The 144,179-nt window shown below is 39.6% G+C and overlaps 4 protein-coding genes across 10 annotated transcripts; 3 read left to right on the top strand and 1 right to left on the bottom strand.

Annotated features, from left to right (window-relative positions):
* Positions 1 to 34,876: 34,876 nt before the first annotated feature.
* Positions 34,877 to 41,800, top strand: LOC146371627 (uncharacterized). Its single transcript, XM_084952244.1, has 3 exons — positions 34,877 to 35,071; positions 39,343 to 39,890; positions 40,818 to 41,800. Exons 2-3 carry the CDS (start codon positions 39,349 to 39,351, stop codon positions 40,954 to 40,956), a joined length of 681 nt encoding a protein of 226 aa, XP_084808370.1. The 5' UTR covers positions 34,877 to 35,071; positions 39,343 to 39,348; the 3' UTR covers positions 40,957 to 41,800.
* A 433-nt stretch (positions 41,801 to 42,233) lies between these two features.
* On the top strand, positions 42,234 to 56,943 carry chrna2b (cholinergic receptor, nicotinic, alpha 2b (neuronal)). Its single transcript, XM_084952243.1, has 6 exons — positions 42,234 to 42,962; positions 48,044 to 48,195; positions 49,432 to 49,476; positions 49,675 to 49,784; positions 50,963 to 52,130; positions 54,439 to 56,943. The coding sequence occupies exons 1-6, from the start codon at positions 42,896 to 42,898 to the stop codon at positions 54,562 to 54,564; spliced, it is 1,668 nt and encodes a 555-aa protein (XP_084808369.1). The 5' UTR covers positions 42,234 to 42,895; the 3' UTR covers positions 54,565 to 56,943.
* A 341-nt stretch (positions 56,944 to 57,284) lies between these two features.
* Positions 57,285 to 85,515, bottom strand: ptk2bb (protein tyrosine kinase 2 beta, b). Of its 4 annotated transcripts, XM_084952242.1 has the most exons (31): positions 81,367 to 81,672; positions 73,979 to 74,214; positions 73,588 to 73,766; positions 73,386 to 73,473; positions 72,857 to 72,936; positions 72,563 to 72,625; positions 71,886 to 71,940; positions 71,600 to 71,740; positions 71,374 to 71,448; positions 71,174 to 71,275; positions 69,964 to 70,081; positions 69,796 to 69,835; positions 69,670 to 69,701; positions 69,511 to 69,552; positions 69,325 to 69,422; positions 69,124 to 69,205; positions 68,917 to 69,017; positions 68,658 to 68,773; positions 67,964 to 68,064; positions 67,533 to 67,622; positions 65,631 to 65,835; positions 63,383 to 63,488; positions 63,233 to 63,292; positions 63,022 to 63,144; positions 62,725 to 62,877; positions 62,449 to 62,484; positions 60,926 to 60,944; positions 60,799 to 60,833; positions 60,460 to 60,594; positions 60,256 to 60,336; positions 57,285 to 59,746 (listed from the first exon to the last, which is right to left on the bottom strand). In XM_084952242.1, exons 2-31 carry the CDS (start codon positions 74,174 to 74,176, stop codon positions 59,531 to 59,533), a joined length of 2,970 nt encoding a protein of 989 aa, XP_084808368.1. In that variant the 5' UTR covers positions 74,177 to 74,214; positions 81,367 to 81,672; the 3' UTR covers positions 57,285 to 59,530. The 4 variants fall into 4 exon arrangements, with proteins under 4 accessions (XP_084808368.1, XP_084808367.1, XP_084808366.1 ...); XM_084952241.1 differs by lacking the exon at positions 81,367 to 81,672 and adding an exon at positions 85,398 to 85,515 and having other exon boundaries at positions 62,449 to 62,877; XM_084952240.1 differs by having other exon boundaries at positions 62,449 to 62,877; positions 81,290 to 81,694.
* A 30,993-nt stretch (positions 85,516 to 116,508) lies between these two features.
* LOC146371630 (uncharacterized) lies at positions 116,509 to 128,145 on the top strand. 4 transcript variants are annotated; one of them, XM_084953576.1, is made up of 4 exons: positions 116,509 to 116,655; positions 119,605 to 119,844; positions 121,100 to 121,305; positions 124,018 to 128,145. In XM_084953576.1, exons 2-4 carry the CDS (start codon positions 119,628 to 119,630, stop codon positions 124,132 to 124,134), a joined length of 540 nt encoding a protein of 179 aa, XP_084809702.1. In that variant the 5' UTR covers positions 116,509 to 116,655; positions 119,605 to 119,627; the 3' UTR covers positions 124,135 to 128,145. The 4 variants fall into 4 exon arrangements, with proteins under 4 accessions (XP_084809702.1, XP_084809701.1, XP_084809703.1 ...); XM_084953575.1 differs by lacking the exon at positions 116,509 to 116,655 and adding an exon at positions 116,678 to 116,806; XM_084953577.1 differs by lacking the exon at positions 116,509 to 116,655 and adding an exon at positions 116,815 to 117,024.
* The last annotated feature ends 16,034 nt before the right edge of the window (positions 128,146 to 144,179 follow it).

The following is a 144,179-nucleotide window of genomic DNA, read 5'->3' on the forward strand; positions in this document are numbered from 1 at the left end:
CCGGACTGGTGAAACTACATGAAAAATGTGCAAAATTACAGGAAAATGATATGAATGATAGTTCATAGACTTTGCATAGACTTTCCTGTAATTATAAATTATACAGTTTTTGGACTTTTTTTTATTTACTGTGGAATAATAATTAAAAAAACAGGAACTTAACTGTTTTCCAGTCTTCTTAACTGGACTCAAATCTGGCCCACAGATCTAATCTTTGTAACCCTTGCCCTAAAAAGCAACTCTCAAAATTCAAAATTCAAAATGTGGCAAAACCCAAATACTGAAAGTTGCAAATTTAAATCCAAAAAGCCCTAAAAGGATATATTATACAAATAAATAATAATCAGTGATCAGTTCTAGGCACTGATTCTTAATGACGAGTTCTAGGTATTATTAAGTGATTGAAGGATTTTTTTCCTCTATTATACTTTGTTCAGACTGTGTTCTTAAGCTGATGGCACCATGACCTAGGTCATAACGGTGAACTTGTGTTATCTTTTTAAAGGTTGTTTCTCATAATCTAAAAAGGTTTTGTCATTTGTTAAATTCTGAACATTCGGTGTATAAATGCTCAATCAACAATCATTTTATTCCATACAATTCTCATTATTCCATACAACACTTTTGTGCATTAACCATCCAGAGGGGAGATGAGCGCGGGAGGGTGTCCGCCTGATCTCGACGTGTCTGAGCGTTGCTCACATTCTTATAGCTTCAGCCCCCCTCCAAAGTCATAAAACCTAAACATCCACATTCTTTCTCTCTCTCAGTGAGCCTAAGTTATGACCTTGTCTTCCTGTGCAGTATGTTCTGTTCTTTTCTAATCAGACAAATAAGGACATGATTCTCTGAAAACAATATTTCTTATAACAGAAGTAACATGCATCATAAAACAATATCATTCATTCACAATAAATCAGCAGTCTAATGTAATACAAATCAGTTTAATAAATGTAATAGTTATCACCTTCTTCTAGGTCAGGAGAATAATGCAAACAAACTACATAATGATTTCACAATCTTTAATTAGGGGTATGACGTGGCATAAGATAATATAATAATCTCACACATTGTAAATTCAGTAAAAACTTCTTTGTTTCATCCAGAAATGTTAATCAAATATGCACTTTCATTTTTTACCAGACAGTAAAGAAAATAAATAAATAAATAATAAATAATTTAATTTGAAAAAGCACACATTCTGCAGCAACAAGCGTAAATAGAAAATAGAAAAATGTGAAACTGTTAAATGATTGAATGAGTGGAACAGACTTCCCCAATATGACATTGTCTGCTTGGCAGTCCTGATATACTTCAGGAAAGATTGCCGTGTCAAATGACTCAGCATGGTGTCTCCTGCTTAAGTAAGAGAGTGTATGGATGTCTGTGGGAGGGTGGAGAGAATCCATAAAGTGAGAGGGACAACAAGATCAGCTATTGATGTGGAACCTTGCCTTCCAGTTTTATTCAGGTGCACTCAGTCTGTTAGAAGCTACTGAGCTGGGGGCAATTATTGATCACACTCAGTAATCAGTGACTGGAAATGATAAATTTAGGACTGTGAATGCAGAGATAGCTGTCATTAAATGTGACTTTATTACACCCAGGAAAAAAGGACATTACGTTTGCCTCCTGCAAATGATTTGAAGTCTTTTTTAAGTTTTTTTTTTTTTTTAATTTTTTAAAAGTTTTTAAAATGTAATAATCAGTTTTATTATCACCGGCTTGTCAGCTCCATGCAGTGAGCTCAGTATGAATATGAATTGGGTGCAATTGAGTCTAGTACCAGTTGTCCTGTCCATCAGAACTGGATGCCCCAAACTTGTCAGTTCTTTTTACCACTGTTGGCATGTTTTTCCTGTTGCTGCACATTACATAACAATGAACTCAAACTACCAGTGGAGCTTTTGCACACTTGTCAAATCCAAGTATTTAAATGATAATAAAACAATCCTGTTAGCTAGAAACCTGAAAACTTGGGCTGATAAGCAGTATTGATAAAGTCTATCCATCCATTCTCTTCTGCTTATCCTTTTCAGGGTTGCGGGGGGCTGGAGCCTACCACAGCTGTCTTAGGGCGAGAGGTAGGGTACACCCTGGACAGGTCGCCAGCCTGTCGCAGGGCTAACACATAGACACAGACAACCATTCACACTCAGATTCACACCAATGGGCAATTTAGAGTTACCAATTAACCTATCCCCACTGATTGCATGTCTTTGGACTGTGGGAGGAAGCCAGAGTACCTGGAAAGAACCCAAGCAAACACGAGGAGAACATGCAAACTCCACACAGAAAGACCCCGGCCTGATGGTGGAATTAAACTCTTGCTGTGAGGCAACAGTGCTAACCACCATGCCACCGTGCATAATGTTTGCCATTCTCATCAACCTCACTCCAAATCCCAGTTCTGCTGCTTGGACTGCATGCTACTTGACCAGAACAAATAACAAGCAGACAAAGTTAGCAGACAGTGAAAGAGCGAAAAGTTAAATCTGAAAGACTAGAAAGAAAGGCTAACACGTAAGGTTGAAGTTCATTTAAATGAATCTTTCATTATTTCCAGTCATGGGATGGAGATACTTGCTCAGTATCATGAAAATAGGTACCCGATGGCCTGTGTCATCAGCGCATCCCCTATTCTTCTCATCCCTGTAATACATTCAAGGTGTAGATGTAAAAAAAAAGTTGCCGTTAGCTAGCTACTTCAGCATCTAGCTAGCGTTACAGAACTGAAGTAAACATAAACTCAGTAAGGTAGGGTTTTGTTTTTTTTAGTTTTTTAGGGTCATGTAATTTCAGTAATAACTTTTTAAGCGGTTTAACAAACAGACAAACAGTTTCTGTACAGCTTATTACAAAATGTGTCTGCTAGCTAAATGTACAGTATGCTAATGTGCCTCACTCAGAGATGGAGAAAGACTTAAGAAAGTGAGGAGAGTTTATTTTCAAAGGTAAGGACTGTTCAGCATGTGAAACGTCATGAAATGATGGAGACGGGAAACTGGAAATTTAAGTCCTACTTAGTCTAACTCATTGTAGGTATTTAAATACGATGTTGGGTCCACATATTGTCAGTTGTTATGTTTTTGTGAAATGTGTTGTAAAACAAATTCAAGGATACTAATTTTGTGGTATTTAGAGGTTGCATGAAAATACTGCAGAAGAAAGTGTGTTACAGCTTAATGCGGGCTAAAACAGTTAGCTTGCCGTGCTGTGGTGAAGTTTGCCATAATGCACTCTGTTGGATCGGATGTGGTCTTCATGCTCGATGTTAGGTCACATTAAGCATAGCAGACATCAATTATATGGTGATGATGCTGATTAAATTAACTCACTGAATTTCATTCTACATTTTTTTATATTTCTGCTGTTTTTCCACTTTCTTTTCTCTAACATATTATATGAAACTAAATCTAATATTCACCAACACTGACATAAGAGCTTGAACCTTAATTTCATATAACTAACCTCAAAATAAGCATGTATAAGGAAAGAAGGGAGCTTATACCTCAATAATGAAAGCACTGTTGTATGTATGTGGGCATACATGTTTTTATTGGTTTGCCTCTGTACACGACCACACCTCAGCTATAAATTGAGGGGTTTAACAAAAGCCTTAACTGCTGTGGAATTACATCCATTTTCATACACAGTACCCCATTTTTTTAACTCACCGAATTCTACCTTTTACACTTGCTTTATAGTGTCTAGGCTTTATACATCAGCCATGTAGCTTGTAACAAATTTATATGTGACTTTTTTCTAAGTAAATCTTTTCCCCCACATGTTACATGTTCTGGTTCCCCCATGTGCCACATCCCACTTTAACCTCCGATAACAAGCCAAATTTAATACCATGAAATGAATCATGGAAGAAAAAACTTAAAGAAAACAAACAGAAACATAGATAGATATGGGGATAAATGCAAGGGAGGGGACGTTTTTCTAACCACAACTCTTGAAGTAAGTGGCTGAGGTTCAGAGGGTCCCTGAAGAGACGATGTGATTTAATCAGTGAATGTGGGATCAACGACACTAACAAATGTTGACTGACTGATGTTAGGGTTACGCGGTTGTTCATTTGTCTTCCTAGATGTTCTCAGGTCACAGGACTTAAGTGGTGACCCCATGTTCTTTGAAAAGTAACCATGCACACCGAGGAAAGAAAAAGCAAGCATGCCTGTTCAGCTTCCGACATGCCGTTTTCAGCATCATTATCTCAGTGCATTTCTTGTAGAACAGAAAGAAAACATTTCCTCGGAATAATTCATGCAGTTGCATATACAGAAAATCCTGTTTTTCCTTCAATTTAGTAAAAATTCAATATTTTCTAAACCCACAGTATGGACAGTCCCAAGATTACAGACAGTGGGTCAGCATCATCTGTGGTCATAACCGTTTCTGGCACTTTCCTGAACTGTGGGTTGGAGTAAAATGCGGTGACAGTTTGGTCTCCAATCAGGGTTCATGGCAGAAGAATTAAAGTCGATAGTTGGGGGGTGAGGCAGGTGAGGTGACTCAAGGCTAAGGCCTTGACCTTGGGGCTAAGCAGCGATCTTCTGTACGTGTCATCCTGGCATTACTGATATGACGTGTTGTTTGTGTGTTGTGTGCGATGTGTGCAAAACAGGTCATGGCACCTATTTTTCAACCTAGAAATCTCTTACTTGTCCAACTAATTCTCCAAAGTATCCAATGTTTTTTTTTATATACTATTACTATCAGATGAAAAAGCAACAAATACAAACGTAATGGATAATGCAGTAATATTCAAACTCTCCAAAAAGAGACAGAGGATGTCTTAAAAGTTAATAGGATTATTTATCTCTTTTCTACTCTGCGTAAATGTGCTCCCATATCCTGCAATTACATTTGACAGACTTCAGAAAGCCTCTTATCAAACTTTACGACATATTTGTATCCCAGTGACAAGGTTATAGGTGCTCCAGTGTCTTGGTATTAAATTTCACTCTCGTAAAAGCATTTGGGAATACAGATGACTTCTTTCTCTGTCAACCTGGGCCTGTGACTAATGCTGACTATAGCCTGACTATGCCTGGGTGTTTAGGATATCGGGTTGGACGCTGTGCATCCGTTAAATGAATGACAGGTTAGGAAATGGTATTTCCTGGATCATGTAATAAAAAGAAACATTGATAAAATATGCAGTCCAATGGTATCTGTATGCTTGTGAATCCATCTCTTGACAATATTTACATCTGATAGTGACTGAATCAGGATATCGATTGCCCTGTAATATATGACGCCTCTGCCTAAGCCATTGATTACTGTCTCAGCTGTAACGTACATCCATGGATAAAATATACGATCATCCACATATTAATTATACTTCCTCTTCTACCTCCTCCTCCTAGCAGTAAGTCATGTCACAGCCACAGGACATCACACAATGTCAATCAATAACATCAAACAGCTGCTTCTGAGGTCATTAATATTAACTAGACGTTCTTTTACCAGACATAAAGTGAAGATTTACTCTTCCTAATATTATTTTTTTCTTACCTCTAACAAGAACTCTTTGTTGGAAGTGACACATCACAAATAGGTGCCAAATTCCACTTCTCTTAAACAGGTTGGGTGGTGCCGCTCATAAAATGCACCAGAAATGAACACCACGAGTTTTGTTTGGCAAGGCTGAGCAGGTAAAGTATTAAGTCACTAAATTTCCCCTTGGTGAATTTCATTTCCCTTGTCAGCATTGCAAACAAAATGACAGCTAAGCATCTCATATACCAACAGCAAACTGCAAACAGCAGCAATTTTTTTAAAACATCCTTTAGATGGGTGCAGTTTTGATGCGGTGGCGTGTTGCGATGCCTTGCTGACCGACCGTGATGCTGCCTTCATGGTCATTATAAACGTGTCTGGCCTCTATGCGTGTTAAAAAAAACTGTAAATGTTTAAAAATGACCTTTAATTGAACACGGCCGTCTGTAAGTTGAGGAAAAGCAAGTGGCAGGCGACTCCCAGGTTTACCAATTTAACAGAATATCCAGCTTCAATGCTAAAGTGATGAATATTACAAACAGATTGGCTATATCATTCACATGAAGAGTGATCCTGTCCCAGGTGATGAGGAGGGGTGGACTGTACATCAATCATGTCTCCGCCTGCTGCTGAAAAAGGATTTAGTCCCAGACTCAAGATGTCTGAGATAGGAGCTGGTCGGCAGTGTTTATGACTAGTGGCCACATATAAAACAGGTGGAGGTGGGAGGGTGGGATAATTGACATGTCACTCATGAGATAGTGCCTCATCTTCTTTCGCTCCTGTGAAGTTCAGAGATTTATGATGGAGTGATTCACAGGCATTTACAGGCCTGCCCGTCATGCCCCTACTTTACGGGAGATAGCCTCTCAGTAGTTTGCAGTCCTGAGAGATTGGAAGACGGGCATTACTCTGCACATGCAACAACAGGCAACATGCCCTTCTGTCCCTGAGACAGTGCCAGTCCTCAAAGAAGGTGCAAGGCTTTTCAGAAAGACACTCACCTCTATCTAAAATGCCATTTCAGTCTACCTTGTTAATGGCAATAAGACGACCCTCAAGTAGATGGGAAACTTTCCAAGCATGTACTCTGCCCTTTGACCTTTTGCTCTCGCTCTCTCTCACTAACAGTGTTTCATTAAGTAAGCATAAACAAGCGTCCTTTGCAATCACAACAGCACAGTTGTTTTAATGTGACGAGTAGCTTTTGGCAAGTGAGCGTCTGCTGACATTCTGTCCTTGTTTGAGATGCAAAATAAATCCGTTATTGATTAATGGCAAGATTTATGGTTGCAAGCAACATTCTGCAGTCTGTTTAAGTGAGAAGTCCACTTGATCACAGCTGTTATAACCTCCATGCCCGACAAATGTGGCATTCAGAATAATGGCTAGTCCTCAGTGTTGACTGCAGTCATAAAACCAATTGGGAAATGCCATTTAGCCATATGACTGGAAAGTATGGCCTTTTTAATTGCCTTGAATATTACTCGGCACACACATCACAAATTTGAACTGTACTCTGCCAAACAACTTTGGTTATTTAACTGCTGATTTGCTTGAAGTAGATAATATTCATCAAAGCCTTCCTTGTTGCCTCTTTTTTCATACATGGAAACAAGATATAAAGGTCACTGTTTACCCCTTAATGTATCTTCTTTGCAGGCTTAAACTTAAAATCTGTTTCCACTGACTGCCACAGGATCAGAAGACCCAGGCACAGGTGTCATCTCCTGGCGGCAATTCAAAAGAGTGCAGATTCAAGGGCTTCATATCGGCTTTACTTTTTAGACCTGGAAGCTACGTCCATCTTTTATACTGTTTATGGCTGTTGGTTCTGACCTATTCTGTCACCATAACTGAGCCATGGGCTATTAGGATTTCTTCTCAGGTTTTCATTTGACCCAGCTGTCATCCATGTACCTGATCCATTGGCTATGCTGGGCCAAAATCAAAACGTAAGAAGTAGAGGCTTACCACTAACACATCTACTCTGTGGACAAACGCATCGAGTTCACCAGGGAGGATACAAAGGAATCTGGACTGCTATTCCTGGATGGTGCTGTGCTCATTGAGGACAACAGAACATTGCAGTTTACTGGAAATCCACAAACACACAGGCCAGTACTTACTCTTTGACCCCTAACACTCACTTGGGGTTATCAGGACACATGATTTAGATACTTCTTACCTGCTATTAAGTTATTTACATTAAATCCTCCACAGCATTTATTCATGCTTTTCCCATATTTAATATGCTGGACTTCCCCTAAAGGCTCAGCGTTTTATATGGCACAGATCCCAACACTAAACCCAAAACCTTGCTTAATTTATTCTTTACCAGACCTCAGAAACCAATTATTATCAATTTTAGTCAACATATCATTTCTTGGCTTATGGGGTATGCTGCTATTTCTTCTATTGATGATCCTTATTGATCAGTCAAGAACAACTGACCTTGTTTTAGAAGGAATACATAGGCTGCACATATCAGATCCACTAATCAAAGGAAAAGAAGCACGCAGGTTTGAAAGAGGCTCTTTATCAGCAGCTTGTATTGATTTCAAGATGGTAGAATATTTGAAAAAATCATTTTGATAATTATGTATACAAGTAACTAGTCACTGTTTTTTTTTCTTGAATCTATATCCCCAAATATATGTGAATATTCACTAGAAAAATAACACATAGTTGCAGAAAAAATATACGTAAAGTACATTTTACTGGACCTAACTTTACAAGCTACAGCTGATGAGACTGTGACCTGTCGTTGCATGTTTTCAATTACAGCCTGCAGTATTACGCTATAACAAACAGTGATACAGCACTGAGAAAACAATTTCTGTTGCTCCCTCTGATTATTATCATTTTATTTTTATTTTAACGCTCTTCCTCCACACCGCTCCTTATTTACATATCCATTAAGTACAGAAAGGACACCTTGCTAATGAGAAACTGAGCTTGCCATTTTCCATTTCACTGCTTGAGGTTCGATTTTAACTGGCTGAGTTTCACTAGAAATATATATACAGTGAATACATTTTTCTTGTGTTAAATTATTTTTTTAAAGTCACAGTCTCATGACTAAAATTCATTTTTTTTATTTGACTGTGGAAAATCTGCTCGTAGTTTACCTTACTCTAACACTGGTCTGTGTGAGTTTACTTTGCTGTCTCATATCTGTTGTTGGCAGGTCAGTGTTTTACAACCGTTAATTTCATTGATCTTGTTTTTGCATCTGCTGATTTGTACAGGATATAAAAGCAGAACACAAATAAAACTGCAGTCAACAGAACATTTACCTTTATCTCGGTACCAGTAAAGCACTGCTGTGCTCTGCAAAGCCTTCATATTGTTGTATGTGTGAGAGGCAATATAAATAATTCAATTTATATGAAATTAAATTCCCCATTAAAGGCAAATTGGTGACTCCTCTGTGGCACAGATGGTTGGTGTTCAGAGCACACTCTACTGTATGCCGCACCTGGGTGCAATCAGAAATAAATACAGGAAAAGTGCAACAAATCCACAAAGAAGACTTTCTTTGGATGAGATGGGGAGGGGCTTGAGTGGGATTGATTGAGTTCATCTAACATGACAGTACGGTTGACATGATGTTTAGGTTACCATTTAAGGAAAACTGTGAGTGTCTCTGCTGTGAAATCCATTTTATGGACAGCCAAAAAAAGCAAGAACCACATTTCCCGTTTCCACAGGGATGCAGTCCATCACGTAGTTAAAGTATAATAAGCTTTACTTGTAGCTTACTTTTATTGACTGTTGCTGTGCACAAGGCCATTAATGAAAAAGACTGGATGGTAGTGCAGGTTGCTCCAAAACCTAAATATATCATTCCGTGTTACAGGGGCCTTGGTATGTAATAAGTAATAATGCAGCCACATCCTGGATGCTTGGGTTTTACCAGTGTGCTGATAAAAAGGCAGATAATCATTGTCCTGCTTAGCTGAGATCATGTGCCATCCATGATTTCCAAGTAAAATTCAAATTTTGATTTCCCAGATGACAGGCAAGGGTTTTCCATGTTGCCTCAGTCCACCTTACACCTGGATCTTTTATACGAGCCTTCTTTGGATGATAAAGTTTTGACTCTTTTATGAATATAGCAACAAACTGTAAATACTGAAAAGTGCTGCTGAGCCAATGGTCTTCTCTACAGAACTGTGTCTGTTTTCGATGAATGCTGCCTCAGGGCCTGAAGATCGCAGCCATCGAGTATTGTTTTTCAGCGTTTATCCCTTGTGTACAGTGATATTTCCCATTCCCCCGATCTTATAATGATAATTATGTATCCTGGATGATCAATTTCCCAAATTATTTCCAATTTTACATTAGGAAATGCTACTGTTTCCCCTCATGACTCAGTCTCTCTGGGTGCTCTTTTTGTTACCCAGTCATGTTATCAAAGTAGCTAATTAGTTGTGAGAGGTTTGAGTGGGTGTCTGTTTGAATCTTTAACCTCCCCTGTTACAACAGGGGAGGTTAAAGACACACACACACACACAAAAAGTCACAATCTGTAACAAAACACAACACAATAAAAATGCAAACTAAAATACAGTAAAAGTAGATGTAACTATGTAAAGTCAGGCTTAGTAAAATTAAATAAAGATTATTATACTGACTTAAAAGGAAGAGTCACAATGCTTCTGTCATATGGTTTCATTGTGATGGATGTTAAGGCGAATGCTATTCTGTGTTTTTTGATTTTGTGAAAAGCAACATCTGAATGCCTCAAAAGTCTTCCACTGCTTTCACCCAAAGTTTATGATGAATACATACTACCAACCAAGTACCCCAAAAATATATTTGAAAATAAAATAAAGATTCAGATAACAATCTACTGCAGATTTAAGCTATTTTTAAGTGCTCTACATCTGGGTAACTCTTCACAACCCAGTGCTCTGAGTTTCTGTTTCTTTTACATCAGTTCACGCACAAAGTGTTAAAAGAGCCTCCTTTCTGGTTAGCGTCCAGTGACCCCAGTTAGATGGTTCGAGTGCTGAGAAATGAGATCAATATGGCTCAGACCACTCCACATGTTTTCCAGATGCCTGTTGGAACTGCAGCATGAGATTATAAATTAAAGGTGATTGTAATACCTTCAACAACACGTCTTACTGTGTTTGCAAGTTTGTGATCTTAATTCTTTATAAAGCCAGAGGGCCAGCAGTAAAGTGGTTGGTGTAACAAGGTTGTGGTCTGAGTTACAGTTAAAAAGTGAAGATTGATTACTGCAGTGGACTTCAGCTCCTCGTCTAATCAGATGGCTATCAACACTGGCTCATTTCAGATGTATGGACAGTTGGACAGACCTTGCCAATGTGCTCTTCCACTGCAGAGAGGTAACACAAAGTGGCATCTTCACAGGGCACAGGAGAAATGTGAAATTACCCATACCACCTGCCCATGGTCTTTGCCACGCTAGCTTTCAAGATAATGAATTCCTGCAGGCAGTCTCATTGAAGGCAACGCCACTTTACCACACTGCACAGCTGCACCACTTCAGCAGCAGAAACATTTCTAAATAGTCTCATTTGGCATAGGTACTGCAATAGAAAAGATCATTTTTCCACACTTCAAAAGTGTTCCGAATCATCCTGTCAGGGTAAAACCAAATTAGAAGTAAAAACATCAGTTGTATATTCCAGAAAAACTCTTCTATGCTTTCATTAAATAACTTTAGAATAAATAAATAATCTTAATTGTCAGCACTACTTTTTTACCTTGAGTTAAAAAAAGGGATGTAGGGCATGTGGGGATTTACATTTTAAAAAAAGAGTTAGCCATGAATTCAAAGAGCAAGTAAGGTAAATAACAATTTTATTTTATTTATTTATTTATTTATTTGCTTTTTATGTTCCCTAAAATTTTAAAGCTTCTAGATTTAAGTGCAAAAACCACCTTTCTAGTATAAAATTGGTTTACATTTTCTCCATTACCAAATGAATAGGTGTAAATTCCAGTGACAATGCCATGCACAGTTTGTGCCTCTGTAACTTTACAGCTGGGCTTTATTCATCTTGTAGCCGGCTTAACTACTTGCAAATATAAAACAGATTTGCCCTCTGCATAATCTATAGGATTATTTCACTTAAAGCACACTGTAAATAAAAGTGAGTGAAAGCACGATGCTCTAGATGATTTTAAGCTGAAACTCTGATCATTACTTTGCTAATGACCAGGTTTTCTGTTCAGCATAAGTTACCATATTGATTTACATAAAAAAGAGTCACTTTCACTACTCAAAAAACTGCTATTTCAAGCTCAACGTAGCCCACTAACCCATTAATCTTGCTTCATAGTACACCCTTCACACGTCTGCGTAGTTATTCAACTTGTGAAATGAACAAGGTTCAACCAAGGCACAGAAAAACATATCAGTGATTGTGGTGGAGCTTAGTGTTATCATGTGACCTCCCTGGTATGTTTGGAAACATTTGTATTTATGATGGACATAAAACAAGAACTGAGGCCTGAAAATATACATATACATACATAACTAGTTATGCACTTTGTTTCTTCTCACAGTAGAAGTGCAACCATCACTCTGTCACAACTTCCCTTTGACTTAATCTAAGCCTAATTAGTGCCTAATAGGTCCATTTGTCACCCTACTCGAGCATGGAGGCCTTTAATGGACTGCAATTAATCTGCTTCCAAATAACAGTTGTTGCTTTTTGTCATTTACATTTTTTGCTGTGATTTAGTAGAATGATGAATTATCAATAGCAAAGTAGCTATTTAAAACAACATTATGGCATGGGTGTGCGTTTGTGCAGGCTATATATTACATAAAAAAGCATAACAAGTAGTTGACAAATTGTGGGCTAATCATGCCTGCCACCAAAAAGGAAAGTTTTCTTTGTGAGCTTGTGCTTCTGCACAAGCTCACAAAGAGGACCAAGAGCAGTATAATAAATGCTCTTGGTCCTCTTTCAACGTTTGTAAAACCATCTGTCAGGAACTTAGGGATTATCCTTGATCCTGCTCTTACGTTAGATAGTCATGTTAAATCTCTTGTTCGGTCTTGCTTTTATCATTTAAGAAATATTTCTAAATTGAGCTCTATAATATCCTATACCGAACTGGAGATTGTTATTCATGCTTTTATCTCATCACGACTGGACTATTGCAATTCCCTGTTTACTTGTTTAAACAAAGGTTCTTTGGAGCGTCTGCAGATCGTTCAGAATGCTGCAGCAAGACTTTTGACGAAAGCTTCTAAATTTTCACATATAACACCGTTGCTTATGCAGTTACATTGGCTTCCTGTCGAATTTAGAGTCCATTTTAAGATTTTGGTTTTAACTTTTAAGGCTCTTCAACAACAAGCACCACCATATATTATTGAACTTTTACAGCCCTATGCCCCTAGTAGGTCTCTGAGGTCGAGTAGTCAGGGCCTACTTGTCACTCAGTATACGAGACTGAAAACTAGGGGTGACAGAGCTTTTGCTACTGTGGCCGCCAGACTGTGGAATTCCCTTCCTCAGGACTTACGATCCGCTGATTCATTGATTACTTTTAAAAAACAGCTAAAAACACATCTTTTTAAAATTGCCTTTTGCTAACTTTGTTTGTATCTTGTTTTTTTTTTTTTCTTTTTATAATCTGTTATATCTTGTAAAGCACTTTGTGATTTCTATCTAGAAATGTGCTATATAAATAAAATTTTACTTACTTACTTACTTACTAATTAATACCGTTGTGACATTGAAGGAGGACACACCAGCAGTGGTGAGACTGTAGATGGATACATCGACCGGTCTGATGGCTTAGCCTCTGGGGACAGTGACCAGTATTTTTATGTTTCTGATGTAACCAGTGAATATCTTCAACTCCAGTTAATGTTTTTAATGCAGATAAATTTAAAAAAAGAAAAAAAGAAATGCAAAATACTCATCAGACAATAGCCAGAGGTTCTGAAACTGCATTTTGGCTAAAGCTCTCCACGTGAAATGTTTACCTGCATGCAAGCAAAGTCTGCTTAAATATGATTGGTCGAAAAGCCTTAGAGGATGAACGGACGCTACTAAAAATCTTGTACTTTGAAAAGTGATGCTGTGTATTTATATTTAGATATTGATTTACTGAAATTTTCCAAAGACCGATCTGGCAAACGCAAGAAAGTACATAAGTGGCCATAAACCAAACATCTATTTTGGTATAAACTTACTACAACTTACTTAACTATTTTTTTTATTGTTTCAACTATGAATAATAGTAGCAAACATTTAGAACATTTACCACAAGCGCATCAATTATCTAACCCACTTTAGGCAAGTGTCGCACTTTGTGTATTTTGATTTGATTCAGTTCTTTACTTTGCCTGAGATTATCAGATTATGCTTTATGAAAAAGAATTACAAATTTATATTTTTAAATTTGACGTTAAACCCTACAGACATAATTGAGGAAGCTGTACCACTGATGTCAATTGTAAAATAATAATTTAAAAAAAGATTTTGTAGTAAACAATAAACCATCAAGAATGATTTAATTGGTGACCTCTTTAAGGGACTCAAATGTCTTCTCAGGTTCACTTACTGAGATGAAAGTAAATTAAGGAACTCCACAGAGTGCTACCCAAAGGTCTTCTTTGAAAGACTGCCAAATAAACAACAACAACAACAAAAAATTAAACTGAGACACAAACCTTATTTCATTTGATTCGTGAGCCACTGTCAAGGCAATATGCCTGCAGATGGATGCTTTTGTTATGGCTGTGGTAGTTATGGTTCTAGTTTTAACTTAGGCACAGTAAAATGTGTAAAATAATAACTCTTACCAGTTCATTTCTTCTGCCTTTTCTTAAATTCATCCGTCCATTTTCTTCTGCTTATCAAATTCAGGATCATAGAGGTACTGGAGCTTATCCCAGCTGTCATGCAGTGAGAGACGCGGTATACACAGGACAGGCTACCAGTCTGAATAGGACTGACACAGAGATAGACAACCATTCATGCTCACATTGAAACCGACAGCCAATTGAGAGTCACTAATTAGTCTAAAATGTATGTCTGTAGACTGTTATTACATTATGATATCATATTGGTCCCTCTTTTGCTGCCAAAAGAGCCCTGGCCTGTCAAGGTATGGACTCCAAGTTTTCCAGTAGAACATTGCCCAAACTGTGTCTCCACCGGCTTGCCTTCTTCCCATAGTGTATCATGGTTCCCAATGTAAGCAATGCACATGCACTCGGCCATCCACATGATGTAAAACAAAACATCATTCATCAGTCCAGCTTCTTCCTTTGCACTGTAGTCCACTTCTGATGTACACTTAGCTACTGTTGGTGCTTTGGGCAGTGGACAGGGGTCAGCATGAGCATCCTGACTGGCCTGCAGATATGCATCCCCAAACTGCAATGACCTTTGTATTCTGACACCTTTCCATCAGAACCAGCATGAACTTTTTTGGCAGTTCGACCTATAGCTCGTGTGTTGTATCTGGCCACACAGACCTGTCTTTGTTCCCCATGTGTATCAGTGAGCCTTGGCCACCCATGATCCTGTCCCTGGGTCACTACTGTCCCTTCATAGGATCACCTTTAGATAGATACTGACCACTGCAGACTTGGGAACACCCCACAAGAGCTGCAGTTTTGAAGACGCCCCGACCCAGTCTTCTAGCCATTAAAATTTAGCCCCTAGCAAATTTGTTTAAATCTTAACAGCTACTCATATTTCCTGCTTTTAATACATATGACTTTGAGGACAACATTTCTCTTGCTCCCTAATATATCCCACCCCCTAACCATGATGAAGCGATAATCAGTGCTATTAACTTTACCTTTCAGTAATCATAATGTTATGTCTGTTCGGTGTATTTAAGGTACAGAAAGTACACATGCTCATTATGTAGAATGACATTTGTTCAAATACATGATCATAATTATGGCTTCACTAATGTTGCAGCTGCAGTTGATTTTAATTATGTGTTGCTGGGTAGCTTAGTCTATAACAATACAATTTATATGTGAATTAATAAGTAACTAAGGCTTTAAAATATGGACTAGAATGGTAGGGAATAGAAAGTACGATCTTTGGATACAAAATCTAAATGTTATATTTTGCTGTCTAACTAATGCAACAGTTAGACTCAAAAATCTGCTTTTTAAGCTTAGTTAAAAGATATGAAGATATATGCAAAAGATTTCCAGACATTTACAGAACAGAGTCAGGGAATCCAAATACCAGAAATCTCAGGGAACACAAAGGAAACCTACAGAAATGCAGACAACACAACAAAAGACAAAGGGAGACTCAGGTGATGTATACACAAGATAACAAGAAGAGAGGTAACATAGGGGGCAACACAGATGGGGGATGTCCCGGAGTATCTCACGCTGGCCTGCTTTTTTAAAATTTTGTTTCTCTTTGTTGTTTTCTCTCTTTCTGTTAGTGTGTGTGCATGTGTGGGTCTTTTCTCTGTCTTCCTCTAGGCACTCGCCTATTCTTGTGCCTATGTGTGCCCTAGTCAAAGGAGCTTGCAAAGAAAAGCGTCTGGACTTCTTTAAGTTGCTTGAAGACGTTTCACCTCTCATCTGAGGCGATGAGAGGTGCAAAGGAGCTTTGCAAGCTCCTTTGACTACGATGACCTGGATGACTGAGAACCTTCACAGACATATGTGTGCCCTAGGCAGCCACGCAATACCTGACTGTCTTTGAGTTTTTTTTGTACATGACAACGGAAGTGGAACTCAACACATGGCACAGAATGCAACAGCCGCCAAAATAAAACGGGAAGTGAGACATTGCTGAACAGTGGGATGAGCAAAGAAAGGCAAAGGATAAATGCAAGACTAGAACAGAAAGGAACACAAATAAGGAATTAAGTAAAAGCATAATAATAAAAATAATAATAATAATAATAGCAAATAGCAATACAACAAAGCAAAAACCATAAAGGGCCACAGAAAAAGGACATATAGACAAGGAATTCAACTAAACCAATGATTAAACAAATAGAAAACCAACTAAATGAATAAGTATTACAAAAGATCAAACATAAATCATTCTCAAAACCAAAACCAGACATGAACTCATAAAAATATATGGACTGGGTAGGTAGAAACTATAATGATAAGATTTAGTCAACCCTTAAAAGGGATCGCCCATTTTCATTTTTAAAGTATAACTAATTGTTGACAAACTTCTAGTCCTCTTAAAACAACACTGTCTGAGCATTTGACATTATACAAAACAAGCCCAGTTCATACCCTTCAAAACTAATAAGCTTGTGCCCTCTTTGCATAATTGGAACATTTTCTGAGGCTCCAACTCATGGCTCATAGCAATGAAAAAATATTTTTTAAACAGAAATGACATTGGAGCAAAGTAGAGTAACCTTGGCAATGTTAACACCAATCAGCCAAATATCTAAACATAAACTGAGATGGAGTCATTTGCAAACACTGCTTGTTTTGCAGTGGTGCATTTATATTGACTGGTTTCTAACAACTGGGTTCATTAAATTTCCTGTCTGTGCTCACGTTGAACAGTTGTGAGTTCATTTTTCTACTTGACCTATTTTTAGTAGACTGGAGTAGTGTTTTCAAATGTGGACATATATAAAGTCATTATACTTTGCTTATCTGATGTAACAGTATTGCATCATATGACCAAGAAACTCATTATGAAAGCTCTTCTACTTTTAGAATAGAGAACAATTTGTAAAGGGACCAATATAACAAATCAGAATTGATTCAGAACTACCAAAAAGCAAAGCCTTTCAGAACACCAGGGCACAATAATTGCTCTAATAGAGGGTGTGTCTCAGGGATTGTCCAGGAGGACCCATTACTGGTTATAATCTGCTAGTATGGGGAATGTAAATGGAAAGCTCTCACGGTTATCAAAACATTGCTCATTAACTCTTACCATACCAACAAGCATTTCCATGCAAATGTAATAACTACAGCCTGACACTGATACATTGATTTACTCTTTCATTGTCATTATCTGTCATATGTGAACTTATTTGTCACGCCATAGCTGTGCTTCTGATAATGGAAGTGGGGCAGGAACCCAGAAAACCCCCAGAAAAAAAACACATGATGGCAGAAATTCAAAGCCATAAACTGACGGTCACTGACTGTTAAGCATTTTTGGAAAAGTGCCTTGTACTGTACATGCATCCCCCACCAGCACAGAGCTATTATGAGAGCTAAATCATAGTTCTCTGCTGCCAACATGGAATTTGATATATAGAGATGGACAACAGTGTTTGACCCTGACTAAAGCCATGCCATCAGCTTGTTTTGTAACTAAGCACAGTAATGTGAGAGGAACAAGGCAGCACTGTCCCGAACTGAACTGAGCCCTTGCCCCAGGACAGCATACGCGGACAGACCACGCTGTTTGCATTGTGCAACTGTCATTGGAGAGACACATGAGGAGAAACAGAAACAATGAGTCTGAATAGGAATAGGAAACACAGTCATTGATTTAGAAAACATATATTTGCACAAACCTTCTTTTGACACTTACTTTCGTTGCTTTACTTTGACAGCTATAGAAAAATATCTAGTCTGTACGAATCAAATCAAAGTTCAAGAGAGAGCACCCTGTCAACTACACGTCTTTGTCAGCTTTGATGAGATATTGACCGATGTGATATTACACATGGGTACATCCCATTCAATCTTAAAAACCTTCACATGGAAAAGACTAACCGTGACAAGGCTGACCTGTCAGGTTTCTACAATGTGGTTCACCTTTTGAGGCACACCATGTGTCTTTACACTTTTACACTAAATCACGAGTTCAATTAACTGTGCAGCTTCACTGCTTCGACTTAGTAATTATATATACCATAAAACGGGTTCAGTGTTCAAGGTTGGTTTTACACAAGGCCAAAGAAAGGCAGTTAACCTTGGGAGAAAGAGTGGCAGAGGCAGATGGAAACTGTTTCATACCATACACTGCTTCTACGTGGTGTCAGGCCATGCAACATGAGATTAGACGTCAAGGCAACCAATGCAGGTTGTGATTTTAACAATACCCAATACAAAAGTCCTAAACAAAGCAAACAACTGCTTCAAGTCACATTAAAATATTCTTCTTTGATCTTGGATAGAAAAAAAGTAACTCGCAGAACCCAGAACACTCAGCCGTTTTAGTTTTGCAGGTGTTCAAATATACTGTATGAATCAAAATTCTGACCTGATGATGGTGCCAGATGAAAAGTCTTCATCTACCATTTTTTTTTTTTTTGAGACATTTCACCAAAAGCCAAAACGATCAATTTGGGATGAGAAAAAGAATAGTTAGGATTTATCCCCTGGACGAGCTGGAGGAGGTGACTGGGGAGAAGGAGGTCTGGGCTTCTCTGCTGCCCCCATGACCCGGCCCCGGATAAGTGGAAGAAGATGGATGGATGGATGGATGGATGGATGGATGGATGGATGGATGGATGGATTTATCAATAAATGTGCCTGTTTTTTAATGGAAATCTAATCCAAAGTTGTTCATATAGTCGAGTTCAGGCCGATGTGGCAAACCTATTGTGAGACTCTCAAGGAAGGAAAAAAACAAGGAAGTTAGATCATGTGTTAAGAATTATATATTTATATATATATATATATATATATATATATATTTAACTTATAATCAGAATTAGACCTAAAATTATTAAAGATGAACGAAAGTGATTCTGAATATGGTGGTAGAACTAAAGCTGTGTACACACTGTAAGTGATTTGCAGCGATTCGGTGACCAGAAACCATAGAAAGTTAATCACTTTCAATGGCTTCCAGTGGTGAAATAACCATGGGGACAGAAAGTGTGAGGGACCCAATCTGAAAGTTTTCTCAACTTCCAGGTGAGTGATTGACGTGACTACCAATGAGTTTGAAAAACACCCAGGATTAACATATGACCTGGTAGAAGATGAGATAGATGGCTACATGCTGGGGAAGTCCATAAGTGACAAGCTTCAATCTAGCCGCTGGGTTTTCACTGGTTTACAACAAAACAGTTTTAAACAACAAATGAACAGATGCACAATTTATTGTGCTTTTAAAAAAATTGTTTAGTTCAGTGTTGGTGGTGATGAATGCACTTTCTCACAGTAAGGCTACTACTCTAAGTGCCATTAAATGTTGCAATAGTTTCCTGTTTTATCTACCTCAAAGTGTTCTAAACCAGGGGTGGGCAACTCCAGGCCTCGAGGGCCGGTGTCCCTGAAGGTTTTAGATGTGTCCTTGAACCAACACAGCTAATTTAAATGGCTAAATTAGTTCCCCAACATGTCCTGAAGTTCTCCAGAGGCCTGGTAATGAACTAATCATGTGATTCAGGTGTGTTGACCCAAGGTGAGATCTAAAACCTGCAGGACACCGGCCCTCGAGGCCTGGAATTGCCCACCCCTGTTCTAAACTGTTTCTAAAATGTGCTACCAGAGTACTCAGAATGACTTATGTGTGTATTTAAAGCATTTAAATACACATAGTCTATGTGTATTTAAATGCACACATAGTCTATGATCTTACATCACTCTCTTCTCTGCTTCCAATCTAGAAAGCAGGATGGTCCTCGTCTGAATTTGAATCTATCCAACCCACCACGTTGACTGATTCATCTGGCATACTGAATGAAACAGCAGTTTCTCTGTTGAATAAGCAATCGATCCAATTACTGCCTTGTGAGGGGGTAATGACTAACCAATCAGTGCCATGGGTGTGACTCAGGCCATTGTCATCACTGTCGAGCTGTGTGCCATGACAAGGATATCTTGCGCCACCAGTACTTGCTTTGTTTTGGCACGCCTGAGCCACGAAATGTCAAATGGAAGAGCATGATGAATTGTTTTTCTTTTGCTCTGACTTATTCTGAACCCACAAGAAAATACTAAAAAGGAAAATATTTGTAGTGCTGACATTTCTGGTTGCTATGCTTGTAGGATGGTATTATAGTCCCACTGTGAGGAATTTTATTCCTCACAATGATTTTATTACATTTTATTACATTTTTTAAGACAGACAGTTTAAAAAATAGACAAACAAACTGAATTTAGAATTTAAAAAAATATGCCAAACTTGTTTGAAAATCAAACTGATTTAAAAAAAAAAAAAGCCTGAAACATTTATAAAGGTTTCTGTGCTTTTGTTTTATTTCATTTTGTTCAAACTGTGACGATATAAAGGGCAAACCATGACTGCTCCATATATTATATATATTATGTTATAAATTATACTTAGATCTATCTCCAGATTTTTGATCTCCAACTTCTTGTTGATACTAAGTTTCTGACTTTCAATGCCAATAAGTGATGATTTAGTCAGTCTTATAAATATGAATATACTTCCAGACATATCCTGGAGCAAGGTGAATATTGACATGTTGAATGATAAAAAAATTTGATGCAACTCCAATGTTTTACATTTGGTCTTCCATCTCGGATTTCTGTGACTATATAAACTTTGTATCAAGAGCCCAAGATATGCTAGCACCAAGTAAAAGGCAGCTGTTAAATCAGAAGGAACAAACACCTGCATGAAACACAAAATGTTTTCTACAAAAGAAGAAATCACACATTAGTCACAAAGGCTTTATGCAAGCTGAGCTGTGATTCCATCACCTTAAAGTAGCAACTGATCATCTTCAACGTTAAACTACTGACAAGTGTTGTGACTCACTTTGATCATCTCGTTACAATTAAATCTTCTGCTAGGAAACTTTAACTTCTGTAGATGTAATTTTGATACATACAGGACTGTCTGATTTTATCTAACCTATAGCTACTGTCTTGTAATGTATATGTGATCTGAACCTTATTCATAAGAAAAGATAGTAAAGTAAAACTTACATCAGAAGTGTTGTTACATTGTATCTTTTCAACAACTGACCTTTCAGGCTAGTTATGTACACATTGTCAGATTATTTAAGCCTGGTTTTAGTTAACTGGGAATGACTAATCTGGTTAAAAAAATGTTTAATCCTGAAAGAAAACTGTGCTGGAATTCAAACAATGGAGCAAAAATAAAAAACTGCTTCAAGAAATTGCTCCTGAATATTTTTCCAGGACAAAAGGCAGATGCTTTATGATTTGGATTAAGCAATATGCGTGCTGATTCATTTCACAGTCATCAATCCCGGAAGTAGCTTCCTTTCATATAGAGAGACGAGGGCGTCTCATTAAAATGCGACACATTTGATGCTTCAGACAGAGCTTTGTGGACAGGTAATGTCCATGTGTTAATGTGATCATTAAGCAAATTCAGCCACTGTCAAACTTAATCTAATAATGTGTCTGACTGCGTGAGAGTCTGTGTAGCTGTGCATATTTGTGTAAAGGCGAGAGAAGAGAACGGACGAAGGAAATGAGGAGCAAGCAGTCAAAACAAAAGAAATTCCAGACCCAGCGTGTTTCTGGATATTAGCACTATAAGGGTTCAACTACAACCCATTTACAGTAAGCAGATCTGCTGAAATCAGTGTTAACGTCTGAACCGTACTTAGACTGCCCCAGTGTGTGGCAAATCCAGAGCAGCACCCATCATTTAATCCTCTGCCCGGTGTTTGGCTGCTCAGTGGAGCAAAGTATTATTTCCTGGGCATTACATGTGCCAGGGCTCCTTTTTAAAGCCAATGAAATGTTTTAAATTCAATTTGGGTCTGAAGTGCACCCTTTCCTGGAAATATTATTCTCCCACATTAGAGGCCAGTGAATTTGTATGTAATGTGTGGAAATCCCATTATTAAAGCAGACTTTGACGAGAGCCTGAAGGACAGACAGCCTGATTCCTTCAGAGAGCTATCTCGAGTGCATTTGGCACAGGTGTGATCTGAATGCCAATGGCAGGCAGTAGCTCAGTGTGCTTAGTAAGAAAGCAGCATCAAGAAAGGATGAAGGAAGCTTTGAATTGTGTGTAATTTTATTTTATTTCTTTTTTTTTATTACCTTTGTGTCTGCGTTTGACTTTAGTTGCATCAGGAGGCAGTAAAAGATAAAAACTTTGATAACTTCTTTCTGCTGAAAAGTCAAACCAAATCATAGCAGGGGAGATACGGGGTAAAAATAAAATAAATTCTTTCTATTCTTCGTCATCACTCACATAGGTCAGTGCCCTAACACCCTCTGCACCCCTGGAATCCCAGTGTTCAATTTGGCACACAAGACTGGCTAGATATTTGTGACCCTGACCCTCACTATTCTCAGCATGCCTTTTTTGGCTGCTTGGTATTGATTAAGAGTTCCTGTTTGGATGGGAACACAGCTGGGGTCTTGATTCTCACTATGCTCATGCTGACCTTCTTCCGTTATCCACCGGAGACGCGCAAAGGGACAGACAATGCAGCGGCAAACGATTGTCTTCTTTCTCCTTTGAACACATGACAAATAATTTCAAAGGAATTCTTGAAGTTACTGCTTTTTTATACCTGTGGAAATAAATTCCAGGTTTCAAGCGGTACAGTGTTGTGAAAAAGTATTTGACCCTACCCTATTTCTAATTTCTAAATTGGAGAAAGATAACCAAAGTAAATTTAAAAAATGCAGTTTTTAAATGATTATTTTATTTATTAAGGGAGTATGTTATCCAAACCTGGCCCTGTGTGAAAAATTAATTGCCACCCCTTATTAATTTATGAATGAACTGGATTAACCACATTTTTCAGAAAACTGAGTAAAGTTTTACCAACCACGCCCAGGCTTGTCAGACCTGCTGAATCAAGAAATCACTTAAACAGAACCTGTCTGACAAAGTTACATAGGCTAAAAGATCTCAACACCCCCCCCCCCAAAAAACAAAAAAAAACAAAAAAACAAAAACAAAAAACAAACCATCATGCCAAAGAAACATCTGAGAAACAAGTCGCGTAATCTAACAGTCTGGAAAGGGTTAGAGATCCATTTCTAAGGCTTTGAGACTCCAGTAAACCACAGCGAGAGCCATTATCCACAAACGGAGAAAACACGGAACAGTGGAGACTCATGCAGGAAGTCACAAAAGAACCCAGAAGAACATCTAAAGAACTGCAGGGTTCGCTTGCCTCACTTTCGTCAGTTAAAGTTAATGGTTCATGACTGAATGGTACGAAACAGACTGGGCAAAAATGGCACTTATGGGAGAGTTCCAAGGAAAAAACCACTGCTGATCAAAAAAAACACAAAGGCTTGTCTTACATTTACAAAAACCATCTTGATGATCCCCAAAACTTTGTGGAAGGTTTGAGTCTGGTATAAAACTAGCATTTCATAAAAAGAACATACCAACATACCAACAGCCAAACGTGATGGTGGTAGTGCTGCTTCAGGCTCTGGATGGCTTGCTGTAATTGATAGAACCATAAATTCTGTTCTCTACCAGAAAATCCTGAAGGAAAATGTCTGACCAAGAAGTCCACCTCTGAATGGATCCAAGAAACAAACAAACAAAAATGAAGGTTTTGGAGAGGCCTAGTCAAAGTCTAGACCTAAATTAGGTTGAGATGTTTTGGCATGACCGTAAACAGGCTGTTCATACTCAAAAACCATCCAGTGTGTCTGAATTAACCCTCTCAGGCTCAAATTAAGTTTTTGTTGCTAATGCACAAAAGAATACCTGCAGTGGTACTTCTGAGTAAAAAAAAACTCATAAAATATGTATGTGGGGTAATCAGGTTGTTAGCGTTTAACTGTTGCAAATCTGCAACGCCTGCCTTGAGAGGGTTAAAATTCTGCAAAGAAGAGTGGGCCAAAATTCTTCCACAGTGCTGTGAAAAACTCACTGCCAGTTATCACCAATTCTTGATTGCAGTTCTTGCTACCAGGGGTGGAATAGCCAGTTATCAGGTTTAGGTAGAATTACTTTTTCAGACAGGGCCTGGTAGGTTTGGATAGCTTTTTTTCCCCTTAATAAATCACCATTTAAAAACTGCATTCTGTTTTTACTCGGTTTGTGTAATTTTTACCTTGTACGTGTGACAAATATATGTAAAAATAAGAAATCAGGAAGGGTCAAATACTTTGTCATTGCAGTGTGTATTCATACAATTGCAGTTACACAATAACAATACGTTTTGATAACAAATAAAAATCCAAACTCTCCTGGCCTCAAAGATTCTTCTGAGAGGTAAACCCACACATGAGTTATGTCCACACCAAACCCAGAACCTGTGATAAACGGCCAAAAACACATATTGCATTAAGGGGTCAAAAGCCAGAAAGGCTGAGCACCAGTGGAAAGACTTCACTCTTCATCTCCCGCTGATAAACCTTTCAATCATAAATTAAGAATTATATTATTTTTTACAGAGTAAATCAAAGACATCTATATTGTACTGTCTCTCACAGTAAGGGTCCTCTACGACTGCTATTCTATTCTATTCATGCACTACAGCACTATGGAAATGATGTAAAATAACACAATCTTAAAAATTGATCAGTGTGTCGAGCCTTAATCAGACTCTCCAGCCGTGGCTTGTAAAGCATAACAGAGTAAGTTTTTTCACACGCCATACTGAGTAAATCTTTGCCCGAAGGTCTCTTATAACTTTTCCAACAATATTCTTAACTTCATGGATATTTGCTAAGAAAAGATTGAACAGAAAACAAAATACTTAAAAGGGTGATATAATTGGGACTAAACTGCAGCGGAAAAACTGAGAAAGAAAAATGTGTGTGTGTGTGTGTGGGGGGGGAATCTACTTGACATGTGAACATGTGAACACTGAACTTGCTGCTACTGAACAGTTTGAGAATTGACAGTTGTGAACCGCCACTTAAAGGTTGCTTACCTCAGAGTTACTTCCTACGTTACTCTGATTTCTCCCACTTACTTCAAAAGCCACAGAAAACTAAGTGGCCAAGGGCCTGTGCTACTGACACTGTTACATTAGACAACAAATGACCTCGTCAAGAGGTCAGACAATAGCAGCGTGCACTAAAGCTGCCAGTGGGTGGGACACAGAGTGTGCACAACGACTCCAAACAAGATATTCAGTAAAATAGAAGGACTTTCACTGTGAAGGAGACCTTTAGCAAAACTAGTTCATATTTAGGGAACAGCAAAACTGTTGTGTTGAGTTCATTTGTGCTTTATTTGGATTCACTGTCCGAATAGTTAATAGCCAATTTTTTTCCTTCTATTCACATTTTAGCACCTTTCTTGTCTTAGGTTATGTATTTGTTAACTCTTTACTTCTTTACTTTTACACCAGCACTTCTGTGCTAAATGCCTGGTGTTTGGATATGACTCAGTGATGATGCAGCAGTTTGAGAGGAAGAGGCTGCTGTGTTCTAGCCATGATGTGTTTGGTTACTGTTCACTGAAAGGAAGAATTTTCAGTCACATTAACACAATCTTTGCACAAAACTTGTCCTTATTGGGGTCTTTGCCCTATGCTTTTTTGTCTACTTCCAGCATGTAAGGCAAATGTACACGTGCAACTAGTTAGAACGGGGCTTTCAAGGACAAACTGAAATATAGTGTCGAAAGAGTGATGCGGCTTTAGAGGCCAACTTTAAGTCAGCTATGTTTTTTTTCTTTCAAAGAAGAAGACATTGAACTTTTTGATTGAAAAAGCACAAAAATATGAATATGAAAGGAACCAGTGCTCTGCAAAGAATTTCTTTTTACAATGCATTTATTGCAAGACAGGGAACATCAGATTCCTGATTTTTGGCCTTTTACAGAATGCACTTTTACATGCAGCGATATTGACTCATCATAGCTCATGTTATTGGTTCATGGCAGGAGTCTAAGATGAGATGAGTCTATGGCTACGTTCACACTGCAGGTCTTAGTGCTGAATTCCGACTTTTTGATCAAATCCAATTTTTGTTGTGTGGTTGTTCACACTACAAATAAAATGTGACAGCAAACGCGTGCTAGTGTGAACGGTTCACGGCCCTTGAAGCGGCCCGCATGTGCAAAAGATTAATTTTGACAAATTAATTAGAGAAAAAATGACACTGAGAAAAAAAGAGAGCCCGTGCTTTAACGATGGCCGCCATGCTTTCTCGTTTGTCTTCTCCGGCGCTGATAATTGGCGTCTGTCTTGTGTCAGTGACGTAAAAGACGGATTTAATGCGGCATGACCATTCAAACAGCAGTCGCTTTCTAAAACATCAGATATGAATCAGATTCAGTAGCACATATGAAAGTGACCCAGGTCGGATTTGAAAATATTGAATTTTTGCTGTTCAAACTGTCATCCCATGATCGGATATGGGTCAAAAAAGTCTGATTTGATGCGCTTTCGCCTGCAGCGTGAACGTAGCCTAAGTAAAATCAAACGTATTCTGTTACTGAGCTAGTCATCACAGTGGATCATCTGCCTCTGTCTCACCTATCCCCAGCATCTTCCCCTGTCACACCAACTCTTCGTTCTTCACTTTGTCCACTACACTGTGGTCTTTCTCTTGTCCTCATGTCATATTCAACATTTGTCCAATATAACCACTCATTCTCCTGCACATGTCCCAATCATCCCATCCTTTCCTTGCTAACTTTATTTTCAAATCCTTCAACCTGAGATGTCCCTCTGATATACTCATTTTTAATCATGTACCTCCTGGTCACCCTCAGATACAATTTTAGCATCTTCATTTATCTGGGCTAGGGACAGGCAGTAGGAGTACACTGGCATATGACACCCCGGTGTATGGGTTTGGCAATTATCATATAATATATTTTGTTTAGGTCATATTGCATGGTGCACATTTTTTTATTGGATTGCATTATGTTGTTACAGTGCTACAATATTTGTAATTTTCGTTGGTTCATGCACGCATCTAGCTTTCGGCAGTAGTGGCAGAAAAAAAATTAATATGCAATGAATGTGCAGCTGTGGGCCTGCATAGTCTTTGCAAGAAGTTATTCACAATGTAGATGTAATGTTTTTTGTTTCAAAGCTCATTTATTTTTCTCTAAAAGCAGATTGCAAGGTGGGCAGGAAGTCTCTTTCCTTGTAAAAGTTCTTTTTTCAAATCTAATGAGCTAATCTCAAATTCATGGATATATTTTTAAATGTGTCAGACTTTTAATTAATGCTGGACTAAACAAAAATGTGAGGAAAAAATATTTAGTGAACACCTTCCCTTCTGTTGATCCTGAGGTAGATCAGCAAGCTTAAGCACTTAAGGATTCAGTGACATAAAAAAACAAGTTGCTTTAAAATTTGTTATCAGTAACATCTGACACCCCGTTTACTTAACACCTCTCTGTCTTGTGGAGGTGATCAAAGTGTCTTCTGGTTTCTCTCCAGCAGTGTACACCCCTCTGCTGGAACAACACGTCTCGCCTAAGCCACACAAATCAATAAAACGAACCACAGGAATATTGCGAGAGCAAGGAGTCAACAGTGCATTATCTCCCTTGAATTTAATTATCGTGAGCTACACTGTGGAAGATGCCCAAGCTCTTAAAGATACTGCAGTTAAACAGTCAACAGCACATTAGAAAAAAGTTGTGCAAAGTTGTCCAGAATGAATGTTTCACATGACATTAGTCTGAAAATGTTTGTGCAAATGTGAACTTTGCCTAATAGTAATAAGAAGAATGGTAATAACAGTAATGTAAAACAGATTTAATACAAAGACAATATTTGTATAAATGTATGTACTGCTTATACCTTACTTTAATATACTATTTATAGTATCATTTAATTTCCATGTAATTTTGTTTCACAAGCTTTCCTGTAAATGGCAGCATAGCTGTAAGAGGATGGCATCAGCCAATGATTTCCATTATGCAGTCATCTATTGTGTCCTCTCAGTCTCCAGGAAGCATACAAACTGGCTAATTACGTTTGTCTTATTACATTTTGGCTTTCCTTCTAACCATTTGTCATATATTTATGTGGGGACATTTAATTACATTAAATATAAGCTAAGAGAAAATGGGATGTTAAGCACACTGCCTCTGACATGTGCAGACACTTCCATTTCCATTGGTCCAAATCACTGTCAGCCTGATTGATCAGGATTCACAATATCCTTAGGCTGCCTCATTTCCTGCTGGTTGACTTTTATAATGAGGTCTGGATGAAGGTCTGGGTTTTCTTTTTCAAGGGTGGCATCTGTTGTGAAACACATAACGTAGCAAAGACAGCTTGTGCATAGTCAAGTGTCTTTTCAGTGCACACCGCTGCAACTTACACCCTCTTAGTATCCACTTAAACACGGCTGAGGGTGTAGATTTCTGTTTTTGTGAAATGAGGTGCAGCTTTAAGAAGCTATGATGGCACTTTGGATATTCTCGACCTGTGACCCTGTGGCATTAGGGACTTTGTCAATAACAGCTAAAATGTTTCTGTAATGCAATGTCTGTGTCCTGGATATCCTTTGAAAACTATAAGTATGTATAGTGTAATCAGACAACAGGTCAAATATAATGCATAATATATGAATTGCAACAAACACGATCTAGTATTTCCTTAATTAAAATTCTCTTTTTCCAACCTTATTCCCAAATATGCGCAATAAGCCTACTGACTGATGGTTTTATCCAACAGTCAAGCTACGCAGGGATGTTACCATTTCCAACACGTGTTACCCTGCATAAACTGATAACCTGTGTGAACTGCAAAAAGCTCATTTTGGGTTCTTGTTTTAAAATATCCAGGCGTTGCCTGTGTGAGATTAATTGAAGGACAGGGAGCGGAACTCGGTGAAAATAATCTCATTTAAAAAAGAAACGTGTCGCACTCTAATAGGGATCTTTGTTCAATGCCTGCAAGGAGGCAGGCTTCTAAATACCTTCATAAAGTGTACGAGCTGTAGTAGATAAAGGCCAATAACATGTACTTATAAACATGTACATTCAATAAATGGATAAATCCAGTTCCCCCTTTCCCCTTCAGTTTGGAGTTAATAAGAAACATTCTATATATATATATATATTCTGGTGCCAAAAATAAACGTCTTTCCTCAGTTATATCTGGACTCATCTATTCCTCATGCATTGCCTTTTATGGAGGCACACAGATATTGCATGACGTGCCAGTAAGTGCAAGCATATGTGAATGTCACTCACTAATGAGCCCTCATTGCTGTTATTTAAGGTAAGTGTTGTGTCAGGGACCTCAAAAAGTGCAACTGTTACAGAAAACAGCGTTCATAAAATGAAAAAGCGAACATTATCACGAATCCCCGCCTGGTACTTCCAAAGCTTCCAAATCTGTGCTGTAAAAGGAAACATGGACAAAGTGGCAGAGCATGCTGGGTTTGAGCACTAAGAAAAGCTTGAACTGCATCAGGGTCCCAGAGTAGATTAGCAGAGTTTATCAGCACCAGCACACAGTGGCACTCATTGGTTGCAAACTGCTGTGGATAAGTGACTGCAGAGAGCACCGAGTCCTTGGCCTTGGTCAATAACAGCCCTCGGGGCACACGGGGTGCTGGTCAATTAGGAAATGCTGAAACAGTTTCTTGGTCGATGTATTCACGGTCACAGTCTAATCTACTATGTATTTTGCAAACACTCCAGTGGATTCACGTTGTACTTTCATTTGAAATTAAATTCTTATTAGATGATCTTAACGTGTGGGTTAAACTGGAGAGGGAGAAAAGCAAAAGGAGAATGAAGAGTGATTAAAAAAAAGACCTATTTGTTTTTGTTAATGGGAATAATATTATAGCCATGTTATTGTGTATCTGCTTACAGAGAAAAAGGAAGAATATTAAAAGACAGTGTGTAAAATTCTACTTTCTCCCCTAAAAATCCCAGTTATGGATGACTGGATTTTCTGCCTGCCATACACATTTTAAAAAGCTATCTCTAAAACATTTACCTGTGTAAGGGAAGCTGCTTCACCTCACTGCCACACCATGTAACATTCATTGGAGGTGTCAAGGATTTAGACATAGTTTACATTTAAGAAGAAGAACACCTTCCATATGTTTCCTGCCTGACCTTTGTAGAAAATACAGATCATCCCTGACATGCTGCATGCATGTTTAAACATGGCTAAAGGCTTTTACGTTTGACAAAGACCATCTGCATTTGTGCAGTATCAGGGCTAACACGTGTGCTGTTGTTTTTCCAAACCTCTTCAAGGTTCTTGAAAGTGTTGTAAGGAGTAGGCAGATAAAAAAGTAAAAACTATAATTTTTATGAAAGATTGTAGATTGTTCATTTTAGTGATGAGTGTACAGCTATATGAATTTGTGATTTTAGAATACTTCTGCAGCATTATGTATGATTTTGGTTTGTTTAAAATACTTGTTGGTTGGTTGATTCAACCAAATATGCATATGGACATGGCTTCAGAAAAAACGGCATCTGAAAAGCACAGTACTGTGTGACACTACAGATATAATTTAAGCACTGAAAGCCAAATGTTTAATTTCTTCTTTTGCCCAAATGCTGAGTTCCAAGGATCAGCAAACACTAAGGAGGTTAGGGTTATACTTTTGTGCCAAAAACCTTGAAATACAAGTTTCTCAATATCAGAACATAATTAAAATAATATATTACAACTTCAAATGAACAACAAGACCTGAAAAATTACACTGTGTCCCTATTTCTTTTCAAACAAAAATGAAACTGAAATGAAAATGCTTTGTTTTAAAACAAAGAAACAAACAATGAAACTCTGGTGAGTACCAGTGGAGTGGAAAATATTCAGGATGGTTGTGAATCTTCCCATGAATGGACATGCCAGCAATTTCAACCCAAGGTCAGACTATGCAGAGAAACTGCAAAATCCAGTCCTTAGTTAGCATGGTAAATGTTACTGTTCATGACAGTACGGTTAGAAAAGATGGAAGAAATGTGGCATTTTTGAAAAGGTTGCCAGGTGAAACCCTCTTTCTAACCCCCCACCCCCACAACAAAAAAACAACAACAACAAACAAACATGAAAAGATTTGGTTTGCAAAGTTTTGTCCGAATGAACCACAAGATTTCTGGAATGTCCTTTGTCTATATGCACAGCCCCATGCTTGGTGAGAACTAAACACAGCATATCAGCACAATCACGCCACGTCATATCAACTGTCAAGCACGGAGGTGGAGGAGTGATGATTTGGTTTTTTTTGTTTGTTTGTTTTTACAGCCACAGGACCTGAGCACCTTGTGGTCACTGAATTCCTCTGTATACAGACAGTGACTCCAAATACAGGAGCTACAACAGGATGGCTGAAAAAGAAAAGAATCAAGGTGTGGCAATGGCCCAGTCAAAGTCCACACCTCAAACTGATGCACTGAAATAAACACGAGGTGTTGTAATATACAGAATAAAGTTTGTCATCGTGGCATCAGTGTGCAGTGTGCAACATTGTGTCCTTCCCTCTGTCCAAATCAAATTTACTACAAAACTGAAATAAAATTAAATACGCTGTTAAGAGAGGAAAAAATACATCCATAAAATACAGTTTAATATCACAGTACTGAAAAAGCACCATTAAATAGCAATATGTGTGTTTTATGTTATTAAAAAGGTCAAACATAATTACGTCCTTTCATCAAAACTGTGTTGAAACTGTGACATGACACAAACCAGAAGTAAATATCTGATTATCTTTGATTAAAATGTGTTTATCTTTTCCTGGAGGTGAGTTAAGATGTTAAGATCAGGGAGCTGTCAATGTAGTTACATCATGGTTGAAGTTTAGATGCAGATAAAAATCATAGATCTCTTTCTTGCCCTTTTAAATTTTGCCCTTGAGTCAAAAACTGTGCTGCAGTAGTTATCATGAATCACAGAAACCATAACTGATTCGGATTATTTGTTGCCATCAGCGGCTGTCACAGATTTAGTCGTACTTCCAAGATTGATATTTCTGTCAGTGAATCCACCTGCTCTTATTCACTTTTTAATCATTCCAGAAAGATTTTTCTTTTCTTTTTTTAAAAATTTGTTGCCTAATCTGCATTTAAGACACAAGAAGTTCGGTGGCGAGAGCACATAATCATTGATACCTGATGTTAAAATGCACTCTGTCAGCATTGCCAGCATCAGCAACCTGACACAAATGGTTTGATCACTAACTGCATAATTTTCAACTTGTGTTACTTTAAGAAGTAAAAATCTTTTATGACTCTTTTTGTGAGAGTGACCAAAAACTATGTCAGTTTTTCCAGCTCTACTGTGCAGCTATGAAACCCCTCAAACAAGGTCCGCAGACAATGGAAAGTTCATCAGCAGCAGGAACACAGAATCAGCATCCCTGAGGGAGCAAGAGTAAGATGAGCTGACTGAACTAACACCAGCAGTCCAGAAGCTGTTGAAAGGTACGGCGGGGGTGGAGAGGCTGGAGGTTCAGTGTTTTGATGCTTATCCTTTGACACGTGAAAGAAGTCAAGTACTATGACCAGAATCCAACATTGCTCACGTATTTGGCTTAAATATCTGTTGATTGTCCTATTCATTCACTACATAATAGATTCTTTACACTAGTTTTTACCAGATATAAATTCCCTTAAACCACAAAGTGACTAATTAAAAATTTCCCAGGAACCAACATTGTCATATGAAAGAGCATCAAACGCTGATACTGGTGTAGCAGAGACACGCAGAGATATCCCTTGGAAAAGGTTCATTGATGCAACTGCCAAGGCACTATTGGATGCCAAGGGATCTTCTTTTAAAGAGTGATAAAGTCTGCATTTGGAGGTTCAGGAGTTGTCTGTTGATTGTAACACAAATTTGTAGAGCAGGGGACCTCTGTTTGTGACCTTACTTTGGCAATTTTCTGTTTTTCACTTTGTTCCAGTTGTTCACTCACTCACTAGATCTGGGCATTAAAAACTACTTGGTTAAGTTTAGGAAAAGATGCGTTTGATACATCTACTCACAATATTTACCCTGCAATTTATCCTTAGCCAGTGTATTTTATAGCGACCCTTTACAAGCATCCATGAGTGACAAGCCGGGAGTGAGTACCCATTTCATTATTGCAGTAACCTTATAACAAACCCGGGAGACGACGGTAACTTTACAAGAAGTCAGTGACTTTTATTCATGCAACTCTCTGAACCTTCATACTAATTAGCTGAATGCATCCCCTGGTTTAAATAAGGGAAAGATCACAGTCACTCCAAATCTCCTTGGGTGTCTAAAAATGAACGTCCATCTTTGCTCCAGCTCATCTGAAGCCACATTTCAATGTCCAGGGTAAGGATCAATATTGTCTGTGATGTAGCAAGAGCACAAAAAGGAGGAAAAGCTGACTTCCTGAAACATGACTTTATTCAAAATCACCAAACAGGGTCTTGAAAGAGGATGACTCTGTTTATAATTTTATGACATATCAGATTCACATTTAGTTGATTTAGGTGCTGTGCTGAAATGTGGCAACCCCTCTGTTATCACTTTTTTAATCGCATTATAGATAGCTGGACACTTTAGATTGTGTTACAGCTGTTGCAACTGATGTTAAACACTCACAATTAACACTACCTCTCACTTTTAACAACATAAAAACTAAATATGCAAATCCTAATAGTCCTGTTTACTGAATACCCTTTCATGAGGTCATATAAACTGATTTCTTTAGTAACTTGTCACTTTTACCTGTGGTACAAAGAAGTTTTTACATTTAATTTAAATAACAGGGACAATAAAACTACAGTTTTATTCAATTAAAGATTTCATGACCTTTGTTTGGATACATTTAATTTTGCTTCTTCGGGGACAGATCATTCCCATCTAAAACATCCAAACCAGCATGTGCTTCAGTCTTGTAACCACACTGTTCTAATTAAAATAATCATAGACTTTCTTTGAACTAATGGGCTGCATAACCATAAAATATTCATGTCTGTCTGGAATTCATTTGTTTGTCGTTTATAAAGCAGAAAGCTTGCAATATGAGTTAAATATTTGCCTTTTGAATGCATATCTAATGTTTCATTTAACAGCCGGTATATTTCTTTCATGATTAATTAAAATGTTTGGGGTTTTTTTTGCTCCATTATTTGATGCTAGGGACTCCTTGGGGCAGAGCTTCTTCATTTTAAAGTAAATGCTATTTATCATATTCTGATTTTAATTGTTTTCCCCTAAAAATACCACAAACTTGTCTCCATGTTTTCAACCCTCCATCCTTCGCTGCTGCTTCTTTTGCATTGTAAGCTACAATAACGTCACAGCAGTGCAAGACCTGACTTTATTACATATTAAAAGTATAGTCCGTACTACGTACTTTAATAAATAAGAAATGTGCATCTTGCATGGTCGTAAAATACATTTCCCCCACACTGAGGAACCCTCATGCAGAGCCCCCAGATGTGAAGTAGATCACACTCCCTTCACTTCCTCTCCTTCTGCCAGCCCCTCTTTCCACTGCAAAGAAAGAAATCATTCAGTTTTGGCCTTTTTTGAAAACATACCCCCCCAGCCCCCCTACCCCTCTTCCCTTCCCCTACCAACCCCTCCCAACAGCAGGCAGGGGCACACAGACAACCACACTCTCTAGCCAAACCCTAATTGTGTGTGCGTGTGTCTGCATTTTTTCCCCCTGACATGAAGAAGGGGAGCAGAGCAAGTATTTATGCGCTCCACTTGGAAATCGTAGTCCTGGAGCTTTTGAGTTGATTTGCGTAACTGAAAGAGTGGAAGTGGCAGAATCTAGCATTTTTCTATCCGAATAAATTCCCAGACGCAGGTAAGTTTGGTGATTGGATTTATGAAAATCTGAGTTTAGTGTACAGTATTAATGGGAAAGTGGCTGCTTTCTCACTGTGTACTCCCCCTGGTAGAAGTAGATAAATTTGAATTCATGGCACTTGTATAAAGTTTTGTGTGAAAGAGCTGCTGTTGGTGTGGACGGCTGCTTTTGAGTTGAATGGAAATTTAAAGGGATGTTTTTTGTTTGTTTTTTTCACTGTCTGGAAAAAAAGCATATGCATATAAAAAGGTCACATCATAGTGTTCATATATTGCGCAGTTGTGTGCATGCAAAAATGTCTCCACTTTTTATGACTATACTAACAAAAACGTCTCTAACTTCCAGGCTTTAACACTACAGTCTCTGCTCTGCTACCTCACTGTTACGACTCCTTGTCCCACTAAAACTGTGCCAAGTCTGTGCGTTGTGACATTTGTGAAGCCCACCTGTTCAGGCTTTAAGAAGAGGGGCGGCGGGGGGGCAACAAGACTGAATTATAGGGACACCAAAAACACTCAGGTTCGCTTTAACCCACAGACATGGAAGAGAGCACGGCCACATTTAGAGATTTGATTGGAAATGCATTTCTGCAAGTTACATCATTTTCACTTTGATTCCAGCAATTAAAATTTCAGTAATCTGTTTGTCCTTTTTTCCCTGCTATTTCATGTAGATTTGCTACATTTTATTCTATAAAAAGACAATTTAAAGATGCCGACATGCACTTCAGAAAAGAGTGATGACCAGTTGATTATGAGGGTAACTGAAAGGGTTTACTGAATTAAAATCAGTTTTTAAATCAGCAGAACAGCATAACAAAAACTCTGCTTAATGCATAGAACAAACGGCTAAAGTGTCCTAATGCTGGTGTTTGAGCTTATTGCTGTTTTCCCTCTGCAGACAAGCTGCTTCTATTTTAAGCCAAAAGAAAAGTCAGCCTATAAAAACAGAGCCTTCCACCGAAGCCAAAAAAAGGTCACTATGGGCCACGGAGAGTTGAACACAAACCCTGTTTCAAAACCATAAGACGCCAGCGTGGAAACTGTTCAGACATTTTCCAAAGACAAAGGCAACTGCTGCCGCCACTCTGTGATGTAGACGGGAGCACATGTGCCTCTGGACAGCGGGGGTTTTAATAGAATGAAATAATGCCACTAAACGTCCTTTGAGTCGCGTCCGTGACTGCTGCGGCGGGAACTGAACGCAGAGACAATAACATTTTTCAAGATTAATTGCATTTCCATTTGGCTGTATTATGTCATTAGGCTGAAAGTTGTCACTCTTGGCCATAAGGTTTGGATTTATTAACATCCAAACGAGTGCAGTGGAAGTTCACGGTGATAAAAAGTTTTGGATATGCTGCATCTCCACACTTGCAGGGCATTAAATGTCTTTGAACGAGTGCTCTCCGCTTATCACAGGTTTCACATTGAATTCACCCACTAGTTTCTCTGGCTTGTTAATCTAATCTGCTGGAGTGAGTCAGCTTACACAGAAGTTAAACATAAAGTGTAGACTTATGCAGGGCTTTTTCTAATATACAACCAATTAGTTTGAGGACAACACTGGAGGATATCTACATTATCGCACAGCTGTTTGCAAGGACTCAAATAGTCAAAATAATAAACCCCATTTGTACAGCATGAGATTTTTACTGATCAAAATTCTGTTACAATGCGCATGTCAGTCAAAAGAAAGCATTCTCCTTACTCTAACATAATGACGTCAGGCTCTGTGTCTGTGCCTCAAGGTTTCTGTTGGCTACTTGTCTTACAGCAGCCACAGCAAGCAGTGTGTGAGGTCACCATTTAAACTAATCACAAACAGAAGGAGACAACAGTTGGTCGTTTGATGGGCTTTTGCCCTGCAACAGCTCATCTTTAAAAAAAAAGAGAGAGCGAGAGAGAAAGGAGACAGTGTTTACAGTGTGCAGCTGGCAGGAGTGGACATTTGTATTTCTCAGCAAGACAGAGTAATAGGTGGAAGTCAAGCAACTCTGATTTCTAGTTTAGCTGTTGGGAGCTAAATACTTTCAAGGCTGCTGTGAAAGTAAACCAAATGTGCTCTGACAGCAGAAAAAGGTCTGCAATGCCTCAACCTCAGACCAGACTCGGTTTGAAAAAAAAAACAACAACCATATATATATATTTCCAGATGGAGAAGACAGAACCTTAAATGGGACATGATAAAGTGACAATGCAGCTGTTTCACTGAAAACTGCAACACATGGGAAGGAAGAGCTTCTCATGTGTTGAGCTCGGGATAACAAGCCCTTACTCTTGTGTTTACAAGGTGAATAGATGTCATGAAAGATCCCAAGACAACCGCTGGTTACCAGAAACCACACACACCCTGCTACAAGGGTACTATTGTCAGCTCTTACAACCCTAGCGTGACAAAACTCCATGCCATGGCTCAACCACAGAATGTAAAATACGCTCTAGTAAATAACCACAACCCAAGCCACATAAAATGTTCCCCTATTTATACTTTTTTACAGCATTTACAGAGCATGGAAAGGGTTTGTTTGGTTTAACCAATCACATTTGAATTGAACATTTTCCCTTTAAAGGCACAGGCAAAGCTGAAATAATCAAAAAACATTTGAGGGACTAAAAGTATTTATTATTTATTACAAAAAGTACACAAACAACAAAAAAATGTTGTGCAATCTGAGCATTAAAATTAAAAACTTGAACATCTGAGAGGATGCATCTAGTTTCCACCACTGAATTTGACAGACTTTGTCAGACTGAGTGTGACAGAAGGAATCACAACAAATGTCGGCCGCACATAACAACACGATGAATGAGGGCACACACGCCTTTGCTCAAAAAAATGGACGTACAGTTAAAGGAGCATCCAAAGAAGCAGAGTCTTCCAGATGGAATGATGAGGATGGCTTTCCCATTCTGTGAAAAATCGTGTGGGCTAATAGATGATCAGTATCAGAAATGGTGGGATCATCTACAGCTAATCTCTGTATGTAAGAGACGAGGCTGTAAACCAATAGCTGGAGACACTGCTGGAGTAGAATCACTGCATGAGCTCGGGAACACTTCCCCAAACCATCGTCATTACTGCATCCACAAGTCAAAACTATGCCATGCAAAGCACACTCATACATGGCCAAGATCCACAAACTCTCTGCTTGTTTAAGGACTGAGGTAACATGAAAAACTGTTCAAACTGTTTCTGGGGTCTGAAAGCAAAATTTTCAATTCTGTTTGGAAATCATCCTCTGGGCTACAGATAAAAGGGATTATCCAGTTTGATCAGCATCAGTAATCGGGGGACATGAGTGCACATGGCATGACGCAGCAAACATTTCGATGTTGAATAACCACCTGGCTTTTCTTGCTGTTAACTCTTAGTTAGAAAAACAGTTCCAACTTGTTAAACTCGTTATCTGCTGGAGATAATTTTTCAGCACCTGGATGTCCTTGTTTGGCCTTCTCGCAAAGGAAGACATCATTTTTTATTGACTAGCACAAAATGAAACAAAACATTCTCACTTCAGACGAGGGTGAGAACGCAGCGACCCTGAGCTGTTGACCTGTAGCTTAACTGAGTTAGCTGTTAGCTGCCAACGTGTCAAAGTACAGAGTGTAAAACATTGTGGGGCAGAGGCGTTGCATCTGAGACAGCCCAGGCACGTTAAGTTCAACAGCAACAACAAATGAGACCAAATTTACATTTAGAAAAAATACTTAACAGCGCTGTTTTATTTATTTATTCAAAAAAGAAAGAAAAAAACAGACTTCAGTTATACTAGTCCACGTATGTGGTGTGGCTGCCTGTTCACAACGGTTGATTGACCAAATTAGTGCAGTCTTTCACACAATGAAAACATCTGGCACACTGTGAAATTAAAAATTCAACAGAGCAGGCGCAGCACGTTTAAAATGAAGTCTTCCGTTTCCAGATTCCTGCAGAGTGTTGCTTTAAACTCATTTTTGCTTATCGCAGCTGCATATTTAGAAATGTTTCCGCCAAACGTGAGACCATAAAAATATCTTAAATGTAAATAGGATGTAAATAAGCTCAGCTTCAGCACTGAATACATGGTGTTTGTGCCATTTATACAAATTACATGCATGCATTGTATGTTATGAATTCTAATTTACAACATGAAGAGTACCCCAGCTTTTTTATTAATTAAGTATGTAAGTGAAGTAAACCAGCCCACTTGCATATTTATCTCACTCAGTTTTATTATCTTCACCAGCTGGCCAAGTTCACAGTCACTCACTTCTACCTCTTTTTAGGTTACCATGCGATATTGTTGGACAAACGTCATCTTGGCTTTGGTATCCATGGCAACCCTAGCACTGTGCCAAAGTGGAGATGGGGACTGGGGTTCAGGCTTTGACATCTACTCTGTGATAATGGCCACCAATAACACATTGCAGGCTGTTGGTGATGAGCCTGTGAAGGTCAAAAACAGCCACGACTGGACTACATCGGCAGCATCCTCACCGTCACCTACACCTGTGCTCCACCACGAGCCCCAGCCGGACAGGTGCTCGGTCCACTTCAGCACCAACACTGCTTCAGCTCGAAGGCTGAAGGCCCAGAGAGAGGAGCTGGCCTACCTGCAGGCCATACAGCATGGGAACAAGGCAGTGATGGAAAACTTGGTGCAATTTGTAGGGAATGAGCTGGGAGATCAGCGCTATGAAGATGTGATCAAGGAAAATGTCATTGGCATTCAAGAGGACCAAAAGAGCTGGCACGAGGTGGTAGAAAAAGCAGAAGAGGATCTAAAAAAGCAGCTGGAGGGAGACGTACCGGACTCCTTCTCTGGGATCCACAAGTGAGTGCAGTAAATCAAATGTGTTTGTGCCAAGCGTCATAAAGTTAACAGCTGAAATGTAAAGACGACAGTTAAAAAGAAAAAGAAAAAAACCCTGCTGTTTGTTTCTGTTGTTAAGATTAATTAACTGTGGTAACACATATACTGAAGATATTGTGGGGAAAGACGACGTAAAAAAGAAAAGATGTAGGTTGACTTAAGTCTATCACCAGGCAGTTGCTGGTTATTGAAATGTGAAATTCTGAATATTTTTCCTCTCTTAGATTTATGATTTATGTTAAATGGGCTTTGTTTGAGGTTTGGAATTTTTAATTGATAAATACAAGCGTTGGAAAAATTTGATAACCATTTTTTACCATTTCCATCAATCATAAATTAAAACACTACCCATATAAACAAAAAGCAAAACTAGATTAAACTACATTAATCATTAATAATAAAATAGTAATTGTTTACCAAACTGAGACTCATTTTAGGTATCTGAAGCTGACGCACTGTGTAAAAAAACAATTTCTAATATAAAAGAGAAACAGACTAACAGGTGGGTTTTTTTGGAAGTACTTAAACACCCCGCAATTAGAAGAAATAAATCTCTGGATAATCAGCAGGTGACACAGGGAAAAATGCACTGAAATGAAAAAGATTGAGGACTAAATACACACAAGGGAACTATGGTAACAAGGCGAAGATGAACTCAATCAGACAATAACAAGGGCAGGAGAAGAACAAAGAACAAAAAGTATCACAAAGAGACCCGGTGGCATATAAGTGATAGTTTCATGAGCACATGTGATCCCCCCGTTATATTATCATGTCCTCACATTTTCTTTTTCTTACCCTCTGCTGTTGTTTCTTCTTGTGTCCGGTGCTTTCTCCTTGTCATCACTCACTCGGCCGGCCACCTGGACTGTTGGTCCTTCGGAGCAGAATCAGAGAGGAGTCCTTGGCCTTTGAAGACATGCTTCGTGCTGCAGCGGACATCGCCAGCAGGCTGGAGAGCTCAGCACAGGCCCTGCACGCTTCATTCACCAAGCAAATGAAAGACATTGTGAAAATCCATCGCTGAGAAAGCATTGAAAAGTGTTTTGAAAAGTGTTTACGCATCATCCTTGAACTTGTGAATGATGTTTGGCATTCCGTGAGGTCCCAAATTAAGGAAATATATATTTTATAATTGTATTTTTATGTACATGTGCTGAGCAGTGCTGGGATGCAACAGTGTGTTAAGGTTAGACTTCACATCAACTGAAGCAGTCAATGAAGATGGATTGTTGACACCTCCCTTTCACTGAATATCCCCAGGACGGATGACAGATGATTTTCCATCCACGCATTATTCGTGGAATTTTTGTGAGGTCAAATATGGGAACAGCATGCAGTGCAGCTTTGAGCTAAGCTCCGTGTTTATGGATCAAAATAGATGGGCCTTCGGAGAACAAAACATAATGACTCTGTTACTCTTCTCCAGGGGAAGCTATGGGTTGGCCATCTGGTTCCAGGGTAAGGGTGGAGTCTGGGATATACTTATAATGACTATGTGGTAATAGAGATTTTGTTTCTGCAACAATAAGTGAGGGAGGGGACTGGAACAACTAATAAAGGGTTTGTTTTTTTAAGAGAAATATCCATGGGGATATGTTTCTATATAAATATTAAGACAGATCCTATGATTAGAGGGGAAAAAAAGAGGATAAACTGTCTATGCAAGATATGTTTGCACAGTTTCCCGGCTTAAGCAACCTATTTAAACAAGGTTTCTCTTTAATCCCAGTAGGACTTCCTGGAGGGGGATGCCTTTTCATTTTTTAAAATAAAATATGTAGCATTATATTATTACGAGTTTAGAAAATAGGTTTATGTTCAATCCTATAAACGGCAAAATTTTACATAAATAAAGCACCTTGTTGTTTGATGTTTTTTTACACTTACATTTGTTTTTAAACAAAAATATTCATTATGGTGTTTTCACAGCTCCTGTGCTCATCAGTAGTTTGGGGTACAAACTTCACTCACCCGGTCTGCCCTCTAGCTGTTTTCCAAATATATATCGCACCATGTTGTGCCGTGTTCAGCTTCACGTCACTCGTCACTCATTCGTTGGATCTTTCAAAGAATAATTACTGTATTCAAGTCGAGGCTCATAACTTTTTTAAATGCATTTTTAACTTGGTTTCTTGAATAGCTGGTCAGCATTTAAACACACTGGTTCTGTGTATGTGTGTCTCTTAAACACACACACACACACACACACACACACATACACAAACACGGAGAGAGGGAGAGAGAGAGAGAGAGAGAGCGAGAGAGCGAGAGAGCGAGTCGCTTTAGGTGCCAGATAAAGAGGCAAATGCTCAGATGTGCCCTGCATCTCCTCCTGTTATTTCGGCAACCTTACATATTACACTTATTACACTGTCCAGCTGCCAGTCATGGAAAACTACTACTTTGAATTTTAAAACAGAACACACTCACAGGACTCATCGCATTGGACGCAAAATTCTTGGCACCCTGCGTAACAGGCGCATTTGTTTGGATTCTCTCTGCACAGAAGAAAATCCGACTACTTTCCGTGAATTGATTTCCTGAAAACAGATTTATAGAGCTACTTTTATGAGCTGGTATGAGCAATTACAGCAAAGCTGGGACACACAGTGTTATAGTGCCGCTCCCTGATTCAGCACCCAGTGATGGATAGCGCTCATTGCGCGGAAACTGATGGCACGGTACTCGCTCGCCTCCGGTCCAAACAGCGCTGACAGTGAGCAGAGACGGAGACTTATCTATGCTGAGATCTAAAGTAAGTCAGTCAGAGCGCTGTCACTGTCATTCCCCGCCCACAGACTTGAAAGCGGTTATCGTGACAGTAGCTGTGATGTGGTCCTAACGTGCTTCTCAGCTGCGAAGATGACAGATGTTGCTCACACTTTTCCACATAGCGTTTCGACAGTGGACGGAAGCTGCTCCGTGCTTTCTTGTGAAGTTTTCTTTGCTGTCAAGAGGACGAAATGGGATCCAACCACCTGTTCTCCGCCGGGACGGCTTTTATTTGGGCGCTACTCTTGAGTCCGGCCGGTAAGTACTTTTACAACTATGTTTTCTAGTGGGCTAATGTTAATGACAGCAATAATAGCAGGTGTGTTTGAACCATGGGGGTTCTGAGAGATGAGCAACTGAGCAAGTGCAAAGAAGTAAGTCACAGACTGGAAAAATATATTCTAACCTTACTGTTCAGTTATGCTCGGCACTTTTCAAAATTAAAGGTGATCGATCGATCCAAACAGGGATAGTATTGATGTCATTGCTAGTATCGGTATTGGATCGATACTAGCGCGATACGTTCGATAGTTTGTTTCCTTCCTTTAAGTTTAGTGTGTAGCCCACTGAATTGTGTTAAATAAATTATTTATCTGTTTTTTATGGAAAAATATACCTCAAACATGCATTATAAAAAAGGAGAAAAAAGGCAGTCTACAAATAAATACCTTTCTATGTTAAAAGTATTTGTATCAGTATCTGCAATATTAACCTAGTATTTGCTTGGTATCAGAAATTTGCAGTCTCACACATGACTACTTAAAAGGCTCACGGTCCTATTTTCACATTTAGCTGGATGTCTGTTTCATGCATTGGGAACTACCTCTTCATTTAACACGTTCATCTCCAGAGAAGCAGCCATTTAGCTTATGAGAAAATAAGTTGTTGTTAGAAAGATAAATAGAAGAAATGTAAGAGATAAATGAAGGCATTTGCTTCTTTCTGTACAAAAGCAGGACAGCGGACAACATAACAGTGTGAAAAATGAGCCACACAAATTGGTGCAACAGCTGATAGTCATGCTGCTACATTTTCAGAGGAAGTTAATCTTGTTTCAAAAAAGCTACAAAGGGACCAGAGAAGGAAACATCTTTAAAGGAAGAAACTGAGAGACGACTGGAGCAGTCAATGCCAGATCGTGCCTTCTTACGGTCTAGTGCATACTTCTGTGGAAACAGTGTTTGATTCATTCAAGCTTGACACTGAAGCCCAGTTAGCTTCTCTGGAAGTCCAGTTTTACATGGATGTCAGAATTTGCAATCACAAATTATCAGTTGCAGTCACAACTTATGTGCAGACAAAAAGCATTCCCATACAGAGATCGAGGACAAAATGAGTTCTTGCTGAAAAGGGTTTCAAAGCACCAAATTTACTCTGTCTCTGTATGCTTCAGTTATCAAATGTGTAGGTAGACTACATAATCATATGCTTATTGGTATGACATAGATAGATTTCAGCTTTCTGACTTAAACCCTGCAGTTTTTCACACACACACAAAGAAAAGATCTGCGGCATTCTTTTAGTAAACTTTTTACTGTAATTATTTGACAGCCCAATTTCATGAAAAGCACCTCTGGCCAGAGAAGCTGCTGACTCGATGATCCAAACTGGTCAGTGTTTTAAACACCTTGCCAAGTGACTTGGCTAAGGTCCAAATATACTGGGCCCAGTGTGCCGGATGTTGAAGGTGTCACCTCATTTCAACTCTCCCCTGGCACGAGGTTTGATATGTGGCACCCAAGAGGCTTTCTTCCAGTGCCACATCTGGTCTTTCCCAGATGCACGGACAGATGAATACGCACTGCCCCGACTGTCAAGATAGCAGATAGGAATTCTCTAGTGCCTGCTTGTTTGCCAGATTGAAATTAGTTCATGATAACAAGACATGAGCCCAGGTGTACCTAAGGAAAATTGAAAGTGAATTCACATATTGATTACCACCTCTAATGTATATTTTCTACAAACTACTGCATCAACAAGAGAAGGACCTTGCCAAATTTTGCATCCTTTGCAGCCTTTTGTTGGTAAAGCCAAACCAAGCCATTCAGTTAGCACAGGCAATAAATCTCACTGAAGCAGTTTTGCATGCTTTGCTTGGATTAGCTCTGTGCAACATGTAAGTCCATCAAGTGGTCATCGTCTAGTGGCCTGTCCTACAGTTACAGGTTGTAAATACATGGTAATGCTGTCAACAGAGCCACAACTCACCCATAGACAGATAGTGATGTGTCCTTGGCTAAGCAATCATGACTGCTGCCAGATGAAGGTGGTCGAAGGTTTCATTTGAAGGTCCCTTGATGGTAGCACACTTGAGTGGACCCTATTATAACCTATGCTAACAAACAGAGCTCTAGAAACATTGGTGTATTAGTGACATGTAGATGTAATCACATCTTAATTGAGTTTTTTTATTTTTTTATTTTGATACAATTAATTTTTTTCTGCTTTGATTAATTGAACAATAAGGCAATATATCAGTAAACAAAAATGCCACATCATTAAATATTTTGACATTATTGAACACACACGTATTTTCTTTGTTACTGAATTCTAAATGAGAACCATACAAAAACCATCTAAAAGTTATAATCTGCCATTCTGTAAAGACTTTATAGTGGGTAGTTTAGCATGAACAAAACAATATATTTTTAAGCCGTTAGTTGGCATTACAATTGGACCGAATGAGTGCAGCTACATCGCAAACAATAAAGTGACAGTTTAAGAGGTGCATTGTGCCAGTACCTAGGCAGGTAGATGTACAGTAATAGCAAATATAAAATACATTCAAGGTACTCTATACAAGTTAGATGCAAGATGCATTTGAAAGCCAGTATTATTGACCAATATTATTTTGCAGATTTATTGGTTTACACAGGCTGATAACTTTAATTTTAAAAAGTAGAGGTGAGAGAAGCAACTTCGAACCATACTGCGAGTGTTGATGTTGAATACTTTGTCCACCGGAGGGCGCTCTACAACTTCCCTGTTAGCAACACATGTTTGGCATGCCATAAACACAACAACCAGCTGATCTGCATGCAGTCACACGAATCGTAAATGACTAAATAAACAACCACACAAAATAAATATATGGGACCTTTAACTGCACGGTGGTGCGGTGGTTAGCAATGTTACCTCAAAGGAGAAAGGGCCTGAGTTCAAATCAACCAACTCACCCTGATTCAAGGGGTTGTGTCTGTGCAGGTTGTCTGTGAAGGTTCTCAGTCATCCAGGTCATCGTAGTCTAAGGAGCTTGGAAAGAAAGTCCAGACGCTTTTCTTTCCAAGCTCCTTAGACTGTGCAGGTTCTCTCCAGTTTTGTCGCACAGTCCAAAGACATGCAATTAGTGTAGATTGATGATTCTAAATTACCCATAGGTGTGAATGTAAGTGAGACTGGTTGTCTGTCTGTCTCTCTGTATTAACCCTGCAATAGACTGGCGACCTGTCCAGGGTGTACCGTGCCTCTCGCACTATGACAGCTGGGATAGGCTCCAGCCACTGCTACCTTTCTAAAAGAAAGAAATTTGTGTTTTTCAAAAAAAACCAATTATTGGTGTCGATATCAGTCTTAGGCTATGTTCACACTGCAGGCAAAAGCGCATAAAATCCGACTTTTTTGACCCTATGCGACCCATATCCAATCATAGTATGACAGTGTGAACAGCACAAATCCGATATTTTAAAATCCGACCTTGGTCACTTTCGCATGTGGTACTGAATCCGATACATATCTGATGTTTTAGAAAGCGACTGCTGTTTGAATGGTCATGTCGCATTAAATCCGTCTTTTACGTCACTGACACAAGACAGACGCCAATCATCAGCGCCGGAGAAGACAAACGAGAAAGCATGGCGCCCATCGTTAAAGCACGGGCTCTCTTTTTTCTCAGTGTCATTTTTTCTCTAATTAATTTGTCAAAATTCTGTCGGTTACGACTGTGCAGAAATTGATAGACTGCTGCAACAACACCTACTAGCTCTGTAGCCGCTGTTTTTACTTCCGTAAACAGAGCACGTTGTGTGTGATGTCTTCTTTTGCGCATGCGGGCCGCTTTGAGGGCCGTGAACTGTTCACACTAGCGCGTTTGCTGTCACATGTTATTTGTAGAGTGAACAACCAGACAAAAAAAAATCGGATTTGATCCAAAAATTGGAATTGAGCATTAAGACCTGCAGTGTGAATGTGAACGTAGCCTTAAATGCCATAATATAATCATATATATATATATATATATATATATATATATATATATATATATATATATATATATATGCCTAATCTCCCAGCATCAGTATGTGAAAAAAAAAATTAGACAAATACACCCAACCGTTAGCCTCCACTCCAAATCAGAAGCATCAGTTAATTGTTTCATGCATCAGACGTAACACAGAGTGACAGACAGCTCAACAATAAACACCCTTCACTGGTGAGAAATTAGCTCACCTCCACTTAACAGTAGCGAGTAATGATGTGTGTAATTGACTCTGACTACACTGATGAAGGTGGAAGCAGTAATCCCCAAGGGACGGGATTCCTGTCTATTTCCATGCTTTTCATTCTGCAGAAACACAATACGGTGACTCAGTCCCAGCTTGTACACAAATCTGACTAGAGTGCATATTCAGAATCAATTTAATCAAGCCGCCTCTCACTGCGAGGCCTTACATACATAATAATAAGACTTTAGAGATTGTATAGCTGAAATGGTATTACTGTCGAGGGGAGGAGAGACGCTTCCTTTGTCTCCACCTTCTCAGCTTGAGAGATTCTAGCAGGCAGCCCTCAAGGGGAACCGAGATCAAGAGATCAAAAGATTTGCTAAGATGTGAAAAGTCGATAAGACTTTACAAAGAAAAGTCTTAGATGTTTAGAGTAGGCTTCTGTGATGAAGCACGACATGTTCGCAGTTCTCTCTTGCTCCCAAAAGCAACCCAGATGCCAGCCAGATTTACTAGTATTTGTTAAGTGAAGATTAGGAGAGACACAGATGACAGAACATGGATGTGATCTCAACATATACCATTCAGCTTCCGCTTCTTTCATCCCGTTTCAGTCTTAGAATGCCATACCATTAAATATTCACCAATAATATTAATGCATTAAAAAAGTGCAAATGCATTTAGTGTCAAGATACAGGCGAGGTTTTTATCACATACACCTGTAGTTTTAACAGCCCCATGTTAGCTTATTTAAATGTTAACAAACTCTATGATGCAGATCCAAGAGAGATGAATAAATATATTAACCGACAAGAGAATAGAAATATTACAAATTCCACTTCACTTATTGCATTTGTCTTCTATAAATGGCTAACTACACCAGTAATGTATCCACAGCCCTCTGTGACGAGAAGACCCACTCACATGCTGAAGATGACCTTTTCAAGACCCTGTTTGCTGGGTACAACAAGTGGTCGAGACCTGTGCCAAACATCTCCGACGTCGTCATTGTCAAGTTTGGACTCTCCATAGCCCAGCTTATTGATGTGGTGAGTGTTTGCCTTGCGTTTGCCACAAAGAGCTGGTGATGTGACATATGATGCCTCTAGTGCAGGGGTAGGCAACTCCAGGACTCAAGTGCCAGTGTCCTGCAGGTTTTGGATCTCACCCTGATTAAACACATCTGAATCAAATGATTAGTTCATTACCAGGCCTCTGGAGAACTTCAAGACATGTTGAGGAGTTAGCCATTTAAATCAGCTGTGTTGGATCAAGGACACATCTAAAACCTGCAGGACACCGGCACTCGAGGCCTGGAGTTGCCTACCCCTGCTCTAGTGTCATTCAGAAAAAATAAATGAACGTTCAATTCGATTCAATTCAATTTTATTTATACAGCACCAAATCACAACAACAGTCGCCTCAAGGCGCTTTATATTGTAAGGTAGACCCTACAATAATACATACAGAGAAAAACCCAACAATCATATGACCCCTATGAGCAAGCACTTTGGCGACAGTGGGAAGGAAAAACTCCCTTTTAACAGGAAGAAACCTCCAGCAGAACCAGGCTCAGGGAGGGGCGGCCAAAGACATGCTGTGGAAGAGAGAGTTAGAGATTAATAACAAGTATGATTCAGTGCAGAGAGGTCTATTAACACAGTGATTGAGAAAGGTGACTGAAGAAGTAACACTCAGTGCATCATGGGAATCCCCCAGCAGCCTACGCCTATTGCAGCATAACTAAGGGAGGATTCAGGCTCAACTGATTCAGCCCCAACTATATGCTTTAGCAAAAAGGAAAGTTTGAAGCCTTATCTTAAAAGTAGAGATAGTGTCTGTCTCTCGAATCCAAACTGGAAGCTGGTTCCACAGAAGAGGGGCCTGAAAACTGAAGGCTCTGCCTCCCATCCTACTTTTAAATACTCTAGGAACAACAACAACAATGTTCAGATGTCTTCATCACCAAAACCCTCATGATCGGTGATGATAGGGTTATGATATTTCTATGCATTGACTAAATACAGTGATGCCTGTACAGTATATACTCAAACTTTGGTTTCAAGGTGAGTATAGGCCTGTTCATGGGTACACTACATCCCACAGTTATGAAGGAAGCTGTGTACATGATTTCCATAAAGTCATTAAAGTAGCAGAAAGTTATATTTGAGTTTTCCTTTGACAAAACACCAAGAAACACAGACATATTTCTCTGGTCTGAACCCCCGGTTGACAACTTTAACAATGTTTCCATCATTCTCGCTCTCTATCTGTCTGTCTTTCAGGATGAAAAGAACCAAATGATGACAACCAACGTGTGGCTTAAACAGGTTAGGAAATCTGGTGTCAGTGTTGATTTATTATTAAGATTTTATTTTATTTTATTTTATATTCAGGAGGGGAATATGCTGACATGAAATGTTAGGAATGCAAAAAAGCATTTGCATTGTTGAAGTGAATGACTCATATGATGAATACAAATGGGGCCACGGCCCTCCAGACTGATTCGTGTTGTTTGTGTCTCGCAGGAGTGGAATGACTACAAGCTTCGCTGGAGACCGTCTGACTATGACAACGTGACATCCATAAGAGTGCCGTCAGAGCTCATATGGGTACCAGATATCGTCCTCTATAACAAGTGAGTCTGAGATAAAATGTAATGGTTACTGCATTTCTTTTCTTGGTTATCTAATTAACTCTTTATTAAACACTCAGGCCTACAGTAAAGCTCAGTTGTGCAAATGAGCATATGAGAGTAAAATAACTATAATTGTTCAAGAAACTAATATCTGATATTCAGTTAAACAACTTTACTCTGATATTTGTTGCATTTTTTTTTTTTAGCAAACTCACTAAACTCATTCATCTTTTATTCTGTTTAATATACTGTCAAACAATTGATTCTGAGTCTATTCAGTTCTGAACTACATAACCAATCACAGTTATTTCTCTCTACCGTACTGAGACACTGCTGAACACTTTAAGGTTTGCCAAAATGCTTCAGAGGATTGTAATGGCAGATTTAGGGCTGTCTAACAGCTATGCTCTTATTGTAGCATGACAAAGGAGTCCAAACTCACGCCTGTTGCCTTAATGGTATGTGTAAGAAGATGGCACCATCTAGTGGTCTGTGAAAACAATGGTTTGCTCCTCTTTCTCATGTTTCTTCCAGTCCTGATTGGGTGGCTGGTTTTATTTGTACCTTCTGAGATATGTGCGGTATAGTTTACACGCTGATGTAAACACAGCTCTTTATTATCTATTTATTATCTTTAGCAAAGTGAAAAAGATACTCCATTTTAAATTTTGCACGTCTGTTAGTAAAAATTGGTGGAGTGCATTTCATTTCATTGAACTGAAGGCAGCCTTTACATGTCTATCGCTCCAGTGGGAAACTGATTGCAAAAACCACTTTTGAGAAACCTCTCCCGTCACCTAAATTCACCTCCTGGAGATTAAACCGAGCACGCTGATGATAGGTTTCTGCTCCAGCGCGCTCGTGTAATCACAGTCTGTATGTGAAATTAAAAGAGGTGAGACTGATTAAATGATAAGGACGTATGATTACGTCTTCTGCTGAAGCTAGTGTTGCCATTAAAGTGGTGAATGGAGGGGAGATTACAGACAGTTTTTCACTACATAGTTTCCAAAATGAAAAAAAAAAAAAGGAAAAGGAAATAAAATCTCAGGAAAGAAGAAGGGGAATAGAACTGATCACAGTGAAGGTTATGATTTCTTATCTGATGTAGCCTTCGCTCTAAGATGAGGTCTATTGTGTGTTTCCATGACTTATATGACAAACTTCTCCTTCTGCAGTGCTGATGGCGAATTTGCTGTGACCCACATGACAAAAGCTCACCTATTCTACACGGGCAAAATTCGCTGGGTGCCTCCTGCTATTTACAAGAGCTCTTGCAGCATTGATGTCACCTTCTTCCCCTTCGATCAACAAAACTGTAAAATGAAATTTGGCTCCTGGACTTACGACAAAGCCAAAATTGACTTGGAGCAGATTGAAAATACTGTGGATCTCAGCAACTACTGGGAGAGCGGCGAATGGGCCATCATCAATGCCGTGGGAACGTATAATACAAAGAAATATGACTGCTGCCATGAGATTTACCCAGACATCACCTACTTCTTCATCATCCGACGTCTTCCCTTATTTTACACAATCAACCTCATCATTCCCTGTCTGCTGATCTCATGCCTCACGGTTTTGGTTTTCTATCTACCGTCAGACTGCGGTGAGAAGATCACCCTGTGTATCTCCGTGTTGTTATCCCTCACTGTCTTCCTGCTACTCATCACGGAGATCATACCGTCCACATCCCTCGTTATCCCTCTCATCGGCGAGTATCTCCTCTTCACCATGATTTTTGTCACCCTGTCCATCGTTATCACTGTCTTTGTCCTCAACGTCCACCACCGCTCTCCCAGCACTCACAAGATGCCCCACTGGGTCCACTCTGTGTTCCTGGACTTGATTCCACGTTGGTTGTTCATGAGACGGCCCGCACCGGATGGCCGCCGTCGCAGGCTGCTGCTCCTTCAACAGGAAGCGGTGGCAGAGCGGCGCCAGCTCCGAATAGCCGGGTATAAATCGGGCAACTGTATTAGCACCTCAGCTAACTGGCTAAGAGATGGGACCACATTGGAAGACCCCGAGAGAAGCTGTTATGAGGACTTGGAGCTGGGAACACTGACATCCTATTTCTCCTTCCGTCCTCCTTCTCCCAGACCTCCAGGGTCAACTCCTCCGCCACAACAAAAAACCCCACAGAACAGCCAGAGCCGACAAGAGGTGGTGGCAGGGGGGAACAGGCACTTAACTGGAACCAGAGGTAATTCCACTCCTCGGCCGGCTAAAGTTGACAATAAAGTGTCACAGTCAGCTTTCCTGCTTTCACCAAGTGTCATGCGTGCATTAGAAGGGGTGCACTACATTGCAGACCACCTGAGGGCTGAGGATGCTGACTTCAGTGTGAGTATCAAGGAAATAATGCATCTAATATAAAAGCAGAATGGCATTTTGTTCATTTGTATTACTGATGGTATTCCAATTTACATTTATCTCAGTTTTGATACAAAATCATACTCTGGGCATGTTGATTAGATAATACCTGTGCAAGGTGCAATCAAAATTCCTACTACTCTATATAAATTAAAAATCATACGTGAGTTAAATTTGGCTGCCATACACTTCAAGATTGTCTTCAAGCCACAGACGACTCTCAGTGTTCCTCCTATGTTTGAAATGCACCCTGGAAATTTTGTCCTGACCGCCTGCTGTTCAGTGAGTGCTGAATATTGTCCGTGTGTAAAAATAGGCCCCATCTTGAATTTCATTTTAGGAAAGAGAAAGAAGTTGCATGGAACTGAGTTTAGTAAGCAGGGTGGTTAGTGAGCAGTGTTTGGGCATGGCCTGTCGATGGTACATGCAACAATTCACAATCCTGTGAATGTTGAAAAATGGCAAACCAGGATTTAGAGTGCACCCGTGACCTTATGGACTTTATGGACATCCTTCAGGATTCTTTCACTGAACAATGCTGCTTAGTTTCCGGGCCATAGCTGGAGACCCAGCTCTTAATATCAGTGATAGTCCTTTGCATGTTTGTTAAATTGGTTTGATACAGATGTTTCCATTTGCTCTGTACAGAAGTTCACTTTTTACATAAATAAATGCATTTATATAAATACGTAACTGTACATAGTTCTATTTCAAATGCAATTTCTTTTAATACTAAGGCCTGCAATACCTTCACAGCCCACAGGGGGACCCATCCTACACTTTTGGAGTCACTGCAGTAGAGCCTGTAGCTGAAGACAAAACTGAATGACTCACAAACAAGCAGCTACTGAAGGTGGCTGCAGTAGAGGCCTAACAGAGAGTCTCCAGATGAGAATCATCCAAGAATGAAAATAATCTTTATATTTTTAATTATGAGTTTGTCCATTTATTTTTGAGCCACTGCAAATGGGGTACTGTGAATAAAAATGTAGATAATTCCTAAAAAGTTAGGGCAATACTTTTGTAAAACCCCATGAGTTAAAGTGTGCACCTTAATCTCATCTTGATTCTTTGATTTAAAATCCACTGAGATGGTTTGCAAAAGCAGAGCTGCATTTGTGTCGTCCGACCTAACTGTATACTGATACCCAGAACATGTAAAACAAAAAAAAATCTTAAGCTCTCAGTTTACCAAGACACCTGACAATAAGAACCAAAATAAGCAGTATATACTGAAGTTTGATAACTCAGTCTTTTAGTGTCTCAGTCCGTAGTCTCTCAGTAAGACTTTGTCCTGCCAAAACAACTTGAACATCTTCCCTTTGGTTGTTAAAAAATATTATTCAGATTTTTATCAATATTGCGCCTCTTACTGCATTTGAAAAACCAGACAGGAAGGCAGAAAGCCTGCAGAGTATTCATGGACAAAATAGCAAGCATAAGAAATTTAGCATACTCTTTCTTATCCTTAAAACCTCTCCCAGCTAGTATAGTGCAAGAGGCGGGGCACACCTTGGATATGTCACCATCTGACACAGGGATAAGATCGCACTTCTGGGCAAATTTGAATAACCGAGTGAACATAATCCCACTTACTGCATATCTTTGGACTGTGGGAGGCAACTGGAGTACCCGGAGAGAACCCACACAAACACAGCAGAGCATGCAAACTCCACACAGAAGGCCCTCAGCCTCAATCAGAATCAGAATCAGAATACTTTGTTGATCCCTAGGGGAAATTATTATTTCAAACTCAGGATCTTCTTGCTGTGAGGCACCATTCTGCCCTAGAAAAGTAACTTTTAAATATAAAAAAAAATACAACTTTTTTTTTGTCATATATAGGAAGTTACTGAAGAGGTATAAAAACTGGCTTTGGCAGCTGAGTGACTGAGGAGAGCTTTTCTGGAGACAGATATTAAACTTCAAGGGCAGATACATGGTGCAGTAATGCATGGAGCTAAATCCCATTATATGCCTAACATCACACTGAAATTACTGTTGGGAGCAGCTAAGAAAGAACTGTTTAAAAGTTTGACTGGTTACAGACAGGTTGTAGCAAATCACATTGACTGAAGAAAATAGAAGGAACAGGTCAGCAAAAGTGTGCAGAAATGTGCATGAATATATGACATAGCTTGTGTGATGAGTAGTTTTTCTTGTGAACCATATTTTTCATAGCAAACAATACCACCCATGATGTGAATTATTATTTAAATTCATGATATTTTTTCTGTTCTTGTTCTCCCCCCCTTCTCTGTTACTTCTTTCTGCACAGGTGAAAGAGGACTGGAAGTATGTTGCCATGGTGATTGACCGTATCTTCCTGTGGATGTTCATTATTGTCTGCCTGCTTGGGACAATTGGTCTGTTCTTGCCACCGTGGCTAGCCGGCATGATTTAAGGCTTCTGGGAAAGGGTTGAATTCACAGTCACCTCCTCTTGAAAGATACTTTAAAGTGTAGCTGAACTCTTCTTCAAGTCGGGTAATCTGACTCAACTTTGTGTAACTCAGTGCAACCCAGGTGTCCTCAAAAGGCCGTTGTGCTCTTTACACGTCACCAAATATAACTTATGAATAGTGGAGACAACTCTGCTATTTTCAGATTCTTATTCCCAGTTGGGTAAAAATCAACCACAATCTACATTTTTAAGGGAAGATCAGACTCAGTAACTTACTGTTAGCTATAAAGTCTTGGCTCAAGTTTCATCTCAGATGCACTTTGTCAGCCTCAGGTTTACTCCTTCAGCATTATCTGTAACATTTCTCAGGTTGTTTTTGACCTGAATGCAAACATTTGCATGTTAACATTCACTAAAGTTAACATGGCTGTTGAAAACTGTGCTAATGTTGGTATTTTAATGTGCAAATGTTAATCACTTTTTAGCACGTTAGCATAACATCCTAGTTAAATATGTAGTGCCAACGGCTGTGTTAGTAGGGTGTCACAGTGATCACATTTTTCTTTCCATATAGTTTCAGGGATTGCAGCTTAAAACTCAACAACTTAATAGCATTGCATTCACTGATAGCAGGGGGATCAGTGAAAGCTGTTTGTCATCTTACTGTCTTAGCAGAAGTCAAACTCTGAATCAAACTCAGTTTGTCATCCCACTGTTAGCTTGTTGTAAAATATGGAAGCCCGTTTCCGCCACTAAAAAAAAAAAAAAAAAGGACCCATAACTCAAAATTTCGAGTTATTTTCTCAAATTTCCGAGATATTTTCTCGAAATTTCGACATATTAACTTGAAATTTCGATTTATTAACTCAAAATTTTGAGAAAAGCAACTCGAAATTTCGAGTTAGCGCTGCCAATCAGTAATCTACGTGAATGACATCATTTCCTTGTTACCCGGAAGCTGAAGCCCTCATCTACAAATGCTACAGCTAAGCTACCGGTATTACATCCAGTCGTGAATGCACAGATTGCTGAGTGTTTTCAGCCTGGCTTCACAAATGATGAAATCCCTGTGTTATTAGCTGAATCACATGGTGTTACTATCAGCAAACGTACTCGCGAAAGCGCCAATTTGTTGGGATCCGTTTTTGAGTGCGCGTTCCTCTGCGCTATATGCTTCCGGGTAACAAGAAAGCGACCTCATTCACGTATATTTTTGATTGGCAGAGCTAACTCGAAATTTTGAGAAAAGTAACTCGAAATTTCGAGTTATATTTCTCGAAATTTCGAGTTATATTTCTCGAAATTTCGAGTTATATTTCTCGAAATTTCGAGTTAATAAGTCGAAATTTCGAGAAAATAACTCGAAATTTCGAGCTATGGATACTAGCTTTTTTGTTTTTATTTAGTGGCGGAAACGGGCTTCCATAGTAAAAGGCTCAAGGATGGAGATTAAAACATTAAGAAAACAAGCTTGTTTTAAATTCGTCTTATTTTCATGCTCTTTACTTCATGGTTATCTGTCTGTCTTTTTGTCTGACCATTGATATGTCCAGAAAATGCATCAGCAAACATTAGCAATCCAAGAGTGTGGACTGCTAAACCACATGTACAAATTCACCTTCCTGACCTTAACGCACTGAAGGCTGTCACCTGTAAACTAACTACTAGAGCCTATTCTACATTTGAGTTGTATTTTAACAATATTTGTCATGAATCTGTTCTCTTTGATTCTAAGCAAAGTTTTCTTTCACCATATATTCTGGATGGTGGTGAATAATCCTTCAAGAAATGGGCATTCAAATGTGATATACTTCTCAGTGCATCCCTAGTCTGATTTTTAGCAGGGGTAACTGGACTGGCTCCAAATGGGATCTTGGACAAATGACTAAATATAATCATTTTCCATTTAATTTGCCACCATTGGTCAGTGGTGATGCTCAAAACTGCTTCATGAAGTTTTGAATTCATTTGCTACTTTTAAAGGTTTCCAGTCATGAACTGAAAAATGAAGAGCTTAGTCTGCGTTGCAAGATTTATTATCATCCACTGGAGCCAACAAATGCATGTAAATTTATCACAATCCGTTCAAGGTGCCATGATACTGGTAAACCAGTGAATGTTTAAAAAAATAGGGAGAATTAAATATGTAAACAATGCCGTCTGGGTTGCTTTTTATCAGATTAAAAGTTGTTGATGACACTGTTCTCTTTGTGTATGGTGGGATGAACACCCATTATTATAGACTATGTTGGATACACGTTGGGGTGATTTGGTTTAGACAAAAAAATGCATCAGCACAGGTTTTTTCCTTCTGGCCATGCTGCAACAATTGTAGTATTTTTGATTGAGCATACTATACAATAAAAACCCATGAAACAAATTTGAAAATTTGTCTGCACGCTGTTTACTGACCTTTGAAAAAAAAAAATTCTTATACAGTATTTTTTGTATTCTTTTATAAAAGAACTGACTCTGAAACTACACTTAATGATCATCAGTAAAGACTTGAAATATATGTAAATGTTCCTATCTCCTTGTGCTTTAAGATGACCTCATTATGTAGATAATTATACAGTGGTATTTAGAAGTTTACATACAGTCATCATGGGCATGAATTTCAAGGTAATGCTGGCTTCTAATGATTTTTTTTTTTTTAATTGTTCTTCTTCCGGGATGGGTGGGGGGTTATACAGCATACATCTTTCATTTAAAAAACAAGAATTGGGTGCAGATCTTTGAATTTATTTCATGTTTTCTCTAATCCACAGTCAAAAATATACATACAGGTTTAAATATATATGCACTTCCACTAATAATTGGTGAAATGTCCCTTAGAGAGTTGCACCTCAAACAGACACTTTTGATAGCCATCAACAAGTTTCTGGCGTAATTGTGACTGAATACTTGAACACTCTTCTTTTCAGAAGCGACAGAAGCCATTTGAATTGGTTGGTTTCCTTGCATAGACGTGGCTTCTAAGCATAATTTTCAGTTGATGAGGTTGGGGCTTTGGGAAAGCTATTCCAGAAGCTCAGTGTTAGCCTGCATTACCTATTCCACAACCATTGTCTTGCTGAAACACTCAACTGTGTCCAAGTTTAACCGTCTAGCGCAGTGGTTCTTAACCTTGTTGGAGGTACCGAACCCCACCAGTTTCATATGCGCATTCACTGAACCCCTCTTTAGTGAAAAATAAACTATGATTTTTTTTTAAATTCAAGACATAGATATGTTTTTTACTGGTGCACAAAATGAGCCATGCATGTCATGGCGGAGGCTCTGCCGAACCCCTAGGGTTCGATCGAACCCAGGTTAAGAACCACTGGTCTAGCGGATTAATGAATTTTGAAGTAGTCCCCCTTCATTTGGCTATCCATTTTGTGCAACACACCAGTACCACTGGCAACAAAACAGCTAGAGAGCATGATACTACCACCACCATGCTTGACAGTTGATGCAGTGTTGTTAGGTTTGAAAAGCCTCATCTTGATGCCTCCAAAAATACCTCTTGCTTTTGTGGCCAAATATTTTAATCTTTGTCTTAAAATATTTCTGTTGATTCTTCCTTGGTCGGCAACCTCAGTCTGTGGCGATGTAAAACTGGACAGTGACGCTTCTTGAATGCTGGTAGGTGCTTTGAACTTTCACCTTTCTGCTTTAATACCTGGCCCTCCTACACTTCATCCCCAGACAGCTATGCGCCTGAGACCCTGTCTACAATTCTGGGTAAAATTCTCTTTGTCTCTCTTACAAATGGAAGTTGGTAAGTTCTGCTGTCCACTACAAAGGGCTGGGAATGAAAGTTCTGTTTTGAAAGTGTTAAAATTATGAAATCCAACTAAATCAAAGAATTATATGTGTGTATATATCGTATCATTTAATCTCCCTTAAATAAATCTGGAGCTGCAATGCCCATCATTTTGAAAAGAAAGTCCATGCGCTCTGTTAACCCAACCCCGACATATGTGCCATCAATAGAAATCCCAGTATGTCCTCTTGACACTACAGTATGACTCAGATACATTGCATAAATTGTGGTTGATGCAGAGGTCTCAGACTCATGTCCCTAACAGAGGACAACAATGAATTGCTGGGTCTTTGTGAGGATAATACTGTGCTCTTTAGTTCATTGGTTTAGTGTGAGTCATGCCACTTAAATGGCCAACTAACCTTTTAATATGGTCATTTTTATCTCATCCAGCCAAACGACCAGTGAGCTCATGCCATGGCAAGACACACATCCACCCCTCCCTCTACAGTTCACTAGAATCACTCATCCTTCATTTTAAAGGCAGTTTTCAGCGTTCACAAAATTCGCTACTTATCCTACAATCTTGGTTGGATTTAAGTGAAACCAGGTTGATCTGTCGTGGATATGATTTTTGGGAGCTTCCTTCACTGGTCGGTGGATTTTAATTCCCATGACTTTGTGCGATACAGCCAACCAAAGACGACAACAAAACGCCATTGATGCTATATTTACATTTCACTACTGACAAAAGTAAACTGGTCGCATGTGTTTTCTTTTTTGCATGAAACATTTCCCATGCAACACATTTTATATTTACAAATACAACTTTCAAAGCAAATATCTGAGTCAACACTTCACCAATCACACACAGGTACAGTTATCATTTAAAATTTAGCATAACTGACATCTTAAACATGATGCAAGGGGACCGCAAAAGGAAAATGACACATTTCTGTATTATTGCATTACCTAAAAATACACATGCATCCATATGTAGCATCACATTTAAACTAAACTCTCATTAACGTGACAGTGGCTATCCAAAGTACCGGTGATGCTGCAGGATTCATTTCACTGATTGATCGATGTGATCCAACTAAAAATGCATGCTTTACAATGCACAAATGTTATTTTTGACTTTCACATATTAAGAAAAAAAAGAAGTCCCTATTTAGTTTGATGTGAAACTGAAAAAAAAAAAAAAATCTAATGTCTTTTAGGGGGGAGCAGGCTTTGCTAAATTGGCCCTGACTCTTGCTTGATCCACAGCATCCAACATGTTCTTGCTGTCCATAGCCAGAGTGTGTGCGGCAGCCAGCATCTGTTTCTTACACTCCTCCTTTAGAGAGGTTATGGCATTCTGCTGAGCCAACCGCATTTTGCTGATCAGCTCCCCCATGTCGTGGTTCAGCAGCTTCTGGGTGCCTTCGATCTGCGATATTACAGAAGACCAATGGATCAGTCGTTTAGATTGGCGCTTTGATGACTGAGTTTTACGTTTTGCCAGCTCTTCGGCTGAGGAAATCTGGCGTTGCGTCAGTACTTTTGTGATGCAAAAATATGGATTCTGGGTGTCCCCCTCCAAAAATGTAAACTTTAAAGGCAAGTGTATCATATTTGATGAGTTTTTGTGACTTCTACATCAGTGCGATTTTTTTTAAAGTAAAAAGTTTCAAGAAATAAACTGAAAAATATGTTTTGTAGCAAATATTATATAAATTAAAATGCATATATTCAAAATCATATTTAATGTTCTTTATTATGTCAGGAGGTTCACCGAACACTATTTTTAAAAAGAAAATGTAATTTTCTGGCAATTTTGTCATGGTTCCTGATTTAAAGGGATAAAATAGTTGTATAGTTTTTGCTTTGTTTGTGTTTAAAGGGATAAAAATGCGCAGAAAGGAAATGAAATAATAAAATAATGCTGTCATACTGTACCTCAGTCCTCACAGACCCGTGTAAGGTGGGCAGTATCTCATCCACACTGCTAATTAAATCTCTTAATGCCATCCCAACAGACTGTGGGCAGAAATCAATACAAAAATGACTCAGGAGCTTTGTCTTTGCATTTCAAAATTTGGCATTAAAGCAGCAACAAACTGTAACACTGAAGTGCAAAGCAGATCATTTGTCTCAGTGTACCTTGATATGGGTAATGCATTGCTCTGGCTGCAGCCCAGCGATGTCATTCTTGAGCTGGACGACTACTTTGACCAAGTCCATGACGCAGTGATATACTTTGTCATCTGTGCGGTCAAGCTCAGCTGTGGGCGCAGGCTGAAAAACGAGTAAATAGGTTTTAAGAACTGAAATACTAAATAACATCACAAGACACTTACTTAGATAAAACAGTGGCATCGATGCCCTTTCAAAAAAAAGGACAAATTATGAATAATTTTTCATCCAAAAATCAAAGCTATTAAATTAAATGATCTTTTTCTATGGCCTAAAAATAATTTTAAGAAAACTAAATCTGCTTACCTTTGCTGTGAGTCGTGGCGGCTTCTCAGGCACTGCTGTATGGCAGAAAGATGAAAAATATGACAGATGAGGAGAACATCTTTAGATCATTTTAGATGTGAATCTGTGAATTGCTTTGAGTGCTTACCAATCTCGATGTCAGCCGGCTAAAAGAACAAAAGAAGGATCTCATGAGGACGAGATGAGGAATTTTTACAATTCTACACTTTCTAATCAACAGCTCACATTATGTATTGACAACAACGCACAAAAGTAATCATAATAATTGATGCTGCTGATAGTTATATGAGACCAATCAGCTGGTTAGTTTAAGCAGAGAAAAGCACTTAAAAACCCAGTATTGATTATTACACCAGTGTGAACAAGGTGTTTAATCAAATTGATATTTTTAATGCTAAAATTAAATGATTCTTGTTATCCATTAATTTTTAAATGTACTGTTTCATAAAAAGCAGGGAGGTGGTCGTTTCTAAAAGGACATTATTATTCTTTGATTAAGATGTCAGTTATTCATGAACAGCAAAATTCATTTTAGTGGTTGAATGTTATGTCTGATTAATTTGACTCCTCAGGGAAGTCCAGTGTGCTGCCTCAAACTTGCACATAGAATGTCACTTTCAGCTTAAACAAGTTTTTGACAGATTTCTAAAATATTTGCATGTTTTCTTTATGACAGGTCATCTAATTAATTTGTTAAACACTGCACATCATCTAGACTTGATAAATTAGCCTTTTAATACTTTTTTAAACTTTAAATGCTTAATTAAAGTGACAATACTCTTAAATAACACACTTCCTGTCATAAATGTATATTTCAAATTAAGAAAAGGGGGAAAGGCTTTGCAGGATATATCATGTGGATGCCTCATCAAAGAAAATGACAGTCAAATGACACAAACATACATTATTTTCTAGGGTTATAATAACACTTTATATATAAATATTTTATTAATATTAAATATATAATAATTAAAAATGTAATAACATATATCATGTGTTTATTTTATGCCGCTCTGGACCTTTATAGTAGTTTTGGTGATACAAATATGTAGTAAAGCTTTAGTTGTAGTATAGTAGTTTAGTACGGTGGCCCTGTGAGGCCAAATGGACTGCAACTTAAGAAAACACCAGCAATAAGAAAAACGCTGCAAAAGCACACAAAACACAACGGAAATAGGAAAAAAGAAAACAGAAATAGAAAACACGAAAACAGAAATAGGCAAAAACTGATTTCCAAACGCACAAGGGAAGGTTTTCTGGGGAGACAATAACCCGACGGACCAGTTGCAGTCCGTTTGGCCTCACAGGGCCACCGTGCATCAGAAAATGGCAATTATAATAATTTTATCATGATAGATAGACTTCAGGTGCATAAGTTTCTATTTAATAAAATATCTAATAAAAGATTTAAACTAAGTTGACTAATAGTGGTCTATACTGATCCCTGCAGGAAATGTGACCTATGACGAAGCTCATTTTTCAGTGATCACAAACAGTCACAACTGGACTGACAACAATGTAAAAAAACCCCAAACATTTACTTTGTTTGTATTTTAGGTATCTGAAAAAAAATTATGTCTCCATTGTAACTAAATTGATTCACTAAACTGCCTGTAATTAAAATTTCACTCTGTACAGGAGCACACCTACCTCTGGATTGGCAGTATCTTCTAGTCCCATGGGGTCCTGCAAAGAAACAGGCAGGTTCATTTTATACAACAGAGATATAGACCGTCTCTTTGGAACTGTTATCAGGGGCACATTCCATTTAAGACTAGTGGGGCTTTTTGGATGGACAAGTAGGTTGATATTATTTAATGGTGCCTCGTTCCATGTAGCCTTCACAGCTACACTGCATTCGGAACCAGAGGAGGACAGAGACACAGAGAGGGGTTTGACAAAAGTAAAGGATGCTCTGTTCCCCACCAGCAGTCTCTCCTCCTTTTTCAGCCACTTTTTATCCTCCATCATCTGCTCTTTCTGCTTGCGGAGCGTTTCATGTATCTGGTGTTTCTCCCTCTGCCACAGGAGCTGGGCGTCTTCCCCGGTGTTCCGTTCCACTCTGAAAAACTCGTTCTCCTACAAGTACAACGATGGAGAAGTGTAATTACAATGTTACTAAAACAAAGAATCGCATGAGTATCCTCGTTCAACACAGTATAATACAGTGCTTTAGTAGGTTGTGCAGCTAAACCTTTAAAGGAAGTGCTTAGTGTCTCTTACCCCCATGCTGCGGCGCCGGGGCGACTTGGCAGGTAGTGCGAGAGTGTTGCTGGAGTCGACAGGAGACTGATAGTCACATGGGCTGGCTAGGTCAGGTGAGCTGGCACACAGAGCCTCATTGAGCTGCACAGATACAAACAGACACGCACTTATATATGGAAAAAAATTAAAGCTACCTCAAAGGATGTGTCTAGAGGTTGCTTAAAAGTACCTGAATGTGCAGACCAATACTGAGTGTGTTCCCAAACCGGGCTGGTTTCATTCTTGAAGGCTTCAGGAAATGTAAAAGATTATAAAAATGTAATTTGTTACATCCAAATTTTAAGACTGAGCAGTAGGTAAACTTAAAAATAATTTATACCTTAGGCGGGGGGTCAATGTTGAACTTGGACTCGAAAAATTTGGTGGAACGCACTCTGTCTCTCTCTCTCTCCGCTTCCTGCTCCTTCTCCATCTTGTGGACATCACTGTTAAATTTGAGACACATTTTACATCATGCCTTTGTAATGCATTCACAAAAACTTAACATGTAGTTTCAGTTAGTCACTAACTAATGTAGCAACTTTGTTTGTGTCAAGCCAGCTCTGAAAAGCCAGTGAATTATTAGAACTAAGTCCATAATTTGCGAGACAAAGATACATTTTTTGTCATTTTCCTTTTATGCACCACCCCAGTTATTGTTTTAAATCAAACCATCAAGTTGGCATTTAAGTCTAGACTTTCAGCTTTTAACTCAAAGAGTTTTACACAGATTTTACATGACCCTTTTGAGAATTACAGCCAATTTTATCCGGTGTCCTCTATTTTCAGAGACTCAAAAATAATCGGACTGTTTTATCTAAGTTAAAGATAATGTTTTTAAGGGCTGTGTAAAAATCCTTTGCAGTCAGTGCCTGAAGTTTAGAACCCATGGACATCAAAAAAAATGCTGTTTAACCTACTTTGAGATGCTATGTATTCACTTTTATCTCCAGTAACTGAAAATATGCTCTTTTGACTGACTTGCCCACAGACAAAATATATCCAATCTTTTTGTTTTGAGAAATTCTTGGGTTGTTTTTGTAGTATGCTGTTGAGTCAAATTGTTGAATGTTGTCATTGTGTTTCTTAAATTTGTAAAGTCTTAGTTCAAGCAGTAGGATCAAAGAGATTCCTCTGATCCTGACCACCTCTCCAGCCACTCTCTGAGGTTTTATTGTAGATGCATTCTATCTGGAAGATCTGTTTCTTGTGTTGTAACCTTCCTGCTTTTATGATCCTTTTGGTGAGCAGGAGGTCTCACACACACACACACACACACACACACACACACACACACACACACACACACACACACACACACACACACACACACACACACAGTGCCTTATCTTAGAACCATTGGGGGGGTTTACGGTGGGAGGTGCTTGTGTTGTGTTGTATTGTGTAAACTGTAACTATCATGGGAATAAATAGCTGCGAGGGAAGCTACTCTTTCAAGGACTTGGGCTAGAGATAGGTGAGGAGCATTAAGCTCCATAGCCTGGTTCTGACCAAAGCCTTTCCTCGTTAGCGAGTTAAAGACCGGTTGAAGATGTTCTGTTTTGCCTTGTGTTCTTCATGAGGAATAAGTCTCTAAACTAGCGGGGCCTGTGGAAACACAGACCCAACATATGCTTTGGGTCATAATCCATTTGCCTACTGATTAGTTTTGCAGCATTGGGCTGAATCTGAGGTCTGTACACTTCACAATTCATCCTGCTTCTTCTATCACCAGTCATATCATTAATAAACACTAGTGACTGAGCTCCACTGGCCACCACAGATGCCCAAGCCAGAACATTGTCTCCACCATGTTTGACAGCTGTTGTTAGGCTTTGGATTATGATGTGGTTCTAATCATGGAAACAGATGTGTGTAACCAGTGGTTTGCACCTTGTCTATTTCCACTGAGGTCTACATCTCTTGACTGGGGCAGTGATACACCCACGTCCCTAACAGTGTTCTTGACTTGGTTAGATGATGTAAAGTTGTTTTTTTACCCATGGAAATAATTATGTCTGATTTAAAATCCAACAACTTTGGATTTTAACAGTTTTACTGTTGTTGAAAATTCAGAAGTATGATGGCGTCTTTGTCTAACAGATTATGAACCTAACTACACAGTAAAGGGTTGATGGTTTTCCTTATTTTCCGTCACATGTATATAGACAGGATATATTCTCTTATTAATCATGATGTAATCATCATGTAGTCCCTATGAGCCAATTGCTCAAGATTCAGACTACTACAAACTTGTAGCCAATCAGAAGCCAATCATTGTTTCAGTCAATGGCTAAAGTGACGGGCTACAAGAAGATAAAATTTAAAAAAAAAAACTTCTCTAGTGGAGTCAAGAATAGAAATATGAAACTAGAAATGAGTAAAATAAACTTTTTTTTTAACATAGCATAGCAGCATTTAACATAGGCCATGAGGCCTATATCAACATGAGGCCAATATCTGCTTATGCAGATAATCACAAACTTCAACTGAAAAAGATTGGGCCCACTGACCAAGCCTTAATTAAAGGATCTCAATCCATTTGTATTCTTCATAATCACTTCTTTTAATAATGCATAAAGAATTACCTGATCTTCATAACCAACTCAGTGAAACTGGGTCTTTCACTGGGGTCGTAGGACCAGCAGCGGGTCATGAGTGAGTAGAGGGCAGGAGGGCAGTTATCTGGTTTGGGCAGTCTGATGCCTTGCTCCAGCTGGTTGATCACAGCTCTGTTCTCAAGCCAGAAAAACGGCTGCTGTCCACCACTCATTATCTCCCACATACACACAGCTAGAAAACAACACAGAAACAAAAATAAGCTTGGGAATGTTCACCCTCCAGTTCATTATTCATTTTCAGATTGTGTAATAGACTACAAATAGAAAATATCAGGCAATAAGGATGAAATTCAATGCATTAAGAATAGCAAACAAAGGCACACAAATGCCACCTGAAGCAGTCATTGTGGTGCTTGGTAATGGAGCTAGTAATAATTATAACTATTCATTATTCATGTTTTTGATTAGTTTCATTAATTGCAGTTTTCAAAAAAGTTATTTTTCCACCAGATGAAGCTCAAAAAGCTTAATTTTGCTTTATTTTACACTGAGCTGTGTAAAATAGAATATTTCATTCTTGTACTTAAAAACAATCCATGGCTCTCCGACAGGAAGCAGCTGTTGGGTCAGAATCTACCTAATATAGTGCTATAATAAAGTGATATATAAATAAATTATGGTATGGTACGGTAATATATCTCATGTTTTTAATGCATATCCTATAGCTTTATTTTAGCTATATCAGCCTTCAGTCCACTTTATGTCCACAGTTGTATCAGTCACTGTTGCAAAAAGAAATACATGAACTAAATAAGATGTATTTTGTGAGAAAATATTACAGATCTGGGTCAATAATAGTGTTTAGTTCATGCTTAAAAATTCATAATGGAAATCATAAGTATGGTTGAATTCAGTGCATGAAAACATACAGTGCAGAACAAATTCATTTTACATTGTTGGCCACATACAGCCCAGTTTGATGTTAAGTGGGCCGGATTAGAGAAACTCCCTTTTCTGTCAGTGTAAAGATATTTAACTACACATTTAATCTCTAATATATTTAATCATGAAAAAGAAGTGTAATTTCAATAGTACCTATCAGTTTTTGGTCATTATATGGCTGCTTTGGGCTTAAATTGTAAGAGATAAATGTGAAAATTACAGAAAACTGCACAGACTGACCTGGAATTGGAAAACGTAACTTTTTTTAAATCAATTAACAGGATATATCTTTTCCGGGGACGAGCTGTAAAAATCATAAATTTTATAGCATATAATGAAAAAGCAGGAACTCTATTACTTATTTGCATTGGTTTAGTGTGAATGGCCATGGTCTTTATCAGTAGGAAGGAAAAGGCTAAAATTTATGCCCTGCTTCACATTTTCCAAAGTCGTCCAGTGGGCCAGATTGGAGTCTTTGTCAGGCTAATTCAGGGTCCCAGGCCTTGTGTTTGTTTATGTTTTAGAAAAGCTGATTTACATTAGGGGAGGGTATCAAATAGTCAGGCATCATAAAGGTAATTCCTCACTCTCTTAGGCCTCAAAGGTCAGAGGATGCCAGTGTTTCAGTACTTTTGTAAAAGCACTAGGAGTAAATACACATGAAAGGCTGTTAGGTTGGGATTCTGAGCCTTCTGAGGCTTAAAATTCCCCCATGTAAACCATTAGTGTTTGAGCTAAAAAAGCAAAACAAAGAAAAGAAGAATAACAGAGTCCACTGTTATGTGTGTGCGTGCACGCTATCTGTAATGCAGAGCCATATCAGCTTAAATAATCCCTGCCTCGTCATAAAACTGTGTAGCCCTTGTTTCGGTTGATTATTAACCAGTAACCTGACCTTTTTCTATGTGCGAGTGTTTCTTAGTCTCTTGTGCACCAAACCCTCAAAATGTTACCGTGCTGTTGTAGGTAAATGCGTAACAAGCTCACCAAACATCCACACATCACTAGCTGAGGTAAAACGCCTGAAATTAATGGATTCTGGGGCCATCCACTTGATTGGTAATCGCGTCACAGATGCTGCAAAGAAATTAGCACACTGTATTATAGTCAAGATAGTCAAAGCCATGGTTTTTAAAGATTTTTCCAAATAAGTTGATTAATTTGTGTATTTGTTTTAAATATTCTTTTATTTTTCTATTGACAAGGAGACATAACAGACTGTGGTTTAACTGTATAGATCCTTTAATCTAAAATTCTGATCAAAATTATTACATGACTTAAAACAATAATGTGAACAAAATCAAATTGTAGGAAAAACATAACTGAAGCATTTACAGTTAAAGTATTTTATAAATCTAGCTGATATTTTATGTTTATTGCATGAAACATTTGTGTTAGTTCATGAGTGTCTCTTTTACCTTTGTAGTATTCTTCATCCTCTATGTACCTCGATAGACCAAAGTCTCCAAGCTTCACACAGTCCGGACTGGCGACTAATATATTCCGAACTGCTATGTCTCTGTGAGCGGACAGGATTGGAGGAAAGGTTGATGTTTATGTGGGTACAGGTGGATAATGTAGGTAAGATTCAGGGGAAATGTAAATAATGCATGTTAAAACCTGAAATTATGCACTCAAACAGTCTGCAGACACAACTCAATGGAACATGTTGTTCTGCTGTTTCAGTACAACTTTCCTCTTTTAAATACATGTTTTAAGATTAAATAAAACAAACTGCTTGTCACTACTTGAACCTCTGGAAATGGAGGACTGTGTGTAAAAATGGCTGTAATTCTTAAGCTGAAAGTGTGGATTACATTTTAGAAGCAGACCCTCGGGTAGACCCAGAAGCCACAGGAGGGATTATATATCTCGACTGTCGAGAGTCGAGATATATAATCCCTCCTGGACTGGAAACTCCTCGGGATTCCCCAGGAGGAACTGGAAAGTGATGCAGGGGACAAGGATATCTGAAATACCCGCCTAAGCTGGTGCTACTGTTATGTCAGACCATGATCATTTATGCTCAAAGGAGGCAGAGCTTATAACACTGTAACCTTTCTGTTGAATAAAAGCATTCATTTTTTAATTAAGAAGAGAAAAAAAATTTACCTGTGTACCATGTTAACCCCTCCGAGGTAGACGAGAGCTTTGCAGATCTGCAGGCTGAACAGCACTAAGGTTGTATTTGTCAGCTTTTCTTTGTTTTGAACCAGGTAGTGTCCCAGCTGCAAGAAAATCAATAATGCGTTTAATCAGTCAGGAATTCACATGTGCGACATCTGCTGTGGCATCCAGAAGCTACACTAGTTTAAAAAGAACATATATTAAATGCATATTTTGTATAACCAATCAGGAAATGAGGACTAACCTCCCCATACTGATAAAGCTCCATGACAATCCACACGGGATTCTCCTCTATGATTCCAATCAGTCTGACGATGTGGGGATGGTCGAGGTTCTTCATGATTACTGACAAACACAAACATCACAACTTATCAGGACAACTCTGTCAGTTACTGCTGGCACAGTTGTGGTGAACGTAGCAGCTGTTTTAGAAATCTTTTTCTCTGCGTACCTGCTTCACTCATGAATTTTTCCATCACGTCAGGTGAACAGTCTTTGCAGGTTTTCACTGCCACATTAACTCTTTCACCATTCTGTCCAATTAAACACACGTTACTGCACATTCACTTTGCATGCTGCCATTTATTTTGAATGCAATCATGTATTTTATAGATGCTCTGTAACACGCCGCGCTTAAACCCTTTAAACTTACAGCTTTTTTGTATACTCCGTCGTAGACTTCCCCAAAAAAACCCTCGCCGAGGATTCGGCCGAGAACAATGTCATTTCGGTCGATGCCGTATTTCACAACTGCAGAGCAACAGTAACAGTGAACATTAAAAAGTGAGTTTTCACAGGTATTATCCTGCAACAGAATTGAATAAAGACTTTTCCGAACCTGATTTTGGCCTTTCATCAATCTCACAATAGATATCTGAACCTAAAAATGCAAAAGATCTCATTTTTATTGTCTTCATAATAACGTCACTATTAAAAGGAATTTGGTTCTTAACTATTAAAAAGTGTACAGCATAGGTTGTTAAAATTCTGAGCTCACCCATACTGTGTCTGAGCGAGCTCGTCTCTCTGCTGCTCCAAGGAAAAGACAAAATGGGGGAAAGCCTAAGTCAGAAATGTTCAAATTAGAGCACTGACTGCATAAGTCAGTAAAACAGCCACTTACCCAGTAGGAATTTCAGGTAGGGAGGTTCTTGCATTGGCATCTAGGATAGGAAGTAGTAATGAGAATCCAGATTTACTTTTAAGAATATATTTCAAACAGCTTTTAAGACAATGGTCAATCCTTAAAAACAATATGTTGCCCTTTATTTAATAGATAAATCTTACACACCTCTATTTGGTCGGTGGATAACACTTTCATCTGTGTTGTTTTCCAAGCGGCAGTACCCGTCAATAAGATCAATCATGTTCTCAGCCGTAGCGACTGTGGTCACATTGATGGTCAGACGCTATCAATGAGGACACAATGGCAAAATGACACAAAAATACATAGACTGAATGGCCAGTTTAGAAAATACCAATATCTCATCAGCCAACCACATGGCAGCAATGCATTGGTCTCCAAGCGGCAGACCAGCAAAAGCTCAAACATTAAAATAAGGTGAGCTAAGTAAGAAATGTGAGTTAAGTGACTGTGAATGTGGCATGGCTGTTGGTGCTCAGCGTGCTGGTCTGAGTATTTCACACACTGAACTTTACAGAGAGTGGTCCAAACAGAGAAAGTATCCAATGAGCAGCAGTTCTCTGGATGAAAATGCCTGGTTGACGCTAGAGGTCAGAAGGAAATCACCAGAGTTCGAGTTGATAGAACGGCACAAGTAGGTGTTGAATGCACAAGACATCGAACCTTAAAGAGATGGGCTACAACAGCAGGAGACCACACTATGTGCCACACCGGTCAGCTAAGAACTAGGGACTGAGGCTACAATTCACACAAGCTCACCAAAACTGGACAACATAAGATAGGAAAAAATGCTTGTTTAATGAATCTTTAATGTTGCTGCAACATTTGCTTAGTGGGGGTCAGAATTGGGTCTAAAACACATAAAAGCATAAATAAATCCTGCCTTGTTCATGCTGCTGGTGATGCTGTAATTGTGTGGGGGAAACTTTTCTTGGTACATGTTGACCTAGCACCAGCTGAACATAGTTTCAACACCCAACACATTTGCTAACCATGCCCATGCCTTTCTGACCACAGTGTACCCATCTTCTGATGAAACACAACATGTCACAAAGCTCACTGCTTTCTTAAACACAGCAATGAGTTCACTGTACTAAATGGCCTCAGATCTTAATCCACTAGAGCGGTGAAACGCGAGATTCACATCATGAATGTGCACCCGACAAATCTGCATTAACTTTGTGATGTTAATATGGATCAAAATCTCTGAGCAGTGTTTCCAGCACCTTCACAAATCTGTGCCACAAAGAAGAGAAAAGACAGTCCAATCAAATACCAACGAGGTGTACCTAACAAAGGAAGCTATTGAGTGACATTCCCTAATATTTCAAACTATAGGGAGGAATATTACACTTACTTGCTTCGCGCCCTCTATGTCAAGATTTAGGAGAGCCTTGCCATCGTTCTGCGATATGCATTGTACTTTCTTAATTTGTTTGAAGTCAGCTAAAAACACAGCCTGCCACACAAAAGGAATGAATGCAATGATTAAATTATGATTGGTGGCAGGTAAGTTAAACCTGTGTGCGAGATTACCAAAATCGTAATCACGCTTACAGCTGAATCCTTCTGTGTGCGTTGGCGAATTCCTCTCCCACCAACGACCAGCTCCACCGACAGACTCCAGCCTTGCTATTCACAAATAAAAACATTTGAAACATTAATACCTCAAACAGTAAATCTACAGATCTTGGAGTTCTGGACAAGCTTAACGAGGTCTATTTTGTTATTTATGAATAAGACATGATTCATTGTTCCAGATGAACATCATGTTCCTGCTCACCACTAGTTCACAGGGGAAGGCCTCTTCATCGTAGCTGACGAAATCCTTAAGCGTCTCAAAAAACTTGATCATGCAGTCATCCTCCTTGAGTGTTGCAAATTGCTGAAATGTTTGCTGAATCATCTTCCGCAGGGGCCTAGGCTGGATCACAGCCACAGAGATTTGAAAATGGTAAAACTTGCACTTTTGCACAATAGTGACTCAATACTAATTTGCAAAGGAAGTATCATAATATGTGGGTGCCTGTTTAGGTAGGACACACTAAGTCACGTTTAGAGAAATTTACCTTCATGCTGTTAATCAGCTGCTGTGGAAAGAAAAGGTCCAGGCCAACTTCTTTTCTAAATTGGTAAAACAAACAAAAAACCTTAGAAGAATATTCAGAATTAAAAACATACTCTAGAGCTTGAAAGGCAATCTATTGCCGATGTTAGCTGTTTGTCAAACTATTGGTACTGGCATTTATAATGGCCAATAAATATAAATAAAATTTTCAGTTAAAGCTTTTTGGCAAGGAACAATAAATAGCTACACATATTTAGGGTGTCTCAAAGAAATAAATATATATAATATATAATAATGTATCGGCTTTTTAAATCATCATCAAGTCATTTAAATTTTATATTGAGCTTGCATCAACCGGTATGCAGCCTGTTTGAATTGGTCCTGATTTTCCTCCATGCTGTGACTTGTCTTACTTTTTTTCTTTGTCTTTTACTTAGTATTACATAATTTCCCTAGGGATTAATGAGGTATTCTGATTCTGATTTAATATTTAAAAAATGGTCTTTTAGTTTAATTCAAGGCATTTTTAATCATTTTTTGAAGCTGAGGGCTCACAACCCATGAAGTGTCACTTTTAGGGTAACGTAATTAAACAACACCAGTTAAACTGGATTTAAAATCCTTTAATGTAATATTAGAGCGATAACTCTTTGTACTGTACAGAAAGTAAAAACTTACTCTAGCAGCTCAAAGTTAGATTTCTTTTCAAGACCTTTTGCATTCATGTCTTTGTAGAACCGCCTGTGAAAACAGAGTGAGAATAAAGGTACAAAATGGTTAATAAAAATAAAGGCAAATGTGAGCAATTTAACTATTCTATAGCTTTTGATCATTCTATTAAATACAAAGCACAGCAACACGGGTTAAGTTATGGAAGAGCCTGCAAGAGGGAGACAATTGGAAAGTGTACAGTAAATACACCCAGTTCAGTCACCTCACACTCACAGCAAGGTAAGGAATGCAGTGACTCACCTGATCTCCAAACAACCAAGCTGCAATGCCATCCCGTCACTGACTTTACTGGCATGATACTGCATGTAATCACTACGCACCTATAATAACATGTCAGAAATCTGAGTTTTATGCGAATACCAACAAAACAATTCTAAATAGAACTTCAAACAAAGTCAGTTTTCTTTAAATCAAAAGAAAACCATTTCCACCTAGAGTGATTTTTACTTGACTTTGCAGCACCAACCCAGTCTGCCATCAATGACAACAGGCTTCTTTAGTAGAGTTGGGTTGCAAAGCGACTTGCAAAGGCAGCAGCAAATTTAGCTAGGCTTATGCAACTAAAGTAACACACTCTACACGAGATTTGCTAAAATGATGCACAGGATAATGGATTGGATTTATATAGCGCTTTTCAAGGCACCCAAAGCGCTTTACAACGCCACTATTCATTCACTCTCGCATTCACACACTGGTATCAGTTAAACAACAACAACAAGTACAATAGAAGCAGGACGCTTTTATGACAGGATAACAAATACATTTTTACCTGTTGGTAAAAATACACAAAGGTCGATCTGTCATCTTTGAATTTTTCCACAAAATTCACAGGAATGTATCTGATACGAAGGTCATATCTGTGCTCGAAAGGAAAATATAGGTATCAGCTTACAAATAAAACTCAATACAATAAAGCTTACAAAAAGTACATATGTTAATTACAGATTAATATCCTAATAGTCCATCAGTACCTCCACTCAGCTTCCAGATGATTGCTCTCATAGCGCTTCTCCACCTCTCCGACAGTCAGGTCTGGATGGAGCCAGTGAAGTTCTTCTGACTTCAGGTGCTTTAGCATGAGGCCATAACATCCTGCATGTTGAACGTTTGGCCCTAAACGCCCGCTGACCAGAATCGAACGAATGATAGCCTGAAGGAGAAAAAAAGAAGTTTAAAAAATACTTTTTGAAAAGATTTTTGGTCGTCCTTCAGTTTATTGAAATTTCTGGTTTAAACTCGTTTAAATATGTAATGGCGATAAAATTATAACATTAAGTGGTGGAAACTTGATTTGGCACTTCCCTTTTCGTCTTTTTTGACAATGAAATTCTCTTCCCCATATTTTCTGGGCTACACTCTCACCCTAATTTGCCAGGAGTTGTCACATTTCACCAGCTTGAAATTCTTGCCCAGGTTGTTGTTGGTGCAGAAGCACACTTTAAGGATTTTGACAGGTCCACCATCCCCAGAGAATTGTGCTTCAGGGCCAGCCTCCGTTTCATTTTGTCGTGGACTGGGCACCTTCCAGGACAGGGTGTCACCGGACATCACCTCATACATTGTCAAAGCTGGGTTGGCATCATCATATCAAAATCATCCTTTAAACAGAGAAAAGAAAAACGATACTTTATATGCATGGTGCTTTTTTTTTTTAGATGGGACATCTGGGTAAACAAAGGTTTAACTGGAAGAACTGAGTGATAATAATTTCTTCAAAAGAAAAGAACACACTGTTCTGTGAGTTGCTTCATTATACTACTACAGTCATGCGATGCTTCACTTTGAAGCTGTGATCTTTTGCCATGTGGCTGCTATGATTCATATCATTTTTTTTTTGAGATATCCAGATTACATTCTTTCTCAACCAGATTTCAAGTGAGGACCTGCAAGGTTTTGGAGTAAAACTAATGGCTGCTCTCAAACCGTTTTGAGAGCAACCATTCACAAACATGCAACAAAAAAGTACAATGAAATATTGAATTCTTTGCATTTTCATCTCCATAATATTTTGCTACTAAATGCTGTTTCTCTATTAACAGCATTCCTTTTGCCACCTGTTAACTACCAGTTCATCCAAGTGACTGGACTTCTTCGACTTTGTGGAGACATTTGACCTTTCATCCAAGAGGCTGACTCAGTTCAATTCAATTGAATTCAATTCAATTCCATTTATACAGCACCAAATCACAACAACAGTCGCCTCAATGGCTCAAGATGGCGCCTGTGTTTGGCTTTGCCGCTTGTGCCGCTAATACAGCTCGCTGGTATAGTTTTATACTGGCCGCTATTGTCACTTGCAATATTATTTTTACCGTCCTGTGTTTTGATTTTGTCTCTGCCACCAATACTTATGATCGGGGCATGATGTTGTATATCAAAGATTCAATGGAGAGCTACTGTGACAGCCGGGACAGTTACAGGAAATTTTTTCCTCCACCCTTTGTGTGTTCCTCACCTGACTGCATGTTACCGTACATATCGGTGGGATTTAACACGAAGAAAAGAAGAAGTAGGGGAACCAGGGCCGGTGTCCAGGTGCGACTGAGAAGGTACCGAAGATTAGCTTCTTGGATGTGGGAAGAATCCCGGTGCCTACGACCAATTCATTTACTGTCACCTGGTGCCGACGCTACACTTCAGTTCCCAGCTCGGAATCTATGGTCTGATGGCCCCATGTTCACTTGGCGTCCCTCCTTCGACCGCCGTTTTGATGGCAGAGGTGATGTACCACTATGGATATTAGCTTCTGCTAGCCCTGAAGTCCCCGCCCGGCGTAACAGGTGTAGAGGTGCGCACAGGTGTTTAATTCGAGTGCCACTGCAGTCAGCTGTTGACTGCACCAACCAAACGTCTTCAATCAGGTTTGCCCTGCTCAACACTCGCTCAGTCACAAACAAATCGTTTATTTTAAATGATCTTTTTATAAAGGAATCTCTCAACTTCTTGTGTTTAACTGAGACGTGGCAACAAAACATGGATTATATACATCTGAAGGAAATTTGTTCGACTGGCTGCTCCGTCATCGGAACTCCACGTCTTTCGGGACGTGGCGGAGGTCTCGCTGTTGTGCACCAGGACAGATTCACATGCAGACTGATGAACTCGGATTCTTTTACTTCATTTGAAGTTCAGATGATCAAGGTCGGCTCTTTGCGCACCTTTTATTGTATTTTAATCTACCGACCTCCTGGCCCTGCCGGAGTCTTTTTAACTGAATTTAACGACCTCCTATCATCCATTATTAAATTAGAGAAGGTGGTAATGTTGGGAGATTTTAACCTTCATATTGATGATGCATCCTGTAATATGGCTGCTGACTTCATGACTATCACAGAGTCTTTTAATTTTATGCAGCATGTTTCTGGCCCTACACATGTAAAGGGTCACACATTGGACCTTGTTTTCTCCTTGGGTTTAAATATAAATGACATTCGTGTGGAAAATGTCCATGTGAGTGACCATAGCTGCATATATTTTAACTTGTCGTTTTATTTGGATCCCCCGGCTCCCAAAATAACGATTGAAAGGCGAATCATAAACCAGAACGCCAGCAAAAGGTTCTCTGCCATGTTCGACGCTGAAATGACTTACAATGATTTGGACTCTCTTGTCTCATCCTTTAATAACCAGTGTAATTCTATTTTAGACATAGTGGCACCTCTGAAAAAAAGTACTGTCCTACGTTTGAAATCTCATCCTTGGTTAAATGAAAACATTCGTAATTTCAGGAGATACTGTCGCAAGCTAGAACGTTTGTGGAAGGCTTCCAAGCTTGAGGTTTATAAGTTACACCTTAAAGAATCTATCCTCTTGCTAAATGACATGTGGAAAAATGCCAGAACAGAGTATTTTTCACACCTCATAGCTTCAAAAAAGAAAGATCCTAAATTCTTGTTTAAAACAATTAAGAGTATTGTTTCTCCTGATGCTCCTTGTGCACCAGTTCACTCAACATCCGAATGCAATGAGTTTATGAACTATTTCAGAAATAAGGTCATTGACATCAGGTCTAATATCTCTCCATCATTTTCTCAATATCAAACTTTTAACTTGCTCTCCTCTGATACTTGGTCCTCTTTTACTCCTGTTACATTACAAGACATCAGAGGCCTGCTTTGTCATATAAAACAGACTTCAAGCCCCCTTGATGTCCTTCCATCTTCATTTTTCACTAGTGTGTTTGATTCAATTGGCCCCTGTATTGTGGAAATGATAAATACTTCTCTTCATACTGGCTCAGTCCCCAGCTTCTTTAAACAAGCTATTGTTGAGCCAATATTAAAGAAACCCCAGCTGGATCCATCTCTTCCTAACAGTTATAGGCCAATATCCAAATTGCCTTTTATATCGAAAATTTTAGAAAAAGTAGTACTAGAACAACTTAACTATTTCCTGGATAAAAATGCTGTTATGGACACTTTCCAGTCTGGTTTTCGTAAATTGCATTCCACTGAAACGGCCTTACTTAGAGTATCTAGTGATATCTTGATGGCAGCAGACTCTGGAGAATATACAGTGCTGGTCCTGTTGGATCTCAGCTCTGCTTTTGACACTGTAGATCACAGTATCATGATAAACAGACTCGAGAACTTGTTTGGGATTACTGGTGTTGTTTTAAAATGGTTTATATCATATCTGTCTGAGAGATCTTTTACTGTTTGCATGAATCATGTCACATCAGAATCAACAGTTTTGCCGTGTGGGGTACCTCAGGGATCTGTCCTGGGTCCAATTCTCTTTTTACTTTATGTATTTCCCCTAGGCCAAATTATTAAGCGCTATAAATATATCTCCTATCATCTCTATGCTGACGACATCCAACTATACTGTTCCTTCAAAATGTCTGAGTTTTATAAATTGTCTAATTTAAGTAATTGCCTGACAGAAATCAACAAATGGTTATATGACAATTTTCTCCAACTAAACTCTGATAAAACAGAAACTCTAATTATTGCTCCAGACCACATGGTCCCAGAAATTAGACAGCATATCAGCTTCTTAGACCCTTATGTAAAATCAAGCCTTAGAAATCTCGGTGTCATATTTGACAGCTCGATGTCGCTCGAGCAGCATTCTAAGCAGCTGGTCCGAAACTGTTTTTATCATTTACGGAATATTTCTAAACTCGGACTAATGGTATCAAAGCTTGAACTTGAGATGATTATTCATGCTTTTATTTCTTCTCGTTTAGACTATTGTAATGGCCTTTTTACTTGTTTTAACAAATCAGCCTTAAATCGTCTTCAGACTGTGCAGAATGCTGCAGCACGTCTCTTAACAGGCACCAAGAGAAGATCGCATATCACTCCAGTCTTGGCCTCCCTTCACTGGTTGCCTGTAAATTTTAGGTTTCATTTTAAAATTTTAGTTCTAACCTTTAGGGCCCTACATGGTCAGGCTCCTCAATATTTATCTGACCTGCTGAAACCACATACATCTTCTCGGGCTTTAAGGTCATTAGATCAGAGACTGCTGGTGGTACCGCGCACTCGTTTTAAAACTCGTGGTGATCGGGCCTTTCAGACTGTGGCACCACGGTTGTGGAATTCTCTCCCACTGTCTCTTCACTGCACGGACTCCATTGATTCTTTTAAGAAACAGCTGAAGACATTTTTATTTAAAAAAGCATTTGATTAATTTCTTCTTATGCTGTTTTTATAGTTTTATTGTTTTACATTGTTTTATTTACTGTTATATTGTTTTTATATTCCCATTTCCCGTGTTGTAAAGCACTTTGTGATTTTTATCTGTGAAAAGCGCTATATAAATAAATTTTACTTACTTACTTACTTTATATTCTAAAGTAGACACATACAGAGAAAAATCCAACAATCATATGACCCCCTATGAGCAAGCACTTTGGCAACAATGGGAAGGAAAAACTCCCTTTTAACAGGAAGAAACCTCCAGCAGAACCAGGCTCAGGGAGGAGTGGCCATCTGGCACGACCGGTTGGGGTGAGAGAAGGAAGACAGGATAAAAGACATGCTGTGGAAGTTCTAAAACCAAAATAGTGGAGAGTCCCTTAAGAGGACATTTTTAGAAGTATAAAGTTAGTTAGCAGTATAAACTCAGCCACCTACAACATTTCCAAGCTCCTTGCCACCATCCTAGCTCCCCTTGTGGGGAACACACCACAACCCACCATGAACGACAATGACTGAAAAGAGGAGGTTGCTTACGACACCTCTCAGCCACCTACAATGAAGTTTTAAAATGACTTCCCAGAAGCTTAAAACCCCAACTCACATCTTGTGTCAGGTGACCTCAATAGGTCGCGTGATAGAGTAAGGCGAGGTCTCAGAGCGATTTCATGTGAAACCGCTGGTGGTAATAACCCACATGTTTTTTCATACTTTGCCTCATGTGATGACACACATGATTCATAGTGGGTCGGAGCTTGGACCCTCTTTAGGGTTTAAATACCTGGAACTCCTGACCATTTGGTTTCAGAGCTGAGTGAGCCGTCTTTTGGATGACAGTTCAAAGAGTATACCAAAGTAAGACAGGTGAAACACTGTCATGAAAGTTAGAGGTCCAGTTGCTTTCTTTCCAAGGTCCTTAGGCTAACCATGATCTGGATCACTGAGAACCTACACAGAAAATCTGTCAGGCAAAAGAATAACATATAATTCATGTTGCTTTGTTCAAACATACATTTTAATCACATGTTTATGGTCATTTTAAACTTTGTAGTTAAACGTTCTATTAATTTGGTGTTAAATGCCATTTGCGGTCTACCTGCAGTGACTACTAGCCCACCGGGGGAATGTACCAATGTTTTTAACACAACTGTTGGTATAAATACCAAGGTTATGCATAAACTTGGTATGCATGCTCATTAAATTAAAAAAAAAAAAAACCTTGAATGTTAAAACTCCTGACTGCACACTGAGACTACAACTTCCACAGGCTCACCAAAACTGGACAATAGAAGATTGGAAAAATATTATCTGGTCTAATGAGTTGCATGTAGCTGTTGTGTGAGGCTATTCTGTCAACATGGACCAAAATCTCTGAAGAACATTTCCAGAAGTTTGCTGAATCTATACCATGAAGAATTAAGGCAATTCTGAAGGCAAAAGGAGGTCTGACATAGTACTTCATTAATGGAGTGACTGTTGAGTTTAAGTTTCCTTAAATCCATAAGTAATTGCACTTACAGTATGCAGTATGAAAGTGACGGCCTAACCTCCATGTGTAAAGATTGGAAAAGGACAGTAAAAGTGTGCAAACCAACACAACAACACTGAAATCCACTGGAAACCAAAAATCAGTGAGTTACTGACTAGCGACTATAACATCATTGTGTTGGGCATTTTCCATCCTGTTTTTAATTATAAGAAATTGGCTTCTTTGAGTTTTATTAAAGGATAACTTAATCATTTGAAATTCTAGGAATTCTGTTTCTTCTCATTCATGTCCAGTATGCTATAGCTAGCAGGCAGTTAGCTTACCTTTAGAGCTATATATTGGCCTGTCACTAAACTATCAGTTTTGCCATATAATTTGTCTTTTGATGTCAGATGTAAAAACCTTTTACATCACAAATACTTGTAGTAATTTGGAAATATTGCAGTTGTCTGACACAGCAGGCCAGACTCTATAATGTGGATTTTCTGCAGCACATTTAGCATGATAGCACACATCTCAGCTGAATAGATGGTGGCACAGACTCAAAGGTGTCAGATTCAGACCCAAAAATCCAGCACCAGTGATGCTCTGTTTGGTACAATGACTGCAATAACTATCTAAGCCTGAAGGTGTCAAAATCTGCCTACCACCAAAATTGATAAGATATGCTAACTGGTCCAGCATTACGTTGAGCATACAGACCTGACATTCTAAATTCAAAATACTAAAAAGCAATAAAGACCCCTCCTTCTATAATAATTGTTAATGTTTTATATATGTTTTTTTAAATCTAGTAAGGTTTTTAGGTCTCGTACTATGATTTGCTCACGAGATTGACATAGACTATATACATAACATTTAACTAAATCATAATTCATTTATCAGTGTTTTTTCCTAAACCAATTTTAATGGTTTTGAAGCCACTGGAGCTTTTTTCAGCTGTCACATGATTAACACACCAAGACAGACAACCAGTCATGCTCATATTTCCCCCTAATCTAGAATCGCCAATTGACCTAACAAGCATTTTGGGACTGGAAGAAATCCACAGTGTACCTTGAGACAGCAAGAGGAACAGGTAAACTGCACACAGAAAAGTACCAGCCGGTCGGCAGATTCAAATCTGAGACCTTCTTGGTGTGAGGCATCAGTCCCAAACACTGCACTGCTGTGCTGTCCTGAATTAAAATTATGGCTTGTTAAAACAACATGCAATGATAAAAAAAAAAAAAAATCCTTTCTTTTTCATGTAGGAATATTTATCTATCCTCCAAGAGCAGATAGGAATATTTTTAAAAGCATTCGAGCAACAGGAGATTCTGCACTGACCATTTGGTGATCTGAGATTTTAACAGTTCTTATGGCTGTGATAAAATAACAGCTATAAAAACACTTTTGGAATTAGACGATAATTTGTTCGCTGTTCTGAAAAGCAAGGGTGCTGTACACCCTGTGACCAAACAGGTTACGTGACACAGATAAAGGCAGGAATTACCGTGTGAACAAAAACTAAATAAATAAATGCACAGAAGCTCTTACCTTCTTATTCTGCCTGACCAATCAAAAACTGAAGGCTCAGCAAACAGAGCAAAAGAAACTAGCTGCAACATGCGTACCTCACAATACTGTCGATCGGGAAAGTGTCTTCTGTCTGTCATGAGGTGTTTCCGTACAAATGAAACTCCACGCTGTTAGTCCGTGAGGGAGCCGAGCAGCGTTAATTCTTTCAGGACTTTCTGCTGCTTTTCGACTGTGTTTGTTAGCCTGAGGCCATGAATTCCCCAGCAGGGCTGAGTGGGTGTGTTTGTGTGTAAGTGTGTATGTGTGTGTGTGTGCGTGTGTATGTGTAGAAAAGAAAAAGAGAAGATGAGTGTGAAGCAAAGGCGGCATGTTACACCATCACCTGGGTGTGGGCAGCCTGAAAGAGGGGAGTGAAGTTTAAAATTACTTCCAAGAAAAAGCATCCATGGACTGAACATGTGGATTCCACTGATTGCCGTCAGTAAACCTAAACATTACATACTGCTACAAATGGCCAAACACCATTGCAAAATCCTTTGTGACAAAATATTTGCATAAGGCTTATTACACAGTATACCATGAAGGGTTTGACGTCATAGGGTCAACAACAACCACAACAACAGCAACAACAAGACAGAAAAAAAAAAATCATCGAAACAAGACCACTGGTTGTCGTAAGATCTTAAACACGCTGTTGGGCAAGCGTGTGAGACTAGATTTAGTTTTTAACACTTCAACACACAAATCAGGAACAACGAGGCACAGACATGGACAGGTCCCTGTTTAAACTGGGCTTCTTACCAAGTATAAAGACTGGCTTTAAAAGCCAAGCAAAGTATTTCTGGAAAGAGGCGAGCGTTAACAAAAACCTTTTGTTTGTTGGCGGTGAGTCACAATTAATAAAAAGAAAAAAACCTGACAACACACAAATATAGTCAACTGAGCACTTGTGTCACTCAGACCAATTTATTGCTTTTTAATTATTTCAGTTCCTCTTATGTAACTGCAGATTACTTCCTTCTGACTTTCAGACTGATGGTAAAAAAAACTATGCTTTTTTTTTTTAGGTTTTTGAATTATTGTGATGAAAGTAATGAAGAAAACAAGTCTCAATTCAATCATTAACAAAAATAATTTCCCACAAAATGGCAGGTTAGATTTGTTGCCTTTCTTTGCTCATTTTACAATCAGATAGATTAGATTAATATATCAATGATGAATTAATAAATTTAGAAATAATGTTCAGATACCTCAAAGTAAGGTCCTGTGTTTTAATGGCAGTGAGCTCTCTTGATTATAGGAAAAGAGCCATCCAATTCTAGAGAAGGACAGTAATGTCAGGCAGAATGAGCTCTCAAAAAAAGTCAACACACACACACAAACACACACTTTTTAAAAATCCCCAAGTAAAATCACAAAATCACAGACAACCATTAAGTCTTTTCTTCTGATTGTCTGTAAAAACACTGTTTTTTTTTAGTTTTTTGGTTCATAAGTGAACAAAAGTGACACTTGCCAGGCACACGCGTTGTTGCCACTCACACACTGTCATGCTGGCACTTGAGTTGTTATGGTAACGACTGTTCTCTCCAGGGAGTTTTTTTTATTTTAACACAAACTCAGAGCGAACTGGAGTGAACTAACTCTTTCAACACTCATCCACAACAGAGGCCTCAGCGGGACAATAAGTGGAAATATTCATTACCACAGACAATTATCTAGAGGAGTTACTGTTGTATGTCTCCGCTATTATTCTGCTGGGATCTAATGAAAACAGCATCAACTGAGGAGGGCGTATGGACGCTGATAAATGAGAAGGAAATTCCACAAGAAAATGAGTGGCAAGGCAGAAACTTTAAACAAGGCTGCACTTAGAGGACGCTAAACTGATTCTGCAATGCAGTAGGTCGCCACCAACACGCAGCTGGGGAATGTCTAACACACTGTAAGGTTCTTTTGATTATTTTTATCCTTTATTTATTATGTGAAAACTTGCTTTTTTCCACAACCTGGCTTTTTGCTAAGTTTAAGCTTGCATATAAAACTTTACTCCTGTTTACGTTCAGTATTTGGAAAGCTCCCATCAGAGTGAGACCAGTAACACTTAAGCTGCAACTCCAAGTTCATTAATCAGTTAGTTGCTTGAAATAAAAACAGTCTCTCTTCATTGTTTTATGGATTAAATATCTTTATTCAAGCTTGTGAAGTGATCTGTTTTATATAATTGTGAAAAAATAATGGTAGGTTTTTAGTCCTTAATTAATTGTTCATTAGTAAGTATTATATCAGTAGTTGCTGTTCGGTTCAGTGTTATTTATTTTGCCCCAATCACAGGGACAGTTAACTCAAGGCACGTTATACTGCAAAGTAAAGACCCTGAAAAACACAGGGGGGAAAAACAGCAATCAAAAAAGCCTCTCTGAGCGAGCAGTTAGTGACAGTGGGGAGGAAAAACTCCCTTTTAACAGGAAGAACCGTCCAGCAGAACCAGGCTCGGGGAGCAGCACCCAGATACCAATCCTCATATGAAATATTTGATGCTTTTATTTCACGATCTTGAGTTTAGGCACTGCATTTCTTGAACAAAGTTCAAGTTTTCAAGTTTATAATTTGCAGTAATTTAAAGTTTGTTCACTACATTCAACCTCTCCTTTTAGCTGTAAACTTTCCTATTCAGCATCCATCTAAATGACTCCTGCATTAAAGCAAACATGTATTTAAAGATATGACCATATGTTTTAAATTACTGCTGAGAGATGCTTGTCATCTTTTCTTTTAATAAATAAAAAGCATGCTCGGTTGACTGACTTGCCTGTTGAAGAATATCCCATTTCACTGCCTTGAATAACTTGTCGGTTTGCACCTTGTTGCAAACTCTCTATATTTACATTCATGCAGACGCCTCCATGGTAGATACTGACAATGATACACCTATCTCCCTGAGTGTGTTCTTGTCTTCTTTAGATGTTGTGAAGTTGTTTGTCTTAACCATGGAAATAATCCTGTCATCACACACATTAGTCATCTTCTGTGGACTTGTAGGCCTTTTGGTATTGCTGAGGTGGCCAGTGCATTCATTGTTTTTTAAGAATGTACCAGGCTGTTGATTTGCCCGCTCCTGAAATTTCTGCAACTCTCTGATAGGGTTATTTTGTTTTTCAGTCAAATGACTAAATCCTTCACTTTTACTGACATTTATTTGGGCCTAAGTGAAAAGTTATAAAATAAAATAAAAAATCTAGTATTGATATTAGTTAGGCTTTCTATTTTGCACATCCTCTGACAGCCTCTCGGGTTTCTTTCTAAAGCAGCAGCAGCAGCCAGACAGCTGTGTATATGGAAGACACTGTGTTTCCCAAAATCTGTCATGACATGCACACCTGACAGTAGCATCCATTCCTTGGACAAGTCTCATCACATGGTGTTTCTGGGAATTGGTATCGGAAAACTCTCACCGGTCATTATCTTACCTATCTTACCTACCTTTTTTACTATGTGTGTGTATATATATTAGAAACAAATCTTACTCTTGATATCTGTCAGTAAAAAAAAGTTAATTCCTCTCCTGTAGAGATGATAAAACTTCAGCAGTTATTGTGTAACCTCTGCTCCTGGTGGAAACACAGCGCAGGCAGGCACTCAGGCAGGCTTACTCTCTAAACACATTTGTGCTGAGGGTCTGCATATTGCAACGTCATGACCCCAGGCACTGGAATGCGGCGGGCTGCCTCCTCACCTGCACAGACATGCTTTGATAATGAACAAAGTTTTCTTTCTATGTGAAAAAACAGCAGCTAGGACTCCACAATCTGCCGTGACACTCAGCTGCTTATCCTGAAAACACACTTGCACAAGCCTCACATTTTTTCTCTTTCCTATCAGTCAAAGAAAATATTGTAAAACTCACGTTTGTGGATAGTTTAAAGAATGAAAATGAATAAAACAAATTCTGGATTTGCATGCTTGTGCGATCGTATAAATGTTGGCCAATCAGTCTTTTATTAACTTGTACAGTACATTTGGGCCTATGGCAAACACTCGGATTAATCATAATGGTTTGTTCAGCAGTATCTGGAAACCCCTGTGCTCACAGAAACATAAACACGAGTTAATCTTTGAGTCTTACCTGATTCTGATTGAACTTCCCTGAGAATAAAAGCTTTATGGAAAGTACAATTCCTCCCGGAGAGCCCTGGGCACGTCAGTTCGCCTCTCGCACTGTTAGTCGAGCAGAAGGGGCAGGTAGCCACTCCCTCACCTCTGGCGTGCTGATCTAAGGTGAGTCCACTTCCTTATTTCAGGAATCTTTCATGATCCGGGATAAATAAACTGTCTCCCCAACAGTTTTGAACTGTTTACGACCCGGGAATGATTTTTGAAATATAATACAAAAAAGAGAAACCGAGTTCTTTAAAATCAAATCTGCACAAACCCTGTCCTGAAATATTCTTATATTTATTCTCTCCCGTCTAACAAACTTTTTCCTCTACGTTAAGTCACCTTCACTGGTGTTATGTTGTAGCTAAATCTTCTGAACACCAGAGGGCGCTGCACGCTCAAAAATATCGGGCTGACGTTAAGCGCCAACCTGCAACCTCCAACTATTTGTATAAGCAGATATAACTCAAGTCCTGAATGCAGTTGTCTCATGCGACCTTAGATCAGCTATTATTTTTTCCTTATATAGCTCATGTTATAAAAAAGTGGTCTCATCTACACTCAACTTTCCTGTTGAGGTTTTTGATTTCGTTGATTATAAGCAGAAGGACAGTCTTTAGGATAATACAGGTTTGAAGGATGTTTATCTCCTTTAAACCCTTTATTTAGTTAACGCATACATACAGTCCAAAGCATCACTTTTCTTAGCAGGATAGCGGTGGGTTTGGAGCCTATCCCGGCCCCTATCCAGGGTACACAGGGCTAATTTAGAATCACCACTTAACTAATTTCCTCCCAGTTGGACTGCTGGAGGAAACCAGAGCACGTGCAAGCTCCACATAGAGGTCCCAGCCAACCAGCCGCAATGAGGCAAATGAGCCAACAGTGTTTACCACTTACCTATAATTTTCTTTAGAAAGGTAATTCAATCTAGGCGTTATAAGGTTGCTTGATCTATAAATGGTTACATTGTTCCATCCTCGTACAAATTGGTGCAAATACAATTTATATTTAAACAAATATACTCACCAGCCATTTTACTTTTGCACTTGGGTACACTGTGGTCATAAAGGGGTGGACATGGTCGGCAATTATATTCAGGTAGGGTGTGGTTAAATATGCCCCACACTATTACACAAGCAGCACACTGTACCGTAGAAAAAAGGCAGTTTTTAAATCTGTGCTTTCATCTTTTTTATGCCACTTTCTGACCCTTCTATCTGAGTGTTAACACAGAAATAAAGACTCTTCAGACCAGGCAATGTTTTTTCGTCTTTGTCCAGATATGATGTAGCCTCAGTTTGCTGCTCTTAGCTGACAGGAGTCCCACCTGATGTGGTCTTTTGCTGCTGTAGCGCATCTCCTTCAAAGTTCAATGCTTTGTGTGTCTTCTGCATGGCTTGGCTAGTGATCACACCATTGTTGTAGCTAAAGGCAATTGCACTAAACTTCTGTAGAAGCAGTCTGGCCATTCTCCTCTGGCCTTTTGACATCAGCAAGGCATTTTCTCTCAGGGAACTTCCTCTCACTGGATATTTTCCCTTGTTCAGACCATCCTCTGTAAACTCTAGAGATGGTTGTGTGGAAAATCCCAGCAGATCAGCAGTTTCTGAAATACTCAGACCAGCCCACCTGGCACCAACAACCACTCCACCTTCAAAATCACTTAAATCTCCTTTCTTCCTCATTGTGATTGTCACGGTCCTGGGTCTCCTGACCCAGCGTTTTTAGTTCTTTGTGATTTTTGTACTATTGTACTTGTGTGTGTGATTTATTCTATGGCTTCTAGTTTTGATCCCTTGCCCTTCATGTCTCTCTGTGTCCCCTCTGTTCTGTGTAATTGTGTGTCTTTGCATGTTTGAGTTTCTTGTTTTCTGTCACTCTGCATTGTGCATTATGTTCTCATGGTTGGTCTTTTGTTACTCCCTCTAGTCTAGTCTCTTGTGTTCCAAGCTGAGTATTTCCCTCTGTGTATTTTGGTTCTTAAACCTCTGCCTTATGGTTTATGTCTCTGTGTTTCTTAGTTGCTGTCTCCACTGTGTCAAGTTCGCGTCTCTGTGTTATACTTCCTGTTTTACTTTGATGGTCCGTGTCTTATGTGAATGCGTCCTGCTTTGCTTGTCTCGTCAGTCCTGATTTCTCCCAGCTGTGCCCTCCTTCTGTGTCTCATTCCCCTCGTTACTTCCCAGTGTATTTAAACCCTGTGTTTCTCTGAGTCAGTGTCGCGTTGTCCCTCATGCTGTGTGTGATTCTCCCCGTGTCTTCTGGTATGTGTTATAATTAGCTTTTCCCAGTTTAGTTTTGTATTGCTTGTGTTCTATTTTCCAGCAATAAAGCTGTGCTTTTGAGTTCAAGTTCTGTCCCCGTGAGTTTGCATTTGGGTCCAATCCCTGCCTGCCACACAGCCGAAACATGACAGTGATGCTCCATTTGAACTTCAGCAAGTTGCCTCAATCGTTTCTGCATGCCTAAAGACATTGATTTGTTTTAAATATAATTGGCTGAGTGGATATTTGAGTTAATGAACAGTTGATCAGTTATGTCTAATGAAATGGCCAGTTAGCTTAGATACATGAGTGATGTGTTTTTGAAAGTAACTTCCTGCTTGTTGACACTGCATAAAAAATATGTACGCATACATGTCATACATATATAATGAAGGTTAACTTCCTATTCAGTTGTCATTACGGTATAACAAAATACAGCTTTTTAATACATAATAAAAAATAGCAGAAGGTTTGTAATTCTAATATCACATTACATGCTTACAGAGAAACACTGACTAGGACAGGGACTCATATTATTAGCTCCTTTGCTGCGCACTGTCAAAACATATATGATACTCTCCCTCGCACACCTCTGACTTCCAAGGGAGTTGTGCAAAAGCTATTCTGCATGTCAGAAAGCCAGCTGTGTGCTCTCTGTTTCCAAATACTGGCACAGCTCCATGCAGAGAGGTGGCAACCCAGCAAGGGCACAAATAAAGGAAGCGGGAGCTTTGATGGTAATGATTTCATGGCAGGAGTCGGGGGATCTTAAAAAGTCAGAGTTAATGATCGCAAACCATTGTAACTGCTGACTCTTACCACTGCCTGTCTGCCCACCGGTGGCTGCTACTGTCTGAATGCATACAAATCTGAGCTTAATGGGCACCTGTTGGAGATTCTTGCCCTTGACTCTGCTCCAGTCTGCTGGATAGTGGGTGTGGTTTGGTCCCGTTCTGCCCCAGACTTGAACTCCCTTACAGCTGTCACTGTTCCACATAGCTATTCCAAACCCTCAGGCACAGAAAAACAGGACTGGATGCTACAGCAAAGAAGAAAAAAGGGGGAGGGCTTGGTGAATAAAAGATGTCACTGGCAAGTGATAAAATGTATATGTTTGATAAATATGCAGCAGTGAGGATGAGCGTTGTGTCAAATATAATGAAACCTAAAGAAAGTTCATTCAGAGTTCACGCTGGTGACAGTGTTGATATTTAAAAATGTGTTTGAGAAGCAACTTTTTGAGCCAGTTTTACTCACAGCCAGCTTTCAAAATACTGTATAGGGAACAAAAGCATTGCCAAAAGAGGGGACATCAGCAATGCTCGCTGAAATGTTTTATAGAGTTTTTGGACAACACTGGAGGTCTACACAAGGAAAGCACAGCAGTCTCGGTTGTGTTATTTTTTTACTTACAGTTCCTTTTCCATCCACACGGGGTTTCATAACACACATTACAGGATTCCTGAAGTACAGGCAGCTATATTTAAAAGCGTTCACACTTTTGCCCAGAACATCTGACTGCCCGGAGAGCAAATATTTCTCCACAGGCTGAACTTGTTTGACTTGCCCCTATTTTTAGAGCCTGCTCTTTTATGAGAGATGAACTGTTATAAATGCTCTAATGACTCCCACTCCTGTTCAAGCATCCCACTCTAATGACCACAGACCCCACCCTGAACGCTTGCTGTGCATATGGTTAAGAAAGAATGCTTTGATGTTACAGGTCTCCCCCTTTCTGGCCCTTTGCAGAAACACTAAATCTACCTTCTGTCTGCTTAATAACGTCTTTGATATTTATCTTTCCCTTGATGGTCATCAAGCCCATATTCCACCACTTGTGACCCCTGAGGTCACCGCTCTGAGTAATGGTCAGGTTTGGCTTCTCCCTATTTCTCTATTTGCTCACCTTTTGACTCATGGAGTGAACATCTGCAAGACAAAGAGAACAGCAGAGGAGAAAAAGAAAAAGGGGGTGTTGTTTGATTTGGGTAGCAGGTGTGTAGGTCCTGGGTGTTTATGTACGTGTGGGAGTATGTGTGCCCTGTACAAAACTGGTCATTGAATCCCATCCAAACTCAGCATGGGGTCACAGTTCTCACTGAGGTGTGAAGTGGCCTGGGCCAGGATTGGATTATAAAGCTGGCCCCGCATTACAATAAAGGTGAGAAGCAGTGGGGGGCCCCCTCCATAACAGCTTTAGCAAACAAGTTAAAATGCACAAGAACACCCCATGCATGTCCTTAAAGTAGTGTGCTGAATGGAGACCTTTTGTTTAAAAATGATATACAATTAAGAGCCTACAGGGGAGGAGAGTAAGGGTCATAGTGGTGATTAAATAGGTTAAATAGGTATAGGTTCCCCATAATAAAAACATCCAAAAACAGCAGGGTGTTAAAGATAGGCTAGGCTAAGAAGAAATATGGCTTAGAATGGGCTGATAACACACAAAAAAGACTATTTTTATTTTCACACAGACTCATAAATAAGGATTAGTTGGATTTTATGTGGCTTGTTCTACAAAAAAAATAATTTTAAAAAAAGTATTTCAAGGGAACAAGCCACAAACATAAGTGTTTTTGGTAACTCTGGCAGTGTGACCAAGAAGTTGTGCTTAAATGCAAAAGTGTTGCACTTTACTCTGAAAAGAAAAAAAAAACATTGACACATTAATGGCGTTAACACATCCAGCAGATAGGGAGCAACGTTAGCATTCATTTGGAAGTCATGTTTCAGTCCATCTGATGAATGCAATTAGCCGCTCTCTTTTTTATTCAGTTTTTAACCCCTGACCAACTGGCTTAGCTGCCCTACTGCAGAGCGTTTAAGGAGTCATTGGTTCCATTATTAATGTAAATCCGTGCATTAGCACAAAGTTTCCAACACGTGTATATTAATCACTGCTTTCATTGAGCTATAAAACCCGAACTGCTCCGAGTCCAGCCAGAGTGAATGGGGCACTGATTTTGTGACTCATAATATGTTAGTGGGATGACTCACTGCTATAATTCCAGGTCACACACATGTTAGAAGTGATTAAATATTAAATTATTCTGGGTGTAAAAAAAACCCTTTGGTTGCATGTAAAATCACCACCCTCCTCCACCTTTCTTCGGTGCCAAATAACAGGGCTGTAAAGAGCAATGAAAAAGTCGGATTCAACTGCACACGAGAACCGACTTGACATATTTACCTGTCACCTCGCTGCAGCTTTGACGAGGTCTAAAGGCATTTGTGGGATGTCATCCAGAGGGGGCATATTCAGGGAGTGTTGGGACATGTATAAAGGGGAGTGATGGCATGACTGGCATGCTTTGGTGTGTTTTAGTAGCGGCAGCTGCCGAGGGCATCGAATGGTGTAATACCATGACAGAGGTCAATCCTTGCGCTGGTAAACCAAGAGATATGACCAAGGCAGGTCCCGCATCCTAATGGGTGAGAGTAATATAGTTATGGAGTTAAATATATAAATTTAATTCAATTTCGATTCAATTGTATTTATTTAGCACCAAATCACAACAACAGTTGCCTCAAGGCCCTTTATATGGGAAGGAGGTGGGAAAGAAAAACTCCCTTTTAACAGAAGAAAAACCTCCAGGTGAACCAGCCTCAAGTTGGGGTGAGCGGAGGGAGACAGATTCAAATGAATCTCAATAGTCTTTAGGAGTCTTGTCAGTGAACACTCAGCTAATCTTTTCTCAACTTAAAAATGAATATACTCTCTCGGCCAAGTCGGTGTATTTAGGCATGTAGACAGACTCTCTTGTCAAGAGAACTCTTTAGTTCAAACTGAACATGACAATGGAGAGAAAAGGTAGCTCTGAATGTTTTTGGTTGTTGGTGCCAGATGGGCTGGTCTGACTATTTTAGAAACTGATTATCTGCTGGGATTTTCCCACACAACCATCTCTAGGGTTTACAGAGAATGGTCTCTGAGTGAGCTTGGTACCAACTGATGCCACAGCCTACCTGAGTATCATTGGTGTCCATGCCTATCTCTTTATGTGTAATCATCTTCTGATGGCTGCTTCCAGTAGGATAACACACCATGTCATAAAGCTCAGATCATCAGTGTTTGCCACTGTACTCAAATGGCCTCCACAGTCACCAGATTTCACTGAGCGCCTATGAGATGTGGTGGAAGAGGAGATTCACATCATGGACGTGCAGCTGACAAATCTGCAGTAACTGTACGATGCTATTGTGCCAATGTGGACCAAAATCTCTGGGGAATGTTTCCAGTACCTTGTTGAATCTGTGCCATGAAGAACTGTGGCAGGAAAAAGTGTTCCAACCCACTTTCAGCAAGGTGTACCCAATAAAGTGTCTGGTGAGTGCAATGTCTAGTTTTCTTAAAGTCAAGGTGATGCAATTTCAAAAATATAAAAACAGATTTTTCAGACCACCTTTGCACTTAAATTCTTTCAACTTGATAACCTTCTGACTGCTTGAACTCAACATGTTAAATTAAATTTCTTAAAATCATCCTTCCCTGCAGAACTACCAGAGGTAGTTTGAAGAAAATACTCATTAACTTCCTGGAATATACACGGGTAAGGTTGTTTTTTCTCTTAGCAATGAAGTCAAAGCAAACCACAATGATGGCTAAGTCACTGTCCTTGTGCATTTGATGCTAAATTCAGTCACTCCCCTTGTTCTTGTACACTCTAGTATGTACCGAGTAACTGAGTCCCTTCGCATGTTGTCTTTGTACTGATCTGGTCCTCTAGGAGGTGTAAGCATGCCGAATCAAGAAAAAAAAGGACTTTATACAAAGGAAACCATCCCTGTAATTTTTTAATTTCCCATCTCAAGTTTTTAAATCAGTATTTCTATTGTGCTGCAACTGCAGTCCAAGTAAACAGCTTGGTAAACACCAGTACATTTAATCAGCTATTTAAAAAAAAATGTCCACTTTAAATGTCAACTACTGTGTTTCAAACCATATAAATGACCCAAAACAACTAACAAAGCTTTAAAACTGTGTCTTTCACTTTTTTTCCAGGATTATTTTATTATATTGTTTTTGCATTGTATGTACAATAAAAGCAACATATGTCCTGAAACTGAACTCTTTTTTTTCAAGCATAAGTAAGTGTGATATTATCAACAGCAGACGAGGAAAAGAGTCATTAAATTGTCAGCGAAGAGCGTTTTTACTTTTTTGTCGGTATGAAGCGTGAAAGAAGGAGCGCAGACAAACATCCTCTCATGTTTTCCTCTCTCTCTCTCTCTCGACAATGCTTTCCTGCACACCCTCACTCACGCCTTCTTGGACATGCACGCAAATGAGCACACTCCCTCCCCACACAGCTATGGAGAGAACGGGGGGGAGGGGCACCAATAGGATGATGTCACCTCTGTAGACAGCTAAAGCTGAGGCTTGAGATAATGGTGACATTTCAGGAAAGGTGATGTCATTCTTCCACTGCCGCCTCCTCCTCCTCCTGCTTTCCTTCCACTCCTGGCCTCCTCCCTCCCCTCCCCTCCCCTCCCCATCCTCGGTGCAGGTGGCTGGCCAGGCTCTTTGAATCCCAGTGCAGGAGAATTAGCTTTTGAATAGGCACAGAGCAAAGGAGACAATGTGAACCCACCCCCCATGCTGTGCTTGTAGCTGTGATGTGTGAGACTCTTAATGTGTGTGGGTGTCATGTGTTTGAACGTGGGTGTGATGTGTTTTAATATGTGGGAGTGTGTGTGGATTTTGATATGGACATGCCTGTCTTTTTTTTTCTTTCCACACTCTTTGGGATTTTTTTTTAGGATGCCAGATTGTATATGAGTGGTGGTTTATGTTGTTAAAGCCTACACATCACTTTTAATGTGTGCATCTGCCAGCATGGGTACAGACTCGCATGTCTATGCCGACTGTGTGCATGCACGTGCATGAAGATGGGATTTCTGCCCTCGCTCTATCCCGGTTTCCCACCGAGACCAATCAAGCACAGAGCTGCCAGGCTGCAGGGCTGGTTGGCAATGGGTTCTTCACTGAGCTCCTCACCCTTAGGATCTGCTCATTTAAGGTTTCCCTGGCTTCACACAACCCTCATTTCTCTCCAGAAATGTAATATACTGTGTATTATAGTGAGCAGCTATGGCTTAAGTGGTTTTATCCTCTCCAAAGCCTTGTGCTGGTTGCAAAAAAAAAATAGAAAGGAAAAAAAGAAGAAACATAAAGTGCACTGTGGGAGAGTTTTATTCTAAAACAAGATGCCCGTGAAAAACAAAACATCAATATCTATCATCCGGTGTAACACGTGATCGCTGTATTCAGTGTTATAAAAAAGCAAAACAAAACAAAAAACCCCCTCATCTTTACTTCCAGAAAGTTTAATCTGAAGACTTACAGGCAATTTGCATTTTTATGGAGATTTGGTGAACCTGCCTGAGCACACTGGGCCGATTGCCATAGATAAGTGATGCTTCAAAGCCCAGAGGCTGCTGCTCCTCTAGTCTTACCGCTGAGCTCGAGGCTGCTCACCAGCAGTATTTTTATCCCTGAAAACTCACCGCTAGTGCACTGCACTTTCACTCTGCCAAGTTCTGCTACGCCGTCTTTCTTCCCCTGTCGAGAGGACTCTAAGCAGCGTGTGTGAGCTGTAAACAAGTTCCCACCCCCCACCTACACTGCCACACACACACACACACACACACACACACACACACACACACACACACACACACACACACACACACACACACTCAGGCTGTATCTGGGCAAAAAGAGCTTTCTGAAACCATAAGCGTCTGTCTTATCATATGATTGCTTTTTGTATGTCACACACTTGAATCACGGGGCACAGAAGGCTTCCCTTAACACCTAGAGGAAGTCGACCAGAAACAGGAGCACATGTTACAAACTGCAGAAAGACAAAAACTGTCCACGGATGAGAGTGGAATATGAACATGAACGATAACAAGGCAGCATGGCAGCTAAACACTGCTGAAGTCTAACACATGCCACTTTGTTTCTCACACTGTATAGCTGTGGAAATTCATGATGTGTTTCTCAATTCTGAAGCTTTTAGTACCACTTCCTTTTTAGATGTTCACATTTAAGGCTGTGTACTCTAAATGCCATGTGAGCAAGTTTTTGTGTGTAAATAACAACACAATAAGGATGACTTACATTATAGCTGCATGACCATTACAGCTGTGACTTTTTATGTAACATTTATTATAAAATTTGTTACATCATCAACACTGACATCATCATATGACATGATAATGACATGGTAATTAATGCGTAATAGCAGGTTTGCAGGCTTCACTTCCTATGCAGCAAAAAGTTGATAATTATGTTTTCAAAGAGCTTAAGCATGCTTCGTTAAATCCAGTTCGCCAAATCAAACACAACCACCCACTCTTGCACATACTCTTTCTCACCTCTTTTGACCTCGTTTTGCTTTTTTTTCACCTCCAGTAAGAGAAGTGCACCTGTACGTAGTGGGAGATAAAAGTAAATTACCGAACGGCGATGTGCAAAGCGTTCTTTATGTGGCTGCCGTTGTCTCAGCTGATGAAAAGCTTTCCATCTTCAGACTTGAGGGGGGGATTCATAGCAAAGGAGACACTGTGAAAATATTTACCGTATTCAGAGCGAAAGGAAATTGCTTTTCCCGAGTGTTGACGGAATCTAAAGTGCTAAAACCTTTCAGCATTAAGTGAAATGAAGAGGTTTTCGATGTGTGGTGTGCAACAGCCTTTTATATTATATGAGTAGTTCCACAGCACCGTGTCTCCCCAGGGATCCTGTTTCAATTCTGACATATACATCATTTTCAGCATGATTGCCTCATGCTATGTGTGAAAATTGTGCTGATGACTAACAGCATGCAGATACTTTTTTTTTTTTCAAACTAATGTACAGCATGTGCTCCTGAGGTAAAACTGGTTAATCATTCATAGTCTGGTGGCTTGTGACATTTATGCACTCCTTTGGGTCTATAAAATTACAGCATTTGACTTTTGGAGAATATAGAGGAAATGAGAGTGGTGCGACATGTGACGAGAGGTTGTTTTAATTTGCCAAAACAACAAACAGGTGCACTTGCACATGAATTACCTCGCGCCCCTGTTTGGTAAACATAGTCAGATGTAATGACAGATGGCATTTTCAATCTAGGAACATTGGTATGTGACACAGTGGTAATCATGAACGGAGGGTCCCCCGGGATGCAGCACTGTCAGACTGATGGACTCATTAGACACGCATCAATGTCTGTAAGGAGTGGGCTTGTTTCTATCACCCTTGAGCTGTTTTCAGCAGAGTTTCCCCGCGCTGGATGGATAGCAGGAGCGCTGATTAAGATGCATAGATATTCTGGAGCACCTGAGGAGTCACATAAGCACTCTCAGGTTTCCTGTACTTTATGCTAATAAGTCACAGCACAGGTACAGCGCTTCTGGGGGAACTTTCTAGGTAATCAGTTCAAGTAAGTGAAGACAGAAAATTTGTGCCACTGTCTAATAAGGCTACTGGCTTTAGTTAATCAGTTACTGATGTGCACAGCTTCAAACAGTGTAGCTTTTAAATTCTCTTCCTCTTTTGTTCTTCTTTTTTTTGGCTTTTTGATTCCCCTTGATGACCCTTTAGAAACTAAGCAACATACTATTACTTTTTTATTATCTCAGAACATTGCTGACTGGACACATGACGTAATCATATCATCAGGTGGAAATACATATACTTCTAATAAATAAATATAGAGTTAACTTGAAGACATATGAAAACAGAGATCAAAGATGGCAGAAACATGGATGGTACTGGAGGAAGTACACATATTATTGAGTACACACCTATTGATTTTCCAATAAATTCTTCCCAGTCAGTTTTGGTTGTACTTCCAGGTATTTTTTTTTTTAATTTGTAACTTTAACAATATGACAGGATTCAGGGAAAACTGAGGAACATGGAGCAAAGGCTTCAGGGACGTTTTGAATACATAACCAGTCTCTTGCATATCCCTAGCAGCTATGGTTTTGTAAAGTGTTTGTTACTCATCTAAAAACTAATATATGGTTAAAAAGAAAAGAATTAAGACATATATGCCTATTATGATTAAAAAAAACCCCACACAGATCACCTTTAAAGTGACGCGGCAGTGTTCAGGGCTAAAAAATACACCCAGCTCCCAAGTACCAAAAACAGCTTTTCCGAATGTCATCTTAACTAATTTACATGAACTGGATCCCTTTTCTATGGATCCATAACTTATTTCCACCACAGATTTATTTATTTATTACTCAAGATTATGGGTTACTGTCCTAAAACTTTAAATTATGACTTAGTCAGACGTTTCTGCAAAACAGTTAACATTTTGAGATAATAACTCTAAATTTTGCCGTTGTTCTGATGGTGTTTTTTTTTTTGTCTCCGGTGGCAGAAACAAGCTTCCATACCTGATGGTGTTTGTGGTGTTATAGCTCATGTTCCTACAGCCTGTCCATGAAGTCTGTGCCTCGGTTTTGGTAAGTTCTAGTAAATTTTAGCATTTTATTTGTATTAACTTAGCACTAATTAGCAAGTATCTGTCATTATGCTGAGTTGCAATATGCTAGCTAGCTAGTTTGACTTAGCACTTTACCCACTTGTCCCTAAATACCACTTTCTGGTTTCATAAAGGTATAATAAAAACTTTAAAAGTTGCAAACCAGTGGGTGATGTCCATCTCTTACCCCTGTGAAATAAAAAGCCAAGCTGTCATGTTGTGCTGTCTAAAACTTATAACTACTCAATTAGCAACTTTAGCATGTGCTAAAGGAGAAATTATAAATGCTTTAAATGTTTTCCTACCTAATAAAATTTTTTAAGAAAGTGCTAAAAAAGGAACTTTGAGTGATGTAAGTGTACACTGATAAGAATAAGAGGAAAACAAACAGAACGAAAAAAGGAACCAGAATAAAAAATAGGAAATACTTTATTTATCCCCTTTATTTATGACTGTGTTGCAGTCATTTTAAAAGTTACACTGAAGAAGAAACTCAGTGAAATAGCAAACATATAAAGGTGGGGGAAAAAAGAATGTATAAATCTGAATCTAAAATGAATGTAGGTATTGTAACACGAGGTGGTGAAAAACAGTCATAACAGAGATTTGAAAAAGACTTTAGTCATGTAAACTGTAGATAGCTCTAAAATGGACTAAAACATGGGCATCTGAAGTTCAAGCTTTATTGAAAACAGCAAAGCAAAATGATTTTAAAAACAAGCAATTATCTACACACAAGGAAGCAATGCAGAGAGAAAATGATGAGGCTTAAATAGGAATACAAGAAAGTAAAAGACCAAAACAACCAAAGCGAATATGCAGGCAGCTACAAAGGATTTGCTCTTCGGGGTTCTGGAGGTTTTCATCAGTAGTGCTGTGAGCTGTAGTCTGCCAGAGGAAGCCTGTGTCTAAGCTTAGTGTGCCTTTGTATAAAAAGAGCACATAAATGGGTGCTTTCAACCCCATAGCCTGAAGTCATACATCTCCTTTCCAGCTCTGTTTTTATCATGCAACCTATGACACAGCAGAAACTCAGGTCTAATCACAATGTCCTCAAACTTATTGTAGTGTTTCTGCCGGCAAAGTAAAAAACAGCCCCAAATGTCCCATGGGGTTATCAGAGGGAACCAGTCTTTCCATGAAACTCCTGGCAAGAAAGCAAAGAAGTGAGTTTCCTAACATGCCTTTTGTGTGTTTGTATGTATAAGTACAGATTTTGGTCCTTATTTTATAAGTTATAAAATATTAGGTTATTAATAGCAGTTCAAAACAGTATCAGTTTGAGCAAAAACTATTGTAAGGCTGTCATCATGTTATAAGGTCTCAAACTCATTGACAAAGTTTTTTTTTAGCCACTAAGGTCACTGACATTCCTGAAGTGGAGTTCCCCTGAAAACTCTGACTAAATGTAAAAGGAATGCTGTGATGCACTGGTCTGGGCCCTTTCCATTCATGATGCCACCCAACATTAACATCTGTGTTGTGGCCTTTTCTGTGAAACTTCCCCTTGATATGTGTGTGGGTGTTTATGAACCACAGGTGCAGGTGCTCCTGGAGAGTCCCAGAGGGACACAACGAAAGAGCGGCTTAGGGGGTGACATCATTTTAGGTGGCCATGTCCCATTCGTCACAGAAGCCGAGGCTGACCGCTGCGAAGTGTGTGGGTGGTGGTGGTGATGGTGGGGTGGGGGAGGTGTGGGGTGTTATCCTGATGTCATTGTTTTTCTTTGCGGTGACCCTAAAGTCTCATCCACCCACCTAAAAATGGGTGAAAGTATTTGAAGCTATTTCTGCCAACCCACATGCCTCTCCCTTCACTTAATCCCGAGCAAACATGAACTTCCTCGTCTAAATCAGGTGAGAACTTCAAAGCGATGGCTCTAAAAACATTCACGACCTGTAGGGTTTCTCAGGAAAATGAAGTCAGCATGTGAATGTTATGGCAGTAATTTAGTCTGGAAAGAAAACAAGGTACACTTCTGGAAAAAGAAACCCTAAAATCTCAAGGACTGAAAACGTTCAAGCATTAATGAAAAAAAGTGCTATGAATGAAAAACAGCAGAAATAATGTCAAAGGTCATGCATTACATGGGACCTACTGCTCCCATCCAGATTTTTTTCATATATTTTTTTTGCATATTTGTAGCACTTACATGTTTCAAATCTTCAAAAAAATATTAGACAAAAAATAAACTGATTAAATACAGAATGCAGTCTTTGTTTTTTTGTTTTTTATCATATTATAACAAAAAAAAAAATCAAAATCAGGAAGGAGGCAAATACTTTATAGGTTCACAATTTTTAAGTTTGAGCCACTCATGTGACACAAGTTAAATGGCTTATGAGTAGCGAGGGACACTAGCTGGATGTGAGAACTGTCGCAGCAGATGGCCGCCCCTTCCTGAGCCTGGTTCTGCTGGAGGTTTCTTCCTGTTAAAAGGGAGTTTTTCCTTCCCACTGTCGCCAAAGTGCTTGCTCATAGGGGGTCATTTGATTGTTGGGTTTTTTTCTCTGTGTTTTATTGTAGGGTCTACCTTACAATATAAAGCGCCTGGAGGCGACTATTGTTGTGATTTGGCGCTATATAAATAAAATTAAATTGACCTGAATTATATTCAGGCAGAGTAATACATTTACAAAAATACAAACAGCAGCTTACTACATGGGTAAAACTGCTTTTTTTAAACAGTGTTATTGGGTTCACTGTTAAATAAACTGGATCCCAGTAAAAGCAGGTATCATCTCGAGCCATGGCTGTATATCGAAGGAAGTTACAAGCAAGATCTGCTTTGTGTAAAAGACACCGTAATTAAGTGATGGTGTCATCCGTAACATAACCCTTTTCATGGGTTGTTTACATGAGTCTTTTGATCCTGCACCAGTTGTGCTACCAGGGTGGGGCACGTGCTTATTCATAGACAATAACAAGAATCATTCAAGGAAGATTTCAGTGTGAATGCTTCTGTGGAAAATTGCTGTGAACTGTGCAACTAAGTGTTTGAGTGTGCGCTTATCGAACAAAAAGGCTTTTAGGCAAATGTATTTGTAACATGTATCAATGTCACAGCTTTGATGCACCCATATGTGTAATTTTCAGACCTTTTACATGCTGAAATCGAGTCTGCTTTAAAGAAACATTCAATCTCATAGAAAACGAACATAAACCTTGCTGTTTTGGGATCTAATTTTAATCTTAATAACAACTTTAAGGCACAAAGGAAAAAGTCCCCAAAACTCCCTTTTTACTGCAGCCACACAGGAAATGAGGTCATCGCCTCTGCCGAGTCATTTTAGTAATGGCCGAGCACATGACATCACTGAAGGTTTCTTCACGCTTGGTTCCCCCCCTCGTGTGTGTTATTATCACTAAAGTCAAAGATGAACTTATACTTCACTACTTATACAGCTACTGTACTCAAATATTAGTATTTATAATGTGACTCCTTAAAAATATTTTAAATATATTCCTGCTAATTGCATCTACTCTGATAGTTCAGTGTAAAACATCAGCAGTCACAGTCGCAATTTTGTTTTTCTTGTTATGTTTCTGGGGGGAAAAAACTGCACATTCCTTAACAGTTTTTTGCCTTAGTGACAGCCCGACCTATCCCTTTTTTTACATTCTGCATAGAGATGTATTTCCACAGCTGTACACTCTGTCCTCATCCCACCCAGATCTGCACTTCCTTTCTGCACTGCTACAAAGCAGAAGCAATTATGCTGACAGTTGCCTCTCTTCAAAGTCTCTTTAACGGCACGTCAGTTCCTGCTTCCCTTGGGACGGTTACTGGGGGAAGATAAGGAGACTGACTGTGACTGCCGGCTATGTATGGACCAGCGAGCTGCAGCTCATATTCACTATGCCAAAATCTGCACATCCTCTCTCAAGTCAGCAGAGACACATTCGCCTTTGTGAACTCCTCAGTTTAATGCATGACTGTCACAGCTCTGGATGGTGGCTGTATGATCCGTATGAAAATGCTCTAAGCAGAAAGACATTATCTCCAGCCGTCGCTGCTATTCACATGCCTACCTAGTAACTCTATTATTAACTAGACAGAACAGAATTCTCTCACAATTAAAAACCCCTGCCATGGAAACATCTTTAAATATTTCATATGGCTTGCTGCTCTGCTCATTAAGTTGTCATATTTTATGCTCCCAGCATTACATCTTCTCTTAATTTTTAGGCACTGATCTTAAACTTTTATAAGTGTGTACCAAGGGTGGATTGCTGTGAAATTTCTCAGGGGAGAAATCCAGTTGGATAACCATATATTTTCTCTGGTGCCACTATTTGAGGCACAATTTCTTGAAAGCAACACATACCCTGAATCCATCCATCTTCTTCAGCTCAGGGGGGAAGGTGCTGCAACTCACCCAAGGTGTCATAGAGTGAGAAGGTCACTAATCTGTTCACACATAGTGACAGATAAGTGTTCACACCTTTACACAGTTTTGAATGTGCAGCTAACCTAACACTGTTCATTTTTTTTACTAAGCTAACTACTTTTACACTCAAGAGGTGACATCCCCAGGCTTATGATGCTGACATCAGTGACAGAGGCGATTCTTATAACAGTTTAAAATGTTAAGTTCACCATGCAACAAATGACACTGAATTTAGGTGTCGATAAACCTAAATGGCTCTAAAGTGATTTCAAAGTGCTTTAATTCGTCTGCCATTCACCGGTAATGATTGGATTGCGTACTGTTAGAAAGAGGGAATTAAAGAGTTCTACATGGTTGCTGATCGGTAGCATAACAACAGCAGTGGCTGCAGTAACTCCAGACATGCTCACAAAAGTATTGGACGAGTCTAACTATCGTATAGAGATATGACGTGCATTTTTTTTTGGTACAACCTGTACTATTATATGCATGTGGAGAGGAGAACTGTGGTCTAATTAGATCTTTAGTCCAAGTAGAAACGTCAACAAAACTCCATCACATTGTGCGGTTCTAATGCGTCCAGTTTTGACCAGGGAGATGACGTCAGGGCAACCATGTTTGCTGGGTAGTCTTGCGAATTATTGCCTTTATCTCATCCCGCCCCCATTCCCCGACACATGTGGATGCACTCAGTGAATTAACAACAGCCCCATTATTCTTCACTGGTTGCGAGCAACAGGAATGTGGTAGTCGTCGAATGCATATGGTCCTTGGCCACAGGTTCGTTCCCAAAACTGTCTGTCTGAAATAGAGCCTTGTGTGCTGGCATGACGCAAGTGCTATAATGATATCAATACAAACCTGGTACAAATGTAACATCTGCTGCCCATGTGCTGTGTGTAGCAGGTTCAGTCACCCAAAGCCTTTGGGAAATGAGGAAGGAAGCCAGTGCAAAGACAGTAAAATTAATTCGCAGCTCAGTCATGCAGCCTCCTCCTAAATTGACCAGAAAATAGAATTTTGCGAGCATAAAATTCCTGCGTGGTAACTGGATCATTTCTTAACACTGACTGACAAATTTCAGCAAAGCTGCTGCTGAGGGGTACAAAATGGCATTCAGTGTATTCTAACATTTGAGGTGTGAAGCATGGTGGGTGTTAGTTAAAATGTTTTGCGCTGAGGCTCTACTGTGCACCGACTGAGCCATTGGATAATGAATGTCTAATTAAGACAAGCTTAAAATTATTCAAAACATGCTTGGGACTGCCTCATTTCCTTTGGAGGTATTCCCTAGCTCTTTATTTTCAGGAAGATGGTGGAAATCGCTGGCGTGCTGTGTGTCTGTGTGGCTTGTTTAAGTGCTGCAACTTAATGTGAGGGGCGCAAAGACTGTCGTTAGATCTTCAGAGGCGCTGACAGATCAGAGGGCGGCTGTCACACCTCCAGGCAGTCTTTAGCAGCACAGTAGAGATCCTTCAGTGCTGCTGACCCCCCTGAGATACACCACGGCTGCCCAGGACGCTGCACAAGTGTGATAGATTTCAAAGTAAGGAGCGGCTGCTTCATTGATTCCACTTGCTGTAACTCTGAAAGTCTAGCGGGTCTTTTATGTCTCCTGATCCAAGACGTGATAATTGATTTGGTTGATAAATGATCTTTGGGAAAGTTTCTATGTAGGTCAGAGCTGAATAAATAAATGAGAACCAATTAAAGTTACAAAGTTCCCAACATTTGTATAATTAAAAATTCTCTTCCAGCATGCTCAGCTTTTAATTATACCATAATAATAACCGTGCAGTTAGAGTCTCAAGATGATAGGAAGAAGTACCAACAGTGTTTGAAAGAATTATATGGCCAAACATCACAGAATTATTTTAATATGAATAGACATATTTATCCCTTACTTTGCATTTCCTCCTAAAGTAATTATTTGCATGAAAATACTACATCCTGTGGAATCCAGTGCATTTGTGTGGCTGTGTTTGGAAGAAAAAAGACCGAATTTCACTGTCTATTCACAGACCTGTCCGACATCTTTCATTTTTTCCGGCTCTCTCTGCCAGTCCTTTCCGGAGACAGTGATGTGCTTAAAATGCTCAATGCACACTGCTTTCAAGGAGACAATACCTTTATGTTTTATTTCCTGGACTGATTCCCCCTGGCTGTGAAACATGGCTTGGTGCTCTGCTGTATCCAATTAGCTTCACAGAGACAGCAGAGAAGATCCTCTACAGGCCAAACAAAAAAGTTGAATAGGTCATTTCACGGATGAGCATGGCGTACCGCTGATCCCTGGCAGAAACTGAAGGATATGTAAATCCCTGTAGCTTTGAGGGGTGACGTAATGCCAAACATAAAATCTAAAAATTATGACACCTATTTGCCTATAAGGAGTGCCTGAGTTGAAGATGGAGTTTATTATTGACAGGGAGGATTTATGGTTCTTTAAAATGAAAGCTTTTAAACTGGGTGAGTCATCAATGAACAAGACCATTTGGAAAGACCCTTAAGCATTATTTGTTTTGAAGTCATTCCCTCTGACATTAACAAGGCCTCACATTTAAGATTTCACAAAGGAATATTCCCTTATGAAAAACTTATACTTAAACTTATATTTCCTCGGGATAGCAAGATCTCTGGGGACTCACATTAGCAATTCATTTGGGGGACATAGTCAGCTTATATCATACAGGACAGAAAGTATGCTAGCTTAAACGAATTTGTAAAAACAATGCAAAGAGCAGGAGAGGTGGTGCAACATAATCCTAATTTATCAGGAAAGTCTTCAAACTTTTCTCTGACTAAATATCATGCAATTTAATTCAGTTCAATTATTTATATAGCACAGTAACAATCACAATAGTGGCCACCTCAAGGTGCTTTATATTGGAAGTGAAGCCCAACAATCACATAAAGCCCTGTGAGCAAGCACTTGGCAATATTGGGACAGAAAAATTCCCTTTTAACAGGAAGAAACCTTTAGCAGAACCAGGCTTGGGGTGGGATAGCCCTCTGCTGTGACTGGTTGGGGGTGAGGGCAGTGAGATAAGGGCAGAGAGAGACAGGACAAAAGACACGCTATTGGAGAGCGCCAGAATCCGTCAAATCTGTCTTTGCAATCCAAACTGGGAACTGGTTAGCAGAAGGGCCTGTTAGCTGAAAGCTCTGCTCCCATTTGAAAACTAGAAACCACAAGTTAGCCAGCAGTCTGAGAGTGATGTTCTCTGTTAGGATAATAAGGTACTCTGAGAATTTTAAGATGTGATAGACCTAATTACTGCATGTGAGAAGGATTTTAAATTCAATTTTGAATTAACCAGGAGCCAATAAAGAGAAGCTAATACGGGATAAACTAGTCTTTCTTCTACCTATCTGTACTCTACCCTTTTAGAGGAACCTGATATTTATGAATTACCATAGTCCAGCCTAGAAGTACTAAATGCATTTACTACTTTTCAGCGCCACTCTACAGGGAGTGCAGAATTATTAGGCAAGTTGTATTTTTGAGGAATAATTTTATTATTGAACAACAACCATGTTCTCAATGAACCCAAAAAACCCATTAATATCAAAGCTGAATGTTTTTGGAAGTAGTTTTTAGTTTGTTTTTAGTTTTAGCTATTTTAGGGGGATATCTGTGTGTGCAGGTGACTATTACTGTGCACAATTATTAGGCAACTTAACAAAAAACAAATATATACCCATTTCAATTATTTATTTTTACCAGTGACACCAATATAACATCTCCACATTCACAAATATACATTTCTGACATTCAAAAACAAAACAAAAACAAATCAGCGACCAATATAGCCACCTTTCTTTGCAAGGACACTCAAAAGCCTGCCATCCATGGTTTCTGTCAGTGTTTTGATCTGTTCACCATCAACGTTGCGTGCAGCAGCAACCACAGCCTCCCAGACACTGTTCAGAGAGGTGTACTGTTTTCCCTCCTTGTAAATCTCACATTTGATGATGGACCACAGGTTCTCAATGGGGTTCAGATCAGGTGAACAAGGAGGCCATGTCATTAGTTTTTCTTCTTTTATACCCTTTCTTGCCAGCCACGCTGTGGAGTACTTGGACGCGTGTGATGGAGCATTGTCCTGCATGAAAATCATGTTTTTCTTGAAGGATGCAGACTTCTTCCTGTACCACTGCTTGAAGAAGGTGTCTTCCAGAAACTGACAGTAGGACTGGGAGTTGAGCTTGACTCCATCCTCAACCCGAAAAGGCCCCACAAGCTCATCTTTGATGATACCAGCCCAAACCAGTACTCCACCTCCACCTTGCTGGCGTCTGAGTCGGACTGGAGCTCTCTGCCCTTTACCAATCCAGCCACGGGCCCATCCATCTGGCCCATCAAGACTCACTCTCATTTCATCAGTCCATAAAACCTTAGAAAAATCAGTCTTGAGATATTTCTTGGCCCAGTCTTGACATTTCAGCTTGTGTGTCTTGTTCAGTGGTGGTCGTCTTTCAGCCTTTCTTACCTTGGCCATGTCTCTGAGTATTGCACACCTTGTGCTTTTGGGCACTCCAGTGATGTTGCAGCTCTGAAATATGGCCAAACTGGTGGCAAGTGGCATCTTGGCAACTGCACGCTTGACTTTTCTCAGTTCATGGGCAGTTATTTTGCACCTTGGTTTTTCCACACGCTTCTTGCGACCCTGTTGACTATTTTGAATGAAACGCTTGATTGTTCGATGATCACGCTTCAGAAGCTTTGCAATTTTGAGACTGCTGCATCCCTCTGCAAGATATCTCACTATTTTTGACTTTTCTGAGCCTGTCAAGTCCTTCTTTTGACCCATTTTACCAAAGGAAAGGATGTTGCCTAATAATTATGCACACCTGATATAGGGTGTTGATGTCATTAGACCACACCCCTTCTCATTACAGAGATGCACATCACCTAATATGCTTAATTGGTAGTAGGCTTTCGAGCCTATACAGCTTGGAGTAAGACAACATGCATGAAGAGGATGATGTGGACAAAACACTCATTTGCCTAATAATTCTGCACTCCCTGTAAATTTAGAGATATTGCACAAATGCTAGACTGCAATCCTATACATTTGTTCAATATTCACACTGAAGGACATATCCTGATCAAAAATGACTCCAAAGTTACTCATGGTGTTACTGGAGGTTAGAGTAATGTCATCTAACGTAAATATCTGGTTAGACACTGTGTTTCAATTACAATGATCTATTTTTTTCTGAATTTAGAAGTGTCTTTAGAAATTCCTATAATTTAACTAATTAGTGTGTGTCATCTGGTTAGATAATACTGGCTTCATCTGTATCGCATTGAATATATATGCAATGTTTTTAATAGTATTGCCTGAGGGAAGCATGTATAATGTAAAAATTATTGGTCCCTGAACATAACCCTGTGGAACTCAGAGACTTACTTTTGTGTGTGAGGAAGAATCCATATTTATATACATAGATTGGAATCTGACAGTGCCAGTTCATTTAATACCAACAGTGTGTTCTACTCTCTGTAGTAAAATACTGTGGTCAGCAATATCAAATGCTGTGCTAAGATCTGACAAGTACAGGACACAAGTACAGAGATGAGTCCACTTTCAGTGGCCATAAGAGGATCATTAGTAACCTTTAGTAGTGCACTGTATCCTGATTGAAACTCTTCTAATAAAACATTCATTTGCAAATTATCATTTAACTCATTTAACTTATCATTTAACTCTTTAAAGAATTTTTGAAATAAATGGAAGGTTTAGATATCGGTCTATAATTAGCTAAGACGCTGATTTGATTCCAATAGAGGTAGAGATACAATAGTGATGAAACTGCGCAGAGGGAACCTGGATTATGTTCTGTTTCAACTTTTCATTAAGCCGAAAGACACAGTTGTTTCATAGTGAAAACTACTGCTAACTAAATAAAAGAGAAATGGAAAGGATTCAGAATGTCATATTCTACCGGAGTTTCACCAAAAACACTAGAAATACTCCTGCATGTTGTCAACAACATGCCTGATTGTGTACATCAGAATTTCCCACAGTGGCAAGTTCTGCAACTCATCTCTTCTTGCTGAAAAGTAGTTGCACTGGGACTGTCCCGACCCCCAGTCCCAGCCTTTGTTTTTATCACAAATCACACCCTAGTTATATCTATTGGTTTTATCTGTACAAAAGCTGGAGTGCAAAAAACAGTGACTTCCCCAGTTGTTTCCGAAATCACTTCCTATTTTCTACACAGCACATTACATTTCTGCCACCATTTCATTTAGCGCTAGAATTTTCAGAGTGTGATTTTATTCACTATACATGACCTTCAAAAATCCCCCCCCCCCCCCCCCCCCAAAAAAAAATTAATTAATAAATAAGTAAATGAATGAACACATAACCTTATAGCCATAGGCACAGCAAGAGTTGCTATTAGACAAACAACAAACAAGATGAAACATCTTTTTTAATCTGCTTTATGGCAGTTTCAAACAGCACAAAACTTGTGTCCAATTAAAATGTAACCATGTTAGATTACATGACTGTAGAGGTACATAAACTTACTAATATGTATATTTAGGTGCAACTTGCTATGGGTTGGAACCCATTTTGCCTTTAGAGCTTAATGGCATTAATTCAACAAGGTGCTCAAAACATCCTCACAGATTTTTGTTCATATTGACATCATAGCATCACACAGCTGCTGCACATGTGTCAGCTGCACATCCATGATGTGAGTCCACTCTTCCACTACATCCCAAAGATGTTCTTGGACTAAGATCTGGTGACCATGGAGGCCATTTGAATACAATGAGCTCATTGTCATGTTCAAAAACACAGTTTGAGATTATCTAAGCTTTGTGACATTATTCGTTATCTTGCTGAAAGCAGCCATCAGAAAATGGGTACACTGTGGACACACAGGGATTTACTTGGTCCGCAACAATACTCAGGTAGGCTGCGGTGCTTAAACGATGCTCATTTGGTGCTAAGGAGCCCAAAGTGTGCCAAGAAAATATCTCCCACACCAATGCACCACCGCCTCCAGCCTGAACCTTTGATACAAGGCAGGATAGATCCATGCTTTTATGTTGATGAAGCCAGAATCTGACCCTACCATCCAAAGGTTTTAACAGGAATTGAAGCTAATCAGAGCAGGCAACATTTTTTCAATCTTGTCCATTTTTGGTGAGACCATGAGAACTGTAGTCTCGATTTCTCGTTCTTAGACATAGACATAGACTTTATTTAATCCCACTCTGACGAAATTTACTTGACAGGGAGAAAATGCGAATCAGAGACATATTAGAAACATAAAAATAGAAAAAAAAAGAACAACAGTGTGCAAAAAAGCCAAAAAACTATACTATGTACAGATGGTTACTATATAAAGTAAAATACACCAGGATTTTTTTCTTTTTTATATGCACACATGGTACAGTGGGAGTGATACTAATAAACATGTATTTTTAAAAACTATTTATCCTGTGTAGGTATTATACTGTCTGACTGTTGTTGGGATGATGGACCTGTGATAGCGCTCAGTCGTACACCGTGGCTCTAACAGTCTACTGCTGAGGGAGCTGTTCAGGGCCTCCACCGTCTCATGCGGGGGGTGACAAGTTTGTTATCCTTAATAGACATTAGCTTGGCTAACATCCTTCTCTCACTGACCTTCTATGTTGCTGACAGATGTGGAGCCTGGTGTGATCTTCTGCTGCTGTAGCCCAACTGCTTCAAGGTTTCATATGTTGTGCACTGAGAGATGCTCTTCTGCATACAATGATTTTCTGGCTATTCTTCTCTGACCTCTGATATCAACAAGGCATTTCTGCAAGAGAACGAAGGTTATTTGGTATTTTCTCTTTTGTGACCAATCTCCTCTCCCCCTGCTCTTCCTCTTTTTCTCCTAGTTGATCAGCAGTTTATGATGTTCTGCTGGCTCATCTGTCACCAACAACCATGTCACTTAAGTCAGGTTTCTTTCCCATTCTGATTCTTGGTTTGAACTTCAGCAAGTGATCTTAACCATACATGCCAAATCTTTTTGGGTACCCAGCATTAGATTAGATATTTGTGTTAATGATCAACTGATTATTAGGTGTACCTAACAAAGTATATAATTATGACTGACCATACATTGGCCACTGGTGGTTTGGGCTTCTAATGGGATTAAGGACACCATAACCAAAAAGAAGGTAAAATAAAATTTTGACACACTTCATTGGGATGCCATAAAAAACTTCCAAATTGTCTTTCTCGCCTTACTTTCTGCAAGTTAAAAAATACTGATATTTCCACCACTGCTTTCCAATCCTATTTATACCCATTCTTTTCAATGTCTCCAAACTGTTAACACTGTGCACCAGCTGCACAGTGACACGTGTAAGATGTAAGCTCCTGCATTTCTTGCAGGAGTTTGTCTTTGTGATAAGCTTAGCTTTTCGCTAATCTCAGAATGTTTATTTCCCCTAAGTGCGAAGAAAGCTTTTACAGCAGGGCTTTTGTGTTGACACAGTTTAAGCTATAGCTTCACAAAACATTTAGTTGCGCTAAAAATTTGACCTTCACCTCTAAGTAGAGACGCAGGCTGGTGACCAGTAGCGGTTTACCGCACCTCTTACCCTGTGATAGCTAGGATAGGTTTTATCCCCACCCTCCCACAACTGTGAGTTTATAAGCGATGGATGGGTGGATGGATCTTGACTTCTGAAACTTATGTAGGCAGTGATACTTTACATTGTTATGAACTGAAAACCTTTCTGGTAGGTTCAGTGCATTGTGCCATTGGTAAAGAACATTTTAGCTCTAAACAGCAATTTAAGTGAAACATTCACTGTAGAATAAGTAACACAGTGACGCATTTATTGTTGCAAGCAAAGAACAATTTTTCAATTATATATTTAGTTTATCTTCCAACCCCAGTCAACTAATTTGTTATGGAGCTATGAGCTATTTCGAAGCTGGATGGTAATGTTGTTTTTAGTAATCATGGTGGTATAATGTTGCTGCCTGAGTGAATTTTTGCCTGCAGTTATGTTAAATTAGGCTGTATGCATGGCATGCTCAATTCACAGAACTATTTGAATCGTGCTCTCCCCCAACTCATTAACTATTCAATGTGAACTCCTGATCCTGCAGGGTATTGACATTAATTCCCCACACCATTGGAACAAGCAGTTTGGAATGTTTAAAAAGATTTTCGCAGTCCTCGTCCAGAATGCCTTCAAAAGCTTCGTTTTTCAAAACAAACTAACCACTTGCTAATTTGTGTCTTGCTACTTGCCTGGAGAACAGCCCTGTCAAATTCTGCATTATTAAGTGAAAAGCTAATTATGCCTTTCACTGGCCCATGTCCATTACAAGCAAGACAATAACAAGCTCATCAGCGGCGGCAACAGCAAGAGCACTTGTGTTGTTTCACAAGTTGTTGATCACAAGCTTTAATCTGGCACTGACATGATGAGGTAGACTTGTTACTAGGATGTCATTCTGCTCCTGCCTGTCTGAACCAATCCCATTTGAGCAGCACAGTCTTTGCATTGACCTTCGGCAGTGGATTTCCTTGAGGGCAGGGTGGCCACTCTGGAAGTTGAACGAACTGGCTGAGGGCGGAGGGAAAAGGGGTGCTAATGCTGAGGCAGGCAGAGAAAATGTATGAATGACTGCAAAGAGGAGAGCAGCAAACCAATCGGAGCAGAGAGGTAATCTATGAGCCAATCACAGAGAGCTTTTCTTCTCTCCCTCCAGCGTCTCCCTGACTTCTTCTCCTGACTGTTACCAGGTCACTGTGCCTGCCCCGCGCCTCTGAATAATCTGTTTCATTGGGTCAGTGTGCCTCTCACAATGCGCCTGACTGGCTGGTTAGACATACACGGTTGCTAGGGAGCTCAGCCAATCAGGGCAAGGCGGAAGTTTCCCCTCGGTTTCTAGGCAGGTTTCACGTGCTGTAGATGTTTTGGCGGGAGAGTGGGAGAGAAGTAGCGGGAGGGGCAGCTGCAGGGTGAAGTGGAGCATGTGATTATGTGTGAGAGCAAAGTGTGTGTGTGCGTGTACAAGTTGAGCGCGCATGTTTGCGAGCGCGTGTTCATTTTTTTGCCCTGCCTCTTGCTTTTCTGATGCAACATCGAACTGTGTCTCCTGGGCTACTAGGGGACCTTGTTATGTTTTTTTTCTTCCTGTCCTCGCAGGAAACGCGAACCAATTGCTGTGCTGTTGCCATCGGAGCGGGGAGGTTTGTTTTCTCTCCACTTTCATCCCTGGTACCTCCCCGTCGACAGTTACCGTAGAAACAAGACCAACTCCAACTCTATTTCCATCCATGTCTCCTTCCTTCAATGATTTATCGTTGCTTTCTTTTTTTAATCCGCTGAACAGCACCTACCTACCAGCACTTTAGCAGCCAGTGAAGCATTTAGAAAACTGTGGGACATCTCTGAAGAGGATCCATATAAAAGCAGGGACGAAGAGCTGCAGAAGCAAATGCCGCTATACAGCTTTTACAGCTTGTACAGTGACACCTGAACTTTTGTCAAACATGCCAATGAGGTAACAAGATTAATGCCTTGCAGAAAAGCTCGGAGTGCCCCACCTTATAAAAAAAACAGCTCACACATCTCTTTCACCACTTTGTTATCTCCCCCACCCCCTGAACTCCTCTGCGCAGGGGGCTGCGGGAAGCAGCTCATCACATCTGACATGGACTTCCCAAAATCCCATTATTGCCTCTTGAGTGCGCACAGAGTTCCAAGAATTAAAGCGGAGAGCAGCAAGCGAATGCACTTCATTCTCCTGCAAAATACAACAAGTTATCTTTTCAAGGTCCAAAAATAGGTTACACACTTCCTACATTTCTATACATGACACTTTAAAGTTGCATGTACATCAAAACTCAGTTAGCAGCTTTTTACTGCTAAAGAAACCTCACACCCCAGCTGGTGCAGTTTTATAACAGTTTTGTGGGTCATGTGGATGGAAAGATGATGTCTATATCTAGACATCTAGTTCACAGCTAGACCTCCACTTGATTGGTCAAGACATAATAAGTCCAGTTTCTTTTGACTTCTTACATCTAATGTCTTGATGCATGCTCTATCATAGAAGTAAGGAAATCAGAAAACCTTAATTCTGTTCATCTGGATGTAGCGTTTTCAGTGGGAGAAACGTTGAGGTTTCTGACATCACAGAAACTAACCTCACAGCCCATTGTTTGTCAATTTCAGTCAATAGGCAAATGTGTGGTTTATAAGGTTGGCGAAACCTGCAGTAAGCTGAGAATGAAGATGTCACTTGGATGAGTGACAAAATGTTTCTCTCACTGAAAACGCTACGTCCAGTGAGCAGAATCAACTTTTTGGGGGTACCTACTTCTAGGTGTTTTGACGAGTGTCATAGTTTGTTCACCGTTGAATTAAAACATTAAAAAAATTGTGGGTAGCAATAAGTACACCACACAACAATAGCGTGACAGCAATAATCTGCTACCGAGCACTAGTGCAGGGACACCTGCAAATTGGATGCAAGAATTGTTTTGGATGTTGCACAGGTGTCATCGCTCTGCCACTCTGCCTGACAAATGGTTTGTTTACCACCTGAGCTGCGACTGCTGCCGCTGCTGCCACTCAGTAATCATTAAGTGTTCATTAACCACAAACTTGCCATTGCAGCTGGAGTACGTGACGACAAATTGAAAGACACAATGCAACAGTTCATTTTCACCCTCAAGCCTTCCCAGGTATTCCTTATGTATAGGATTACATTTACTCCAGGACATGAAAGTCGTGTCAAAATCCACATAATCGTCAGGGAAGTGTTTTTCCCTCGGGCGGTTCTGGGCTTCAAATGTGTTACCTTTGGATGAACCCTGAGAGAGCAGCATTCATTCACTGGGCCCCTGCTGTACCTGCGGTTAAAATCAAGAGGTGTTGACAGAATAGGTGGAGGGAATATGAGGGCGGAGTGTGGGGGGATGAAGCTTTCCAATAACATGCAAAAAAAAGCTTGGCATCTCTTTCGCTTGTTTCACAATCAATTTATGTGAAAAACAGTCTCTTAAAACAGGGGTTTAAGCAGATAATTGAATAGCACGGGGATCGAAAGCGTGAAATTGGGATGTGAAAGTGCATACTGGTACAAGCACAAACAATGATGGAGTTGTTTGGGCGCAGAAAGGATTGAAGATCGAAGACAAAGTGTCTGGATGCCAGGTACCATTAGTGAAAAAGCCACAAAGCAAATTGTATCATTATGCAGCGGACTTTGAAAAATTTCAACATTCAGCGGTCTTATCACCTCGGCTGGCAGCACGTAGTCAGAAATAACTCACGGTGGAGAATTTTTGACTGCCTCGCAGGGAGAAATTGCTCCGACAAAAATCGGCTGGGACACGTCGTCTGCCACCGCAGCTGACACATTAGAGGCAGTGGAAGTTTGAGTTTAGATGACAAGTTCTGAGTTCAGCTCAGACACAAAGGCTGTTTTCCCTCTTCAAAAGGGTCTGATGCGGAGCACTTGAAAGCAAAAGAGAAGCAAATGACTTAAAACAGTAGATGAGATTGCACAATACACAAGGTTTGTGTTTCTGAATCTGTCGCACTGACAGCGCGTCATGTTACGTTCTCTGCCAAAACAGAGGGAGAGAGAAAAAAAATCTGATTTGCAAAACAAATGTGGTTAACAGCTCTGTGTTCAAAAGAACAACAAGACTCCTACCAAACCACAGTTTAACTGATGAAAAGCTGTCGTATACCCAAGAGTCCTCTGGCAGAAAGATTTGACTGTGACTGAAATGCACAGATCTTGGAGCTATTGTTTGGAAACACTAATTAGTTGTTGATAACGTGAGGGTAAATTTTTTTTTTCAATCGCCCATAAGTGCTTATGGGTGATTGGATTTCTTTGTTTTTCAAATACAGCATTCTGTGGACTAAATTTTTACACCCACATCAAACTGTAAAAAAAAAAAGAGAGAGAGATGTGACTTTTTTACTTTTCAGTGCCCTAATTAAGCATTCATAAGTAATTATTTTCATTTTCATGACCTTGTTGGGTCATTGAATTCAAATAGACTATTCTGTGCAATTTAAATTGTACAACTCAATGTGGTTGGTATTGTAAGACCTTGTACAGATTTAATTCACAACTGTCAGGAGGTGGGATTTGGAGAGAAATGGTTCAGATGTCATCATCATCTATGCCATTGCAGTCTGCTTGAATGTTCACTGATTGACAACTGATGGGATTTACTGAGGTTAAAAAACATGGACTCATAGAGACAGGGAGAGAGAGAGAGAGCAAAAACAACCACCATCTGATCTCGCTCTTTTTTTTTTCTTTAAATTTTGGGTGGGGTCCCTTTCACTGCAAGGATTTGTGAAAGGGAGTTGGTGTGGGTGGGGGGTTGGGAGTTGTCAAACTGCAGCTTAAACAAGGCGGAGGCGCGGTTGTTTGCTAGTTCTGCTCAGCAAGTCTGCATGGGAATTTTGTGAATAGTTGAGAAATTCACACGTTAGCAGCTGCACAACAAAGGGGCAGGACAGTGTGAAAACATAACATTGTGCACAGGCTGACCAGGACTGTACGCAAAAGCCACAGCATCTGTTGTCATCCAGAAATGGTCTCTTGGGGGGGAAATCTGACTCACAAGATGATCAAAAAGTCTCAGTTTTCTTGCTTAGCTGTTTTGCACTCAGCAACCCCTTTTAGCAGACTGGTTTTCACTGTACTTTTTTTTCTCTCCCCTCTTCATCTTTTGAGTGATGCCATGCGTAGGCATGCCCCCACCCTGCAATGGGGGTCAACAGTCCTTGTTGCTGTTTATACCAGTGTCACTGTGCATTCATCAGTGGAGGACACTACGGGTGCCTTCAGGGGATGGACTGAAAAGGGCTCTATGGTTATTTCAATGCATTGTTGTCAAGGAAGGAAGGCATTAGAGACATTTGAATCCTGTTGTGAAAAGTACAAAAGAAGTCATCATGCAGACTATTCTGTAAAATCAACATGTTACAAGTAACTATGATATATGCAGAAGGTATAAAGCAGACACTTGTGTCTCTTTAAAAATGACACATTTCAATACAAAACTACTCCAATGTGATAGATCATATGAGGCTGACATACATTTGATACTACTGTATTTTTGTATTTCACTGAGATCCATACGTGCCATCTGCGAGTCTGTTTGTTGCCTTGACAGTACACAGCTCATCGTCATATGGACCCCAGCAATTGGGTGGGTACATCCACTCTATAGCAGCAGCTCCCAATCAGCTGAGCAGAGCGCTGAAAGCAGTCACATGTCGGATTTCGGTTTGCGGGGTTTTTTTTTCTTTTTTTGCCCTCCACGTGTCAAGATACACGGAGGAGAAGGCGTGACCAAAACAAACCCGCTGATTGGTTTGCAGCTAGTCACCAGCTTGTGTTCAGCAAGAGGGCTGTTCTCTTAAAGGGCCAGTCACCTTTTATTGTGGTTATTATTATGTTATTATTATTATTATTCATTTCGACAAACCATGCAACAAAAGAAAAAAAACAACTAAATGTAAATTAGCTTTGCACCTAAATAGCTTTTTTATAATTACTGAAGTAACTCGAAAGGCTTCATTCATGTGCCTTTTCCTCCTGAGATTTTGCGTATAGCTGATGAGTTTATGTCAGAAATCCACTAATCCGTATCAGGTATAACATCGAAAACCAAACAACAAAAAATAAATAAATAATTTACTTGAATATTTTCAAAGGCTGCCGTCACTACTTGGACTTGATTAAAATGTAATGCTTCTTTACCACTACTCACACGCTAAAAAGTGATATCTAAAGCATATCCTCTCGATGTATTATGTTTGCATAAACAGGCTGACTCTGGTCCTTTCACATTATTAAGAAGGGGCGGGTCCGGGGGCGGATCCGCCCCTTCTCCCCGTCTTTTTTTTTTTGTTTGACACAGAAAAAAAACAACCCCTCACTCTAGTCAGCAAACATTCATGAGTAGTTGTAATGCGAGGAAGGTACCGAGGCTCATCACCGAAATCTGCAGGAAACAAGATAACAGCAAGTTGTCAAGATACCACCGATCACAACGGAAAACGCGTATATTGGCGGTGAGTGTAACGCCCGGTTGTTCTGATTTGGAGAACGACTCTGTCTGCGCGCGCTGAGCTGTCGCGTGCCGCCCGTTTGTGGGAGTTTATCAACAAATGTGCGGGCAGCTCGGGCATGCCCGGGCAGGGACGGGAGGAGCGGACCTGTCAGGTGGCTGGCGTGTGGCAGAGAGCGCTTCTATATGTGTTTCTGTCGGTCTCTCTATGCTAGCCAGACTTCCTTGTCTTGTTTTCTTTAACGGACTCGGTGAAGAGGGGACAATGACGGGTTGAATTCGTCACCTCTCGCGCGTGCTTTCCCCACGTCCCGGGCTCCAGGTTGCTCCCGGTGTTTGACAAGCGACAGGCGTTATTGTTCGCATATTACAGGTAATTTAGCGAAGGTTTATCACCGGCTAATGACTGCGGACGCTAAAAGTAAGTGGTTTTCTGTGTAAGGCACCGTGACTGGTGTCTTTTTAGACGCTTTTCAAGTTTGTTTTAAATGTTTTATTTCTCGGGAGGACGTGTCAGCGCCGGATAATTGGAGCAATAGTAGGAATACAAATAAACACGGTCCTGGTTTATTCTTTAATACAACTAGTTAGCTGTCGTGCGTTTTCGGTTTTCTTTTCTTTTTCTTTTTGTAAGACTAAAGTAAAGTAAGACTAAAGACTAAAGTAAGTTGTCGCTAACTGATTTACATAACAAAAATGCATTGATTTAAAGTCAACTTTATCTGCGTTTGTCAATGGTCGTTTTGTGCGTGATGTTTTGACAAGCTTCTTAAGGTAGGAGATGCGATGGTTGCGAGTTTTTAGATGCGTAAACACGCAAGCGCTCGAGCTCGGCGTGTTTACGCTCTGAGCTGCCCGGAATATGGTTCTTCTGATGTGGATAAATCGCAGTAGATTGCCGGCGGTCCTCTGTCGAGTCCTTGCGGTCGATCTGAACCTCCTTGACGTAAATGTCGGTTAAAGTCGATTATTTTTGTGCAGTTTTATCGCACTTGCACCCCAGGTGTTAACTTCCACATGACAAAACCAAACGTAGATCACCAGAAAAGCAGCAAAAAATGAAAAAAGTAGGTCATTAAATAAATAAAAAATAAACACCAGACTATTTTTCCTATTTTTTTTTGCCATTTTAATAGGTTTTATTTTAACCAGACCATGCATCCAGCACTCCTAGTTGCATGAAAGCAGCAGGTCGCATAGCAGTCGAGTTCAGTGTGTGTGCTCCCCAAGTCCCAGCTTTGCATTGAGCAGAGCCCGTGCACAGATGGTGCAGCAGAGGGAGCCACTTTCTACTGGAGCTTTGAGACTTTTGACCAGCACTGTGGTGGCTGCCAGGCCTCCCTGCAGCCCCCAGGCAGTGTGTGTTTGTGTGTGTGTTTGTGTGGGTCTGCCTGTAGTCTGTGTATTTCCCTGTCTGTGTTTGGGGTTTTGTTTTTATTTTTTTATGTGTCTGACAGTATGGTAATGCTGCCAGCCCTCATGATGACTGCCAGTGGAAATTCAAGACAGGGCTTGCAAAGCAGTTGACACACAAGCGCACATTTGAGCTCAGTGAAACTTGCTGCTTGCATAACATTAATTAATGTACTGCTTAACTGGTCTGGAGGAGATGTTGGCACAGATTTGAGCAGTTTGTAACTGTATTAAAGCACAAGTGAATTGACTAATATCCCTGTTAAATGTCTTTTTTTCTTCTTTTTTTGGGGGGGTGGGGGGTTGTTGGTCAATAATTCTGTTTTCCTCTGCCAGTAACCAATCGGATGAGACAAAGTGATGGTGTTTTTCCACAGCAGTTAAAGATGCAGTTTCCTTGTTTGACTCCATGTGATATGACATCATGCAAAGAGAGATATATGACTGCGGCCGCCTCGCTCGGTAAACACAATACCAGTGTATCCAGTTTCAACTTTTTGCATACGACAACTCAGCCTGTTTGTCTCCACTTACACAACAAAGGGAAAAGACAGCCACCCTTGACAAAATGATATAACAGTAGTTCAGACTGGCGTGTGGCCAACAAGGAAGAGAGCGTGAGCGTATGTGTTCAGGAGGCATATTTGAGGATGGAGTGAAACTCGTTATCTCACTCACTGTATGTGGCGCAAAACAGTCTACCCTGAACAGCGGTTTCACTGTGGTCTCCCTCACGCTCTGCCCTCTGTGCAGCGCAGGTTAACGGTGTGGACAGGCGGCTATCCAGTGGTTGAGTGAGCTGAAACATGAAGTAAAGGTCTTAATATGGAGGAGTAGAATTGAATTCCCTGACAGTGCTCTTCTGTGAGGCACACTCTTCAGATTAAAGTAATTCTGAGGGAGAGGGGTGGGGGAAAAGCCTCTCCTGTGGATCTTTTGGCACTCAATTACAATTTGGCATATTGTGAGGAACAGCTTGGCAAAATGTGCTGCAGGAGGGTAGCAGCTCTGGTGTAACGTTTTTAGCCGCCCACTGGGTCCCCCTATATAGGGTGTTTCCATACATTTGTTTCCTCTTATTAATCATCACTGCAATAAAAACAAGGTTATACAGTTGGCGGTTATATGTTTATTTTTCTTTTACACATACATTTACAGATCGGTCTTGTCTTCTGTCTCTTTTCTTTTCTTCCATCTCTGCTTGTTTGTTTTCAGTATTACCACGTGCAACATAAGCCTCTTAATGCAGATTATAATGACTAATGATTTATTTCCATTTAATACAGATAGGGTGCAATGCATGCCCATCTGCCAGAGGGCAAAGTTGCCACTGATAGCAGTGGGACATTTGGCAATTTTTGTTTTTGTTTTAAAACAAATCACACCCAAATTACTTGCACGCCATAGCTCGTAAACATAGCCAAGAGTCAAACCTAATCCTGCTGAAACATTTTGTATTTACACTAGCAAAACACTTGTGCGCACAAATGCCGGTGATCTCATTCGAAAAGTTTGATGTACCTTTCTTCTTTCTCTGCAGGAAGTTTACCGCTGAGGCGTCGGATGGATGATGAGGAGGAGGATATGTCACAGCCCATCTCGCAACTGTGGGGAACTCCCTTTAGGGGTGTCAAACACGAAGACCGAGTCGCACAGATCGCAGCCGGACAGGCCCTCGCCGCCGTCACCGCCGCCATGTCCACGTCGCAGAGCCACAGCAACAACAGCGTCAACACGCTGCCCTGCAGCTTACAACGGCAGCCTTGCCTACCGTTTCACGGTAAGGAGGGGGTGAGCCTGTTGAAGGTTATGCGTGTTGTATGAGGAGATCCGAATCTTGGAGCATGAGACAAACAAAATGCCATTTAAAAATACCACTGCAAAACAGATAAGCCTAGAAATCAGTTCTGTGAGATCCCTTTGTGCTATAATATTCATAAGACTAACTCTCTGTGTAACTGTCTTCAGTATTAGGCATATGCTTGTGACATAATGCGAAGAAAAAAATGAATCTGAATTTGATCAGTGGTTATTACAGAAGATCCAGTTTTGTTTTACTTTGGATTTTAAATGATCATTTCTTTAAAAGATAAAAATAGACAACAATAATTGTAAAGCACGTAAAGCGACATACCAGTGTTAATATGTGCCTCAGTTTTAATCCAATAGTTTTTTCCAACGTCTAATCAAATCAGTATGACATCATGATAAGTGAATTAAACAGACGCTGAAGTAGAATGTTGTTTGCTTGTTGACTCGGTATCAGTGCTTGAGAGGTGCCTATTGTTCCGCCTTAAAGTCATCAATGCATAAACACCACTGACTGTTATTACCTTGTCATTCAATGTAATGGATGTCATGCACTTGGCTTTATGCCATCGCTCCACACAGTGTTTCTTAAAGATATTGCGTTGTTCTGTTAGGGCGAAATTTCACAGCGTTCTGCACACATGATAACATTAAAAGAAATTGTTTTTCTTCAAGTGGCACGACTGTAGGAAAACGTGCTGTCAGGCAGTGAGTAAACTCAGTGACACGGCCCAGAAAGAGGCGGCGGATCGCTGAGGATCTTGTTGATTTAATAAGGTGTTTTCCACCTGCCGTCACTCTTGCTCACTGTTCTTGATTGTGAACTCTTCACTTGTACTTCTTGTACTTTGTAATTTGCCCAGTCATGAGACAATCTGATAAAAACCTGTTTTAGTTTTACAGACTATTATAGCATCATATTTATATTGTATATTTGTGTAGGCGAGTCAGACACAACTGTGTTTGAGGCCACTAATAGTAAACAAGATAGTAAGCCTCGGTTTCAAAAAGTTTATTTTTTGTCCTTTTTTTTTAGCTGCCTAGTTTAACTTCACAAGCAAAACATTAGCAGTTTTACTGAACTGAAACTACTACCTACTCAAATCAAAAACTGCTTATATTACTTATGTAGGGATCTTGGCAGTAACACTGACCACAACTTCTCACCATTTTTAAAAAACCTAGCAACAACTCAAGTGTTAAGAAGCTTGATGTTTTCCTTTTAGGCTACGCCGGATTGCGTTTGCATTTTCCCGTTCACTTTGAGCCCATGGAAGACCGGGGAGATATTGAAGAGGAGGAGGAGGAAGAGGACAGAGGGGAAGACATTGACAGCGTGGCAGAGAGACCCGAGGAGCTGAGTGTTGAGGTGCAAGTTGGTCGTAAACTACGGGAAATTGGAGACAAGTTCCAACAGGATCACGTTGAACTGGTAAGCCTCGCTCCCGAGTGGCGAAGCAGATCCACAGCAACCCTTACCTTCAAACACCGGGAACTCAAATCCATTTCCAGGCATAACTTGTAGAGACACTCTGAACATCATTTAACTTACATTACACAAAAGAAGAAGTGAATAATATCTAAATGCTCAATTAGGTTGTTGAACACAGTTTGTGCGTGCCAGTGAGATCTAGCGGCAGCAGGGAACAGCGGTTCTAAACAGCTGCTAAAACTCAGACTATATTGTGTTACCTTTTTTTTATTTTTTTTTATTTTATACATGTGTCCTTGATTAGAGACACTAATTACAGCTAAGTTGTGCCAATTTGTGGCTCGCTCTTTGGGTAAAAGGGAGAAGTTTTGCCAGCTTAAATTACTGCAGCCCACATCGGCTAAAAATAGCCCGAACAGTCATTCAGACACTTTCTCGAGAAAACAAAAACTCTTAAATGATTATTAAGCCGTGATTTAGCAACTTCACGAAAGGAACAAAACCAAGAAGGAGATTATAAATAGATATCTATATAAACAACTCATTTCAGTGTTTTTGTTTATTGTTAGTTTATGGTCAGAGGCATCTCTGTCTTCTGAAACACTGAAACCTCATGCGGGAGTGACTAAATTTCTTTATTGTCTATAAAAAAAAAATCAGCTTTGTTACTTGTAAGGTTACCTGAAAGTAGGACTCTTTAGGGTTTATTTCCTAATAAATTCTTTATAATGGAAAAAAATTCCCAAACACAAGGCTCAAGTTGGAAAGCTCATCTGTGAACACATGTCGTGTAGTTCAAGATAAGCACTTAATTGTGCATCAATATTTGCAAAGCAGTTACTGGACTGCTCATGGGCTTAGTTAATAAGTACAAATAAACTGGGACAGGCAAGTTTCTCATCTGCTGCCATGAGGATTTGCTTTGCCAGCAAGGTGTGGCTAATGCATTTGGAGAAGCATTCTGATGAAAAGAAAAGCTGTATACGGTTTTGAGTTTGGTGTAAGGTTTGAGAAAGGACAGGTGAGACCGTCACGAATGGGAGTTAGCAGCGAGTCTGTGTCTGGGTAGACTCGGTCGGCTGTTTATATGCTCATCTAAAAATAGAGTCTGACTCACACACTTATAGACACAGCCAGTAACATGACGGCTACCCACAATACCTCAGTTGTCCCGCTGCCTGCCTCGGCGTGTGTGTTTTCTCCGTGTGTTTTGGTTTGCGTGTGTAACTCTGTGACACAGAGATAAGAGACTTTTTTTTTCTTTTTCTGTCTGCTGTCTGCGCTGGAGATGGTTTCATCATACAGGATCAGATACTGCTGTTGTAGGAATATTCCAAAGGGGGAATAATCACAAGTGCTCCTGTATGATATCCAATCACTTGTCTGTACCATCTCTGCTGCTATTGTTAGACTTTTTCACTTGCTTCTCCAAGCAGAAGTTGCCAGTGTGGGCCAATGTGTGGGTTTTTTGTTAGTGTGAGGCACGCTGTGTTTGTGGTTTGAGTCTTGTCCATCAATTTTGACTACTTTGGTGGCTGGCTGCTTAAATGCTCAGGCGTTACTTAGGGGGTAAAAATTAACCCTTTGTTACACTGAAGAAACGGGGAGGTGAGCGCGGATATTATCCCTAAAAGTGGCGAACAAAACACACAATATTCCTCACTACCAACAAGAGTGAATGCATAAAGATGAGCTTCATGTGAAACACAAGGGTAGTGTTTAAATAAGCTCAGCAGTGTAAAATTAAGGCAATTAAGGACAATTAGGGTTACATTTAGCAGTGCTGGTTCAGCTCAGTCTGCTAGTTCTGCATCAAATAGCCTGTGGCTGGCTCTGATTGCTAGCCTGGTAGAGACCTTGGTGAAGAGAGTGCAGGGGGGGGGGGGGTTTGCCCAACAAGAATGCTTATGCAACAGGCTGCAAGGTCTGAGCGCGCCTGTTCAGGATGCCAGAGGGAGCGGTGCAGGATTAGAGACGAGGAGGTGGAGACAGGAGATTTCAGGATGCAGCAAGAACCCCTTCATCTGTCTGTAGCCCACAAGGCACGAGCACCCCAACGGAAAATGAGACGGTGGCTTAATATGAGGGAACGGTTTCATTTTTGCTTTGCTTTGTTTTGATAATTTGCTTCCATTTTTTTTTTTGCTGACTGCGCTATTAAAGGAGAGCTGTGCTGCAGCCACGCTTTCTTTGAAAGCATTTCACTTAGAGCTCCTTGTATTGAAGTCAGCAGTGCAATATTTAATTAGAGGGACAACTAAAATCTTTGAAAGGCAGATGAAGTAATGCTGCTGGGATGATTGTCAGATCCTGGGAGCTAAAACCTTTTAATATTTCAATCAACTTTTTCGCTTGAAACCAAGTAAATCATTATAAATATTTTCTGTTAGGAGAATGAAACTTCCTGGGGGGGGTGGGGATTGAAGGCACTTTGGTATGCGTGTGATAGACAGGTTTTCTCGACACAAGCTAATGTTGTGGAAACATCCAGTCTAGTCGGTCATATGGTTTCATCTCACAGGGTTTACCACAGTTCACAATGTTTTACCTCAGAAACCTTTTCAATTGAAATCAGTGTGTGTGTGTGTGTGTGTATTGACTTTCACAACTGACGAGTGTTGTGATTCTGATATGACAGGAAGCTTTTATACACCCGGCTCTTGTTGAGGCTGACAACATGTCTTTTCTTTTCTTTTGTCTGTCCCCTTGCAGTTTATGAGGCACCACAGACAAAACCGGCCTTTTTGGATGCGCCTTACCATGGCCCTGTTTGGCTTTTTGTTTCCAAGAGAGGCTGTCATCCCCCATCTGAGAGGGGAGCACAGATGAAGGGACTTCTTCCTGGCCCTCGCCTCAGCCCCTTACTTTCCGAACAGGAAATGAGGGACTGGACTGGACGGCACTGTAAGATGGAACACGGGTTTGGATTTTTGTTTTCTAGTAGAAAACGATGAGATGAAGAAGACACTGGTCACCGCTGGACGGAGACTGATCAATTTTTTTCTTGCTTTTGTTTGTTTGTTTGTTTTTTGCCTCTCCGAGAAGAAGCCATTCTGTTTGAAGAGATATTTTCGAAATATTTGTAAGATTACCTATTTTGTACAGTAAACTGCTCTTTTATTTGGTGTTTAAAGTCTTGAAGGACCTCCATCAGTCCAGGGAATGCCTTATTCTCTCCTGCCACAGCACATAGTCTTTTGCATCAAGTAAATCATTAAAAAAATGATTACATTTAAGATTAGGCCACTATGATGGTGACAGACTGTGGACGTGGACATTTCTGTGTGCTAAAGATACTGACTTTCAACCTTGAGGACTCAAGGCACATTTTTGTTTATCCTCCCAAAATAACTTCTCATCCTTTTAGTGTTCCACATCGGCTAATTTTTTTTTTTTTTAAAAAAGGTTGTTGTGACATTGTGGCAATTTATCACTACGATGTCGGTCAGCTCAGATTCTAATTTGTAGATATAGGATGCTATAAAAACCTGTCTTTCACTGACATCATCTGCATCTCGAGTACCACGAGGGGCGTAACGGTACACAGAAACTTGGTGTTGGAGACACAGATTGATTGATCGTCATTCATTTAAACAAATCATGAAAAGCAACAGTGCAATTTCATTTGACAGAGCTATTGAATTTGAGAAAACATCAGTTGATTGGCTGTGCAACACAAACTCAACATGTAGTGAGAGTTAATCCTGCATAATAATATTGCCACAGTGCTTGGCACATTTCAAGGCTAACTGTGTTAGCATGCTGTAGCTACTGGACTAAACGCAGTGCAGTGTTGAGTGCAGCTTGCTTGAAAAGTGTGCAGACAAACATCAGGGAGCACACCAAACCGAAGAACTTTCATGCTGAAGGAACACGTGCAGAACGGTATCGTTCCACGCCTGAGTACCACTCAAGCTGGAGGTGACGACAAAAACTGTGCAGATTCAGACACTGTTTTTGTAACGCATGTATACTTGAATTTAGGTGTACTAGAAAATATTTCAAGACCTGACATAGTGACGGTGATTACGATTTCTGTTTGTGATGCGTGTCGAAACCAAATGAGCACAAACAAAGTCAAACAAATCTCACTCGTGGGATTACGATCAGGGAAATGGAAACAATCAGACAGCAGAGAAGCTTTGGGGGAAAAAAAATCATCATTCCCCCCCCAAAAAAAGGATTCCAGGTTGTATTTCTCTGGCTGGGTTGACAATCTGAGTTTTTACCCTTTGCTCCATCGCTTTGGGAGTATTTTAAAGGGTGAGCAATATTCAAGCCAGTGGACACAGTAACCGTCTTTAAGTTTTCAGCTGTCAATAATGAGCAGTATTTGCAGTCAGACTTCCCCTGAACATGCCGCTTTGCAAACTTCTTTGTTACAGAAACATTTTGGGGTTACATTAAAGAGATGCATTTTTATTTTATTTCACTCCAGGTGCACCTGATGGGCTAATACGCATTATATCTCAGTCATTGGTACATTCAGCTTCACTTAGTAGGAACAGCTTCTGTACAGTTTAAGAACCATTTTTAGTAGCGCAAGAGACGCATCTGGGGGCAGGGCAAGCGCTACACATCCTCACTTGACACCTGCTACTTTAGTGACACATTTTACAGCAATGCAACCACTGTTCCATCAATGAAGTCTTTAAGGACTTTAAATATGAAGTTAAAAGGACTCATTTGCTGTATTTTCTCAGTCTGTTGCAGATTCATGATATAGATTTTTGAAGACACTGTCAGATTTTTTTTTCTTTCATTTTTTTTCTTCAGGGAGTAGTTAATTCTGTGACACTTGCGTTGTGCTAAAAACTTTTTTTGAATGAGGACACGATGCCAAGAACTCACTCACTTGATGCCAGTTAATCTTGATTGATGTCATACTCAACACCAAACAAGAAAACTTGGTTTTCTTTAAACATTCTCCAAAGCAGTTTTAACTCAACATAAGCCTGTAAGTGTGTTTCAGATTGTCAGGTTTTTGTCTTTGAATTAAACGTTTCCTGCAAACACTGATCGCTGAGCCAAATCAGATAGCCATGACACTTTTTTTTTGGTCTTCAGTCCAAAGCTTTTTGCTGTCTTTCATTAACTACTCCCTGCGCTTAACAAGAAAAGTTTCCTTTAGCTTTTTTGAGAGAGAGATAATTTATTCTAATTTATTTTATGTATATTTGCCCAGTGCTACTGTATAAATGCTATCTCAGTGTGTACAGTCCTTTTCTTCTCATTGTTGAGGTGCATTCAGTTGCGTGTTTGATGCCTGTGTGTGGGGAGGTTGGACTAAAGCCATGTGCCTCGTGCGTCCTCACACCAGCGGTGCGAGTCTTTACAAATCATGCGAAAACCAGACAATCAAATGTACAAAATGTGCCTTGTGAGTAACCGACCTGCCACATCTTCACCATCGACACTTGGCATATCTCTCAAAGTCACTGGTCACAGCTCCTGTTTCACTTGGGCTCTGTGAGATCAACTTCCAGAAAAATAAAATAAAAAATAAAAAAATCAGTTTGACTTCTCACAACAGCTTGCGAGGCACAGGCTCAACCTTTGACATCTCTCAGCACGAACGGCGAGTTTCACCATGCAAACCTTCTCAATATCAGAAACGACTGTTTGCAATCAATGTGCACTGTAAAAAAACTATTTTTATCGGTATACTGTATTTCGCGCCTCTCTCTTTCTACTCCTGCGCTGATCTTCCCCTCTAGATGCTTGAAACTTTTTAAGATCTGTAAAATGCTGGATCGGCCTAGCTTGTCTGGGTTTTTGTGCTTTTTTTTTTTTTTTAAAACAAAAACAAATCTGCAGTCTAGTAGGGGTTTACGTTTATAGGAGGAATGAGCCACCATGGTGCCCAGAATTCTTTTGTGAGATGGGTAGAGCATCCACTCAGTCGGTGTGATGTTTATCTGAGCCTGTTGTTACCAACCACTGTTGCAACCTCGACTCACGCGAAACATTTGTTTTATATGTTTGACCTTCAGTGTCTTTAATATCAAAATTTTTCAATTTATTAAAAAAAAATGTATATCCAAGAAAGAGTACATCTTTACTGTCAAGTGCTGTGATTTGGTGTTTTTTATACATTAGACATGATTTGACTGAGCTATTGTTGCTATCTTTATAAAAAAAAGTCTAAATTTTACCACACTTTTTTTTGTTGTAAGAACTAGAACAAGACAACTTTTGCTTTTCTACAAATGCTTTTTTTTTTTTTTTTCAATGTTGAGGCATTTTTGATTTTGGATATTGCCAAGTCTGCTCTGTCACTCTCAGTTCAAGGGCTTTTTTCGATAATATGTAAATGGAGTAAAAATGCATGTCCAACATTCCTGAAAAAAAAAATCTGTATCCTAAGGGTTTGAATGTAATTTAATGGAGTGAAAAACCACAGTATCGCTTTTAATACATGAACTGAACAGTGGGACTTACTTCAGACTCCTGTGCTCGGTTCGGCACACAGAGTTTGTGTTGTCTTTACATTGCTTTCTTTATGTTCAGAGTGGTCTCAAGGATTTCACATTCATGTGTCCTATGAAGTGAGACCCAGTCCAGATGTAGCAGTTTTTGTTAAAGCATTGGCTGTGTTATCTTTGGGACTGCTCTGTTTCTCCTGAACAGTTTTCAAACAGTGCAGGACATTGGTGTGATGGAGGCACTGACGGAGGATGGGGGATATTTTGTTTTGTTTTTTCTTTTTCTAGTGCAATATGCTGTACATAAGAGCTTGGCTCACAAGATCTTACGATTTCTCTCCATTTCTTTTGTTGTTAAATGGGTACATTGCCGTTTTGTTTTTGTTTTTTTCATTAAAATTTTATGGATAATTGACATGACTTGTGTTTGCTTTCTTTTACTAAGCATCCCAAAGTTGTCTTTCTTTGTCTGGTCATTATTTGATAGAAAAGACCAATGTACACACATCCAAACTAGGTGGAGGTATGACTAGCAAGATGCTACATATCATACAGAAGTTAATAGGTGCCCTTCCTGAGACAACCCTCTCATTTATCTGGGCTAGGGATTGGGAGTACACTAGCTCTTGGCCACCTTATTCTGGGTTGTCAACCTTAAAGTAGGACTCTTTTGGATGTGAGGCAAACATGTTAACCACTATGAGGAGCCATTACAGTGCCAACATGTCAATAAAATGAATTTCTTTCACCAAAAAAAAACTAAGCATGTACTTCTTGGATGGGCTGCAGTACAATAAACTGCATTGCAAGCCATCTACACATAGTACAATAAGTACAAAGAGTTCTTTGTGTTTTCAGGGTAACACTGAGAAAAAAAGAACCTTAGAAAATTCTCAGAAATACTGCGTTTTTTAAAAGAAGGGCATCTTTAGTACAGCCACCCTGCTCTAGAGTGGGCACAAGTTACTAAACTACACTAAAAATGCAACTGTTTCCAGAGCTGGAGTTAATAGTAGTTTTAAAAATAAGTATGTAATTTGGGGCACCATCTGCCTCAGTTTTAAGCATTCCTTTAAATGTTAATTTATGACAAGTGGCAGCCAAAGTTTCTTGTGTTGGTTGTGTATCACCCCAAGATGGTTATTCTGGACTTAGTTAGCGTGTGTTAAAGTTAATGTGAGCTGTCCTGATGACCCAGATAGATCATTTTGCGATAATTAAGAGCGCCTAGCTGATACTTTCAACTGCAGGGAGATCACCACAACCATTGGCATCAAAGGCACATTGCAAGACACCCTCACATCTGCTTAGTATGATTTTGAGATTAAAACTTATTGATGAACTTCCCAGTGTATTAAAAGTACCCACAGCTACTGTTATATCTTTATTTTAGGCTAACCAGTAAAATGCTCATAGGTCAAAACCTGTCTATGTAGACAGGTGGCACAGCTGGTGTGATCCTGCTGCAAGACTTTCCACTTTATTGACACAATGAGTTCCTGATATGATGATAAAAAGTCAACCAACTTTATTTTATGTTAACATATTACATCTTGAATTAAGCAGTTACTGCTGTGGGGTATTTTTCTGCTTTTGTACTAGTGTTGTAAACAGTTTCTGGTTTGCGTGTGTGAGATGACACAAACACACATGCAGTTAAGTCCCTCAGATTTGGGTGGATTTTAAATCAAGATTGACTGATCAGACTAACATAATTTTAAATGTAAGGACTGTTTTTAAGATTGTAACATTTGTAGTCAGTCATGATCTACAGTCTGTAACTGACTTGGCAATTGAAAAATATCCCATTTCCTTGCTTGGAGAAATTCTTGGGTTGCTTTTGCAGTATGCTTTGAGTCATTATCTATTTGGACTGTGAAGAGCTGTCTGTTTGGTTTTGCAGCATTTGGCTGAATTTGAGCAAAGTGTATAGCCCTGTACACTTAACAACTTCTATCAGAAGACACATCATCAATAAACACTAGTGACCCAGTTCCAATGGCATCCACGCACGCCCGTGCCATAACATTGCTTCCACTATGTTCGATAGATGATGTGATATGCTTTCTCTTCCTTTCCATACATGTCACTTCCCATCATTCTGATACAACTTAATCTTGGTCTTTTTCTATCCAAAATATTTTGGGTTTTTTCCAGAATTGTGCAACATTTTCAGATGTTTTTTGGCCAAATCTAACCCGGTTGTCTTGTTCTTGAGGGTAATCAGTGGTTTGCTCGTTGTTGTAAACATTCTGTATTTCCATTTTAAAAAAGGCTTCTTTTGATCATGACAATGATCTCCCTGAGAGTGTTCTTGACTTGGTTAGATGCTGTGAAGTTATTGTTCTTGACAATGGAAATAATTCTGTCATCATGTTCCTTAGTTGACTTAGTGGTCTTTTGGGAATTTTGGTGTTGAATCCCATTGGATTCATGTTTTTTTAAGAGCGTAAATATCTATAAGACTGACTATTGATTTGGCCACTCCTAAGGGTTTTGGTTTATATATGATTTTATATATATATATATATATATATGTTTGTTTTTTTGTTTGTTTTGGTTTTCATCGTGGGGATGGCCTCCTTCACTAACCTCAAGGAACTCTAGGGTTACTTTTGCAGTATGCTTTGGTCATTATCCATTTGGACTTTGAAGCGCTGTCTGCTCAGTTTTGCTAAATCTGAGAAAACAGTATAGCCTTGTACCTTTCATAATTCTTCCTGCTACTTCTATCATCAGTCACACTAGTTACAGTCATATAAGCACTAGTGGAAGCATAGTTTCTTTTTATCCAGAGAGGGGATTTTTTTGTTATCTCTCTGTTAGCTTTAAATTAGGTCTTGAGCCTAATGATGACCTCCTTCACTTATATCAATATATTTTTATGCTAGCATGGTTATGTCTGTTTACAGTGGTGACAGTGGACGACAACCAACACAAATGTGTTTCTGTGCAGTTTTTTTTTTTCAGAATCCTAGGTACACAGTGTTTGACAGTGATGCTTTACATCAGTAGAATGCTGACTGGTTAACAAGTGGGCTGGAACAGGAACACAAGTGACAGTGGGGAGACGCCTCAAGACATCAAAAAGTACACACAGTGCCTGCAGTGGACACTTTTCTTTGTTTTTAACACTCTTTGTATGCTATAACTTCCTTCTTTTCTGCATTAGCTAATGGGCTGACAACAGCACAAGCAAGAGTAGCCCACAGACATGTCGCAGCGCATGTTTTTGCCACTGCCTATATGAGTCGACAAAAGCTCTCTGCATGTAGACGGGCAGTGAATGGACTGCCAACAGACTACCAATGTGCAGAACCATAATTTCCCCATTAGACCTCATATTGAGAGTTGCAGTGAAAAGCTACCAAACCAAGTTCAACACAGAGAGTCAACTTCAGATTTCTGCCTAATTTGTCATAAAATAACAAAGGAACATGGTCACGAAACTGCTAAACAGTCAGTTGTTCAGTTACTTTTAAACTTCTGCAAATGGATGCCTGTGTATAAAACTGTCTGTAATTACTAAACAGTTAATGCAATGGTCAGTAGTGTCAACAAATACATATCACTGCAGTCCATTATATTCAATCAAGTCACTACACCACCAGCATCCGTAGGAGTCAATATCCAGTGAACATGAATATATGTGGTGTGTCATTTCGTTAACTAAAGTTTTTTTAGAGAGAAAAGAGAAAACTTGGACTGTTGTGTGGTTTTGTCTTAAAGGTCTGGGAATGACTAAAGTTATTAGAGTTAATCGCTGGGGACTAAGAATGTCTGCAGCAATTCTCAGTCTGTCCAGCAATTCTTCAGATAATTTAATTCAGTGCTGGATCAAAGTTCTGGATTAGCCAGTAGACCTGAATTGGCATCCCTAAAGATACAATGGTTGCATTTATAAAAACACATTGTAAGCTGTGTAATTAGTCATGTGTGCATCACTTCACAAGCTTCTGCTATCACAATTAGTAACAATCTGAAAAAACTTGTATCCCTGGATAAAAACCTCTTCTGTGACTAAACCCCCCCCCCCAACCCGACCCCACTGAATGTCCCTAAGTCACTTACTAATTTAGCATGAAAAATAGAAGCATTTCATAAGACCTGAAGGCACTGATGGAGCTCACCACTACTATTTTTTTCCAATATAAATGCTTTTCCCTTGGGGAAGGGAAGGTTCAACCTTATATAAACTGTGATTCACTTTTCTGTCACCGGGTTTCTAAAGCAATCTCCCCCAGGCAGGTGCTTTGTGTAGACAGGGGCACCACAGAAGGTTAGAGGAGTGCATGGATATGTGTGTGGAGTTGGGTGTTGCTGAAACAGATGGCCTCGGGAAAACTGAGAGTATTCCCATTTCCTCATATTAACTCTTTGCAGCGTTGTGCTGTGGGGTGAGCTGACATGAGCTGATGTTCTAAGGTAATAAAAAAAGCAGATATAGGTTTGGGGAATTTCTCTGTACTTCTCAGATAGAAAACATGTGCCTACTTCTTCTTTTTGCAAACAGCATGTTGAGGTAAGTAAAAGTGAGCATGCGTTCGAACGCAAGCACACAACACAAATCACTCACAGGCAGACTGCTCGTCCTCAGTTTGCACAGAGCGAGACATCTGAGAACATTACGTGACAAAAAAGAAAATTACGCCACGCTGGTTATGATTCTCAAAGGACACCAAATTGTTCCATAGGCCTGCTGACGTGTTTTCGTTCTCATTTCAGAGTAATTTGATTTCATGATTCGGTGAAACATTTTCATCTTGTCCTGACAGTAAACAACCTCAAAGGCATCTTTGGGCAAATTTTCACTGTGGCAACTGCAAACAAAGCAGCAAACATGTAATTTGTTATGTACAAAAGTATTTTAATCCTTATAAATCATTTGGAGATCACAAGATTTTTTTTTCCTAATGGGATGGAAAAGTCCTTCAAAGCTGATTCAGCTGCAAACAAAGTCTTTTTAAAACTCTGCAGCAGGTTCTCCTAAAGTCTAAAAATGCATGGAAGAACTCACTACTGACATAGTTTTGGGTTCTTTAGGACAAAACAGACCTTGTGCTCTGCTCCTCAACCTCTCACCAGCTGGAGTGGAAGCCTTGTCTCCTGGGACTGCTGGTAAATACAGACAAGTGTGTGTATGACTTCTGGGAGAAGGAGTTAAAAAAATGGAGGTAGGATGGGAGGGGTAGATATGTGCAGAGGGTGGAGGGGGTGGGGGTGTCTGCTAGGCTCAGCAGTTCTTTTTTTTTTTTTTTTACAAACAGCCCTGACAAAGACTTCTCTGTTCTCCTGGCCACTCACTTTTAGAGACGCCCTCATGATAACTCGGTGCCTATCTCAAGGGTCACGCCTCAACTTCAGCAGCAAGAGAAGCTCCAGTGCCTGGCTCTGGCTCTTTTTGTTTACTTCTGGCTTTCTGCCTGGGAGCACTAGACATTAACCCTTTGGTGTCTATCTGTAGCCTGAGAAACACGAGATTGCCTCAACGGGAAGATTTGGGGTTTGCTCATAGACTTTCTTTGCATTAATCTTATCTACATTTAGTGCTGTGTAAAAGTATTGAGCCACTTCTCATTTCTTTATATTTTGCTGCCAATGAACCAGACTTTCTTGTAATTTTTTGTGGTCTTGAGCAACAGTGCTCCAGCTTTTATGCAAGGCTTTCCAAGTTTTTCTTTAAGCACTGGCTGCTTTTTCGCTCATTTTCAGTCCAGTCCTTGTACCTGACCATTGTCAGATGAATGCTTTTGTTTGTTAAGCCAGTTTAATCTGACCTAAAAATCATTTATCCACAAAAAAGGCACCTAGTTTTGAACCAATGTTGTGTCTATAACTGACAACTTAGCAAAGAAAGAATCTTAAATGGTATCTTTAGGCACTTTGTTACAATCAGCCTGTTGCAAAAACACAGTTTGTTCCCATTTCTTTAGTTGGACCCAAAGACGGTAACATTTGGCAGGCATAAAACAGCATTTTTTGCAGTAACAAGGTGATTATGAAAGTGTCATTAGCCAAAAACTAAAAAACTTTGAGTTTTGAGGAAGAAATTGAGGAAAACGAAGAAGTGGCAAGCCTAAAAGAAATAACAGATGAACAGTATATGAAAGTCATGTGCTTAAGAATAGGAGGAAGCCAATACCTGACATAGAACCTGAGATTCATGTTCTGTTTTTCAAAACCTCATCAGACATGTTCTCAGTGAGGAAAGAAGCCATTCCTAAGGCTGAGGTAAGCCAAATTGCACAAGAACCAGACTGAACAAAAGTGCCAAAAGGTCCTAAAGGGTGATAAATACAAATATAACAATTTTTGGTTAAAATCTTTGTAAGTATGGAGTCAGTAGAGAGGTATTACAGTCCGCAGCCCTTTGTAAAACACAGGGGAGGTTCTGTTTTGGTTTGGGGCTGCTTTTCAGCCAGTTGTGTTGGGGAACTTGTCAAAACTGATTGGATTTTGATCCACAATGCAATACCACATGTCTTTAGGAATGTCTGGAGAAGCCTGGAGAACTATTCCTAAAGACTACTTTAAGAAATTATACAAAAGCTTATCTAAGAGAGTTCAAGCTGTTTTGAAGAACCTTCGCTGTCTTCTTGCCTTTTAAGCCACGTTTCCATTCAAGTTTGCACATTTCAAAACATAAGAACATAGAAAAGAGAGGTGGCTGAAGACTTTTACACAGTACTTTATGATTTGCACTCATTTTACACAAACACATAAATTCCATTTTATAATAAAACCATGTTTCCATCACTCTTCTTCAGTCGTTTAATGCTTTGATGTGCTGATGTGAACCAAGAGAAATTGAGGACAGAGCTTTTTATAACTTTGCAGTTTATGAATCCACAGAGCATTCTCTTGACATGTATCACAGAGTGATGACACTTCAATTATCACCTTTTGAGTACTCTCTGTGTCTTGCAGTTGTGTCAGGGAAACAGTTCAATGCACAACAACAGTCATCTTAATTCAATGCATTCAGCTTTTGCAGCTACTCCACATTTTAGGGCAAAATGGATCAAAATGTAATTTACTGGCACCAAATGTGTTCACACACATCTAAGATCCAAATCACACCATAGTCCCCGCTCTCTGGCTTGCTAATCCATTGCAGATGGGACAATGCTGGTGTAGTAGGGTATGGGAAAATGGGGAAAAATAACTCACCTCAGAATAAGAGAATCAGCTGATCTGTGCTGCTGTCATGGATTTTTTGGGTGGGGTGGGGGGGGCTTCTCTAAGATTTGCTGCTTTTTGTGGATTTAGCCAACTGTTGACAAAATAGCAGCAAATTTTGTATGTGCTACCATACAGTCATTAATGGTAAAGGGCCTGTATTTGTATAGCACTTTTCTAGTCCCTAAGGACCCCAAAGTGCTTTACACAACCAGTCATCCACCCATTCACACACACTGGTGATGGCAAGCTACATTGTAGCCACAGCCACCCTGGGGCGCACTGACAGAGGCGAGGCGAGGCTGCCGGACACTGGCACCACCGGGCCCTCTGACCACCACCAGTAGGCAACGGGTGAAGTGTCTTGCCCAAGGACACAACGACCGAGACTGTCCAAGCTGGGGCTCGAACCGGCAACCTTCCGATTACAAGGCGAACTCCCAACTCTTGAGCCATGATCGCCCCTTATGCTTTCCAACACCTACCCATAACGCCAACCTGCTTCTTGGCGAATTTTGAGGCATGCTGGTCTACTGGTATTGGTTGTTAACTATGATACTGATTCACAAAGTAGCTGTTTTGATTTATGTCATTGCACATTTTATACCATATGCAGCTCTTTATTTTCACTCTTGCAAGACCATATCTTTTATCTTGTGTTCATTCATCCATACATCTCCTACCGCGTATCCAGGTTTGGGTTATGTCACAATGTGTTTGAGATGCATTTAAATTTGTAGTAAATTAAGTGGTTTTTCTTAATAATTAACTGCTTGAACACACAAGATAAATACCTTGTATGCCAGATTATGGGATTTTAGGGTCTCTGTATACTTTCATTTAAACCATTTCGCCTTGCAGCTTTCTCTGACACTACGCCAAAAAAAGAAAAAAAAGAAAAAGAAAATCTTAAACAACAATATAAAGCATGAGTCATGATGTCTCCGAGTGTACTTCACACTGGAGCCCTGCTCAGTTACCTGGCTCCGCTCTGACTGAGCCATGCTGCCTTTACTTTAGAACCGCAACCCTTCGTATACACACACCACACTCCCAAATAAGGGTGGGGAGCAGCCAATTCATCTCCTTGGGTAATAAAAGTTAAATGCAGTCCTCGAGTCGTGACATGCCCCCAGGGGGACTTGGTGTATTGGGCGTCCGTTGTTGTCTCTGTCATCTCAGGGCTGTATCGGGGGAGGCTAAACTACTTCATGATAACAGGGTATTTATATTGTGGTGACTGCTCTCTAATTTAAAACAGATGAGAAGAGCTGCAGCACGGCCAAACGCTTTCTGTCAGCTGAAGAGTCTCGTTCTTGCTCGTTTTCCCTGTATCTCTTGGATAAAGGGATGGCAATATGCAATAAAAATGATCATTCAGTATTATATAGTCACGCTGAAAATCACAGAGTAGCCTGCGAGTAGAATCACAGAGTAGAATCTGATTCGGAATTGGGGAAGGAAGAGGGTGAGCCACAGCAAGATATGCTTTTCAACTTAAAATTGATGCTAGTATCTAACAAAAAGTATTTGCGTACTAAGGCTAAATCTCTAAATGCTCATTGAATTCTCCAAAGCAAACACACTGAGACACCAGAGAAGATTTAAAATGTTATAAACGCTTTTAAACGTGATCAGTATAGCTCCTCTTCTAGGTAGTATAATCAATTAGAGTTCAGGCATCTATAACAAAGAGGATTTATGAGGTTGAGGGCAGTTGGGGGGTTAGCATTGAGATATATTAATGGACCCAATAGTGTTTTTTTTCTAGTCTTACTGAGCACACACAGTGCACACAGACCACAAGCCACTTTTAACCATTCAATACCTTGTTTCTATAACACACACAGTCAGTCCGGTACAGTCCAAAGTGTGCCTTATTGGCGTGAAAGTTTCTTAAAAGAATATTCCCTTAAAATATAAGTTATTATAGAATATTCAGTCACACAATACAGCACAGACCAATGATGCACCATTTTTGTATACCTAAGTGGTTTCTATCTAACAGAGAAACTCAGGGTTAGTATCCTCCCCAAGGATATTTGGCCTGCAGACTTGAGCAAAGATTAAACCACCAACCTTCCTGCTCTACCTTCTTAGCTACAACAACACTAACACCCAACCACTACCACCAACGATACATCGCAGACAGTTTTGTAGTTCAAGCACACTTGAACTGTCAGACAGAACAAACCAGGATTCAAACCTGCTGAATTTGTACATTTGCTCACTTAGAAAGAAATGAGCAGCCCCTCATTTTTGTCACCCAAGAGTCGCCGTCTGGAGGACATTAAATAGAGAACAGGCTTAATTCCATTCAGCTTTGGCGCCACGTTTCAGGCCCAGATGCCAAGACCCAAGTGGAACCGATAAGCAGGATCCATTGGTTCCAAGGAACTGGACTACGGTGAACTGGTTCTCTACAAGAACCTATCTGTGTCCATCTTTTATACTGAACCACCATGCCAAGGCTAGCTACACTGGTATTGTTAGGCTAATATAAACACACCAGCAATGTCTGTTAGAAATTTTTAGGGAGAACACATTGTTTTCATTTTACAAAAAAATAAATAAAAATGGATGCTAACAGTTAGCCTGAAAGTAACAAAGTATAATACCCACCACAACACAGGTTTAGTAATAAATAGAACCTACTGTTAAAAAATCATATTCCCGAGGTTAATTGTCCTCACAGATGCACATATTCTTAAGACTAGCTCCACTGTTTTATGTGTGCCAGGGACTGCAGTGTACAGTGGGAGTTTTAGAAAAGCTTGTCTTAATGGTGTGTGATAAATGATCTCATAAAAGCTTTTATTTATTTATTAAGAATTAAACTCTATTAAAACAAGAACATCTATGTTGACAAGAAAAGAGCGTCAGCTAACACAGTAGAGCAAACAATGTTCTTGGAAAGCAGATAGTGATACAGAAAAATATTTATTTTCTCCCCATTAAACTTGCATAATTCTTCATTACATTACTTTGTAAATCTGCATTACAACGTTATAACAAATCCAATAACAAAAAGACACAGAAGAGAGCCTTGTGATGCTGTCACTTCACCTGATCTCAGCCTAACTACCATCACAAAGACTTCATTGTGAAGGAAAGACAATGAGGATTATTTTGAGTTTTGCTTACTATGATATCACACTGGACGTCAGCATCTTTTTCTAAGAATATTCAAATCATACTTTACATGATCACTACTTATCAAATGTACTTGGGGGTTGTTGGGTTTATTCCCCCTGTTTTGTTGTCTGTTGATTACAATGGCATAATCGGTCTCCACTCTCTGATGTTATCTAAACCCCTGGTTGTCCCTTTCCAAAAAGTTTTGTTTATCACGGTCGGACTGCTGGCTCAGTGTCAAGCTCTTATAATCGTGTTTATTGACTTGGCAAACAACCAGGAATACTTCCAGAGAAGCAGTATCAGTTTGCACAGTGGCATACTGACTCAGTAACATAACGCGCTTTGCAATCAGTTACTAACTGTGTACGAAGAGTGAACTGAATGGTAACAATAGCTAACATTCAGTCAACCTTTGAATCATAGGTGTGATAAAGTCGCTTTTGTAAAAGACCAAACCAGTTATGTATGTGTGTTCCCATAGACATAAAGCAGGGACTTTTATGTTACTTTCAAGCTCTGCATGGAGGTATTTGTAGCAATAAGCTTTGTGGAAATGATGGAGTATGGGGTAAGAACAAAGGAACTGACTAAGTGACTTATTGCTGGGTAAACAAAAGCCACAAATTGCTTTTCTTGAATTTATAGTGTAGTGCTTTGGCCCGTACTCCAAATATACCAGGCCTATAAGTGCTTAAGGTTAGTGTATTTAAAAAATATTATCTTTTCATTTTCTATAAGTTTTTGTTTTACACATTTAGATCTGTTTCCTTCACATTGTCAATACTATTTAGCGAAGATTGTTGTAAAATGTCATATTTTGTCATTTCAGAAAAAACGCAGTAGCTCATTGGGATGCCATTAGGATCAACTTAGTTCGAGCTTAGAGACCAGAAATGTTCTCTTCTCTTTACCCTCATCCCCAGCCTGTTGGGGCAGCTGGCTGCCCTTACCCCGGCCTGTTTCTTCCTGTTAAAATTGAGCTTTTCCTCCCCACTGTTTCCAAGTTCTTGCTCATAGAGGGCTGTATGATTTTAGGGAGTCATTTCTAATATTGCAGGGTCTTTACCTTACAGTATAAACCACCTTGAGGCAATTAAACTGAATTATAGTTCTCCTGTAAAGGCGTGCTTCATGCAACAAGGGTCAAATGCTTCTTGCTGCATATATGCGTATATGCAATGCAAACTCTAACAGAGGAAAAGAACAGTTATTGTAGCTTCTGTATTTATAGAATAATGATTTTTACAGCTGTAATATATAAATGTGTTTTATATGAAATAATACAGTAAAACGCAATAAAATATGACACAGTAGAATATAATGCAAAGCGATAAAATACAATGCAATAGATCCAATATACAGGGTGGGTGAAACCAAGCACACCATTGTTTTTCTTGTGACATTACCAATAAGTTTGATGTGTCACATGGCCCTCTTCCTATTGAAAAAAACAAAAGTTGTATCCAAGATGGCCGACTTCTAAATGGCCACCATGGTCACCACCCATTTTGAGGAGTTTGCCCCCTCACATATACTAATGTGCCACAAACAGGACTTTAATATCACCAACCATTCCCATGTTATTACGGTGTATCTATATAAATGGCCCACCCTGTATATTGCATCAGTAATAGGTGACCAAACAGTAATGACAAGCATTATCAAATCTTATGAGAAACTCCACAACAATCAGACAATAAATATATCACCAAAATGGGATGGATGAATCCAGCTGAACTAGTTCAGTACTTGCAACATTCATTTATTAAGGGTGTTTTCACAGCTTCACTGTCTGTTCTGTTTTATCTGAACTCTGTTTAATTTCCCCCCATTGGTTTGTGCAGATCTGAACACAGTAACAGCACTAGAGTGTGAAGGAAAACAATCGTACAACACCTTTTTGGATGCACTGGTATCCAAATGAACTCCAGAGGAGCCTTTTTAGGATGACAATGTGATTCAACCTCACCAACTAACAAGTGTACGCTGCAAGTTTGAGCTCAACGCCTTCCCATACCCAACAGAGGTGGGAATCCCCAGACACCCCATGATATGATATTGTCACAATATTTCACTCATGATACGATTTTTAACATATTGCAGTAAGCTGCTATCAGTCTGAATGGGGTCCAGTTGGTAATTCCATGCAATATGTTTCTGATAATACAGCAACTAACTGTGGGAAATTGTCAAAAATCACAGACATTGCTGTCTTGACAAAGAAAAAGTCACATTTAATAGAAATTCACATTTGTAATCAGTAACCTTCCTGTTTTACAGGAATATAACCAGAATACAACAGACTGGCGGCCAGTTAAGTCATGTCCCCTCGACCTGTACTCACTGATAAAGCCTCATTCAAACTGATGGAAACATGGTAGCAGTCAGTCTGCATTTATTAATTACACAGCAGTTATTTGACACCTTCAACAATCTCACCTAGAGCGATTGCAGTCCAAGTCACACTGCAACTGTTTGCACAAAAGTTTCCTCCTATAAGATGAGATAAGCTCACTTATTCATAGTATTCCCAGATTATTTTCATTTATCTAATAAAATATCGATATTTGGTGTCACTGTATTTATATAATATCAAAAAGCAGCTATGTGTTTTGCAAACTCTCTGAATGAACAACAGGTGTCCAAGCAAAAATCAAGGTGTGAAAACGCCCTCAAAAGCCACAACTAAGTGATCACTTTTTTTAAAATCAGTTTTTACCCAGATCAGGTCAGTCATGTTTGAGATATTGCATCTGAATAAAAGAGACATTAACACCCATAAAGATGTTAAACTGAAAACACTAATCTGTAAGTCTCTGAAACACAGATTTTAAGATTGTGCCTGTTCTCGCCTTTACCATCATGAATATCTTTGTGTTTAGTTTTCCTTTTTCCCCCCTTGACTTAATTGTTATTTTTGTACTCTGTAGCTTTCCTCCATTGACGTCTGGACCAGAAGAGATCTATTAATACTGGAATATGATGTGAAGGAGAAACGAGTCGTTATATCCTCCAGTTAAAACACAGATCCTTCCTATTCCAGTGTTTTCATTTCACTTAGCCCAAGAATAATTTCCTCTGAGTGCCCCGAAACATCCAAGGTCTCTGCATTAAGTGGGGCCTAAAGGAGTCCACTGTAATCCCAAAAAGAAATTGAGTCAGACACTCATTGTTTAATGCCTAATTGGAAGTGTCTGAAAGAACTAACTGGGTAACTCTCTTCAAACCAATGCATGGTGCTTATAAATAATAAGCCTAATTTTTGATGGAAGTCATTTGCCAGAGGAGTGTCACGATGCTTATTCTGTCATAAGTTAAAGAAAATTATGTATACATGTGTACATTTCGGTTATTGTCCTTACTTGAACCTCAGCTGCTCATGGACACGTTTCACTGCCAATGTAGGTTATTCAGTTTCGAGTTAAACAAGACATTGAGTCAGTTCCGAACCCCCTCCCCCAACGCCGTTACTCTGCTTTCTTTTTTACAAAGAAAGTGCCCGAAAACTCGGTGAGCGCAAGTCAAAACCAGAGCGAGTAGAAAGAGGTTAAAAGGTCACGCATACTGTTATTAATACCCACTCGCCACCTGAACATGAGCTCGCACTCTCCAGCCGTCGCTGCCCTGCTCTGCAGCTGGAAGACTGAGAGGGAGAGAAGCATTGTTTTGTATGTTAACACAGTCGATCCCGCTGAGGTAAAAATAGTTCACAGCTCTATTCTCTCGCAGCAGAGGCAGCGAGCGGCTCAGCCAAAAACAATATTTGGACATGGCAGCAGATGTCCCCAAACAAGCCCAGTAAGAACGGGCCTGCGAGGGGAACTTTTGGCATTGCCCAACTCTGAGAAGAGGGGAGGGGATCAGCTGGAAACAATGTGCTTTAAGAGAACACTTACAAGAGAGAGCACATGTGTGTGCTGGCATTCCAACTGGAGGCACTTAATGGGAAGATTTACCGATGATGAGGAACCTGTCTCTTTAAATTAGCAGGAGGTAGTTCACTGAGTTCACCAACTCAGAGATTTGGCTGTATGGGTGTGCACTCAGTCAGAGGGGCTCTTTGATTTGGAAGCCGAGAGTAAAGGCTCTCTCTTTCTGTTTTGCAATTTCTTTGCTTTTATATGGCGTGATAGCTGCTCACCAAAATTACAGGAAATGAGCACTAATGTTTTGCCTTCATGACACAAATAGTGTGATCACTGTCTTTGTTTTCCTGGCAGGGGGAAAGGCATGCACTGGCTCTTGTTGCTGCTTATTTGTCTGCTGTCTTAAAAATCATATTTGCTTGTGTTTACCCACCTGATTATTACTGAACAGTGTAATATTCTCCACAGATTTAGTGGCCTGGAAAAAACCATAGCCAAGATAATACATATGGGAAGCATCAAACAGGACACACAACACTACTCCAGCTGTACGGATCACTATTGCAGCGGAAAACCCCAAAGAAGTGTCCTAATATTTAAAAATGTATCTTCACAGTGTCGGAGAGAGGACAGAAATCTGTCTCGCTGACCTCTCTGTTTCATTTAATACCGTGTCACTGCTGATCTATATGTATCTCCTAAGATATGCAAGCCTGGAACTACACAGTGCCAGCAAGGAGTAATGAACAGACCTTAAATCTCACAATGACTATTCCAGATTTAACAAATACTCTGGGAAGAAATAAGCACATCACAAAAATGATCTGGTCTTTAGCAGGTCGTAGAAAAGCTAAATACACCCAACTCCTATATGGAGTTGCTGTGGGTCAGGAGGTAGAGCAAGTCATGTACTGTTTGGAAGGTTTTTGGTTCAATCCCTAGTTGTCCAAGTCTGTGTGCCAAAGTATCCTTTAGCTAAACCCTGATGTGTGAATGTTTGACAGAGAGCATTTAAACATACATACAAAAGCCACACTTGTTCAGTCTTCTTCTAATTGTCCTGTCATGATCTTTAACACTTAACATGCTAGCTGAGCCTGTAGAGTATGAGATGTAGCTCAAGATTTTTGTCAGGTTTTCTGAGCATTGCACAATCTCACCTTACGGGTGAGAAAGCAGTTTTTATAGAGACTTTTTTAGAGGTGCTCAAACTTGCTGATGATCACTTAATCAAGTGCCTCTACCTTCCCTCTTAATTCCTATGGAAACAACTAGGGTACACATAGTTTTCCACACACTGCTTCTGCTTTTTGCCTAGTTTCTCTTAAATAAATAATGACACGGTGTAATATGGCATGCATTGTTGTTCATCTAAGGTTGTATGTACCTATTTTGAAGAGGGCCAGATTATTTTTATTACATAAAAGCAAAAACAAGCAGAGCAATACCTTCTCCAGAAATTCCAGAATAAGTGTTCATATAATGTCTGTTGCGCACAGATTAGCTGCTGATCTTGGTTAGTTTCCATTACAAATACCACTGTAACCTTGAAGAACATAAACTGTGGTTAGAAAGAGAAACATTCGTATCTGATCTGATTATTACACGTTTATTCCTTGGAAAGCTCTTCCGGTCTTTTTGTGAAAAATGCAAAGCTGTAACATATGTTAGCATTTATGTAAACATCTACACCCAAAAGCCATGCTTTGTGTACACGAAACCAACTCACTAGTAATTTATTAATTTAATTCAATGCAAACATAAACTTTCTTGTTTGCACCTTAAGTTGGCTTCAAGTTGAGCAGGCAGATCCTTTTTTTTTTCCTTCTCTGTAACACTTGTCACATCTGTTCTCTTGACATTTCAACACCCCCAAAGAGCAGCAGTGCTGATTTTCCATTTCAGTCAGCAGCATCGGTGAGAGAGAAACTTACACCGTCTCCAGAGACTCTTATCAGACAATGGCCTTTGCATCAGTTTTTTTTTTTTACTCCCCTTCCTGAACCATTATATGACCTGAACCTGGCACTCTGACATGAACGGACAAGCTAAGAGACACAAGTGTAACATTATCCTGATAAACTCTCACAAGACACTGGACTTTTCTTTTTTTTTAGTTCTTAAATGCATACTAAAAATTATATAATGCCTTTATGACTTTACAGAGTGCACGTGGAAAATACCTATGAGGCTACACATGAAGAGGCTCTGGCTAACATTACACAAGAAAGTACAATGAGCTCACGATCAAGTAAAACAAGCATAG

This window comes from Perissodus microlepis, chromosome 15 (assembly GCF_051167445.1).
Source record: "Perissodus microlepis isolate ML-2025 ecotype Zambia chromosome 15, ASM5116744v1, whole genome shotgun sequence".
In the NCBI taxonomy this organism is placed as follows: Eukaryota; Metazoa; Chordata; class Actinopteri; order Cichliformes; family Cichlidae; genus Perissodus; species Perissodus microlepis.

Bases quoted from the DNA above. Each gene is read 5' to 3' on its own strand.
- LOC146371627 (XM_084952244.1), top strand. From the start codon at position 39,349: ATGCGATATTGTTGGACAAACGTCATCTTGGCTTTGGTATCCATGGCA. The intron at 39,891-40,817 runs GTGAGTGCAGTA...CCTTCGGAGCAG, and splicing joins TCCTTCTCTGGGATCCACAA to AATCAGAGAGGAGTCCTTGG.
- chrna2b (XM_084952243.1), top strand. From the start codon at position 42,896: ATGGGATCCAACCACCTGTTCTCCGCCGGGACGGCTTTTATTTGGGCG. The intron at 49,477-49,674 runs GTTAGGAAATCT...TGTGTCTCGCAG, and splicing joins CCAACGTGTGGCTTAAACAG to GAGTGGAATGACTACAAGCT. The intron at 52,131-54,438 runs GTGAGTATCAAG...CTTTCTGCACAG, and splicing joins CTGAGGATGCTGACTTCAGT to GTGAAAGAGGACTGGAAGTA.
- ptk2bb (XM_084952241.1), bottom strand. From the start codon at position 74,176: ATGTATGAGGTGATGTCCGGTGACACCCTGTCCTGGAAGGTGCCCAGT. The intron at 72,937-73,385 runs GTAAAAATGTAT...ATGTTATTATAG, and splicing joins TTGTGTATTTTTACCAACAG to GTGCGTAGTGATTACATGCA. The intron at 71,276-71,373 runs GTAAGCGTGATT...TTTGTGTGGCAG, and splicing joins GCACACAGAAGGATTCAGCT to GCTGTGTTTTTAGCTGACTT.
- LOC146371630 (XM_084953574.1), top strand. From the start codon at position 118,412: ATGAGACAAAGTGATGGTGTTTTTCCACAGCAGTTAAAGATGCAGTTT. The intron at 118,527-119,604 runs GTAAACACAATA...CTTTCTCTGCAG, and splicing joins GACTGCGGCCGCCTCGCTCG to GAAGTTTACCGCTGAGGCGT. The intron at 119,845-121,099 runs GTAAGGAGGGGG...TTTTCCTTTTAG, and splicing joins GCCTTGCCTACCGTTTCACG to GCTACGCCGGATTGCGTTTG.